Source organism: Anguilla rostrata, chromosome 4 (assembly GCF_018555375.3).
Source record: "Anguilla rostrata isolate EN2019 chromosome 4, ASM1855537v3, whole genome shotgun sequence".
In the NCBI taxonomy this organism is placed as follows: domain Eukaryota; kingdom Metazoa; phylum Chordata; class Actinopteri; order Anguilliformes; family Anguillidae; genus Anguilla; species Anguilla rostrata.
This window is the reverse complement of record NC_057936.1, coordinates 62814838-62959016: the sequence shown is the minus strand read 5'-3', so window position 1 is coordinate 62959016 and position 144179 is coordinate 62814838. Positions and strand designations below refer to the sequence as shown.

At 48.0% G+C, this 144179-nt stretch overlaps 2 protein-coding genes across 3 annotated transcripts; one reads left to right on the top strand and one right to left on the bottom strand.

Annotated features, from left to right (window-relative positions):
- Positions 1-2601: 2601 nt before the first annotated feature.
- Positions 2602-37918, top strand: LOC135253916 (E3 ubiquitin-protein ligase RNF152-like). Its single transcript, XM_064333758.1, has 2 exons — positions 2602-2773; positions 33021-37918. Exon 2 carries the CDS (start codon positions 33393-33395, stop codon positions 34002-34004), a length of 612 nt encoding a protein of 203 aa, XP_064189828.1. The 5' UTR covers positions 2602-2773; positions 33021-33392; the 3' UTR covers positions 34005-37918.
- Positions 37919-62951: 25033 nt separating this feature from the next.
- On the bottom strand, positions 62952-129327 carry LOC135253915 (cadherin-20-like). 2 transcript variants are annotated; one of them, XM_064333756.1, is made up of 12 exons: positions 128776-129327; positions 83693-84048; positions 79023-79317; positions 77676-77795; positions 76819-76986; positions 74350-74537; positions 72871-73124; positions 71201-71337; positions 69143-69264; positions 67864-67981; positions 67216-67467; positions 62952-65355 (listed from the first exon to the last, which is right to left on the bottom strand). In XM_064333756.1, the coding sequence occupies exons 2-12, from the start codon at positions 83918-83920 to the stop codon at positions 64823-64825; spliced, it is 2415 nt and encodes an 804-aa protein (XP_064189826.1). In that variant the 5' UTR covers positions 83921-84048; positions 128776-129327; the 3' UTR covers positions 62952-64822. The 2 variants fall into 2 exon arrangements, with proteins under 2 accessions (XP_064189826.1, XP_064189827.1); XM_064333757.1 differs by lacking the exon at positions 128776-129327 and adding an exon at positions 92308-92600.
- Between the last annotated feature and the right edge of the window lie 14852 nt (positions 129328-144179).

Below are 144179 nucleotides of genomic sequence, written 5' to 3'. Positions count from 1 at the left end.
CGTATGACAGAATCCGCGATGACAGGCGTCTGTTTCGGTCAGTGCTGCTGCAGACCAACCAGGACCACAGTGCCCTTCTTCTTTGCGCTAACGTGCTCTATATGTGCATGCACTCATACGCGCATTACACACTCCCGCACGTGTGCGTGCACGCACACACACACACACACACACACACACAGACACACAAGAGATTCAAATTGGCACGAGAGTGGAACACTATGTTCTGAGCGTGTGGGTACAAAGACCAGGTACGCACGCCCAGAGTAAAAAGTACAGTGTTACACCTAAACGGGTACAAAATGTGTTGGTGCGGCTCCCTGTTTGAATGACAGCCAGTAAAACACATGGGCCTACTGCATCTTTAATATTCTTACTGCCGTTTTCGTCACAAGTATGTGCCCTTTGGCAATGACGCCCGGAAGAGACTGTCTAAACAAACAAGATAAGGAACAGCACGTGGACTGACACGTTAAAATATGTACAATAACCGCCTCACCACGGGTAATGTGTCACATGAATGTAATGTTTTGTTGGGTGTTCACATGTGGTTTTGGACGTGTGTCATTTTAAATATTTTTTTTTTGTAAGCGACTCGTTCGTCTTTAATGACCACAGCGAGCCAACAGTTGGGTTTTAATGGCTCATCCAAAGGGTGGCTTGAGGGTGGATGAATGAAATGAGTTTCGTCTTTGGACAGCAATCAGACGGGGCGGCTAGATAATTGCCCTGAAAGACTGATGGCTGACAGCTTACTGAACAAGCTGCTTGTGAGCGGCGTGGGTGAATCACTGGAATGGTAAACAGACTCTTGTTTTGTTTAAAAAAAAACAAAACAAAAAAAAAAAAACTGTAGCTCCTGTGTGATATGACTCTGCAGTAATTTCTTTCATTTTTAATTGGCTGACCTGTCATTCAGAAGTGACCTATCATTTTCAAGTGTTCAAATCCATACTGCTAATGAAATGCATCGGAAAATTCACAATGGATTGGTTTTTTGAAAACACACACACACTTACACACCACACACACACACACACAGTACACGTACACCACACACATGCACAACAGACACACACACACACACAAACTGCACACACACATGTGAATGAACTCTCACACCACACACATGCACACCACACACATGCATGTGAACACGCACACCACACACACACACGCATGTACATACACACCCATTCACGCACGTCTGCACACACACGCACACACATATATGCACAGGTACACACACACACTCAGAGGCACACATGGTCTGCTTATTATGCATGAAAATCTTGTCACAAATGCAACATGCAGGTACTGTACTTTCAAGTTCACATTGTCGAGGAACCAGTGTGATAGGAAACTGCTCATGGAACGTTTGTATTAAACATTTTCAAACATGCTATGCCCTTCGTGCAATGTAATACACTCTCACAAAAAAGAAGAAGAAGAAGAAAAAAAAAACCACCAAGAAACACCAATTTAGCTCCAGTGTGCCTCCGAGGTCCATTTTGTGTAACCCGAGCAGCTGTAGCTTCCTTGCAGTGTCCCATAAAGGGTGTCCCGAATGTTCTGATGCCCACAGCCCACCTAATGAGCCGTTGAGTTATCAGTGACCCACCACCGTTAGTAAGAAATTGCTGCGTTTGCAGCACTTATTGGAAAGAGCAGCCCTCCCACACAGCAGTGTCCCTCGTTTAGCGGCTGACTGACTGACTGACTGGCTGGCTGACTGACTGGCTGACTGACTGACTGACTGGCTGGCTGGCTGACTGACTGACTGACTGGCTGGCTGGCTGACTGACTGGCTGACTGACTGACTGACTGACTGACTGGCTGACTGACTGACTGACTGGCTGGCTGGCTTCCTGTAGTAATGACATTCCATTTCTCTGAGAATGAGGCCTGATTTAAACTTTTTTTTTTTGCATGTTGCTCATGTTTTTGAATTAAAAGGGGAAAAAATTGCCATAATTGCCTCAATTAGGCCATACAGGCTGGTTCTTTTTAGCCTTTTACGCCATTCCTTTTCAGGGTTCCAAAAATTGGTTCTGACCCATACTGAAGTCTAGTCCAGCGCAACTGGACACAATAACCTTCTACGACTTTTAAGTGAAAAGAAAAGAAAAGCACCCTAAGCAAGAAAAGTTAGTAGGCCTATTATTATTATTATTATTATTATTATCAGCTGAAACAGATGGTACAAATTGCTTTAGAAGATTCACTTTTCTTCCATATCAGGTCCTGATGTCTGTTGTCATTAAACGATACTCATATAAAATTCAAATTGAAATAGTTCGACTGAGCCAGGCTTCACTAACATTAATAATACATTCTATTGTCACGGTTTCTATGAATACATATTGCAGTAATATCCGGTGGTCATTTCCCATCCACAAATTATTGCGCACTGCAGCGGAGTTCGTTCCCTAATTTTGTTCGTTAACTTTTTCCAAACCGTGACACACTTCAAAAAATCAGTGGAAACGGGGAGTTCGATTTGGGAATGTTAAACAGGGGGCGTGGTTTGAGGCAGTGGGTGGTCTTTTGGAAGAAGCTGATCCACCATTGGTAAAACTGGAGGGGTGGGAGGGGTTTTATGTAGTTGGTTGAAACAAGAGAAAACAGAAACATTTGAGGCAGACGAGGGAGCGCACGCCTTTCGAAACCCAAAGCAAGCTTCACATGAAGACCTAAATGCTGCCTAACCAGCTGCAAAGAACGAATGTGGATACACCTTAATATGCTAATGACTTGTGAAAGGATTTTAAAGGTGAGCTATTTTCATGTCGTCCAAAGCATTATTTGAACGCGTGTAGATTAGCTATATAAACAGGGCTAACAAACCGAATGTATCTGGCTACCTAGGTAGCTGTGACGGTTTACTTTTGTCTTTGGGCTAATTTATCTATGCACTCTATTCTCGAGATATTTAATAGCCAGCCTGCATAACGGCTATTCTTTAAATGTTTCTAGCACAGCAAAGTTAGCTTACTGTAACAGGAAATGTCACCCTGATATGTCTGATAAGCTGCACAAGAAATTGCTTCCTGCACTAGGGCATTTTTTGTTTACCTCAATGTAGATCGGTACCTACCCCACTGAAACAGAGTAAGTTTTATTTTTGAAGTCTTATCACAAAATGCGTTTGCCTAAGTGCGATATCCTCTGCTTGCGTTTGATCCAAACTTTAATATGCTGCGATTTAGTCAGACTTTACTAAACATAGACACAATGCTAATAGAACAAACCTCGCAGGTTACTGTGTCGAGCATAACTCGCACTATTTGGCATTGTCACATAATCATTTTCATTTATGTCTATGAAATCGCATTTTTTTTTCTAAACACGACGCGGCCTGACTATGCGTCTGCAGCTTTCTTTCGTAAACAAACAAGCCGCAGATCCAGAAGAGGAACGTGTTATTATTCGTGCAGTGCCGTGAGATCGAGCCCTGACACATTTACTGCGAGTGATTAGATTCAGGGAATAACAAAGCTAGTTCGCACTGGTGCCCTCCTGTCTGTCGGACAGACCTGAACACGTCTCCTCGGGTAGTCTCGCTGCCTGCGAAGAGAGAGGACAGACGATGACATAATCGGGTACAAGAGGAACGCTATACAGTACATTTCGTATCATTCACTACTAGTGTTTTTTTTCTGTTATTGGCGTGTTTTTTCACAAGTCTCAATCTTTTTTATTTTTAAGCTCAGTTTCCTTATTTTATAACTGTAGCAATGCCCATCTGTTGGCAGGTTATTCAGCAAATTTGTTAGTTGTCTGCAAATATGAAAAAGGCAGCATTATCACCAGTAATCCTAAAATGCGTACTTTAGGTTTAGGAATAATCTCCTAAGTAATTTGTTTTTCGATTAACGATTGACTGAGGTAGCGCTAAATGTTACCGCAGTGAAATATGGGGGTTTTATCAGTAGAATAATTTAAGTGTGGCTTGTCTCACTCGTCTGTACTCAGTAGCCTATTTTCTTCAGAACGGGGGTGCAGTTTATTGAACGAGTTACAGCGTCGTTGTAATGTGCCAAGTGTCTGTAGGCATCGTCAGTACGCAATGAAGACATCCGATTTAACGCTGGTCGCTGGTCTGATCTGACGGCCTTATTCTTGAAAGGTATTAAGACGAGTTTAGGTGCGAGTGGCTCAGTTGAGACACGGAGTCTGTCTGTTAGCTTTATCCTCATTTAAACTGGAGTGATGATTATTACAGACCTTGCCTTATGACGAGCTGGCAAGGGCGACTGCGCGGCTTCCGTCAAATATCGGTGGCTAGTCACCTCTTCCCTCTAAGGATTCTGAACACAAAGCAGAAAGGAAAGAAAAAAAAACAGCAATGCATGACCGCTCAGGAGTTTAAGTATCGTTATTATGCCCCCGGCCCCCACCCTCGCGCATTTGCGTTTGCTTTTTCACCAGGGGTTTGCTTAATTAAGTGCTTCCATCTGTTCGAGCTCCTCTTCAATCCAGATCTGCCATGTATGGGGGTTATTCCAGACTGACCCTCAGCAGCACAGTCACATTTGTGTGGTTTTTGTACATGCACACACACACACACACACACACACACACACACTCAAAGGGTAGTGCTACCTGCTGTTCAAAACTGGTGGGAGTTAAATGGCATGGGTGTTCAGGACTGAATTCACGTCACCTAAAAATGCACTTGAAAGGAGCCATGTAGCATCAGTGGGTACCTTGCACATTGCACATCTCACACATTGTACATTTCACACGTAGAACACCATCCCCCCCCCGCTCCCCCCCATGGTGACAGTTTCTGATCTGCTGCCATTTCGAACTGTCATACGTTAAAAAAATCACTGTCCTGGAAATGACGTAGAGTGAGCCGGTGGGGTGGGGGTGGGGGGTGGGGCGGCGCTGAATGTCGGGCCCGTCCTGGGACTGGGGGGTGGGACCCCATCAATGACACAGTTGTACTCTGTGCTTCTGTGACCAGGAATGGGCGGTGGTTATGGGTCCTCGAAAGCTCTGGCACATCAGAACTGACTGGCAGGTAGTAAAGGCGTGGGTGAGAAGGTCATTGCCCTGCTGTTAACTGTACACTGTTCCTGTGTGTGTGTGTGACAAATGGGGGGGACGGTGGTTTTACCGCCCCCTGGTGGTCATGTAAAGCGGTGCGGGGGCTGAGCTTTACCTGCACAGCCACATCAGGAGTGAGTTTGTTCCTAGCTTAGTTCGCCAGGTCTAGGCTATACCTCTCCGCTTGCAAGCCCCCGTGACGACACTTCAGATAGACCCCGCCCACTTTTGGGCGTGCGACCAATAGTTTCTCAGCAGTCCCCGTCAATTAGGTTGAAGGCGGGAAAGACGAACGTAAACTGTGGAGATGCATGGAAGTTGTTGGAGAGAGAGAGTGGGCGTATGCTAAATGCGCACAGCTGTCTGACCGCCTGACCGGTGTCTAAACTGGCGTGCGTTTCCGTGCTACAGTGAGTGCTGTTCCTCATCGGCAAGGCAAGGGCGTGTTGAGACCTCTGACGACCATCTGCGTTCACAGACTTTAATTTATTCTTGAAATGCGAAGCTCCGCTTCGCGAGGGAGTCTTTGCCGATCTACAGCCCCCTCTGCTTTTCTTTTCTCTCTCTCTCTGCTTTCCTTTGAATTTTTCTAACTTAATTAATTAGTATCAGTGGCAGCTCATTTGGTTCGCATGGCTGCGACAGTAGAACTATAACAGGGCTTTGAAACCTGCAACCTGATCACTGGTCACCTCTGCACGCTGAGCTGACGCTGGCTTAGATGCTATTTAGGTGTCCATTCAGTTGTGAATCTACGCATTGGAAGATGCGGAGAGTTTTGGGCTTGATTGTCGTCTTTAGCTCAGAAGCTCATTGCATTACATTACAGGCATTTAGCATCCAGAGCGATGCGTCCGGATATGTACTGAAGCAACGCAGGTTAAGTACCTTGCTCAAGGGTACAGCAGCATTGTCCTGTCTGGGAATTGAACCTGTGACCTTTACGTTGCAAGACCAGCTCCTTACCCATTATACTGCACTGCCGGTTGTAGGATGGTGGGACTGTTTTGCTTCTGTGTGGCGTGACAGTGCGGGTCGAGTTCTGTCCCCGGCTCGGAAGCCGGGAGAATTCGCCCACGGGCCGCCTTGCCGCCGAAGCCCGGTGGGAAAGACGAAGACGGCTGCTCCTCTTCCTTTGTGTTCCTGTGTTGCCTGCTCAGAAGACCCCGCCTGCGTTTTAACTGTGCAGCTCGGGCCGAGGCGGGGGCCGTCGTATTTCACTGCGTTTAATTATTTCGGCGTTAAATCAGAGCCATTGATGTCCGGTGTAAATGGAGACAGGCCGTCGGCCATTTCTTCTTCCCGGGTGACGATTAAGTTTTAAGATGGCGTAAACTGCCGTCGATAAACTTGGCACCGAGGAGGGGGTCTGAATGTCGAGCGCGCTGTGAAGTCAGGGAGTTCCTCGATTCCTATTTTTTCACTGGGTTTCACATTCAGAGTCCCACACTGCCTTGACCACCGCAAGAAAGGTCTCACCTACTGGTGAACAATGGGTGTGGCCTGCTCTTTCCTGATTGGCCAGGTTCTCTCAGCATTATCATAGACTCTCAGCTCAATAATTTCCAGTCAGTAAGGATGGTAACCGTTTTTTTTATTTTCGTCTAAACATAGAGACCTATTTGCATGTATGAATTCCACTGGTGGCGCATAGTGGTGCTCTCATTTGAATTTCAACCAGCTTTATTGACATTATGTAAGTCTGTGCCAGTTTCCGTTTTCACATTTGGTGGTTGGGGGGTGGCGAAGTAAACAAGTGCCTTGAAGTTGAGAGCACAGAAGCCGTGGAATATATTTCCTGTTCAAAATGTGTCTTCAGTATCGCAGAGTTTAATTCTTCTTGGCATTTTATTTAATCCTTTTTTTTGGCAGCTTCTGAGGGACTAGAAACTTTTCAAGATCAAACTTGGGTTTTTTTTCAAAGCGTTATTGTTGCATCAAAAAGAGGTTCTGGCTGCCTCCAGGATGAGGCTGACATCTGCCTTTTTTCCTGTGACAGGTTTTGATATCGCAGACAGAGGAGTCTTGATCTCTTTCTTTAGACATATCTCCCTCTGTTTTCTGTGCCACCATTGGCTGTGAGTTTTAAAATCCTACAGACGACATTGCCACTGAATGACCTACATAGCTGTGTTTTGGCCTACATAACTGTAGCCTTTACCATACAGTATATGCCAGAGGTGACCCTGACCAACCATGTTAGAAGTTACACCTGAACACCTTCCACCGTGGATTTGGGTGCTTATTCTTGAAACGAGTCTGGTGTCCGAGCTGCAGGTCTCTGGTCCAGTGGCTTGATTTGAAAACGATTTTCAAACCTTGATTTGAGAGGAAGTGACATCACTGGACAGAGGCAAGGCCTTTACACAGTGACGAGAAAATTGATAGAATCAATGGCGTTAAGCGATTTAAAAAAAAATATTTTTGGTGTTGATGCTGTTAAAGCATTTCTTGTTCTGTTGTGAAATGAGTTGGTCTACCCCGAAGGCAACAAAGACTCGGAGTCTGACACCAGCCCATTTAAAAGCAGCGTTTTTTAAAAATCTGCAGATTGTTCTACAGATTAAGTCATTTGTTTACTCATTCTCATGGGGTAAAAAAACAGGCTTGGTGCGATGGTGCCTAGATAGTCGCTGCCTCTCCGTCTTCTGCTTGGCGACTGTTTTGATCCCCCTCATCGCTTTTTTGGATCGCCCCGGTGCCACTCCCTCATTAATTCTCCATTCTGCCGTTCCCAAAGCGGTGGCAGGTCTGCCGCCAACCCCCGCCCCCACCCACCCACCCGGCACCCCGCTGCAGCTGCCCCGAAGCTTCACGTGAGCACCCAAGTGTTTTCCCCGAGGCAGGTGGCTAATTGGCTTCCATCTGTTGGGAGAAGTGGCTGCACCGGATTGGGAATAATTTGTGCTTGGGGGGGTGGGTGGGGGGTGGGGGGGTGTGGGGGGATGGGATTCTGGGAGATCTTACCTTATTGATTTCTCACACTTTGAACATAACGTTTTGCACTGCCTAGCAGGATTTATTTTGTTGTGTCTAACGTCTAAACTAAGTGACTTAAAACAAACAGGAAAAAAAAGGTACTAGACTAAACAAGCAGTATCAAAAGATTTGTCTTGCTTGGAATAGTTGTGATTTCCAAAGCACGTACTGATGTATGTTTATTGTCAGTTGGAGGTTCTCCAGTGCAGATTCTGTGGCGGGGGGAGGAGGGCATTGCGTGGTTTTAAAACTTCGGAGCAGTTTTTCTTTTTTGTGCCTGATCAGTAATTATAATGCTTCCTCCCTGTGAGCTGACGGCTGAGCTTCTGTGACGAGTGAATCCGCGAAGCGAGGAAATGAACAGGCCTGGTGCCTTCCATTTGATTAGCGTCTTTCACCTGAGATGAAACCGCACATTATCATACTGGAATGTTATTGCGGAGATAGTGCAACTCCGTGCAATGTGGATGAAAAAACAAAGAAGTTGGCGGGGAAGACTGGCAAATCCTGTTACTGTTTCAGTGCCGTTGCTAACCTGAAGTTCTCTGGGACCGTGGACAGAGGCTGTTCTTCAGAAGGATTTATTCACTGTGTTATATACACTGCGGTTTTTCAATAACCAAATTTCCACTTTTGTTTAGGTTCAAAATCCCATTTATCAGTGTTAGTGGTTCAGTACGAAGCTTGCACCTTCTTAAAGATGCGTCCTTACGAATTGTTGCAAGTGTTCTGGTAATTGGGCGATGCAGTTGTGGGTTGTAAAGCTTAACACAAGCCTTATAACCCTTATTAGTTTAGGGAACGAGCCACTGCTCTTGCTTTGGCAGCCAGGGTTTGTTGTAGACGTGCTCGGCTAACGCAAAAAGGTTCCGGAACGTTGGAGAAGGCTCCCGTGAGATTCCGGTTTTCTTGTCAGACTGACGTTCCCCGAGCAGTCTTAGAACATTCTAGTGCTCCAAGCAAGCTGAGTAAGGTCAGAGAAACATGCTTCGGGCATGTCACATGCAAACCTATTGGCAAAGTCCACTGAAGGGTATTATTTAATCATGAAAGAAAACATCATGGAAGATACCGGCTAAATACATTTTAAGAATGGATTAAAATGGAAGATTTTGTTTAAAATGACAGAAATGGTCATGCATAGTTAAAATATCTTTATTCAACTACAATACCACTCTCCTTGTGGCTTAAAAGTCCTTGTGACAATTTAGTCAGGAAAATGGCGAGCACTGTTCGGCTGAACGACTTGTTCTCATCATTATGTTATATTATGTTATGTAAAAGCCAGTGTTCAAAGGACTTCCTGGAAACTGGACTGAAGAATCATCTCTGAATCCACAGTCACTTTCCTTGCCAGAGTTACTTAACAACAGATGAAATCCCTGCCCTATTTTTTCCTTCAAAAAAAGAAAAAAAAAACACAGTGTTCTGACAATTGATCGGCTGCCAGAATTGCCCTTCTCTAATGAGGTGAAGGTGCGGTATCTGGCGCTGAAAGCGGAACGGAATTTATTTTACAGGCGAGGTTGGCTGCGTCGGGTGCAAGCAAGCCCTCGGGCGAAACGGAACGTGAGGTTTTCCGCCGGTCGGGGCAAAAAAAGCTCAGCCCTCAGAACAACATTTGTGGATGGAAATGCAGAGAGGGGGGGCGTTACAAGGCCAGATAATCAAGGTTACTGCTACCCCCCTCCCTGCCAATCCCCCCCCCCCTTTTTTTTTGTCAAAGTTATGGTACAAATTGAGGCTGACCCTTGGGAATTATGACAGTACAAATCGAGGTTGAGCCTTGGGAATTCTGACAGTACTTTGGAATTCCGAGGTTATTCAGATATGAGTACAATCGTTCTTGGATTCTGACGTATGCATGAATTCCGAGGTTCAGCCTTGGGAATTATGACAGTACAAATCGAGGTTGACCCTTTTGGAATTTTGACGTACTGTATGTTTGCTTTGCTGCACGCATTTATTTCCCAGCTGGAGTTGAATCCTGTCTGGTTTCTTTTTACGTATGCAAAAATGAATACACGGGTGCTTTAATGTGACATTCAAAACTGCTTTTGTGGGATCCGTATCATTTACGAGACCTTTTTTTTTAAAAAACACTTTGTAGGATTTAAAAAACGTAATTATTTTTTCTTTGTCATCATCAGCCGTGTCTTGGAACTGAACATCCTGTAGAGGACTGACAGTGCGCTGCGCAGACACGCAATTCATTCAGTCAGGGCTTGCTTTTTCCAGACATCATGATAGCTACGGACGTCTGCAGAGACTCAGAGCTCCTCAGCTCGGGCAAACTCATGAAAGAATTCATGAACGAGGTTAAATGAAATGTGAGGGCGATAACGCGATTCTCGGATGATGGATAAGATCGGCGGAATCTAAGCGGTCCTGATGTGTTTTTTCCACTCTGGCAAATCCTCGGCGCGCCTCGGCACCTCGCCCCAGCGGGGTGTTCGCCCCCTGACCTTTGAACCCTGAGGTCAAAGGTCAGGAGCGTCCCCACCAGGAGGCTCTAAAAAAGAAAAAGGAACTCGTATATATAGCGTCTGGTTGAGTCAATAAGGACCTGCAGCCACTGCCTGCTCTGCTCTGCTCTGCTCTGCTCTTCCAGTCTTTTGGGCAAATGAAGTCTTAAGAAATTAGAGAGCTGGAAAACTGGGGGGGGGTGAATAATTGTTATTGACGAGTGGATGTGACAGGCAGATGACGAGCAGGTGGTGTGACCGTCGGCTGCTGATTGGACTCTGGCCGGGAGAGGCTGGGGAGGCCGGGGGGGGGGGCGAAGGCTCGGAGAGACGAATGTTTGCGCGAGGCGCGTCGTTTTCGATTAGCGACGCGCTCGTCCTGCGTGGCGACGGAGGCGAGGACGGCTTTGAGGGACGAGAGGCGACGCTTCGACCGGAGAACGACTGCGTCCGCGGGACACTCGACGCTGCGCAGGGGGGCACCTCGGTCCCGCAGAGCGGACAAGGAACGGGAGCCCCCGCCACAGGGACCGTTTTCCTGCTCCTCTCTAAACTCTCTCTTGTCGGGTTTGTCACGGAGACGACCGGTGACCCAGGCCAGGTTTTGTAGCCTACTGCTCTACGGAGGCAATCTGCTGCTTCTGGCCAGCCCTTGACTCCCCATCTGTGACTCTGGCATTCTGCATTTGGAGTTTGACCTTCACCGATGGTTATTGTTTTTACTCTGCCTGGTTTTTAGCACGTTTGGAGGGGGAGGGAGGATGGTATGGTTTATGGAGCTTGGTCTCCACAGCCCCACCCCTGAACTAAAGCTTGCCCGATCAGTCTCAGAGCTTGATTGGGTCACGAAAGATCTGGCCAACTTCTCCATTAACACCCCGGTTATCTTCTGACTATGTGAATCTCCTCATGGATGGTTTCATTTTGGGGGGGGGGGGGGGGTTTCAGGTTGTACAGAGGCAAACAGCGGAACCTTCTTTTTCGATGTTCCGCCCCTGACTGAGGCGACGTCGCGAGACCTTCGCCTGCCTGACGCACCTGAGCGCGACCGTGACTTTGCAGCGCTGAGGCGACACTCCCGAGTGCGAATCCCGTCCGCGGGAACTTCGCGCCGAGTTCCGTCTCCACGGCGACGCGGAGCCGAAGCCGCGCCCTAGCCGTCCGTACCGCCGTCCCTGCGTGACCTCGCGTAGCGGCGTGGCTGTCTTTTCCAGTCGGGTAGATATTTCTATTGTCTTTATCTTTTTCTCTTCCTCCTTTTTTTGGGGGGGTGCTGTCTGCCTGCGAGCATCTCATTTCATTATTTCGCTTTCAGATTTGATCTGGGGGGCGGTGGGGAGAGGGGAGGGGGGTGAATTTGAATGGCATTTCCCTTCTGCGAAATTGCTTTGCGGTGGCGGCCGATTTTGGGCGCGCTGAAGTCAAGCGGGGTAAGTTTTTCAGAAAGGAGATGGGAGGAGTCCTTAATGAAGCCGTTTTTCCCCCCCCCCTGGAAGCCGGATGATGCCGCTGTGAGCCCCCGGGCGCTTCGACAGGACAGCACGGGAACCGCGTTGCCGGGATACAGCTGTGACACGTTGCCGGGATACAGCCGTGCCGTGTTGTGTCTACTTCGGCGAAGAAGTCAAAACACGCGAGCGCGTTGCTGAAGGACGGACGTGTGAATTGCTGAAACCGTGGTAACGCTGGGCTGATTGGTCCGTAGTAACGCTGGTAAAGTGTAGTAAGTGTAGAGCCTTGGTTCTTTCAGCTGAGCCGCACATTTAAAACGGTGCCTCACGCCCTCATCAGTTCAGTAGGCATTATAATCAACAGAAAATATGTTGTAAGTGTTGGGGGGTGGGGGTGGGGGGTGGGGTGGTTTGTTGCTGAAGGTTCTAAGATGAAACGGGCCGTGCGGGTTATGTTGTTCCCTTCCTCTCGCTCTGATGAATGAGAATCCCTCTCTTTTCCTCTGGTCACATTTAGCGGGCTTGCTGTGAGAACCAGCGAGTGTGCTCTTAATGGCCTTCGGTTGTGCGAGCGGATGCACTTAAAAAATCACCTCCCCCCTCCCTCTATCTCTCTCTCGCTCTCTCTCTCGCTCTCTCTCTCTCTCTCATTGTGTCTCTTTTATCCCTGTCTACATCTGCCCCTACCTTACTCCCTCTCTCCCTCTCTCTCTCTCTCTTTGTGTCTCTTTTCTCCCTGTCTACCTCTGCCCCTACCTTTCTCCCTCTCTCTGCCTCTTTCTCTCTTTTTCTGAATTGCTTTGTCTCTCCTTTTCTCTGTCTGTATGTCTATGTGAATCTTTCTCTCTTTCAGTCTCTCTATCTCTCTCTGTCTCCCTCTGTCTGCCCCTTTCCCCAACCTTTCTTTGTCTCGATATGTCACCCTCTCTCTCTCTCTCTCTCTCTCTCTCTCTGTCTCTTTCTCCGAACCTCTTTATCTCTGATTTTCTCTCTATATGTCTATCTGAATCTTTCTCTCTGTCTACCTTTGCTCCTACCTTTCTCTGTCTCTATCTTTCTCTTTCTCTCTCTCTGAATGAATTTCTCTCCTTTTCTCTGTCTGTATCTTCCCCCTTGTGTGTTTTTTGTGTTGTCCCCCCCCCCCGTCGCATAACACCCTCCCTACACCGTCAGTCTGAGTGTTGGTACTCTTCATGCTGTGAGCTCAGACCCAAGCTCGGGTCGATTTACAGTGCGAGCACCGCTAGTTCCTTTATTTGTCTTTATATATCCTCTGCACTTAGGCCGTGACTGTGAAGCACTTTTGGATGGATTTTTTTGTACGAAACGGTGCTGTACGTGTAGGCTAACTGTGTTTAAATATTTCATGTGATACAGTTTCAGTTGTGTTAGTTCTGAGTCCTGTTACCGGTGAATCAGTGACGGTTTTGTATTGAAGTAGCTCTGCAGATAAAATAATATTATAATAACAAAAATATTATTATTATTATTCTATGCTTCTGTGTCCATTGCAATATTTCTGTGTGTTTGTGTTTGTGTGTCTGTTTGTGCATGTGCGTGCGTGTGTGTGTCTGTGTCTGCTTGTGTACGTGTGTGTGTGTGTGTGTGTGTTTGTGTACGTGTGTGTGTGTTTGTGTGTATGTGTGTGTGTGTGCAGTGTTGTGTGTGTGTGTTGTGTCTGTGTTGGTGTGTGTGTCTATGTGTCTGTGTGTGTGTATGTGTGTGTGTCTGTGTCTGTGTGTGTGTGTGTGTGTTTTTGCTCTGTGGAATTCTAAGACGTGCTTTCTGGGGCCTCCTGTCACTCATCCATTATTGAGGCGTGGATCCTGTCCTTTGCCCTCAGTCTTAGGGAAACAAGCGCAGTAATGTCCGTTTCACGACCTGCACCATTGTATGGAAATTTGCACCGGCTTTTAATTTGATTGTCTTCTGACATTCACCCCAGAGGACCCGCCCCCGCCCCCGCATACCCCTAACAGCGCCTCTGCTACGTTTTAATCTGCCTCCTAAAATATTATTAAAAGCCTGCCTGGCTTGCTGGCCCGGGACGGTGTGTATCCAATAATGAAAAATGGCCCCCGGGGGACATATCACTCATCGCACAATGGCAGGTATAATTGAGGAATTAATAGCTTCAGTGGCTGGATGCGGGGGGTGTAATAGTTCTGGGATTAACAATTAGGCACGCTGGTACGTACAAGTTGCTGTCCTGGACCCAGCCTGTTCCCTATTTCCCCCCGCCCCGCCCGGAGGAGAACAGTTAGAAGATCCGTCTCCATTAATTCAGTCTGCAGAATATCAGATATGAAAGATGACTGCTCACTGAATAAATATGTAAAAAAAAAATTCAATAGCGGAGACTTGCAGACATCTGCGGTTCTCCTACAAAACGTGGTGTCGCCAGCTGCTTCTTTTCACACCGCAGCCCACAGCCAGGCTTGCGTTGAGTAGAGTCGGAGGAGGACCTATTATTTGGCATGCAGTTCACAGGCACCCAGCAGGGGTCGCTAGAGAGCAGTGAAACATTGGTCCCCGAGCCAACTTTGTTAAAAAGTGAGCCCTTCGTCACACTGTCTGTTGATTAAAAAAAATTGAAAATATGATTGAAATTACTCAATTTTTGTTGTTGTTTTCTTTTTAAAAAAGCGCCGGCGGTGTATCCACTGATTGGTCTGAATTCAGCGGTTTGTGCCGGCTTGCCATAACGGTTCACTTGGTCCCGTTGGGCCGATGTGTCTGGACTGTGCGGGGGGGACGAGGCGGCCGGCGGATCGATCGCGGTTGGCCTAAACTAAATCGATGAACTATAAAGAGCGGTCATCCCTCTCTCTGACTATTGTGCAGCTGAACGTTCGCGGCTCTCCGAAACGATTCGGTGCGTGCGCGTGTGTTTGGAAAGCGAAGCTCTTCTCGTTACCGCGATCACCGTTTCGTTCCCGTTTATCCGACGGCGCCGCGTGGCTGAACCGGTCCCGCCCCCGCAACGCCCCCCGCCCCCGCCCCCGCCCCCGGACCGCGGGTCTCTTCGCGGGAGGGAAGGCGATTTCGTGAGCGTTAGTCACGGCGCGCTCCCGGTCGTCTGTAATTCAGTTTTAAAGTCTGATGCGGTTAAGGGCGTGAAAGCTCAGCGGTTTCGCCGGAGGGGCTAATTTGGTTCAGAAAGTGCTGATTCCCGAGGCCGGCCGGGCTCCGAAACCCGTCGGTGATGTCAGCGGTGCAGTTCTCTCCCGGACTTCTGCGCAGGCGTTCCTGCAGGACGGCTCGTCTCTCGGGGGGCCTTTCGTGACAACTGTCTTCCTGAAGTGATTCTGACTAACATCAACACCCCCCCTCCCTGTGGACTTGGAGGGAGACTTGTCTCTTTCCCTCCATTTCCCTCTCCTGCTCTGTGTGTCTCTCACTCCGTCCCTTTGTGTTTTTCTCACACGCAACATCTCCGCCTCTCGCTCTGTCTGTGTGTGTTTGCTCTTGTTCTAATTCTCATCCACTATCTCTCTCTCTCTGTCTCTCTCTCTCTCTCTCATGAAGCCTTTTGCAGATAAACGGGTATGAACAAGGTACTCTCTGTTTCAACGGATGTCCCAGTGTCTGAGATTACCTCGTAATTCATAGACATTGCCTGGGATTCATTCAAAATGTCTCCTCAGCTTTGGCTGACATACATATTTTTTGTTCACTAACACAGTGTGGCCAGTTCGGAAATCATTAATACTAACCCACCATCCCAAAATCTAAGGACAAATGTCGACTGAATACAGGGGCCATCCATCGTTTCTGAAATGGACTGCGATTGGGGAAAACGCTGCTGTTTATTCCCATATATAATGAGCAGGGTTGTCAGACAACATCTGAAGCGGAATACAACAGCGCACACACTCGTGCATGGGGATGTGCAGTAGATTGACTTCAAGCCTTGTGTAAGCTCAACGTAGATATCGGTCTTTCTCACGGCTTTTCTGTCGATGTTCAGTCCCTCAGACTACTGGAATCAAGGGCACAGCGGCGGTGTTAATGCCAGCTTAGCTTTTCGCAAGGCGCTCGGTGATTCTTCTGTCAGATCGAAACAGGAAGTAAGCTCCCAAACAGGAAGTTCGATCGAATGTTGGGTCCCGTTTCTCCAGAAGGATCAGGCACTCCAGGTGTTCAGTGCCTGACGGTTAAGAAGCACTCTTGGATTTCAGTGTCAGTGCTGCACGTGCAGTCCTGTAGGGTCTGGAGAGTTGCCGTGGAGACTGTACCCCATGGGTTTTCTACATTAACTATTTTTTTTTTTACGATATTGCGTACGTACAGCAGAAATCTCTGTTGCTGTTGCTGGCAATTTTTGTGGTTTTATTGTAATATGCGGCAGCCAAATTAGGCTTTGGAAACAAAGTGTGGTGACTCTTCAGCCAATCAATGACTTAAATGAAGCACTTGGGCGAACTGCCAAAACGCACCAAAAACGGATCCCTGCTGTGTACTGGTGCTAGTCTCAGAGTGTTATTAGTCTGGTCTGTATCACTGACGCTGGTCTCTGTGTGTTATTAGTCTGGTCTGTATCACTGACGCTGGTCTCTGAGTGTTATTATTCTGCTCTGTATCACTGGCGCTGGTCTCTGTATCACTGACGCTGGTCTCTGTGTGTTATTAGTCTGGTCTGTATCACTGACGCTGGTCTCTGTGTGTTATTAGTCTGGTCTGTATCACTGACGCTGGTCTCTGTGTGTTATTAGTCTGGTCTGTATCACTGACGCTGGTCTCTGTGTGTTATTAGTCTGGTCTGTATCACTGACGCTGGTCTCTGTGTGTTATTATTCTGCTCTGTATCACTGACGCTGGTCTCTGTGTGTTATTATTCTGCTCTGTATCACTGACGCTGGTCTCTGAGTGTTATTATTCTGGTCTGTATCACTGACGCTGGTCTCAGTGTGTTATTATTCTGCTCTGTATCACTGACGCTGGTCTCTGTGTGTTATTAGTCTGCTCTGTATCACTGACTCACTATTCTGCTCGTGTAACTCGTGTGCGCATGAGGTCATGACCCCTCATGTTCTCTGGCGTTGTGCGTTGCCGTGGACAGGAGCACCTCACAGACGGTGTGTAATATAAATGTAAATGCCGTGGCTTTGGAGGGGCGGGGGCGGTACTTCGTCTTCCCCTCGCTGTTCGGCGCGGCCCCCTCGGTGGAGGTGCTGGGGGTCTTCCCCCACCTTCCCGCCTCTCACTGCCGGGTACGGGAGGGAGGGGAAAGGCCGGCCGGCCGGCCTGCTGTCGGTCGTTTCTCGCGAGCGCGACGGCGAATGTCTCCGTGATTGCGGTGCGTTTGGCTCCTGGAGGACTCCGGCCCGGTGTGGGGCGGGGCCTGCGGTTTGACCCCCCCCGAATGGGGAAGAGGACGCGCTTGATTAGTGAAACTGAAGTGCGCTCGGTGTGTGTGCTGGAGGGGGCTGCTGCTCTGCGGGTGTGGAGAGGTAGCAGAGGGCAGGGGCCGGCTTGAATTCATTTTCCGAAGGCAGAGCAGCGTGTGTGTGTGTGTGTGTGTGTGTGTGTCAGAGTCCTGATTCTGAGCTGCTGCAGTGAGGCACTGGAGTGCTCATCAGAGACAAGCAGTCCTCTGCTCTTCAAAGGCAGAAAACTTGCTTCTTTTGTTCATTTTCATTTTTAATTAAAAACTGCCCTCCTTTCAAACCCACCTCCTGCTTTCTCTCTCAGAAGTAATCTGTCTTGCTTCTCTTCCTCCATGTGTGTTTCTCTTTTTTTTTTACCTCCCTCTTCAGAGGGATGTTATTTTTTGTTTTCTTGCGTGTGCGTGTTGTTGTTGTTGGAGAGCTTGCTCGAGCCCGAGAGCGGCCCTCTCCAAAGATGAAGGCCTCGGAGCCCCTCCCCTGCGGGAGATAGGGGCCTATCATGACCTCTTATGGGCAGTGATTGACAGCTTTGATGCAGGCCTTCGGGTGGCTGTCCAAAGTGTGACTGGAAAGTCTTGATTTCTGATCTTGGGTCACGCTGTGCCTCTAGCTGTTTGATTCCCATGCTGTGTGTGGCCTACCTGTGTGTGGTTCCTCTCTATGCACTGTGTGTGGACTGACTGCCTGATTGTGATTTCATTGATTGGTTATGTATGTTTCTCATTGGCTAATTGTGTACAGTTCTCATTGGTTGATTATGTATAGTTCTCATTAGCAGATTATCTGTGGTTCTTATTGGCTGATTATGTATGGTTCTCATTAGCAGATTGTGTGTGGTTCTCATTGGCTGATTGTGTATGGTTCTCATGGGCTGATTGTGTGTGGTTTTCATTGGCTGATTGTGTGTGGTTCTCATTGGCTGATTGTGTATGGTTCTCATTGGCTGATTATGGATAGTTCTCATTAGCAGATTGTCTGTGGTTCTCATTGGCTGATTTTGTATGGTTCTCATTGACTGATTGTGTATGGTTCTCATTAACAGATTGTCTGTGGTTCTCATTGGCTGATTGTGTATGGTTCTCATTAGCAGATTGTCTGTGGTTCTCATTGGCTGATTTTGTGTGGTTCTCATTGGCTGATTGTGTATGGTTCTCATTGGCTGATTGTGTATGGTTCTCATTAGCAGATTGTCTGTGGTTCTCATTGGCTGATTTTGTATGGTTCTCATTGGCTGATTTTGTATGGTTCTCATTGGCTGATTGTGTGTGTTTCTCACTGTGAGTTTTTCTCACCGTCCTACTTGCTCTCAGCAAACCCGTGCATTGCTGTTGCAGCTGCTGACTGCGCTCTTTTCATTGACTTGCCTTGCCCGCTAATTTCCCTGACTGTGCGCGTTATCTGGCTGTCTGCCGGTGCGATTGCTGTTGTTTGGGTTTTCTCTCGGCCTGTGGGACGCTGCCTGCTGGTGATTTAGGGGCTGGAAGTGTGACCACGATCTCACTCGCTCCTCAGCTTCACTGCGTTACGCGTAGCCCAACTCCACATTTCAGACCAGCGTGTGCTTGTCTGTCTTTGGGGCGGGTGCTCGCCTGCAGGTCCCCCAAACCCGAACCCGCCGGGACAGAGCACGCTCCCGCAGGCAGCGTTCTGCGGCCCGTCGTTCTGTTTCGGGGGAGGGGGGGGGAGGGGGTGGCGGTGCGGTGTGTGGCTCGGTCTGAGGCTGCGGTCGGGCAGGAGGGGAACCAGACGCACAAACGTGCTCCGTAACGTGAAACACGCACAGGCTGAAGACGGCCAATCGGCTCTGCGGGCTGCCGTGAGGTCACGCGTTCGTTCATTCGTTCATTCATTTATTTCCGCTGCGTGCGGGTTGGCGGTTGGCGGTTTGGCGGTTGGCGGTCGCACGCGCTCGGCTCCCTCGCGGGAAGGAGACCGGGGATTTTCCGCGGTGGGTGGGCCGCGTGTTGCCGTGGGGATGGTCACGGCTTCCCCTCCCGCCGCCCGAAGAGGAACGGCGCGGTTCCCCTCGCCTCGCCTCGCTCGTTCAGGAGCTTCCTGCCGCGCCCGTCAGGCGGACTCCTAAGAATCCGCGGGACCCCGGAAGGCCAGGCGGCGGGCGGGGCGAAACGGGGCTGCTTGTTTTCCCCCTGCTTTTCTGCAGAATAACGACGACGAATGAATGAAAGAAAGACAGAAAAAGAAAGAAAGAGAGATAGAAAGAAAGGGGGGCTGTTTTTCGTGTTGGAAATGGTGGCCTGGATGCGTCTCTGCAGGTCTCCCCCGGTCCGGTGTGCTTATCTTCGCCCGTCCGGCGGAACAACGGGCGGATTCTCCTTTTGTTGCTGAATGTCGTTCTCCCGCTATCTTTGCTGCGCCGTCTCCCTTCCCGCCATCCGGGCGTGTCCCGGGCACGCGGCGTGCTCGTTCGCGTTTCCAAGGCCTCGGCCCGCTCCTCTTTTGTCAGAAATGCGCCCCCGGCTCGGCCTGTTTCTTTGAAACCTCGGCTGCAGAACGCTGCGGGCAGGGGCTCGTCGGTAGAAACCGGACCCTTTTAACCCTTCAAGGGGTGTGAGATCATAAAAAAAAAACGTGAATGGAATGTTCTGAGCTGAACGTTCTAATGCTGATGTCACAATCACTGCTGGTGACTGAAAGTTCTAGAACACTGGCTTAGAATTCTGAAAAAAAAAACATTCCAAAAAAACGCTACTCCTCAACAAATTTAGACCCAATTTAAAAAAAGGTTGAAATGACACGGCTCTCCGTGAACAGGTGAACTTTTGGCCCAGTGAGTTATGTAAGCGGAACAGGTGGATGGGAGGTATCGTTCAGAGCAGTTCAAGGTAAATTCCACGCTGATGTCTGAGAGCGTTGGGTTATTTTGTGAGAGCGGTCGCTCTGTGAAGCGGCCCTCCGGGGGACGGAGCAGAGGCGGAGACGGGTCGATCGTGCCCGAGCTCTGTGCCGCGCGGTCGGGCGCTGGATGATGTGGTTCCGCAGCTGCGGTCATCCCGCCTTCCGGAATGTTCCGCGGGGCGGGCTCTCCTCCAGCTGCGCCTCTCTCTGCGGCAGGGCGCCTGAGCACCCCCACTCCCCCCCAACCCCCCCCCCCAACCGCCCCGAAAATGAATTTAACCCTCTGCTGCACGCATTGTGATAACTGAATAGAGAAATTAATTTGTTTTTCTGATATAAAATGAGGCCACGCTTTCTCAGTGAACATAACTGAATTTTTAAATATTCTATTATATGTGTGGGTGGGGGGGGGGGGGGTGGGGGGGGGGTGTACTTCATATCCCGTTGCTGCCCTGAGGCTACAGGCAGCGGTGTACAGCAGTGGGGGGAGAGAATGTAAGACACAGAGAGGTTGCTGTAGAGTGCCTGGCCCTCCATGTTGGGAGCTGGCCCTGCAGCGGGAGCCTGGTCCTCAGCGCTGATCTCCACGGCCTCTCAGGGCGCTGCTCACAGGGAAAAGGTCAGGCCTCGGAGTGGGTGACATTTCACAGGCCTGCTCCTTCCCTCCTCCGGGGGGTGCGGTGGGGTGCACTGATGCGGACCGCTGTCCACAGGTTTGAGAAGGTTAAGCCCTGGAACCCCCCCGCCCCCCCGGAGTGTGACAGAAGTGAATAAAATAAATGGGAAATAAACGCGTGAACAAACAAGGCTTTGAGGGAGCAAAGCGGTGCCCAGCTGTGCGTAGCGGTCGCTACACGCTCGGTGATCAGTCCATTTCGTCTCGTCTGAGGAGCGCAAGAAGGGGTGAGAAGCAGTCGAGGCATTCTCCCGGATCTCTTAAGACATCACCCCTTTCCCCTTCTCAGTTTGAGTTTCACATCCCTTTTAAATACAGCAGACGTAACGCTCCAGGCTGTATTTCACGTTTCTGCGTCGGTGAGTCGATTCCGACGGCTGCCGCAAAGCCTACTTCCTGTTTCTCGAGCAGCTTTCTTTGTGATAGTTTCGCATGTGCTTCACCGCTACGGGGGCCTGCTAGGTGTCGGGCGTTAGGCCCGTCTAGCGAACATCCTGCTGGTGCCCTAGTACTGAGAGTTGGCTACGTGTGTCCCACGGTAGTCCAGACATGAATGATTAGGCCCTCCAGCAAGCTGCAGCTACGAAAGTCTTTCCGTTTAAAATGGCCGATTTGAACTCAGTCCCAGTTTGGTGTACTGTTGGAACCAGTCTGGCCAGTCAGAGAGGTAGTGGAGGTTTCACAGATTCTAACAAAATGGCCGCTACTGCACAGTTCACAACAAACAAAGACGAGTAACCTTCATATTCAGATGAATATGACCTTTTTCCGGTTCTTACGAACGCGTACGGTTAAAGGGTTTGGGGTGCAGCCCCCCCCGTGGTGCGGCAACCTGGGAAAAAAAGGGGGTAGGGGGGTGGGGGGGGTGGGGGGGGAATAATGACACCGTTCACGCGACATTTCCCGCCAAATTTGCAGAAAAATTGCTGTCGGACGCAGGCGCCCGCGCGCCGCCCCCTCGTTAGCGTTCGCGGTGTCGAAAACGGATGCGCGCAAATATTTCTCGGCGCCCCTCATCCGTCACGAGCGAGAGACGTTTCTCATTTTACAGCGTATGACTTCAGCCATGGGGGGGGGCGGGGGGGGGAATCAAAGGCACAGGTGTTTTTTTTTGTTTTTTTTTTCAGCGGGGACATTTGGGACAAAACTGAGGACGCACATCACATGACGGCTGTCCTTTAGATGACAGTAATATCTCGGGCCTTTGCTCCGGAGCTTATTGTGTTTTTTGCTATTTATAGACTGCGGCTTCCGTCATCGTCCCACACCCCCCCGCGTGTGGGGAAGTGTGGGAATTCTGGTCGGGGAACAGAGTTTTCCTTCGGCGCTGGAGAAGAAGCCTCTGGGCTGCGTGGGCGTGGTCGATGAGGAGAACGGGCGCGTCTCAATATTCGGCAAGGTTTTTATTCCGCGGGCGGAAGGTGTTGGGATCAGAGACGGTGCGGTCAGATCTGGAGCGATGGAGGCTCAGTTCAGCTCTCGCTTCTCGACGTTGAGTAGTCGACAGGTTCTGTACCAAGTGTGTTAATTATCGGGGGTATGGGGATGATCTGTTCCCTGCTCTCTGATTGGCCAGTTCCCTGCTCTCTGATTGGCTGTGGGGAGGGTGTGTGCCTGTTCTCCGGTCCGTCCCGGGCCCCGAGGTGGTTTCCCAAGTTTGGGCGAGGAGGCGCGAGCGTTAGCGGACGCCGCGGTAGCAGGAACGCGGGGTGAAAACTCAGCCGAGAAGCGGTTTAAAAAAAGAAACTTGTGAGCGTTTGTCACGGTCGCGCTCGCCCCTGTGAAGTGGAATCGCGTTTAGCGCCGAGCTGCAGCGAGGCCTGGGCTCTGCTCTGACCGCTCGGCCCCACGCTCGATATCTCCCCGCCGCACCCGTCCCCAAATTAGCACGCGGCCCGGTCGCGCCGTCGCCTGAAAATACGAAGGCTGGAGCTTGAAAAAAAAAGAACGACAGGAAACATAAAAGGAGAGGAAAAAAAACACTCCCCGAATTCAATCCCCAAATGCAGCTCCTCGACCCCGTGGCCCACGTCTGAAACGCTGGTGAAGTTTGAAACACTAGTGAAATAGACGAGGTGTCTGGTGAGCGGCGTGATGCAATAGACTTGAGCGAAGAAGGCAAGCGTAGGGCTTCAGAGATGGGGGGGGGGGGGGATGGTAGGGGATCTGTCCTATTGTTTCATTTTGGCGGGAAAAACCGAAGCAAGTCCTGGGTGCCAAACGCGGCGTGTTTACTGTAGGTACGGAGTGGGCGGCGGCCAGAGTCAGGTGGGATGTAAGCCCCTCCCCCTTGCATGTGTGTAGCCAATCTGTGGTCAGTGTGTTGCCCACTTCTCTGCCAGTCCGGGGTCAGAAGAGAAAGGGCTCACACACTCATTTGATGCTCCACAAAAACAAATAATATTGTTTAATTTTTCACTGTGGACGGTTAATGTTTTGATCTTCATCTAAATAGTCTTCATTTTCTGATTCACACATGTTTTTTAAACAAGCTTAAGAAAAACGCTCGGGGAAATGATCAGAAGCAACAAGTAACCAATAGCGACAAGACGGTAGCTACAACAGCAAAAGTAAGGCGACAGCAAACGAACGGTAGCTGAGAAGTACAGACATCGCTGTACTCAGGCGCTGGTCAGCGTTATTCAGTGAGGTCACACACAGACGTGCTACACGGAGACCCATGCAAAGTGAGAATAAGTGGGGGAGTGTGGAAGAGGGAGGGAGGGAGGGAGGTAGGTCGGAGAAAGGGATGGGCGAGAGAGAGACGCTCCCTTCGCTCGGCGCTGTTATTGGTACGGGCGGCGCAGAGCTGGTCGGCGGCTCTCGGGCTGTGCTGTTTACACAGGGTGATAAAAGGAGCCTGCGCAGGCTGCCTGCGCTCCGCCTGGCTGTTGACTGATGGTGGGGCGCGCGGGCTTCAGCTGGGCGGGGACACGGCGCACAGAGCTGCAGGCTTCTCACAGGGGCCCGCAGAGCGGCCTGAATGGCCTGAGCTTTGCACCCAGATAACGCGCTGCGGCCGAACGTCAGAGGAGTGTGTGTGTGTGTGTGTGTGTGCGTGTGCGTGTGTGTGTGTGTATGTGTATGTGTATGTGTATGTGTGCGTGTGCATGAGTGTGTGTGTGTGTGTGCGTGTGTGTGTGTGTAAATGTGTGCGTGTGTGAGTGTGAGTGTGAGTGTGTGTGTGTGTGTGTGTGTGTGTGTGTGTGTGTGTGTGTGTGTGTGCATGAGTGTGTGTCTGCGCGTGTGTGTGTGAGTGTGTGTGTGTGTGTGTGTGTGTGGGGGGGGTGCAGTGTTTGATTAAAATGGCGTCATTGGGAAAGCCCTGGCAGCTGATCTGTGCTGCAGAGATAGCGCCTCCTTCATCCCCGGCTTGTTCGCGCTCAGCGGGTGGAGCTGTGCTTTTCGCCAGATAAGCGCTCCCAGAGTCCACGGGCCGCGGGTGGCGCTGGGGGGGCTGACAGGGCGGGGCGGGCGGGGAAGGGGGGGTATGAATGCAACGCTGTGCGGCGCTGGGCGTCTGATGAGGCCAGAGGCATGACCGGGTGGGGGTAGCAGTCAGCCTGGGGGAGGGGGGAGGGGGGGTTGTTAAAATGGCGGTAGACTGAGACTGAGACTCCAGCATGGCCTCTGCTGACGGTACCTGTCTCAAACGTCTCCTCCAGGCTCTGGCTGCTTCGTTCGGTTTTCGTGAAGAAGGAAAAACATTGGTGCTTTTACCTGTCAGTCACAGTTAAATGCGGATTTAATCCCGCCCTCCGTGCTCCGGTACGGTCGTTGTCATTGGGCCCTTCTGCCTGGTGCTTGGCGCTAACCGCTGGAGCGATAACCCAGCGGATTGAATGGGTAATGTGTACGCTACATGCGCTAGCTGGGATCTGGGCGTCCACTGAACAAATACATAATTATATCTGACACTGCAGAGCAGTACGAACACAGCTGGAGAAATCTCTTTGTCCCTTTTCTCTCTCTCCCTCCCTCTCTCTCTCTCTCTCTCAATGTCGCTCTCCCTCTCACTCTTACTCTCATACATTTGCTCTCTCTCTCTCTCACTCTCACTCTTTCTCCGTGACTCGCTGTCTTGTTTTCTAGCCCCCTCTCTCTCACTCTCACTCCCCCATTCTCTATCCCCTTGCTCTCTCTCTCTGCCTCTCTTGTTCTCTCCCTCTCTCCCTCTCTCTCTCAAATTCAAATTCTAAGTGCTTTTTTGGCATGACAAAATTTGCATTTGTATTGCCAAAGCATGGCAAGGAACATGTGAAACACCAGAGAACAAACAGTAATAGAATAATGTACCAGAATTATTAATAGAATAATGTGTGTCTATCTATCACTGCCTCTCCTGTTCTCTCCCTCCTTCTCTCTCTCTCCCCCTCCTGCTCTCCCTCTTGTGCTCTCTCTCTCTCTCTCTCTCTCCTCTCCCCTCTCCTGTGCTCTCCTCTCTCTCTCTCTCCCTCTCCCCCTCCTGCTCTCCCTCTTGTGCTCTCTCTCTCTCTCCCTCTTGCTCTCCCTCTTGTGCTTTCTCTCCCTCTTTCTCTCTCTCTCTCTCTCTGCCTTCCTCTGGATTGCAGCTGTTGTGGTATTCACATTTTACGTTTGATCATTTTAGCCCAGAAAACATCCTCCAAACGGACAGCGGAACGCATCAGACTGAATCACTGTCAGCCTTTAGACGCGCGGGGCTAGGCTAACACACGGGGCTAGGCTAACGCGCGGGGCTAGGCTAACACACAGAACACGCTAAACCCACGGGGCGGAGCCGTGGGCTCACAGCTGGACCGTACTGCAGGTGAACATGGAGAGCAGGTCGATGAATGTCGCGTGATTATTAATGACACGCGTGAGTCAGATCATGTGAAAATATCCTCGATTCTGGCGCCAGGGGGGGGTGGGTTGGCGGGGGGCTGGGGGTGGTTCTCTCGTACGAGACCGCGGCTGAGTCACATCGCGCCAAAATCTGCCTCTCCTTCGTAAAGCCTTTATGACATCACAGAATGCCCATATATGGCAGTATGCTTGGCGCAGTAAAAAATGCATATTATGCTCATAATCAAGATAAAAAAGAAAAGACCAGAGTAAAAGTGAGGGTGTAATCGTAACTATTCAGCATCGTGGAAGAAAAATGCCCCTTTCTGCGGACGCTGATTAGCGATTAGCGATTCGTGATTAGCGATTAGCGCCAGGGCTTTGATCAGCGTTGGCTAATTTGGGGGGATGTTGAGAAGAGAGGGATGGGGAGGGAGAGAGGAAAGGGGCCTAAGCACGCTGTTCTTTCTGACAGAGCACAAAGAGCCCAATTTGGGCCCTGTTTCCTTCCTTTCTTTCGGTGAAAGAGACGGGCGTTCCTGATTGGCTCAGAGGATGAGCCCCGCTTTTAATGTCTGGCTTTTATTCTTCTTTACGCTCGCCCCCCCCCGCCCCCCACCACGCTTACGGGTGCTCGGTGTCTCCCCCCCCCCACACAGGCGCTGGGTCCGCAGAACGCTCTCTAAGTAGTGTCTAAATTACGATGTTTTGCCGGCAGCACTGGGCTATGCCTTTGTCTGTGTGTCTTTTTCGCCGCACACCGGGTGCGTAACCTTGGAGACGACGCTGTACGCCCCCCCCCCCAGTGGAATAATGTCGTTATTAACTGCCCCCCCCCCCCCACCCCAAACAGGCGGAATACGTGGGAGCTCAGCCAGGCCGACAGGTTACACTGCCCCCTTGCACACACGCGCGCACACACACACACACACACACACACAGACGTCAGTTCCACTGTGGACTTTTTACGCTGGAACTGTATTTACCTGCTCACTTATCTGTTTCCTAAATGTGTTTTTCTTTTAAGTCATTAATTTTAATTAATTGTCACAGGCTAGTGACTTTTTCAATTTGCGTTTTTTTTCCCATGCATTGTTTGTTTGAACCTCCAGCATTACGCTTTTAATGTGTGTTACTGTTGAATGACTTTCCCACTTCTGTGGATAAACATGTTTATCTATTGTCATTCATTCATTCATTCATTCATTCATTTATTCATTCATTCATTCATTTATTCATTCTGTTTGATATTCATTCATCATTCATCAGTTTTCAGGAGTCTATGGGGTGATTGAAGCAGCAGCATGAGTTCAGATGGAATGAGATGCATCAACCTACAGATGGAAATAGGTCTAAACCCTACAGACACTTCTCTCCTCTACTCTCTCTCTCTCTCTCTCTCACACACACACACACACATACACACAGACTGCCTCTCTCATGTTAGCAGCACACAGCATCAAAGCTAGCAACTGTGTTCCTATTTAGATTTTGATACGTTTTACGAGTGAAAATTCAAAGTTAGTTCCCATTTCACATCAAGTGGCCCTCATGCCAATGTGAATACACTGTGGAACTACATACTACTGAGGTATGGACAGTATACATGCACACTGCTACAAAAAATACTGTATTTTAAGTATATGAATGTGCAAGTTTAAAATAAAAAGTTATTACTGTTGTAATTACAATGTAATAGCGTATACATACACAGATGTTACTCTGTTCCTCTTATTGTAGTTACAATGTAATTACACAGGTACTAAGGCTACTTAAATGTAAAATGGCATCCAGAGTGAATCTGTGGCAGTTTATTTAATAGCCTTTTAAAAAAAGATTTTCAAGGACAATTTTTTTAAGCTACCCTCATCGTTTCAAAGGAAAAATAGAATTTTCAAGGGCGAGGAAAACATTTTTGGAGGGAAATTTGCAGGCTGAAATCGTGCAGTGGGCAGAATGGCTCCCTTGTATCCCTAACTAAAAAGATGGAGTAATTAACCAGCATGAAAAAAGCCTGTGAAAATATGAGCCGTGTTTTTCCAGGTCAATGGGGCCCTCTCCAGCCAGTCAGTTATGTATTTTCATAATGTGCTTTTGCACTTTATGTATTTTAATTGCTGTACTATGTGTGCTCAGAGATCTGTATACTGATTAGGCCCTGGAAGGGTTGAGGTAAATATACTAATGGAGTAACCTAAAAGTGCTTTTATGCTTTGTTCTGGTCCTGAGTCATATGGGTGGGTAATATTAGCATTAGCGTGCTAGTTCCAGGGTTTGTGTAGATCAAAGGCCTGGGCTGAATCAGCACGGTTGTTCTTGACTTTGAGATAATATTGGCGGATTTTCGTTTGTCTTTCCTTCGCTGTTCACGGGCGGCTTGGCGGTTTTGGGTGACTGGTGGCCTTGTGAAGTACGGACCCTCCCCTCTGTAAGCCAGAGAGGGGAAATGCAGAATGAATCCAGGCCAGCGTCACAAAATGTAACATTTACAGAAGCTAAATTGAGTCGTTCAGTTAAAGTGACTCTCTTACCCCAGCGTGCTTGGGTCAGATTTCAGATGAGTGCTACAGTTTTTTTGGGGGGGGGTTTGGGGGTGTGTGGTGAAGCGGTATTGATCTGGTATTGAGCGGCTGAATTAGACGAGTCTGTGTGAAGAGGTTCAGGTTGTCGTTCCCGGGTAAGCAGTGTGAGAAAGTGGAGTGCAAAGGCCTCAGTAGTCACGGAAACCCCCCCCCCCCCGTCTGTCCTGTCCGTCCATCTGTCCGTCTGAACCCAACTGATGCGACACAGAAGCCGATCCCAGCGAAGACCGAGGGTTTCCTGTCCCGCCAGGGCACCCCTGGAGGTCCCCCTCCCCTGCCCTCCCCGTCTTAAAACGGAGTTTCCCTGGTTCTTTTAAGTAAGAGCGGACTTGGGTGGAAGTCAGAGTGACTCGGCGCACAATAGCTGTTCATTGGAGCGTGGCGAATGTATCTGGAGAGTCGCGCTCCCGGCTGGAGGTGGAGGCAGGGGGGGGGCTGACTGGTGGGCTGAGTGGGGTGGGGGGCAGGGGGGCAGCGAGGGTATTGTTTGTTCTTGACACACGTCTGCTACGCTAGCAGGCTGACGGGCTCGTCGTGCTTATCGCGTTTCCCTCCTTCCTTCTTTAATCGTTCCCTGGGTGAATTTCCTCGTTCTCTCTCTTTCTCTCTCACTGTCTCTCTCTCTCTCTCTCTGTCCTTCTCTGACTCTTGTTCCTCTCAGTATTTGGTGAGAGGCGCTATTTTTAGGCTCCTGCCTAGCTGAGGCTAGCTCTAACGTGAGCGCTCGTCCTGGGCCGGGGGTGTGTGATATGGGGCTGGCAGTTTGTTTTTTTTTGCAGGTGCGACTCAGACCTGTCCACGCGCGTCAGCGTTTGTGCGTGCGTGCGTGTTCTGGTGTGTGTGCGCGCTTGTGTGTGCACGTGTTTGTCTGTGTGTGTGTACGTGTGTTTGTTGGGTGTGTCTTTGTCTGTATTTTGTCTGTAACTTAATTGAACACACTTTAAACGCATGTTTAGCACACGTTAAACACGCAGTACTGGTAACGGTAGGACGGGGCGCGGCAGCCGGCCCACTGAAGCCGGGCGATTGGACGGAGCGCTTCGAGCGCCTGCTCTCCCCGGCGGGGGGCGGCGGCTGCTGTGGCGCTCCCGGCCCGAACGGGGCTCCTCCTCCTCCTCCTCCTCCTCCAGACCCGCGCGCGTAAAATGGGTCACGAGCAGCACGTGAAACGCCAGCCGTCAGCAGTCCTGTTTACGCCCTGTTTACGCCCTGTTTACTCCCTGTTTACGCCCTGGTTACGCCCTGGTTACGCCCTGTTCACAGGGGCCCGTAAACGGATGAGTGACCTCGCGGCGTAATCTGCGCCGCGCCTCGTGAAACAGGAACGACCGCGCCGGCCTCCGACGGAGAGATCCTGTCCTACCGGACGCGGGAGGGAGAGAAAAAAAAAAAAAAAAAAGCGACATCGTCGTATCTCCGCAATATCACTGCAAGGTTGCGGAAAAAAAGTGGGGGGAGTGGGGGGGCGATGGAGAACAAAAACAGAGAGAAGGTCTGTGCTAAATGTGTCAAAACCCATCTCCTGGCTGTTTGCTCACCCCCCCATCCCCCCCCGCCACCCCCCCGATAATTATCTCTGTGTGGATAGGACACGGACCGCGGAGACCCCGAGCCGTTCGCTGTGAACCTCCCTGCACATAATGATCCAGCTGCTGTCTGCACAGAATCCCACACTGCGGTGCTTCAGGAGAGAACAGAGACAATATAACAACAAAAAAATATATAACATTCGGTGAAATTCAATGGAACCTCCCGGAAGATTGTGAGCGGAAGGCTTTGTGCTCTGATTTTTGAGAGACACACGCTGTATAATATAAGCAGGGGATCGTGGGAGACAGAGGGAGGAGGGAGTTAAGCAGAGCCTGAGTCAATCCCTTTATCATGGAGGGATTCTGCAGTGCTCTTGGTTTTTTTCTGACTGGCTTCTCTCAGGGAAGGCCAGCCCTGGTCTTCTGGAAGGTGGCGTGTGACTTAGACTGCACTGCTAATGTAGACGTGCTGATGGTGGGTAACTAGGTCACACAGCAGGGTATAGACTTAGACTGCATGACTGATGTAGACGTGCTGATGGTGGGTAACTAGGTCACACAGCAGGGTATAGACTTAGACTGCACTGCTGATGTAGACGTGCTGATGGTGGGTAACTAGGTCACACAGCTGGGTATAGACTTAGACTGCACTGCTGATGTAGACGTGCTGATGGTGGGTAACTAGGTCACACAGCAGGGTATAGACTTAGACTGCACTGCTGATGTAGACGTGCTGATGGTGGGTAACTAGGTCACACAGCAGGGTATAGACTTAGACTGCACTGCTGATGTAGACGTGCTGATGGTGGGTAACTAGGTCACACAGCAGGTATAGACTTAGACTGCACTGCTGATGTAGACGTGCTGATGGTGGGTAACTAGGTCACACAGCAGGGTATAGACTTAGACTGCACTGCTGATGTAGACGTGCTGATGGTGGGTAACTAGGTCACACAGCAGGGTGTAGACTTAGACTGCACTGCTAATGTAGACGTGCTGATGGTGGGTAACTAGGTCACACAGCAGGGTATAGACTTAGACTGCACTGCTGATGTAGACGTGCTGATGGTGGGTAACTAGGTCACACAGCAGGGTATAGACTTAGACTGCACTGCTGATGTAGACGTGCTGATGGTGGGTAACTAGGTCACACAGCAGGGTATAGACTTAGACTGCACTGCTGATGTAGACGTGCTGATGGTGGGTAACTAGGTCACACAGCAGGGTATAGACTTAGACTGCACTGCTGATGTAGACGTGCTGATGGTGGGTAACTAGGTCACACAGCAGGTATAGACTTAACTGCAGTGCTGATGTAGACGTGCTGATGGTGGGTAACTAGGTCACACAGCAGGGTATAGACTTAGACTGCGCTGCTGATGTAGACGTGCTGATGGTGGGTAACTAGGTCACACAGCAGGGTATAGACTTAGACTGCACTGCTGATGTAGACGTGCTGATGGTGGGTAACTAGGTCACACAGCAGGGTATAGACTTAGACTGCAGTGCTGATGTAGCCGTGCTGATGGTGGGTAACTAGGTCACACAGCAGGGTATATAGTAAATAAGGTGGGGTTGGGGGGGCTGGGTATAAACAGTTATGCTTGAGGCAAGGCCTGACAAATGGGGCTTTGCTGGTGATGTTAACAACCCGAAATTGTGCGGTTTATTATGGGCCTTAATGGACAGCCGTGAGCTAGTTTTTTTTTTTCTTCCTCCTTCTTTGGTGAAACACATGGAGTTTTCCACCTCATTTGGTGCTCTTATCGTACTGACAGGTGATTGGCGGGCTCGGGCCTGCCGCCAAGCCTTGCTCAAAGTCGCTTCGTTTGTAAATTTGCAAGGTCACATCGACATCTGTTTTTGTTTTTGAAGGAGGGGGAGCGGGTAGTGGAGAAGGGACATGCTTTTCTTCTTCTTTTGAGTGTGAGATGCAGACCTTTAAGAGTCCCAGGACCAGAACATTGACTCACGCTGGGTATGTAGGCCTTGGGGACTGGACAGGACTGAGGAAGTGGGCATGGGGCATTTTCAGCTTTGTCACAGAGAATCAAGCTCTGGTGACTCACTCCTCAGTCGGGGGCAAAGCCGGAGATTTCCTCTTCCCCTCTTCCTCCTCCTCCTCCTCAGTCGGAATGGAAGCCTTTCTTCAACTCAAATCTTTATCGGTTCTCTCCCGTAACGACACTTTCAAATTCAGACTCGCTGTCTGTCTTCCCCTCACCTGCCCCCAGTCACCCACTATGCATGGGAGGCAGTATGGCACAGTGGCAATAGAGACCGGTCTCGTAGTCCTAATGCTGCTGTTTGGAGTCCGAGGCTCTTCCGTTCCACCCTGGAGTCTGGCGCTCAATCCGATTGGCTCCCGCCAGCGCCGAGCTGCGCAAATGGAGAGACGCGTAAAGGGTGGCGAGCGCGTTAATCGCGATCGATAATTTAACGAAGGGTGTGAAGCGTGAATAATTGATCGTTGATCGCGGCGGTTAATGACCGATGTTTTCTCTCCCTGCGTGACGTGAGCGGAGTGTGCGGGGGGTGTGTGGCCGGAGTCTGTGTGGAGCGCGGGCCTCCTGCCTCAACCCCTCGAGCGTTCAGGAGGACACGGATCGCGGAGCGTCTCTGCTTAAATAACCTCTCCGATGGGAGGTGTCCAGCCGGAAAGGCGTGGATTGTGAGCGGATCGCTCGCGTGGATCTACAGGCAGTAAGGGTGGGCGGGGGTAATGCGGTAGTGGGGGGGGGGGGCAGGAATGAGCCTCGTCGCTCACAGAGCCTGTGTGGTGCGTGAGTGATATGGGGAATTATGGGAAATATGACAGCACAGCTTTCGCCGTAGCTGGACTGAAGCCGGCAGCTCCTGCTGTGCCCCGCTGTAACTCACCCAGGACGTGTCCTTTTGCCCTCAATCTTCTCCGTCCTCTTTGTCTTAGCGGCCGCCCCGGCGCGGGCCGACGGCTTTTTAATTCCCCCTGATGCGCCCGTTCCCGCCGGGTGACCCCGCCTCTAATCTTCTCCATGATAAATCTGAGCGTCTCGCTCCTGGTGTGTCAAAGCGCCCCCCCCCCGGTCCCCCCCCAGCCCCCCCGTCCCCCTCATCCCCCCTCCATCCCCCAGTCCCCCCATCCCCCCGTCCCCCCCCCCCCCTCAGGCCCCCTGTCCCCCCCAGCCCCCCATGATGACACGTCCTGCCTGCTCTCCTGTGATTAATGTTGTCCTTTCCCCTGTTTCGCAGACGGCGGGAGATGTAATTTGGACTGCCGCGTGACGGGCCGGTGACGTCGGGACACCTGCAGTCCGGGGGGGGGGGGGCGGACGACCCGAGAGCCAAGGTCCCGGCAGAACTCCCTCCGGATTTATCTCTCTTTTTTATTTTCTAACTACCATCATTCAGCCTTTTTTTTTTTCTATCCCCCTTCTACAAACTGTGACTGGCTGACGTTTAAATTTCACGCCCCGGACAGAGGAGACAGAGGTGCTCGATTGAAGAAACTTTGGAGAGACGGGGCAGGGGGGGCAGGATAAAATAAAAAGTTAATACAGAAGGGAAGAGGGTGGGGGTGTGCTGCTAGCGGAACCGTTTTTCGGGGGGGGGGTGAGGTTTAAAATGGAAACTCTCTCTCAAGACTCCATCTTGGAATGCCAGATCTGTTTCAACTACTACAGCCCCCGGCGCCGGCCCAAGCTGCTGGACTGCCGGCACACCTGCTGCTCGGTGTGCCTGACCCAGATGAGGACCAGCCAGAAGGAGATCCGCTGCCCCTGGTGCCGGGGCGTCACCAAGCTGCCCCCCGGCCTGTCCGTGTCCCAGCTGCCGGACGACCCGGACATCGTCACCGTCATCGCCATCCCCCACGCCTCCGAGCACACGCCCGTCTTCATCCGGCTGCCTAGCAACGGCTGCTACATGCTGCCCCTGCCCGCGGCCAAGGAGCGGGCACTGTTGCCGGGCGACCTGGGCTGCCGGCTCCTGGCGGCCGGGCAGCAGAAGGGCGTGGCCGTGGTGGCGGTGCCCGAGCAGCAGCCCCTGGGGGTGGGGCTGGAGATGGCCGACGGGGAGGGGCCGGAGAGGCGGGTGGGGGCGGGGGGCAAGGGCTCCACCTGGTCGGGGGTGTGCACGGTCATCCTGGTGGCCTGCGTCCTCCTCTTCCTCCTGGGCATCGTCCTGCACAACATGTCCTGCATCTCCAAGCGCTTCACCGTCATCTCCTGTGGCTGAGCGGGACCTGTTTTGGGCCGGGATGGGGGTTGCCCCGCCCCCTGCCCTGCCCCGCCCCGCCCTGTCTCTACAGCCCTGTCCCCTGGGCCCCGCCTTTTCCGTCCTCGGGCGGGTCGCCACCAATCGAAAAACGGAAAACAATGCACACAAGAATAAACGGACGCGAGTAAAAAGGGGTTTTTGCGCATATGTGGAGGATTGGTGGAAGTTCATTGGCCAAAACCGGGGGACTGAGCTCACTACGAGAGAGCTGAGGGGGGTACAGGCAATAACACAAGATACTCCAATTCCCCCCCCCCCCAATATTACTCACAAAAAACCCTCCACACATCCCGTCCTGTAGAAGGGGTCTTTGGGGTGCTGATTGTGTGGGGGGTTCCCATGGTGCACCACTGCTGGTATGCCTACGTCCTGTGGTCAGTAGATTAAATGCTTTTCTTTAGCTAGCTGTCAGAGTTGAGCGATTGTCTCCCGCGACCAGCAGGTGGCGCTGTCATCAAGTCTCTGAATGTGGCTTTCTATTGTGATCGGTGCTGCAGTGTCTGAATATTTAGAATCAAACTTCTAGCCAAGTGTTGTTCCTTAGGGGATCAATCAATGCTGATCTTATCGTCTCTTACGTTTTTCTTTCTCTGATCCCATTTGTACAAAGACTTGTTGATGTTTGCTTACACGTACCTTTTTTACTACCATAAAACACTGGTCACGGTGGTTACTCTTCTGTGATAACAGGGAAGCTCGTAGTTGTTAAATCGTTTGTTAACTACCAGCATTTTCAGAAAGGAAGCACAGGTTTTAAAAGGCCACCTTAGAGTCACTCATAATGAAAAAAAAAAATTATCCTCAACTAGGTGGAAAAAGTACATTATCCTCAAATAGTTCTGGATCCATTGTTGCGATGACTGTTTTGGGAAACCAGCACTCCCCCCCACACCAGTACCCCCTTTGTGTTTGCTTAAAGAGCTTGTCCTCTTTTTTTAATATTTTAAAGGGGATGGGGGAGGGGGCAGGGAGTTTCAAGCATTTGATTGACGATCAGCTGTTTTAAAAAAAAAAAACGAGAAAAAAAGGACAGCTTGATTGACGGCGAGCATCTTGCGTCGTCTTTATTTTGTGCCAAACGATTTTTTGCCGGATGAAAGCAATTCATCGCGCACAGGACAGGGTCGAACTACTTTATACGTGTTAAAAGAAACAAAAAAAAAAAAGATTGTATTGTTGTTGTTGTTGTTGCTGTTGCCGTTGCTGCTGATGTTGTGATTACTCGTTTCGGTCCACTGTGTTTTTATTTTCTCTTTCTCAGTGAAACGGGAAGGCTCTGACGGATCGGGGAGTCAGACCTCTTGCATGACTGACTGCTGTAGATTGCGTGTGGAAAAAGATTCCTAAATCTGCCAACAGGGTAAACTTAAACGCCATGGGGGAGGGCTTCAGTACTTTTTATGGGGCTTTGTGGGGTGGTGGGGTGGTGGGGGGGGGAGGGGGGAGGGTTAAGGGTAATTACACGTGAGCGGGTTTCTGTCTCTAGCAATACACGCTGTGTCCTTTCGGAGGGCCGACCGAGGAACGACGCTCCCCCCTTTCTGTTTCGCCCGGGGGTTCCGGGACGTCCCCCGTACGGTCGTGCCTGGGGACAGACGAAAAGCTTTAGTTCACGGCCTGAAAGCACTGTACTCACCCGGCAGTCTGTGTGCTCGCGCTGAAATTGGGAGAGGCGATAAGGTTCCCTTTCAGCGCTGGCCACTGGTGCTGCTTTGTTTTTTTTTTGTTGATCAGCTGGACCCCGATTGGGTGGGGGGATCACACGCCGACTTACCCGATTGGTTCTTTTTTTTCTTCTTCTGAGGCTCTTAAATGTTGTGAAGGTGTGTATGTGCTGGCACATTTACGGTTGCGAAAAAAAATTAATCGAAAATTGTGGTCCCACCTGACAAGAGAGGATACAAAATCTGCATTTAGATTTGCTTCTAAATTTCAAATTTTGCTTCTCTGTCATATTCCATTTTTAATGGCTGCCCCACTGTTCCCATTTTTAATGAAAAAAGGTGAAATTTGGCCGACCACTGACTGTAGTGGTGTTCCTTATAATGGAAACGCTTAACGCTGTTGATGGATGTGTTGGTATTGATGTGAACTCTGGGGTAGTTACGACTTCTCACGACAAAAACGATTTTTGGAAGGAGCTGTCATTGTTCTGATGTGACAGTTTCCTGTGTGCCCGCTTCTTATCCAGCTTGTTTTTTTTAATCATTTTATTTTGTATTTCGTAAATGTTCAGTGTTTTTTTAAAAAAAAAAAAGTTAATTGGGAAACTGCAATAGGAATGATTTCTTCACCCGGAGAGACAGCTGGGATTGGGCTGCTGGGGGTTGTCCTGTCAAGGTCCGTTACAGTCGCGGTCCCCCCCCCCCCCTTCGTGAAATTAAATGTACTCCGGGAACGTTTTAGTGGACACACGTTCTGCCGTAACCCTGGTTACCGAGATAATAATTCATCGGCTGGAAAATGACATGCTTTCATTCGGCTGAGCTCTCTCTCTCTCTCTCTCCCTCTCACTCTCTCTCTCTCTTTCTCTGTCTCTCTCCCTCTCCCTCTCTCTCTCTCTCTCTCTCTCTCTCTCTCCCTGGCTGTCAGGGTTCCGCATTTGAATACTGCATAATGGAAGAGAGAGAGAAGAGCTTCCAGTTTGTCTGTGATGGAGGAAACGGGGGGGTGTTGAATTCGCAAGCTCAATAAACGCGTGGTGTAGGAGCTCGCGGCTCGCTGGGCTCGACAGAATTCTGTCCTTATTTTTTTTCATGAAATTCAATAAACTAAATGTCCTTTTTTTTAAATTAAAAAAGAAAACAAGAAAAAAAAGCTTTAATTGATTCAGATTTTGTCGCGTTAGTTGTTTACTATGTTTAAATAGTGTCCTGCCAATCCTTGTTACCATGCTCTAACAAGGGATTTCTGTGCAAAAAATGTACAGTTACAACCCCCCCCCGATAGCACCACCACAGACACCTATTTTTAACAGGGTCAAGTTAACATTTTCAGCTATTGTCTACGTTAGCCAAGGAGCACGTCATTTTGTTATGCTACATCCCATTGGTTTACGCTCTTCTGTTTGAAGCTGATTGGTCGCTTCCTGACAAACAGTTGCCGTGAGCAACTTTTGAAGTGCAGGTGGTGTACTGGGTTTCCGACCAATCGCCTTGCAGTAAATTTATGGGCATGAGAAGCTGTGTTTCTCCCGGGGCTGCGGAGGGCAATTCAGTCAGTTCAGGAAATTGATTTTAAATTAAAAATCAATTAAAAATGTCTGCAGAACATTATGCAGATTGAATTGAAATCAGTTTCCTGAATTGACAGAATGGAGAATGAAAGTGAACCCAGTCCCGGTTCGCTCGTCTGGATGATGCTGTCTATTCCATCGCCGCGTCCGTCTGAGGAATCTCCGGACACTGGGACCTGCGACACGTGTAAAAAATGCTGTACCACTGTCTCTCTTACCTGCGTTTCCTGGATTTGTTAGGCCGTGGTGTTAGGAGGACAAACCTCCACCGCGGCAGTGCACCTGTGTTCTGTTAGCATGGCAGTGCACCTGTGCTCTGTTAGCACGGCAGTGCACCTGTGCTCTGTTAGCATCTGTTAGCGCGGCAGTGCACCTGTGTTCTGTTAGCATCTGTTAGCGCAGCAGTGCACCTATGCTCTGTTAGCACACCTGTGTTCTGTTAGTGCGGCAGTGCACCTGTGTTCTGTTAGCACACCTGTGCTCTGTTAGCGCGGCGGCGCACCTGTGTTCTGTTAGCGCGGCGGTGCTAGCGCCCGGGTTCCTCTGTAAAGTCCCCCGCTGTAGTTGGCGTTTGTGTCCGGGATCGACACGAGCCGCTGTTTTAGTGAACATTAAAGAACTTCTGAGATGAAAAGAATTTGCCCCGGCTGATGTCTTTGTGCTTCACTGTGTTCTCTTGAGTTTAACTGATGTTTAAAAAAAAAAAAAAAAAAAGCTCACCAGCTTCCAACTCAGAGTATTCAAAACCTCCTCAAAAAAAAAAAAAAGAAAAGGAAAAGAAAGATGTTGTTCTGTAAGAACATCCTTTTTTTCAGGGAAGTGGTGATTTCCATGGCGACTTGCGCACACACGGGCTCCTAAAATATGAAATATTGACTGAAATGGGGATTGGGAGGAGTTTGGGGGCTTGGGGGATTGGGGGGGGGGGTTCATGCAGATTTGGGAGAAGGTGGAAGGGTCTGGTGCACCCTCAGGAACAGGAATATGAGCAGTGATTAAGGAGCATGCTGAATTGAGCAAAGAAGGTATTAATAAGAGAGGGGGGAGAAGGAAGACAAGGAGTAATGAAATCAAATGTATAAAATTTAACAAGGTAGTTAAAGTGAGTCTTTAAAATGATCCGGTTTGGCAAAAGTAGGCTAATGTCATGCAAGCACGGGACTACCGCACAGACAGGCAGTGCCATGTAGGTCGAAAGAACGGGGATTAAAAGCCTCTTTTAAAAAGGACTTTTTTGGGGTGGGGGGGGGGTGGTTGTGCCTGTGGCCTCTCTCTATGTGCCACTGCAATTGAGGCTGCTGAAATCTGTCCGATAACCCTGCCCCCCCCACCCCCCTGTCCTATTTTATCTCTGCAATCGTTGAGGACAAATGAAATAAGGTGTGCCTCTTTCATTTAGTTGAATATCAAAAATTGAACGTGCTCTATGAATAGAAAATGAACATCCCAGAAGCGGGCCAATCAGACGAGCTGAACAAGCAGGTTACTGTTGGCTGTGCAGAGAGTTTGGCCAGGAAGTTTAGGGATGTGATGGGTCTGGTTAACTGTATGGTTCTCCACACCCCCCCCATCATCACAAATCAGAGTCGGCCGCTGGCTTAAACGCTCTCTGCAGCAGTTTGGGGGGGGGCATGCCCGTCCTGGGGCCACACAGCTCATGTTTGTGATTTACGCTGGGGCACTTTGGGGCCCTCAAAACCCTGGGGCCAAATCTACCGTTCATAATAAGTCCGGTGCGATTCAGTAAATTACTGCTTCAACAGAATGCGCTAAGCTCGGTTATTCTGTGGGGGAAAAAACCGCTGCACTCAGCTTTTCTTCCAATATCCACTTGCTGCAGTTTAGCTCCATTTATAATAATTAAATGTCTTATCAAGATGATTCAGGCAATCTGAAGTATTCTAATACCTGCTGAACTGGTGTGGGTGGCGGTATCACCATCTACTACAGGAGAACTGAAATGTAGGCTAGAAAACTTGGTGGGTGACAATCGGTTGGTCCTTTGCTTATTAAGGCACCATTTAACTAATTAACCTGTGATACTTTCACATTCTCGTCAAACAATATCAGATTTAGCTGCAAGCAGCGATTGCGGGGTCTCGATGGTCACGTGACCAAGCTGGCGGAATGTTTACCCTCATGTCGCCAGGGCATTTCAAAGGCTGCGCATACCACCCACTCACTAATGAAACAGTGCTGAGAATGGGCTGCTTGACAATGGCAGCTATTTTGTTAGACGCAGCGACATTCTTACATTACATTACCTTCAGTTAGCCGAGCTTAAGTGCCTCCAGTGTGGGCAGCAGCGCAGAACTGGGCTAATAGCACTCCCAGCCCAGTGAACGTGAGTGCAACATCAATAAACCGCTCAATGTAAATCAACTCATGCCAACCTAGAGCCATAATACAAATCAAATTCAAATGGCTGACATCCATATACAGCTATAAAGCCTGCTATTAAAAACCCTGAAATAATAACATTATTCACGATAAATGCACTCTTAAGATAACCTTTAAACGGCCTCTGAAAAGCACCGTAATGGCCCGTCACTCTGAAACTGTGTAGGAAGGGTGTGCTGGTGCAACACAACGAATAGACTTCAGTGATGAGAGAACTTGTGGAAAAAGACTTTCTGAAGAACAGTAATTTGACGGAAACCCGAGAAGCTCTCGAAAAGACCGCGCTTGCCGCCGTGTGGTTAAATCCCGTCTCCAGACGTCCTTCTCGTGTCTCGTTTGTGTGCCGCCTTTGTGTACGCGCTGCTCGTACCCACAATCCCAAGCTGCTCCCGTAGGAAGACTCCGTATTCCACGCTTGCCTGATAGAGTTGCACGATAAAATAGATTTTTTTTTAAAAAACAAAGCCAAGCCAGGGGGCTTAATGAATTGATCCGCGGACTGGATCACGCTGTTCATCGCACGAGAAACCTGAAACTGCTACAAGACCACCGCCTTATCCAGCGCTAATTAAGCTCTCTCAGAGTCAAATAAGCATCACACGTACTTTATCAGAGCGACACACAGTCTATCAGAGCTGAATTAACCGTTTTTTTTTTTTTTTTTAAAAGCTGCGTTCGCGTTGTCACAGAGCTGAGGCACCTCTACACCGGCTGGCATGCCGTGGCACGTCAAGTGCCGGGTGGTGTAACGGTTATTACCCCAGAATTCCCCTGTCGATTGCCAGGGCAGAACACAAAGTGCTGACAGCGGGAACAAGGCCTCGGCGGGGGGGGGGGGGCGGGGGGGGGGGGGGGGGGAGGGGGTCAATTTCACTCTCTTCCAGCCTGTCTGTTTTTATTTCTTTATCGATCATTTATATACGTACGCCAGCGAGGCTGTCCATATATCTTCAGGCACGAGTATTTACATTTTGAACGGCCCTAACCTATATATTCTTATTAAGGACACGCCGTTGTCTGTTGATGCGACAAATCAATGTTCCTCTGTCATTGGTTTCATGTTTTTTTTTTACCGCCGATTTACCACCCACAAGGATGGGCGTGGAAAAACCTAATACCTAACACACACTACACACACACACACACACACACACATGCACGCACGCACACACACAAACACAAACTGAGAAATGCTCAGCAGATGTGTGTTTGTTAGCCAAGTGCGTCCCCCCCCCCCCGCCCTTTCCCTCTTTGTGAGGAGGGTGATAATTCATTGCTTTTATCGGCACGGTCTGGGCTCCACGGAGGCAGTTTGTCAGGGGCTGTCAAACCCCCACTCTGTTTCGGTGGGAAACACACAAGGTAAGATCCAGGACAATGTGCCTCTGCTCCACAGTGTGCCTGAGATAAGCACGTAATGAAGCCGCAACACCCAAGGACAGGATGGTGCATTTGGACATGAGGATAACGATGATTTATTATTATCATTGTTGTTATTCGTATTAATAACAACACTATTATTATTATTATTCTTGTTATTGATTGCTTTTCATACATTGTGCTTTCTCAAAAAAACATCTTGAAGTACAAAGCGCAAATACAAGTAACAAAGAAACAACAAGACATAAAAAAGGAAGAGTGAAGATAAAACATAATATACAAAAACGTTGCAAGACGTTTTAAAATTCGCTCTTAATAGATGAAAGACCGCGCAGACCAGGCGAACGGGAATTAGACGCGGGTGATAAGCGTGGTCTTAAAACTTGTGTTCCGCGGTCTTCTTCTCGCGCGGGTCGACGTCCGCTCTTTGACTCATAACGAATGTCCGCCGCATCATGTGACTCTGTGATGCGTTTCTGCCCGCCTGCGTTCGCGGGTATTTTATAGCGCAGATTTGTCAGCTGAATGCTGCTGTAAAAAAAGGTCACGCAAATGCACAAGGACGGAGGGGGGGCGGGGGCCGGGGGGCTGGGGGAGAACAAAAAAAGAATCATTACCTATTTTAAAATGCCTTGGCAGTTGCTTTGGATGCTTCTGCTCTGTGGCACTGCTCAGTGAGGTGCAGAAGAACAATATCAATATTTTAAAGAGCTTCCAATGCTAGGGCAGGTTTTTTTATTTTATTTTTAAAGTATGTAAATATTTGAAAAGACAGGAGGGGAAAAAAAGTCACATTGTATTTTAAATGTACCATGTTGCATTTTTTTTGTGTGTGTAAAAATGCTCATACACACACACACACACACACAATGCATGTTTTTTTCACTCAGTACACAAAAATTAATCCGTAAAGCTGTACTCCCAACGTGATACTGAATTTGCAGCACATCTTCACGAAAATTCAGAAAATGCAAATGGATGAACAGCGGGAGGGAAAGTGGCCACATTCACATCCAAATCCTGATGAATGTGTGATGAGAGGGTTGGGCAGGCTGCCTGTGTGAATGCAGGGCACATGGAAGAAGCGCAACCATTGGCTGATCTGACTGTCCATCATCATCGTGAGTCATAGAACCCCAACCGCTGTGTCGTCAGGCGAGGTGTGAAGAATCCTTTTAAAGAAATGGACAAGTTCGAATGAATTTAAATAAATTAAATTCACAAAAGCCGAAATGAATGTCATTAGAATGCACGTTGCTTAAATAAAGCCCCAAAAGAACATTTAGTCCGACGGTTGGCACGTCAGATTGACGTCGGTGTGTCACTCGCTTTTGAGATTCTGTAAATTTGGGAAGTACGCCGCTACTGCCTCTCTACATCAGCCAATCAAAACATTCTCCCTCCACATTCTGATTGGCTATCGCAGCCCTGTCACGTTCCCCCGCCCACTTTGATTCCTCGGTTCATCGCCGCCAATGAGAATTCAGTGCTCAGGTGACCCTGCCTGGTTAAATAAAGGTAAGATAAAAGAAAAAAGAAAGAGTGAATCGGTGTGTGAGGAGATTTGAAACAGTGACAATTTGTCAAATAAGTCTATCTATCTATCTTCTAATGTAAAATTATCGCCATCATCCTGTTTTTCTTGTGCAATACTGTGTTTAATGTCTCACACCTGGCGAAGCCTTGCCCCACTCGTGTCCTCTCGAATGTGTTGGAGAGCCACACATATGTAGGTCGCTAAGAACACGATGTGACAGCGTTCTGGGAAGAATTACAAAAGGGGACGACATCTAGCTTTTTTACAAAAAAAAAACCCTTTGTTCCAATGTCTGAGCAAAATTAATTCCTCTCATCTTCTTTAAATACACCCCTTTAACATCGCAGGTGCAGTGAAGGAGGGTATTAATGAGTGCATTTCAGAAGCGGTGTGGTTTGGGGGGGGGGGGGGGGCTGATTCACTTTCAGGAGTAACATGTTTTTAGAGGCTTGGTTGCTAGGGTACGGGGAGAAGACGTAATTTGAATTTTGACAATGTCAGCTTTGCACAGGAATACCAATCAATCCCACATTGAAGTTTCCTTAATGCCTTTTCATTTAAAATGTTTTAGAATTTATTATATTTTGTGACAGGAGGTTGAACTCTCATCTCACATGAAGAGAGATCAAGCTTCCCAATCAATCCCACATTGAAGTTTCCTTAATGCCTTTTCATTTAAAATGTTTTAGAATTTATTATATTTTGTGACAGGAGGTTGAACTCTCATCTCACATGAAGAGAGATCAACATCAGTCATTGCATTACAAACTCAGGATTTTTCGGAACTGGTGGAAAAATCTAAACTGCCGATCCATTTACCGTTGTGGTAAAGTCATTGTATCCAAGTATAACGGCCATTTTCAACTGTAAAAGGTATTGGGCCATTACACAGTTATTCTGAAGGAAGTTGCATCAATGTAACTTGAGAAATCACACGTTTCCTTTCCCCATGAGTTGGGTTGCAGCTGCTTTCTAAGGACCCACCAAGCCTTTATAGAGACTGTCACTGAGACCAATGAACATGATAATCCAACACACACACACACACACACACACACATGCATGTGCACACGCACACAAGTAGACATGAAATGAGAATATCACATGAATACAGCACAAACGTGGGTGGGGGGATGGAGCTCGGACTTTATGGGTTAGCTCAGACAGAAAGCGCACTTTCCGTAATTAGGCTAAGCCCGCACTAGCACACCTCGTCTGGGATGGGGCCTTTTTTTTATTTTGGTTTGTTTGTTTGTTTTAAGGCGCTTATTTTTATCCCCGGTTCCAGCGGGACACGGGCGGTCCACAGCCCCGGGGGGGGAATACGACCGTTTAAGAAGAGGAGCGGGTCGAAACAAAATTAATTGCTTTTCATAGCGTAATAACTCCCCGTACCTCACCGGGGGCTAAGCCAGTAGAATTGTCCTTAATGAGCGTAGGGTCCCTGTGCATTCAGATGCGCTCCAGTGTGGATGTCTTTCACAGGACAGGCTGTTAAATAGCACTCCGAACTTGGCGGCCATCCGACCTCTGCCTCTGGTTCGAGTCTCTGCTTCACCGTAGCCGTGCCGTTGAAATCTGTCATAATTTGTCATTTGAGTGAAACAGCTGTAGAGATTTGAAATGTCATCTTAATTTAAATGAGTAATATGCATATGTTATAGATACGTGTCTGTATATAATAATATATATGTATATTGTATTGCATATATTTGTGTTTACATGTACAAATACATAGAGAGAGAGAGAGAGAAAGAATGATTGATAGATAGATGATAGAAGGATGCAAACACACAATAAGTATGGGAGACATCTGGAAGACGAGAGAGGATTCCGCATTGTGTGTGTGTGTGTGTGTGAATGCATGTGTGTGCGTGTGTGTATGCATGCGTGTGTGTGTGTGTGTGTATCAGGAGCTGCAGGGGGAGCTATTTGTTTTCTCTTCACTCTATGGTTAACCCAGATGTGCAGGAACATGGTGTTCAAGTCTTATATATAGAGAGCAGTACAGTGAGTCATGAATGGAGGCGGCATTATGGGAACTCTCCCCCCCCCCCCCCCCACGATAGCACAGTTAACCCCCATGACATTGCAGACTTGTAAATCTAATTTATACACTTTTCAGTCTGAGTTCACAGGGATAATAAAAAAAAGTCAATTGAGACCACATCACTGGAGGCATTCAATCTGAAAGCTATGGTACATTGGCTTTAATTGCGAGTTAACAGATTTAAATTAGTCATCTTATTGAAGCTGCTCTCACACATCATCACAAATTTGTTGATCTCTGAAATGAATGAAAGTGTAGGCTGTGGGTAAGAATTAAAAAGGAACGTTAAAATTATTATTATTTTTTTTTTCAAAATGCAATTTATTTATACTGGGCAGGTTGATTGAGCACACAATTTACAGCAATGCCCTGTTAGCCCCCCCCCCCACCCACTCCCTCCCAGTTACCTAACCTGCATGACTTTGGATAGTTATTCAGAGTTCAGAAAAATGGCTCCGTTGAGATTAAATTGAAGGACTCCGCTTGCAGTTCTGTCTTCATCCGATTTTCCCCTGAAACCTATTTTAACATGAAAAGATTGTGATCATGGGAATCCATTTAAAAAAAATGGACTTGGCTGAATATTCATCAATAGTTCATCGTGGAAGGAAAGAAATACCTGTGAGTTCGAAATGCCATGAAATGAGAAAAATCACTTCCTCCATTTTTCCCAGTCCTTTCATCTCCTCTGCTTTTGAAAAACCTCAGCCAGCCTTGATGACCATAAACGAGCTTGACCAATCAGCACCGCACCATTTCTTTACGGACTGTGTGTAAATGACGTATTTTAAAACATTTCAAGGGATAAAAGATAACACAAGAGAGGTTTTATCACAATCTACCTACCAGTGGTCCTACATTATGTGATATTTTCAGCTGAAAGTTGAAAGTTCAAAATAACATTTAAAGAACCATTTTGGCTGTAGGGCTTGTGATTCACAGCAATAGGATTGGACCAGAACACCTCTGTTTTGATTGCTTTGGTCTGAATATTTTTAACCCTATGTTTTACAATGGAAAGTGCACTTAAAAACAAAGAGCCTGACAGCACACATTGTGCATCTACACAACTCAGTTATTGCCAGGTGAAAGGTTGCCATCTGCATAAAGTTCCAACCGAAGACAGATTTCCTTTCATTCCGGTTTAAAGAGAAAATTCCGTTTTTGGTACTGAGTTTTAGAGTTGGGGTCAATTTCAGTTCAGTCCAGTTCAGTTCAGTCAATTCAGGACGTTAACGTCAAATTCATTAATTAAAAATGGCTACAGCTAGCACGGCTGTTTTAAATTCACGAATTGAATTTGAATGAAATTCCTGATTAGACTGCAGAAGGACTGACTGACCCCAGCTCTTCCATGCTCCTTTTGCTTCATCGCAGATGTCTGAGGAGTTTAATTTTAAAGAGGTGCCTGGGATGTTCTGTCCCTGTGCCTTTATATACAGGCACACTGTGTGCATATATGGGTAATTAAATTAGCCACCTTTACCCGGTTGACATCACATGCTCCAGAACAGCTGTTGGCTTTGTCCTCGGATCGCCCCGCTCCCAGAATGCATTTTACCATCCCCTTTCTGCCTGCAACACACACACACACGCACACACACACATTGACACATACTCTCTTATACACACACACACACACACACAAACACACCACATCAACATATACATACATATATACACACGTGTGCATACGAGTACCCACATACACACACCAGACAAACAGTCAGACATACTCATATACATGCGGACTTGTGCCCGCACACACACACACACACACAAACACCACATCAACATATACATACATATATACACACGTGTGTATACGCGTACCCACATACACACACACCAGACAAACAGTCAGACATACTCATATACATGCGGACTTGTGCCCACACACACACACACACACACAAACACACCACATCAACATATACATACATATATACACACGTGTGCATATACAAACCCACATACATACACACACACCAGACAAATGTCAGACGTACTCATATACATACGGACTTGGGCACACACACACACACACACACACACACAAACACACCACATCAACATATACATACATATATACACACGTGTATACGCGTACCCACATACACACACACCAGACAAACAGTCAGACATACTCATATACATACGGACTTGTGCCCGCACACACACACACACACACACACACACACACCCATATCATCCGCCCTTCGCTGCTGCACGTCCAGGCCTGCTAGCTCGTTTAGCGCTCAGACATATTCTCTGCGTGACCTTTATCACGAACGGGCGGGGCCTGTGAATTAGCCGAGCCTGTAGCCACTGATTCTGACAAGCTGTCGAAAAAGGCCTCCGCTCGCCCCCTTCTTCCGCCCACTCCGCCTGCTCTGTTCCAGGACAGCATGGGGGAGGGGGGGGGGGGGCACCGACACTACGCCTGCTCTCACAAACCGTGGCAAACCATTTCAATCTCCCTCCTCGCCGGACCACCTGAAGGGATTAGCTTCCGCATGCTTCTCACGCTTTTATCGCCCGGCCTGTTTTCCCCGGGCCGCTGTGTGAAAGCAGGTTTTTTTATTTTTTATTTTTATCTCTAGAGAATACAAAATGAGCCAATTATTCTTCGACAGCTTTTTGTTTTTTTTCAAAATTTGCGCCTTATTGAGACATTATTGAAAGATGGTGCCCGGGTCTGTTGCCAGGATGATGGGGTTCCCCTCACAAGCCGACCTTAAAAATGGTGGCGGGCCTGAAACCTGCACTGATGACGAACTGCTTTCGGGAAGTTTTGGGGCGAACGTTACTTCAAACGGAAAGACTCAAGAAGTCGTCTTTAGCAACACCTGATCGTTGTTCTCAGCACTGCTCTTCGGGAGCACGTTTTTTGTCGCCTGCACCTCCGCTCTCCCTCGATCCCCTCGTCTGTACACTCCTCCGCTGAGGCTTTTTCTGCTCACTCGCTTCTTCCGCTCAGCCTCTGATCTTCCGTTGGAAATCCCTTTCCCCGGCGCCGCCCCGAGCCCCCTCTGCAATTAAGCTTTTCGGGCCTCAGCCCCGCAGTTTGACTCCGGCTTGACATTTCGCTTTGATGGCACAGGCATGCGGCAGAGACTCTGTCACCTCGGTGAGCTAATGTTCTCTGCCAGAACTTCTGCGCTACTGATTAAGCATGAAACCCTCCTGCACCCCCCCCCCTCCCCCCCCCCACACCCCCCCCACACATCGCCCCCCCTCCCCTCCTCCCCCCCAAGCCCCATCTCTCCATAAATTTCCAACAACTCTTCTTAAAGGGGTATTTTACTTCTTTGGTATAACACAAGAAATTTTATGGAGCCGTTGTATTTGAATAGCGTGTACAACTAGCGACATCAGCTGTCCCTGATGACTATTAACGGCATCGTGGGACGGAAGGATGGGCTTGTTGTGCCCCCCCCCCATCCCCCTCCCCAATCCTGATCAAGACACACAAATAAAAGCCCTTGAAGCTTTAAGTCCCCCCCCTGCAATTTAAGTGACCCAGGAAGGAAAAATCTGGGTCAAGTATATTTTTCATCGTAAAGCGGGACAACCCCAAAACTAGGAGACGGCCTCTTTATTTGGGGAACACTGTGTGTGCCTGTCACGCAGAGGTAGCTTATTATTTCTTTGTAGACTTTCTGATTAAAACAACTTTCTGATTAAAAACTTTTTAGGCATACCCCCCCCCCCCCCCCCCGCCCCGCCCCCTCTTTCAAATAGACAAAATTATTTTTTTATCTTCAAAATGTTCAGGCGACCCCACTTGGGGTTCAGACCCACTGGTTGGGCACCCATTGTTCAATATTGTTGCTCTGGATATGAATTCCTGTTCAATGAATGCACTGCAATGTAATGTAAAATTAAATATATCATCAAGATATTTAAACACTTCACAATACTGTACATTGGAAAACGCCAAAATGTATCAAGAATCATTTCAAAATAAATCTGCACATGTAGAATTTATAACGTACATTCATTTTCTGTCAAGTGTGAAACCTTAGGTATAACTTACCTCAAAAAGCGCAACCTCAATTTCCTTATTTTGGGGGAGGCAGAAGGGGGCCGGGACGCCTGAATATTTCTCAGGATCTCTTGATGTAGAGGGGATGCTGAGTGAGTCAGGCCAGGTGGTGCGGACGGGGCGGGAACCGGGGCAGCAGGAGGTTGAGCCCGCCGTCGATTAAGATGGAGGCGGTTTCTTCGCCCCCGCGGTCCTGAGCCCGTCTCTCTGCGGCAGCTGTGGCCCGCTCTTGTTATCGCGTTTCGGGCTCCGAGAGGTAGCTACTCGGAGAGGTGATTCCACCTTTCTGAAAAAACGATTCGCTTCTGTCCCCCCCCCCCCCCGCCCCCCCCCGACACCTGTACCCCCACCCCCCCCGACATCAGGCCATCGTAAGCTGCAGAGGAGAAGACGTCAGACTGGCTCCGTTTGGAATTCAGTGTCATCAGAGGTACAGAAGTACCTCTTCAGGTAAGAGAGAAAGCCACCGGCCACATACACAGATGGTGCTCCAGGTAATGCGTCGTGATTTGCGTTAATTCCATTCATACATAATTTTTTAAATCTCCCACTTGGCTGCTGCTAGTGCAGCTAGTGTTAATTGTTTTATGAATAGCAAGATTTCATTATTTGTTTTATTTTGGGAATTTTGGCTGTTTAATCTCATATCAGGACGGACCAAAGACAGACAATACAAACATGATAACTAGTGTTAATGATAATAACAATATACTAAGTGATTCCCGTTCGCCCTAGTTCTGATTCTGCATGTGGAAAAATCAGTGCTGAGTCACTCATTCGCGCAATATCCAGTCACATATTCCCATTTTTCAGATTGTTTTATTATTATTTGAATGTAGTGTGGAAATGTCGGCCCTAACTGTCAATGTGCAGATTGTGTGGTCTGGGGTTTTCAGTGTGTGTGGAATAGGTTTCCAGGTCACGCAGAAGCAGAAGACTGTGGGTTTGTAGGTAAGCGGTGAATATAGATGGGATGAATGTTCTCATTATTCTGTGTTTGTGTGTGTGTGTGCGTTCTCATAATTAATATGCAAACGAAATCAAACCGGCACAAGTTGAGGAAACATATTATGCAGGGTTGTTTGACTATGCATTGCCTACAGGGACTAAACCGCGGAACGTATCTCATTGGCTAGAATGTACCAAGCTGGATTGATTAGCTCTCATTAACTTCACTATTTTTGGTGCATTGTTTAGACCCTTAAGGGTTTATAGCTATCTAGTAGGCTGTTTCATTTCTGATATTATTTTCAATGAATGCGTAATTATTATGCATAATTTTCAATTATGCATTAGAGGCATATATTAACGTGACATTTTATGCGTATTATGTTATTAGCAATTTTGCATATGACAGAAGCAACAGGTAAACAGCTGGGTTTATTCAGTATAATCTCAGCATGTTACAGGGAGCTGCAGTCTGAGTTTGCCTCAAGCTACTCAACAGTCACACAGAGGCACAGTATTTTGATGTTAATGCGTCACACCTGTTTCAACATACACACACACACACTTGCATACACACACAGACTTTCTCTTTGTCTCTATCTCTCTTTGTCTCTTTCTCTCATCCATCTCTCACTTTCTCTTTCACACACACGTACTCCTTTCACTTGTTTCATTCTGTCTCTCACTCGCTCTGATTGTGTTTCTCACTCTCTCTCGCTCACACACACCTACACACACACGCACACACACACACACGCACACACACACACACACACACACACACGCACACACACGCACACAGCTCTTCCCCACTGATATAGGTCATCCTCTGCCCGTAGGTTTGATTGGCACATCCGCCAGCAGGGCTGGAGGAAGAGTAGAAGCACACGCGAATCGTGCGTCACCGTCTTTCCCGAACACGATGTCGTCCTTGCGCAAAGACACCAAAAGGGCTAACCTCCTTCTCCCAGGGCTACGCCGTTCACAGGAGCCAATGATTGGCCTTTTCTCCGCGGGTCTCAGCCAATCAGCAAGGCAGCTGAGGTTTTAGCGCGTTAAACCCCTTACTTCCTTGTTGCTGCTCTGCAGACGACGACAGCAGCGGGACAGGAAGCAGCAGACGCTCGCCCGTTAGGAGTAATGACTCCAAACCGGCACAGGCACGCGCGCATTTTCGCCTGGATGGATGGCCGTTTTAATTTCTTGCATGGACAGCAAGATTTTCCACCAGTCCGCTGGAGAAAAGCGACATCGATTCACTTTCGCATTCAGGTGGAAGCTGAGAAGGAGTCATAGCATGAAATATGACAGATGTGCACACATGCATGCACGCGCACACACACGCACACGCACGCAAGCAGGCACACAAGCGCAAACACACACACACACACACACATGCAAGCAGACTCACAAGCGCAAACACACACACATACACACGCTCAAGCAGACACGCAAGCGCAAACACACACACGCACACACAAACACTTGACGTTATATTTTAACTAGAAAATAACAATGACTGAGAGAACCCCTTAGTCTCCCTTATTACGGAAACATTTCAGACTTCATGGTAATAATGTTCACATATTTGTTTACAAAAGGAGTGCAAAGGCAATCAGATTCTGCCAACATTGTGTTATTCTGGCAGTATAATGAAATGAAAAATACATTTAATATGCCTCTGAATGGCACAGTTTGTAAAAAAAAAGAAAAAAAAGAAAGAATAAACCCGAAATGTAAAAACTGAGAGCAAAGTCGTCGGATTCAACTTCTAAGTTGTTGATGATATGCTATTCATGTGCCCGTCTTCCTCAGGATATTATACTTGGAAAACAAGTTAGTAAACAGATGAATACGAATAACACATCATGCAAAGCTGTGCAACTGTGGACAATCTCATCTGACACTCTCCCACTCCACGGCATCGCAGTTCTTGCCAGTCAGCAGTACTGCTGTATTGTTTCGCAAGCATGCACGGGGGTTGGGCCTAATGTATCGGCTGATGCTCGCTGCAAGTCTGATTGGCTCTCTGTTAACCCCTTCCTGGCCGGGTGACTGTGGCCTTTCAGCTCACAGAAGGGCTGTAACACGGATCCCAGGTTCATGGTGCCACGCTCGGGCCGACGGGCTGGCAGTGCCACCCCTGAACGTGTCCCGTCGTCCGTGCGAATGGGTCTCTCTCGCGCCCCCCCCGGGAACCCCGTTCCGCACCGGTGCCGCGCCGTCCGGCCTCAGGTGCCTTTTCCCACCGTAACCGATCTGATCTGGGAAGTCATCCCGCCGGCTGACTGGCTGGCCCACTCGGGTTCCTCTGCGAGCGGCCATTTTAAATCAGCCAGTCAGCCAGTCTTCATTCCTTTAGGCGTCATTAGTAACCGGCTCACGCAGCGATCCACAGCGCCTGTGCCCCAGGGGGAATTAACCAGTGGCGGGGATTCAATCAACATTCGATTTTCGACACTTGACGAAGTTTTAAAAAAGGAAGAATTCTTTTTCTTCGGAAAGCACAGTTTGGGCGGATTATTGCAATTGTTTTTGCTCATAAAAACGTTAAGGACAAATGTTGACTGGATAAAAGGCAAAGGACTTCCTAGGGTGAATAGCAATGGAATGTCACTGCTCACAAACAGAGACGATTCATAATAAATATATAATTTAGCAATAGCAAAAATGAATAATGGATGTGCCATTTGGGCCCTGTTGCTCATCATATGCTGTAACAGCAGCAGGTTGATTGGAAAAGGGCTCCGTGCTGGAAGTGATTTCGAAGTGCCCGAGGATGACTTTGTCGTTGTCCTCGGCTAAACCAAAACACCAGTGCCGTCTGTCGGTCTAATGTCCCGGATTTAAAAAAAAACAAAAAAAAAAACATAAACGTTGTTTTGCTACTGCTGGTGTTTTTCGTGGCAACCGTTGCCGAGGAGCACCCTAGCAACATGCCAGCGTAAGCCATGAGCTCTGTCTCCCCGGAACACCTCACACGAAGAAAGCACCAGTTCAAATCAAATAGTCATCAGCCAATCAGATGCTTTCAGAAGAAATGTGGAGCAGTGTGGACTGCACAGAGATTTAGAAACATCCTCTAACAGCTCCTGTGATCTCCAAGAGTCAAAAACCACATCTTGAGTCCAGACAAGATGGATCTGCCCAAACTCAAAATCTTTTCTGCTTGTTGGTTTTAACCTCTAGTTTGATGTGGGTTTTGGTTATTTTTACTCAGTAACATTAAAATGCTTGCTAGCCTGGTTTTTGGCGGCTCTGGTTTGGGTTTTTGATTTGAAGGCGGCTATAGCCCTGCTGTGGTTTCAGGAGCACAAGGGAGAGAGATGCTGTGGTGAGATTACTGGCGAGGTAAAGGGCTTGGTGCGTGGGGGGTGGGGGGGGTTGATTACCTGGCTGCTGCTTTGCCCTTGGGCGAGGGTAAGGATGAGTGCGTCTCCTGACTTCCAACGCTCGTTTCAACCGTTTAATATGCTGCGAGGAAGCCTCTCCACTCTTTTGACCCGGTCTGTCTGTTTCTTAACTCTTTTTTTTTGTTTCACTGCAAAAGAAGATAATTATTTTTTATATAATCATTTTTTAAATAGGCTGAGACAGTGGACAGTCGCCTGCAATTTAAATAACAAAAAAAAGGACAAAAGTTCACTACCACACGGCTTCATTACCACTCAAACGGCGTTGGGCGATGGACACTGGGGGCTGGGGACAGCTTTGAAGAAACTGAAAAGAAAATTCATCAGCAACTGTTTCTGACACAGAGAATATAAAAAAGCACAAAAAAAGAAAATAGAAACAAAAATGACCTTAATTACAGATGACAAACTGTCTCCCAATCATGCACTGTCCAAAATAACCTATTCATTAACTCCAACTCTCATTAAAGACAAAATGTCATTATTATTTCTCTTATTGTGCTATCATCTCTACAATACAGCTTGCATGCTAACGGCCATTTTCATCCTTTACACTTTATTATTTTCAGAGTATATGGGCAGCTCTTTTTTGGTCTGGAATAAGTTGAGGAATAAGAGCTGTTTTGCTTCAGTCCTGTGGAGGCTGTCTAATCTGTCATCAGCTTTGGGGGGGGAGCGGGGGCACAGAGGGGTTTGGGTTGTGGGGGGGGGGAGTGCAAGGCAAGGTGTTTTTCTCAAAATCCCTCGCAGCCAAACTCGTCAACCTTCCTCCGCCTCTCGTCCGCGGCTCTCTCGAAATTCTGCAGACGGGCCGAGCCGTTGTCACGGCGAGGCTATTTATAGGACCCCCCTCGCCCCCTCCCTCAATTGTAGAGTAGCACCATCCGATGGAGCCCCTGTGTTGCTGCTGTTTCTGATTGGCAGTGAGGGGGTGTCCCGGTAAACCAGGCTGTGTTTGTGCTTGTGTGTGTGTGCGTGTGTGTGTTTGGGAGGGGGGGGGTGGAGGTGTTAGGGGGTGTGATCAGGGTTCAATGCGGGGTGTCAGGACTGTAATGGTGTGGTTTAAAAAGATTAGCCTGCCTTAGTTTCCACTTCCTGCCCTCTTTGTTTAAGGGCCCTGTCAGGCAAGCCTCTGATTGGCTCATTTAAAGAAGAAAGTAACTTCAGAGTTTGAAGCTCCCCGGGGCTCGATGGTGCGTTTGGAATCACCTGCGTGTTTATCACAGTCATTTGGCAGACACTTTTCTGTGAACAGTAGCTGTGAGGCTGTGAACAGCAGCTGAGATCATGATTGCTGCTCTCAGGAGCACGAGAATGCCGTATCGCCGAGGTGGCACAGAGGCCCATTTATAATCAAGCCCAAGCATGCTGAGACTCCAGGAGTCGGTAGAACAAGGTGCAAAGGGAGGAGCTATAAATAGCCAGCGTCCTTTCCCCCCCCCCCACGGAAAGGAAGTCACTTCACACAACAAGATGTATGTTCCAAATCCCACAGAGCGGCAGGCCCTTTGAGCAGTTATAACAGTCATATCGCATCGCTCGTGTTGACTTCCTGCTCTGCAAATCATCATTTGTCACGTTCACTGGTCTCTAAAATAAGGTTAATAAGGTTTGATTTATTGCTTCCGAGAGAGAGAGAGAGAGAGAGAGAGCTTGAGCAGAACTCAACTCAACAGTCCAGACCCCCTCCCATCTAAACCACAGTACAGTCAGTAATTTGTATTATAACAATTTGTATTGTAAGAAGGTACAGTTAGATAGATCAGTCTTCGACAGCCATACCCATAACATTATCCAACTGAAAATCCAAGGAAAGAAAGAAAAAAACAGAATGTATATCTAAATTGGGTCAGGGGAGCCACAATGCAATTCTGAACAGAGGAGTCTTCAGTCTTGTGTCGGTGTGTGTATGCACATGAGCATGTGTGTGTACGCGTGTGTGAGCAAGTATGAACAAGTATCCATCCATGCCTAAATTAAAGCTTAGTTCTGCATTGTTAGCTCTTGATTAAATGTTTTTTTTTTTCATTTTCAGGAGTACAGTTAAGATCACCAAAATTAATGTTAAAAGCATGTTTTTGAATTGAAGAGAAAAATAACCCAGCATATATTTGCAGGTTCGTGATAAGACACATTTTGGTTGAATCCAGGTATTTGTCCTCTCCTAGGCTACATTTACGCTGCTGCCAAAATTGAGAGCTTTGTGAGCGGATGAAGTTGAAGACAGGCACGTAGCTCCAAACTCAATCAACCTGAATTCAATCAACATTTTTCCGCAATGTAGACTCACAAATAATTTTAATTTCACAAACATGGTTTAGTGAATTAATTTTAATGAATTAAATTATGCATCAAAGTGAAGGGCAATGTTGTTTTTTTTGGGTTTTTTTAAAATCCAAGCCATCAACTGTCAAATGGTGTGCTGCTGTGAGCCAACATTCAAATCATAAGCGACATTATCATAATTAACCGAAAAAAATGTCATGGTACAAGTACCTATGAACTATGAAAGGACACAAAATGGAGCAAAACACCTTATGACAAGCTGTGTCAGGCAGATTACAAAGTCAAATGTTTTATACAGATTATAAAGTCGCTATGTTTTATACAGATTATAAAGTTGCTATGTTTTATACAGATTATAAAGTTGCTATGTTTTATACAGATTATAAAGTCGCTATGTTTTATACAGATTATAAAGTTGCTATGTGTTTATACAGATTTTAAGTTGTTTTATGTTATCATTAAATCGATGTTGAAGATTATAAGTTGTTATATTTTATACAGATAAAAGGTTCAATGATGAATTTATACAGATTATAAAGCTGCTATGTGTGTAATGCAGATTAGTTTGTTATGTCATACAATCGAGAATTGTTTACACAAATAAAAAAAAAAGTCAATGGATTATGACAAATAGCATGTGAGGCAGGAGCAGATCATCTTGTTACTGATATCATCCAGTTGTTTAAATGGAAGCGGTATGGCATTTGAAATGGTAGAAAATGAGGGACGTGGTAGAAAGAGTTTGCTGATTCCTAATGAGTGGTAGAAAATGAGGGATGTGGTAGAAAGGTCTTGCTGATTCCTAATGAGTGGTAACAAGGATTGGCTATAACCCAAGGCTATCTAAAAAGGATACTTGTCTCATCCAGATGAGACACAATCAAACAATTACATTATTAGGTTCTTAAACTATTTTGGTTTTAGGGACTTAAAAGGTTTTGTTAGGACACCGACCAGACTGCAAAACCTTCACAAGAGGAGCCCTTGTACTTCCCCCCAAAATACAAAACCCTGTAGGAGGTCCTGGAAGGAAGCTCAGTTTAAAAATAAATAAATAAATAAATAATAATTAAAAGACATGAGAAAAACAAGTCATTTCCCCCAGCTAAATGCTCTGAACAGCCTCATTTATTGCCTCAGAAACTCAGAAAAGGGCAGCATGAAAAATTGAAGAAATGCAAATATGAATTTCAGGACCTAGGGGTGCTTTTGAAAAAAAAAAAAAAACGAGAGAAAAAAAAAACAAAATAAAAAACATGGCAGTCCTCACTGGGGGGCGGGGGGAAACCTGTGGAAGGAGATTTGTATTCTATATCAGCCGGAGCGAGCGCAGCATGCAAAAAAAAAACCAACAACAGTGTCACGACAACAGCAGAACACAAACGCAGCGTTTGAAACAGGAATGTAGGCCTGGTTGCGCCCCCAGGCCATTTCGCAAAAACGCGAGCTGCGGGATTTCGGTAGCTGTGTCAACGTGATAAAGCGAGACAGAAAAAGAGACTCATTTAGCGGCTTGGCTCGCGGGTAGCGGCAGACCACAACGAGGTCTGACTTAAGATTCAGGCAAGCGTGCTCGTTTCAGACGTGGTGGGTCCAAAAAAAAACACAAAGAAAGAATTAAGTTGACTCCTGGCAAACGGTTTTGGTGCGGAGACAAAATGTGGCAGAAATTAGCAACATGGAATTAAGAGAGCTAAACTGAAAGTGGCTCAACTGACTTGATGTATAAAATTTTTAAAACGTGAAGAGACTAAAAGTTGCTTCAGGTTGTAGTTGGGGGGGATAAGGCCTTCCACAGGTTTATAACCCCGATTTTACCAGTCCAACTGCCCAAGAGCTCCGAGCTAAAGGCCAGTTCCCCCCTGCTAACACTCCTGCTGAAGCTCCAGCTACTCACCGCCACCTTCTGTAGCGGATATTCATGTGCCGGTCCACTGACATTATCCGCTACGCTTAGTACTGACCGGCAGCTGCAATTAACTCACCGAGCCAAAGACAACACGGTAGTCAATGTTCAGTGTGCTAAATCAACTCTGATGGACAGTCTATTCCTATGGAAGACAGTTAATCCTTGTTAGACTTGTATCGACTGTATTAGTGCTTAAGTGCCTGGACGCTGAGTATTTTACAGAACATTTAAGCCTACCAGCCAAAAGAGGTGGTGTGGAGGGTTTCTGCTTGCTGAGTCTCTTTAACGCTCAAGACTGGCTGTTGACTCCCCCGTTGCGCTGACATGATTTTTCTTGCTGTTGCTGTGGCTACACGTCAGACCTAATGGGACTTGCAATTTCCGGAATCAGCTGCAGCTGCTCTCCACTTGCAGCGAGCGCTAGTCCCGCTAAGGTGGATGTTCGGGTTAACCCTGCCCCCCCCCTCCATCCCCCCCCATGCTGGGTCCAATTTGTCAGGCCAGTTTCCGACACGGGTTCGTCGCAGTTCCAGGCAGAGATAGCGGCTACGTGTTTTTTTGCTGCCCTCTCTCTCTCTCTCCTCTCTTCTCTCGCTCTCTCTCTCTCTCCCTCTCTCTCTCTCTCGCGGCCTGTATATAAATTGGTCATCGGGGGGGGGGGATGACGGTTAGATATCTGTTTCACTTACGAGACCTGACATGTCATCTAGTGCCCTCAGCCTCTGAGAGCTCTCCCTGTTACTGTCGGATGGGCTGCCTTCCCTTCCCCGGCACGGCTGCTCGTATGAGCGTGCTCAGGCTGAGCTCGTCTGCCGACACCATCAATAATAAAAGTGCAGCGCTGGCTTCCACTGTTGGGGGTAGTTATTTATTCCATTGCTGAGGATTCACTCAATTAAATTATTTATTTTTGTAATTGGGCCTCCTGGTGCAGGGTTTGTAAATCGGGTTTGGTGAAAAGAGCAAAAAAAAAAGAAAGAAAAAAAGACAAAAAGAAAAAGAATGTCCCTAAACTAGGTTGCTGGTTTATTTACTTTTTTTTTGAGATTTTCAAAAAGTCAAATGCACAGCTGTTTTTAAGAACTCCTGGCATCGTGTGCATTGAATACAGTTCATTATTTATAGGCAGCGAACATGCCAGTGGATCGTCCCATCTGTCAGCGAATGTTCTGTCAGCTGTAATGCGACGTTGCGGCGACGATGTGCAATCTCACGGAACCAGTGACACGCGGGCTGCTCGTTTGCATTAGCTGGAGAAGCAAACGGGCCATTTATAATCAGCAGATTACCGTACGCACTAATTTAGAATTGAGGTTGAGGCTGATGACATTTACAATGACTGCATCGCCAGGCATGTGGGTTATTATTTAGATTACCAGTGTGTGATTTACACTGAGGTTGTACAGTCTTTTGACCTCCAAGTATATACCCTTTATTTATTTAATTAAAAAAAAATGTTTTGATGCGCATAGGGCGAGATTTAAATGCAGTGGGCCTAACATAAACCACTCAACCGCTCAGCACCTCTCTTACACAGTAACAACATATCGCCACACACTAGAAAATATCCCGTGTAGTGTGATATCATACGACAGATGCATATTTCAAATGGAGAGGCGCTTCCAAAATATTTTCTAACGATGAAGAGATCACACAGAAATAAATAAATAAATGAATTGAAATTAATGAACGACGCCCCGCGGGGGCCGTCATGGTGACGGCGGCAGACAGAGCCGGCGGGGCTCCGGAAGCTTCCGGAAACGGGAGAGAGAGAGATGGGGAAGCGGCGCATGGGCGCCCTGCCGGGACAGGAGGCGCTTCCTCTCGCGAAAAGGAGCCGAGGCGGGGGGCGTGGGGGCGTGGGGGCGGGGGCGGGGGCGGGGGCGGGGGCGGCGGGTTTCATTCCTTAAACGCACGTGTCAGGTGGATCGGAACACCAGCCAGCTTTCTGGGGGGTGGGGGGATGTGAAGAAGCCTGCCCCCCTCGCCCCCCCCCCCTGCAACTGGGACTCTCTCCTTTCATCCCTCTGAATGCCGTTCCACGTCGCGTTAGCGGGTGATTCAGCGGGTCCGCGGCGCTCCCCCGCGGCGGGATTAGCGCTGGGAAGGCTCCTCATTAAGCAGCGGCTTGAGCTTCTCTTCTGGGAGACGGAGCGTTAGAGCTGAAGAGAGAGAATTACCCACGGAGCCCGTGGATGTACAGTTCCCTCGGTACGAGGCGGGGGGGGGGGGGGGGGGGGAGGGGGGCATGGGGGAGGGTGTGAGGAGTATTGGGGGGGGGGGTTGGAAATCAGAACTCTTTAAAAAAAAAAAAAGGACTTACAGTTACAGATTTTCTAAAAAGCGACTTTAAGCAGCGTGTGGATTTATCTGAGCGGGGGGAAATGAGAGCTCTCGAGGTGAAACTTCCAGCCTCCCCGCCACGGCGCCTTACGCTCTGCTGCTCATTAGCGGGTCGAGGGGAGGTGCAATTTATTCAGAAAGCCATTAGTTTTCCCATCCGTGCCTGCTTCTTATGTCAAATACCTCAGAGAGGGGATACACACTAAGCTGAGCTGCTGATGGGAGGGGAGGGGAGGGGGAGGGGGAGTGGGGGGGGGATACACCCCACCGTTTTCTTGAAAATGTGCAACCGGGGAAAACTAGACGAGCTGCGCTCCGGGCAAGAAACCGCCGCGCTTACCGCCCTCAGGAGGCCGAAGACCGCCAGCCGCTTCCACCGCGTCTGCTGACGAGGATGAGGATGATGAAGGTGGATATATACCACGAGATCCGACTACTCCTGAGAGTCACACAGAGCCCGGCGGGAGGTCTCCGAATCTCCTTCGCCGTTGGAGACAGATGGCGGATAACTGCGCGCGAGACGAGGAAATTAATTACGGCGGTAATAAAGCGTGCATAAACAGTTTATAACCACATTACAACTGCTTTATAAATGATTTATAACCAGGATTCGCGCAGGATGTATGTATGGGGCAGGGGACTGACCTTGAGTCAGGTGGCGTGTGTTATGGCATGTTAGAGGACCGCACTTTTTCCAGCGACACGCGTGACCCCGTCCCTCATAAGGCATAGCATTTGCCTGGAAGCGTTTTTTGCACGGATGTCATACATGACGTGTTTTTTTTAAAAAAGGGGCTCGTGTTTGCTGCATGGCAGCTGTGGGGAGATGTGCTTCCTGTAAAGGGCAGAAGGCCCTGCTTCCTGCAAAATGACCCTGGTCTTAGCTTATAACCTAGTGTTTAAAAATGCTAGCCTGGTCTGCAATCACACCCTCTCCCCTCCCATGCCTGTAGGAAAGGCTGGCTCCTTCTCTCATGTTGGGCATGCTCACCATGATGTCAGGTCTGCGTGTGGAGTGAGTAGCAGACATTGCAATACTTGGTATAAAAGAGGGAAAAACAGATAACACGAAATTCCATTTAGGCATCAAAGGCAGCCTATATATATATATATTTCACTCACCCTTACAGTGCTGGATAAATGCCTGTAATGTAATACTGAGGTACCTCTCTTTAAAGCACCTTTTTTCAATGATGAAACAGCAACACGTCACCTGGGATTCAAGCCCGCAACCGACATGGCACTTCCGTATCCATTATGCTGCTCCGCTGCCTCTTCTGTTCGTCGCGTGTCCTCGGCTCTGGGTCACTGTCCTCAGCCAATCCCGATTCCTGAGCGTCGAAAAGCATTTTCAACCGTACGAAATCCCTTTAGTTACCCCCCCCCCCCCCCCTCCCCTATTTTCAAAGCGCCCGAGCGCCGGCGAACGCGCAGAGCCCTCTCACGGCCCGACGAAGCGCTCCACTTCCGCGGCGTTTAAAGTTAAACACTTTCGCGATGTGGGGTAGGACTGCGTGCGGCTGGCAGACAGAGCTGCGCTTCTTTTCGGGGAAAAATTGAATTCCGTCGAGCGGGCGAGTTTAATAAGGTCGTCGCCTGTTTGTTTGAGGGAGAGAAAAAAAAACCACGTTCTTCAGACTTCAATCCACAGTTATCTGGATTTTTTTTTTTTCACCCCGCAAGTCTGTAAAATCATTAAAAAGGACTTTGAAAGATTTCCCAATTAAACAAAGTTTCACCCTCTTCCTAAAAGCAACAGTAGTAAGCTAATTAAAACATGAGCGTTACTGTAAGCGAGGCCAATTTTGTTATTGCTTTCCGTTTCAAAAGGGCCACCTGGGTGATCGAGAGTGAGAGAGAGAGAGAGAGAGAGAGAGGGATGAGAGGAGGGATTTTATTTCCCTCCTCATGTACAAAAGCTTTGATTCCCTTCAAATGGGTGCAGCTGTGCTAATTAATGAGTGAATCAATATGGGAAAAAAAAAAACCTATTACTACTCTATCGACGTGGAACAGATGGCTCCATCGGGGGTTATATTGTTGAGTGAAGCTTTGCAGGAATTTTTCAGCCTTTTTGCAAAAGCCCCCCAGGGTTGCTGCAGGGGTCGTACATGGAAACCACACAGATGAGCCTGTCTGTTGCCCTGTCAGTTACCCTGCTGGTTGCCCTGTCTGTTGCCCTGTCTGTTACCCTGTCTGTTGCCCTGTCAGTTACCCTGTCAGTTACCCTGTCTGTTGCCCTGTCAGTTACCCTGTCTGTTACCCTGTCTGTTGCCCTGTCAGTTACCCTGCTGGTTACCCTGTCTGTTGCCGTGTTGGTTACTCTGTGGAACTGCTCCCTGGGTGTGGTCAGTGCTGTTATTCCTTCGGTTGGCTGTCAGAGGTGTAGACCACCCCCAGCTCCCCCCTCTTGAACTTGGTTTCTCCCAAGATTACCCCCCACCCCCCCCAGCCCCCCACCCTTGCACCAATCTAACATCCCACCCACCCCTCCCCCAGTCCACTCACACTCACCCCCCTCCTCCAGCCCGCAATCGCAGTCTCAGCCATTCTGCTTCGCGTCCCACCTTCCCCGTTCAGTATATGTCCCAAAAGAAGGCCCTGCTTACACAGTACGTGTAAGCTGTCAGTCCCAGCCTGTTCCCTCACACTGACTGTGCCTCTGCAGAGCCCCAGATCCATCTTTTATATGACTTAACTTTGCACTTATGTCTGCTCTAACCGGCGTTACCTCACGTACTGCAAAAGTCCCAGAGGTGAAACTAGAGCGTATGAATGTCGCTCTGGGGAACGATCGTGTGGACGCGATGGAACACGACGTCTCACGTCACATGGCCAGCTTTCTATCAGGCAACGCAGGCCGATCATAAAATGGCATACTGGGTCCTCAACCAGGGGTTTGCAGGCCCCTGAGGGCCCTTGAAGGTACTGTACTGTATGGGGTACCTGGCCAGGCTCGATATGCAATGACTACATGTAGATTTTGGAATATATTAAAAAATATGAAACCTTTTTCTTTTTAAAAAAAAAGTGTAACCCTTTATAGCTTATGATGATAACCCTGCATGTCTTTGAGTCTGGGAGGGGTTTGCTGGATCAGAAAATGTTGGAAACCCTAATAGATGGTGTAGGCCAATAGATGGTATAGGCCAGACAGTGCTTGACTTACTGTAAAGAAAACTTTCTGTATAAAAAACTGCAGTATTCAGTATTGTGAGTTGGCTATATGGAAACCCAGTTGAAGTATACAGACTCTGATGTATAAGAGATTGCATACAGGTAAAATTACCTACAGTGAATACTACGACAACACCGATATTCATCATATACTTAATCAAAAGGCACCTGGAAGAAAATTGTGCTTGATTTTTTTTTATTACCAAATATACAAAAACTATGTACATTCAATTACACTCAACATGTCTGACACCATGTACTGTATGTATTTCAAGTAGGTTCCACCCATTTGAATAATCAGTCCATTCCATCCCTTCGGATGGACGATGTTTCTCTTCTCTGCCTCCCTCCGTATTTGGCTTTCTTATGCTGAAGGTTATCTTGAAATTTGGCACTTTAAGCAGATGACCAGACCAGCAGTTTCTTTCCGAAAAAAAGTCTTTTAAAGCCGCACGGGAGGAAGATTCGCGATCGTTAGTCCGATCGCATCGGGGGCGGGATGGGGAGGGGGGCGATTTTTCTGGAAAAAGGCAAAGGCACCCTCCCCCTTTCACTACATTTTCTTCACGTTTTCTTTCATAGCCGAAAAAAGAGCGAGACGTGATCGAAGGGGAGAGAGGAGCGATGCTCACACGTGCTACCTCCTCATCATTATCCCCCACCTTTTGGGCACTTTGCAAACATCCCAAAACGCTGAGCCAAATGACATCTGTGTTCCACCGGGCCGCACTGCGATCGCGTCGTCGTTTCTTAAAAAATTTCGAACCCGAGCGCCTCCTTCCAGGGCTTTGAGAAGGCAAGGAACCTCTGCACCCCGTCCCACAGCGTATAAAAATGGCTGCTGTTGTTCAAAAGTCCTGTGGATGATGGATCAGCTGGTTTTTTTTTTTCTTTTTTGCTGTTTGTCATTGGTCGTTTGTCACCTGTCACTGTTATTTTGCTTCTTCTAACATGTGGATTTTCGCAAGACAAACAGAGATGGGCATCAAAAAAAGAGTTCAGAAAAATTCTTACTAAAATACATAAAACATATCAACCTTTCAATCCTCTTGGGATTACAAACTTTCAATTCCTCCCCCAGGGATGTTAGACATAAGAACTGCTGGGAAAGCATATATTTAGATGGAGAAAAATTGAATATCTGTTATACACCATTACAATATTTATGATACATTATCAGAATTCGATCATGTATTTTTCCTGTTCTTCCACCAAAAAAGGCCATGGATGGAGGTCCAGTTTTTTAAAAATTCCCCCAATAATTTATATAAAATATAAATACCGCACATGAATAAATAAATATCACTGCCAGACAAGGAAATACACAGAACTTTTCTGAATGACAATTTTCAACGATAACAAGACAGGAATTGGAAAAAAATGACTCAATGACAGCATCTGCGGAAAATGTGTTTTGGGATGGACATGAGTTTCTCTTCTATAATGGGGGGCGGGAGGTGGCAGTTCTCCCTGGGAACAAAATGAAACGTAAGGCAAAAAAAAACAAAAAATAAGAGAGTTAAGAAGAACACCCGGTGAAAAGAAAGAGGGAATACACAACCACAGTGCTATCACTCAGACGCAGTTTGTGTTCCCCCGAAGCTCCCCCAGCCAGCCCCCCCTGGGGTGTGAGCCAGAGAGATGAACAGGCCCATTTGAGACGGGTCCGTGCCCAAATCGGGGTGTTCGTCTGCGACGGCGCTGAAACCAAAAAACGAAAAGGCTCCTGTTCACGGCCCACCCCTGCGGCCTGCGGGACAAGCATCGACGCTCCGCCCCCCTGCTGCAACAACACTCCCCCTGCGTTTTCTCGGTTAGAAAAAAATTTAATAGGGTCTCCATAGAAACAATGTTGCGGTGGGGGGGGGGAGTTGAGATTGGAAGTTGGTGAATCCACACCCAACAGCTGTAGAGGAGGTGGCTGTGGCTCGGTGGGCGGGGCCTGTGTAAAAAAAAAAGGAGGGGGGGGTGGGAGGGGCCAAACGGGCGGGGGGGGGGCGGGGCAGGGGGCGGGGCAGGAGGCGGCCGGCGGCGGCGGCAGGTTCTCGGGCTACCACAGCGGGTTGGCGCCCTCCAGCGCGCCGTACATCTCGGCCAGCTTGCGGAAGCGCGGCCCCCAGTCGCTGAGGTAGTCGTAGTCGTGGTCGGCGCCGGAGCCGGCCGACTGCAGCGAGCTGAGCGAGCCGGCCACCGAGCCCGCGCCCTCGTAGGCGTAGGTCTGCAGCGAGTCGTAGGGCGGCGCGCAGGGGTCCCCGTCCGCCTCGCGCAGCTTGGCCAGCACGTAGCCGTGCACGCTGCTGCCGCCCCCCCGGCCCACGCACGCCTGCGGCACGTAGCGGGACAGGCTCTCGATTTCGGGCAGCATGTCCTGCCGGCTCTTGCCCAGGGGCGTGTGCGCCGCCCCCGCCGCCCCTGCCGCCTCCCGCGGGTTCCACATGGCGGCGATGTCGAAGGCCTCGGTGTCCTCCTCGCCGCCGCCCTCGTCGTCGTAGCGCACGATGTTCTCGTGGACGTTCTCCTCCTCGTCCGACAGGTAGGGCTTCTTCCGCTGGCTCCGCAGGGACAGGATGAGCAGGATCATCACTGCGAGAGAGAGAGAGAGAGGGAGGAGGGAGGGAGGGAGAGGGAGGGGAGAGAGAGAGAGAGAGGAGGAGAGAGAGAGAGAGGGGAGAGAGAGCAGAGGGAGAGAGGGAGAGAGAGGGAGAAAGGTGGGGAGGAGAGAGAGAGAGGAGAGAGAGAGGGAGACAGAGGGAGAGAGAGGGGAGAGAGAGAGAGAGAGAGAGAGGGGGAGGAGAGAGAGAGGAGAGGGGAGAGAGAGGGAGGGAGAGAGAGAGAGAGAGAGAGAGAGAGAGGGAGGGAGAGAGAGAGAGAGAGAGGAGAGAGAGAGAAAAGGGAGGGAGAAGAGAGAGGGAGAGGGAGAGAGAGAGAGGGAGAGGAGAGAGAGAGAGGGAGAGAGGAGAGGAGGGAGAGAGAGAGAGAGGAGGGAGGAGAGAGAGAGAGGGAGGAGAGGAGAGAGAGGAGAGAGGAGAGAGGGAGAGAGAGAGGGGGAGGGAGGGAGAGAGAGAGGGGAGAGAGGAGAGAGAGAGAGAGGGAGAGAGAGGGAGAGAGGGGGGGAAAGAGAGAGAGAGGGGTTAGGGTCAGAGCGAGGGAAACCGCACAACACTACACTACACACACACACACACACACAAAAAGGCACAGTTGCCCACAGAAATGCATCACATACACAAGCACACTATACTCCTTGCTGAGGGATATGCATTTTATTATCTGAAGTGGGATGAATGAATTCCAGCGGCTAATCCTGAAATAACAAGCACACGAGTGCTAATTAGGGTAACGCTCAGCTAATAACACTCTGAGGTGACCTAGTAAGCAGTTCTGACTGCAGTGTGAGTATAATGAATGGGGCCCTGGGCTTGCAGGTTCCAAACCTAGGCGAGGCACTGCTTCTGTTGCCCTAAAGATGCTAAAACTAAATTGCTTCAGTAAAAATGGTATCTCCGTAAATATACATGACACTTAAAACATACACCGCGTTAGTTGCTCTGCTGAACGGCTGATTGCGATGCATGTAATACCAAAGCAGAATTAGCGATCGGGTTTAAAAATGAATAAGTGAAGGTGAATGTGATTCATTCTCGTTTCAGCGCTCAGTGAAAGCCACAGCCAGCCCACCGCGCCATTCTCAAATGTGAATAATGCAGTGTTTCCCCATTTTCATGAGCCCGTGGCTCACTTCATTTGCGAATACGTTCCCCTGACTCACCGTTTGTTAAAACGTAGCCTGACATTTTGTTCAAACAGGAAAATAAGAAGTTTAGTTTAACATGTGTCAAAACAACCGCGTGTACTGTGCACTGCAAGTAGCACAATGTGTGAAAAGAGTTTAATGTGACACATCCGCAACACATCAATTTAGCAATGTATTTCTCACATAAAATGAGTGCTTTGTTGTGAAGCGCAATACCTTTTCATTGGTTCAAACAAGTGAATGATTGACGCAAATTGTAGCTGCGCCTATTTTTGGCACCAGTACGCCTCCCTCAACCTTATTCAATTATTATTATTATTATTATTATTATTATAAGAGTGAATGGTGAGTGAATGGTGTGGGTGCCCTGCGATAGATTGGCGGCCTGTCCAGGGTGTATTCCTGCCTCTTGCCCAATGCATGCTGGGATAGGCTCCAGCACTCCCCGCGACCCTGCCCAGGATAAGCGGGTATAGATAATGGATGGATGGATGTATTATTATCGTAAAACAGGAGGGAACTGCTATTATACTGGAACCGCTATTGCTGAACTTGCACTTTTCGTACGTCGCTTTGGACAAAAGCGTCTGCTAAATAAATGTAATGCAACGTAATTCTATAATGAATCAGGTCTCTTTTTGTGCCTGTAATACAGGCGCCCGTCAGCAGGGGGCGCTGCGGGGGCTCACCCAGCAGGACGAAGATGCAGGCGAGGATGGCGATGAGGGCGCCGCGGCTCAGGCTGACGGGCAGCGTGTACGCCTCGGCGTCGCAGGAGAGCACGCTGCCGTCGGCGTCGCAGCTGCACACGCGCACCGTCAGCGTGCCCGTGCCCGTCTGCACCGGCTGCTCCCCGTCCGAGATGAAGATGGGCAGGTAGTACACGCTCTGCGCCAGCTGGGAGAAGCCCCCGCGCCGGGTCAGGATCCACGCCGAGTTATCTGACCGGGGGAGGGGGAGGGGGTAGGATACGTCAGGCTGTGTTTCACATGCTTTGTGAATTCAGTTGAGTAGAGAGAGAGAGTGAGAGACTGAGAGGGAGAGAGAGGAAGAGAGGGAGAGAGAGGAAGATGGACAGACAGAAAGATGAAGAGAGTGAGAGAGAGAGAGAGAAAGAGGGAGTGGGAGTGAAGGAGATAGAGAGTGAGAGGGACAGAGAGAGGGAGATAGAGAGAGACAGGTAGAGGGGGAGGAAGAGCAAGAGCCAGGAGAGAGAGAGGGGGAGAAAGAGTGAGGGAGGGAGAAAGAGTGAGAGAGGCGGAGAGAGAGAGATGCGGTACATGAGTGTCTCCAGGCTTGGCTGGGACGCCCTGCTGGGTTAATTGCGGAGCGGGTACCTTGGTTGTCCCGGAGGGTGAAGTTGGGGTTGTTGGCGGCCTCTGGCGCCAGGCTGTAGTAGAAGTGCTGACCTCCGAGGGGCTCGTCTGGGTCCACAGCCGTTACCGTCTGAATCAGCTAAAAAAAAAACACAAAAAAAGGAGGAGTCAGGACCCCTCTTTAACAGCCTGAAACACGCTCCTGATTTTAGCGCTCAGTAAAATAAGAGCGCTCTAAGCTCTAAAGGGGCACGCCTGATCCCGATCGCACTCTTGCGAATTCTGTTAGCGTTGAATGATCACCGACAATTTTCCAGTGGGTGAAGATGTATGTAGAAAGTGTAGTTAACCTACAGTTAACCTCATCGACTGCCAGGCGCACCAGGCAGAAGCAGAGGGACACCCCCCCTCTCTGAGATCTGCTCAAGGTGTCTGCCTGTCAGTCAGGGGAGGGGAGGTTTTTTTTTGTTGCCCTACCCTCGTTCTGTGGGGGTCTCAGCTCTGGCGTCTGTGTAAAGCTGCCTCGTGACAGTCTGTGTTTTAATAAGTGCCATAAAAAGAAAATTGAATTCAATTGAACAGTTGGTGCGTGTCAGTGTCTTTGTGTAAATAATATAAAAGCTAGCTGAAAGACATAAAGGTCATTATTGTGTGTGTGTGTGTGTGTGTGTGTAGTTTGTGTGTGTGTGTGTGTGTGTGTGTGTGTGAGTGTGTGTGTGTGTGTGTGTGTGTGTGTGTGTGTGTGTGTGTGTGCAGTTTGTGTCTAAATAGGAGGAATGCCAGCTCAGAGATGTGACGGTCAGCAGTTCTCCTTCATTCCTCATTAGTTCTCATCACAGTAAAATCTGGTGTTAATTTGCCGTTAACAGGGGTCCATAAAGGACGGGGCGGTGATGTAACTATTCCCAGAGTGGCCATGCCAGTAATGGTGTGATCATGGTGGAACTGAAAGCCTGCCATTCTGGCTCTCACGTGTGCCGCCATTCGGGCTCTCAGGAGTGCCGCCATTATGGCTCTCGGGAGTGCTGCCATTACGGCTCTCACGTGTGCTACCATTACGGCTCTCACGTGTGCTGCCATTATGGCTTTCACGTGTGCCGCCATTATGGCTTTCACGTGTGCCGCCATTCGGGCTCTCAGGAGTGCCGCCATTATGGCTCTCACGTGTGCCGCCATTATGGCTCTCAGGAGTGCCGCCATTATGGCTCTCACGTGTGCCACCATTACGGCTCTCAGACGTGCCGCCATTATGGCTCTCACGTGTGCCGCCATTACGGCTCTCAGGCGTGCCTCTGCTTACCTGGCCAGCCTTGGCGCTCTCGCAGAGGAAGGCCTCGTTGAACTGCGACAGCTCGGGCGCGTTGTCGTTCACGTCCAACACCCTCACCGTGACGGACACGCTCCCGATTTGGGAGGGATTATCTGCGGAGAGAGAGCAGACCAGTGCGGCTCAGCGCTGCCCCGCTCAAGCGACTGGGGCGACTGGCTAATTCAGCTCGCGGTTTAATCCTGCTGACATTCATTCGAGTCGCAGGTGGTGCTCTTTTGAAGAAATATATGAACAATAACGGCAATTGTAATTGGTTTTTATAATCTCAGGGTTCGCATGATGCCCTTGAGCGCATTAGGGTGCTCCTTCCACAAAAGATTATAATGCTTTTATCCCTGGTAGTGAACTGCGATTTGCATACCTTAATGGGCAGCATAATTGGCAGGAGAAATGCAATTAACAGATCGCTTTCACAGGATTCATCAATCAATCGATAAATCATTCACTCGCTCGATCCACCCCCTGCCTGGTGACCCCCCGGCCCTGCTGTCAAGGGGAAACTATAGACAAATGTTCAATGTTAAATCAACTTCACGGCCAGAGTGGACTCATACAAACTCTGTAAGAGTTCAAATTCGCATTCGACATTTCACTCCGTGGGCTGTTTACTCTGCTCTTTTTCTTTTTCTGAACTTTTCTCTTTCCCTGTCGTCGTTCCGCTTTCTGAGTTCACTTTTCCACCTCTCTGTCTCTCCCAGCGAGCAAAGGGAAAAATACAGAGGGCGGCTGACCCCCCCCCCTTCCCGCCCCCCCCCCTCCCCCAACCCTGCTGGTAAAAGGTCAGCGGTGTAAAGGTCTGAGGCAGAGATTCATCTCCCAGAGGTTGTTATTCCATCCTTTTTTCGTCTCATTCTCTGTTTATTTTCCCCCCCTCACTCAACCACTTTTGTTCTATTTTTTATCTCTCTTCTGTCTTTTATCTCGCTTTCTCTCCCATTCTCAATTTCTCTTTGAAATTCTGTTTTGCTTTTGTTGGCTTGACACAATCACTTTTTTTTTTTAATGCCGAAAGCTAAATCATATGATTAGTTATTATTTACTAACACATGAAAGTGATATGTTCATTTTCTCTCTCATCTCTTTTTTCTCGTTCGCTCTTCCTCTTGAAGCATGAACAGGAGAAAGGTCCGCTGGGGCAAATTTCCCCCAAAATACCCCAAAACCCCATCCCCCAGGCTTGCCAGCTGGGTCATACCAAATACCTCGCTGACTGACCCACAGATTTAAATGGTGAAAGAATGAAACCAAAAAAATCTGAAAAAATAACCAATAGGTTCGCACCAGCCATGCCCAGGTATCCATCTATTAAAATCGCACTTCTTTAATCATCTTAATTTATACTTAATTAGCCTGGGGCAGTTTACCGTTTTCAGCATGGATGTTATTTAATCCAGCAAACACTAGGATGTTCAGCGTTGAGTGTATTCGATCACACTCATATAAACTCTGTGAGCTGATTGGACACTGAGCGTACTGCTGAGCACATTACAACTGTTAGCTCAAAGGGTAATTTTCAGATGTCATCGCGGGACAGGTACGAAGTATCTTCAGAACAAATGCATAGATAATAAAAAAACATGCAGGACGGAGTGTAGCACAGTGGGTAAGGAACTAGACTTGTAACCGAAAGGTTGCAGGTTCGATTCCCGGGTAAGGACACTGCCGTTGTACCCTTGAGCAAGGTACTTAACCTGCATTGCTTCAGCATATATCCAGCTGTATAAATGGATACAATGTAAAAAAATGCTTTGTAAAAAAAGTTCTGTAAGTCGCTCTGGATAAGAGCGTCTGCTAAATGCCTGTAATGTAATGTAATGTAATCTAAGTAATATGCCCAGTGTGAATTAAACTTCAATATGCTGAATGAGTTGAGTAGGGATGGTATGTACTCTGTAAGAGTTGATTTAACACTGGACATTTTACTGTGTAAAAATGGCAGAGGTGGACATACATATTTGTGAATAACGACCCTTGACCTCTTTGGGCGGGGAGGGGAGGGGCGGGGCGTGGCCGGGGACAGTGACATACTCATCTCCATGGCGAGGACGGTGATGTTGTGCCAGGCGAGCTCCTCGCGGTCCAGCGGCTGCACCGTCATCAGCATGCCGGACGTGATGTCGATGTAGAAGTGCTTCTCGGGGTCACTGGCCCTCTCGATGGAGTACCTGTCCGTGGGAAACAAAAAGCTGTGATGTCACGATCCACACCGTAAACCATTTTTTTACCCACCCGAGCCCTTCTAAACAGATTTTAAACATTTTCATTCGCTCCTGTATTAAAGACCACGGGACACATTGCCAGGACTTTTCACTCCCCACATAACCAACCATCGTGTGCCGCAGTATAGGAGGTGTGCATTAGAAGACCAGCAGAGGGACAGGAGGAGGAGGAGGAGGAGGGAGGAAGAGGGAAAGAGGGGAGCTGTTTATGAATTTTAGAAGGATGTGGAGAGACCCTGTGCTGCCACACGCTGAGAACTGAAGCGGGGCCAGCATGGAATTATGGGTAGGCAGCCGAGAGATCTGAGCGTGCCCCGACACCCCCCCCCTTCCCCCCCAGGGGGTCTCTGCCTCTGTACGCTGTCCCCTTGTGATGTCTGGTCTCCCAAACCACCTTTCTCATTCTCTCGCCCTCTCTTTCTATCTTTCCCCTGCTCTGTCTCGCCTTCCTTCTACCTCTCCCCCCCTCTCGCCTTCCTTCCCCCTCTCTCAGTGAGTTGGCGCGCAGTTATTCGCTGGCTTTTTGATCGCGGCTGACTCTCTGAGCTTTTTGGGGGGCCCCCTGCACTCATCTCTAGGCCTGTGTGGCATGCAGAGAGCTGGGAGAGAGAGAGAGGCAGACCAGGACAGGCACAGAGACAACACCGCCAAGTCCCCCTGAAGGACTGCTATTAATGTCCCTGTTACTGCAGGGAAACAAAGTGGGCATAGAACATACCGTAGCACTGCGTTCTGTTCGCATGTGTTCTGTGCATGCACGTCCACATAAACACGTAAACTAACACAACACACAGAAAATAAATCAAATGTAAAAATAAAATATTTTGCCTTGATGCACAATTTACCCATAGCATCACTGTAATAAATATGACATTGAGACATTGAGCATATTGCAAATCTGTCTAATTAAAACCTGTGGTGAGATCCCACAGCTGAGCATGGCCTTGTGGGACACATGCAGAGTGGGCTGGGGGTAATCACCACTGCTGTATCTATCCACACTTGGGAGTTTTGGCACAGATTTGCACTCCCAGTGCACACCCTGTACAATGCTGCCACCCACAGAGAACATGGCAGTACTGCAAGTGCATAACTGCCATTTCTGTAAGCGTTCTCTCGGTCTGAAGTTATCACAGATAAAGCAATAACGTAATCCAGGGGAGGAATGATCACATTTGATTCTTCAACATCTGAATCTATCTCTCTTAATTCACAAACAAAGGAGAAATACTAATAGGCCTTACTCAGCCAGGTCAGTGATCAAGCAACTCAAGTTTTTTTTTTCTTTTTTTTTCTTCTTCTTGAGAAATGCTTTTAAACCATGGGCTTCATGGAGCATTTAAGGAGGTGTAATGTCCTTGAAGACGGTGGACCTCGATCAATTTCTGGGTCACACGAGGAGGAGCCGAGGACGGATAAAATAGGCGAGTGGAATTAGCCAGATGCATGCTGGTCCTGAGAGGCCCCCCTGTCCCCCACCTGATGGAGTTGTTGGCCACGTCGGGGTCGCGGGCGAAGACGGTCTTGAAGACGGTGCCGATCTCCAGGTCCTCCGGCACCTCCACGAGGTAGGAGGGCGCGTCGAAATCGGGGGGCTCGTCCACGTCCTCCACGCTGACGTGCACGATGGTGACGTCGCTGAAGGGGCCCCGGCTGAGGAAGCGGGGGTCCAGGTGCGTGTTGGCCCCCTCCACCTTCAGGGTGTAGCTCCGCTTGCTCTCGAAGTCCAGCCGCTGGGCGGGGCCAAACAGAACAGAACAGAGTGGGTCAACTGTCAATCGCCCCCCAAGGTCACCCCCACTAAGAGCTAACAGCTAACACACCCAGAAACTAAGAGCCCCATTATATTACACACAGGGGCCAATACTATTACATTACATTACATACAGGGGCCAATGCTATTACATTATATTACATACAGGGGCCAATACTATTACATTACATTACATACAGGGCCCAATACTATTACATTATAGTACATACAGGGGCCAATACTATTACATTACATTACATACAGGGGCCAATACTATTACATTATATTACATACAGGGGCCAATACTATTACATTACATTACATACAGGGGCCAATACTATTACATTATATTACATACAGGGGCCAATACTATTACATTATATTACATACAGGGGCCAATGCTATTACATTATATTACATACAGGGGCCAATACTATTACATTACATTACATACAGGGCCCAATACTATTACATTATAGTACATACAGGGGCCAATACTATTACATTACATTACATACAGGGGCCAATACTATTACATTATATTACATACAGGGGCCAATACTATTACATTACATTACATACAGGGGCCAATACTATTACATTACATTACATACAGGGGCCAATACTATTACATTATAGTACATACAGGGGCCAATACTATTACATTACATTACATACAGGGGCCAATACTATTACATTATATTACATACAGGGGCCAATACTATTACATTACATTACATACAGGGGCCAATACTATTACATTATATTACATACAGGGGCCAATACTATTACATTACATTACATACAGGGGCCAATACTATTACATTATATTACATACAGGGGCCAATACTATTACATTACATTACATACAGGGGCCAGTACTATTACATTACATTACATACAGGGGCCAATACTATTGCATTATATTACATACAGGGGCCAATACTATTACATTATATTACATACAGGGGACCCGTAACATTATATTACATACACAGGCCAATAATATTACACTATACTACATACACGGGACCTGTGTGCAATATAATGTAATGCCATTGGTCCTGTGTATGCGATGTAATGCAGTGCTATTGGGGACCGATGATGTCACAATGGATTACATCACACCGCAGTGAGAACCAGAACAGGGCAGTGTACTGGTGGGGAGCAGTTTCACCAGGAACAAGGGCTGCACCCAACGCTACCTTTTTGATGGTGATGATGCCGAACTGGTTGGTGGGGTCCGTGCCGATGTCGAAGGAGTCGCGGCCGTCCCCGTCGATGATGGTGTACCTCATCTCGGCGTTGACGCCCTCGTCCTTGTCCCGCGCCCGGATTCTGCCCACCACCGAGCCCACCGGGGCCGACTCAGGAACACTCATCTGGTACAGTTCTGCACAGGAGGGGGGGGGGGGAGAGGGAGAGAGAGGGAGAGAAGGAAAGAGAGAGAGAGAGAGAGTAGGGGGAGAGGGAGAAGAGAGGGAGAGAGAGGGTGGGGGAGAGAGGGAAAGAGAGAGAGAGAGAGAGTAGGGGGGGAGAGGGAGAGAGAGAGAGAGAGAGGGGGAGGAGAGAGGGAAAGAGAGAGAGAGAGAGTGGCAATGTAGAGAATGATCAAGAGGAACAGTGGCAGATGAACAGAGAGAGAGAGAGAGAGAGAGAGCGAGATGGTGGGCAACACAAAGAGTGATCAAAAGGAAGAGGGGCAGGTGAAGAAAGAAAAAAGAGAGTAAAAGAGAGAGATCAAAGAGATGGAGAGAATTGAAGCAGAAGAGAAGAGACAGTGTCAGTGCTGTTGTTTTTCGAATACGATATGTAATACGTCTGGGCTTGTCATCGGTGCCACCGGTTGGGTCAACAATGGGAGTTCAGTCTGAACTGTCCCACTGTATGGCTCCCGTTAAACAACAGGAAGTGACCTGTAAGGCTGGCGTCTTCTCTGGGGTGATTTATGATCACACAGTCCGTTGTAGTTTTAAATCGCAATGAAAGGTTACTATGACAACCAGTGTTGATTTTGCTTCCCCCCTTCAAAATCTGGTTTTGTCCTCCAGGGGGAGCCAAAGTCTTCTAGAAATTCCTACAGACCGCGTCCCTCCAGAACAGCTAAACCTGTACTCAAACTAATGCTCAACCAGAAAAGACAACATTCTTGATGTGTTTTTGATGAAATTTGTTTTGTAATTTTTTCCTTACAGCAGTCAACAATCATGGAGACTATGCAAATGTATAAAAGTCTCATTGTCATTAAAAATCAATCATAATTAAAAAAAACCCCATCTTCATTGAAAAATAAAATGATCTAGATAATTACCAGAATCTCATATGATATGGTGTATCGAATACTTCTTGACATTGTAATCTCTTTCACATTATTTTCAACTCCACTAACCACTTTGTGGAGTGAATTCATTCTATTAAGACTATAGCGCAAAAAACAACATATCATTGGTGTCATTAATCAACCTGGTATCTCAAGAAAAAACAAACAATCTGGTTTTCCAGTTCCCAATTCAGAAATTAATCGTTTCAAAACACAAACTAACAACAGAGGATAACCGTTTGATAAAAGAGAGTACTCATGTCAAACGACCCAAAGTCTTTTGAATATCTGATGTACTTTTGACGTTTCGCTGCTTTATAAAAGAAAACGAAAATCCAGAAAAAGCTTTGTTATTTTAACTACGCAATCAATCCTCGAGCACGATAACATATTCACATGGGCCCGTGCATTTAAAAAAATCAAACTACGGCTTGCTGTACTTCTATGTAGTACCCAATCCGAAAACAGTTTCTCTGTTTATAGATAAGCTGAACCTGAAAACTGCTTTATTGGCTCAGAAGACCTGGTACCGTGTGACGTCAGTACTTTACTTTATCGACCTATTATTCTCCGTAGTCACTTTGTGTATTTAAACGATTCATTTTGGCGAGGCCGCGAAAATGAACGGGTGCGGGCGCCCCCCAGGGGGAACGCTGCCGCCGCTAACGTTCGACAGGGACAGCTGACGTCCCGAGTAGTCACACTGGAGCAAGTACCGAGGGGTAAGCTCCACGAAATTACTTGTGTTACACCAAAGCGGAATGTACCGTTTAAAGGAATTCACAGGAAGCAGTCCTTATTGTTTCAGTGGAGGGAAGAAAAAAAAAAGCACCTCATTCAACGTTCGAGCATTTTGAGCGGCGTCTGTAATGTTGTTTGTAAAAATACCCCCAGGACGTTCCTTTCATCTCCTTGTTTATGCAAGTCTTTCCAGGACACGGCTCTACGTGTGCGTGCGTGTGTGTGTGTGTGAGCAAATGTGTGTGAGTGCGTGTGAGTGCGTGTGTGTGTTTGTGTGTGTGTGAGTGTGTGTGTGTGTGTGTGTGTGTGTGTGAGTGTGTGTGTGTGAGTGTGTGTGTGTGTGTGTGTGTGTGTGTGTGTGTGTGTGTGTGTGTGTGTGTGTGTGTGTGTGTGTGTGTGTGTGTGTGAGCGAATGCATGTCACATAAATTTGCTCCAGGCTCCTACGGACTAACGATCCCCTCTGTCAGATTACGACGCTAATTGGATCTCCCCTTCTGGCAGGGAGACCACCAGTCCCAGAGACCCCCTCAACCCTCCCCAATTAGAGAGGAGCCGGGGCTCCTTGTCCAGGGAGGAGGCGCGGGCTGGCCCGGCGGGGGGCAGGTACTCACTCTGGGCGAATTTGGGCGGGTTGTCGTTGACGTCCGTCAGGGTGATGTTGAGGGTGGTGGTGCCCGCCAGCCCCCCCAGCTGACCCCCCATGTCTTTGGCCTGGATGATGACGGTGTAGTTCTCCCTGACCTCACGGTCCATGTCGGCCAGGGAGACTCGGACGATGCCTGGGGGGTACAAGGGGGGGGAGGGGAAGGTCAGTCACCGAACCCCTGTGATTCATTACTGAACACTCCCAATTAGGCCGGGCCGGCAGCGCCACACCAGCTCACGGCCCTGGAGCAGCAGGGTCGAAAGTTCACCGAGAGGAGGGAGGCTGTGTTTCACAAATATGCTGTCTTTATTTATTTATGCCTTCAGCCCTGCCAGGTCACATACCGTCATTTCCAGCAAGGCCATGACCCAGATAACTAGGGGACCCTGCACTGGCCTTCTACAGGAAGCTTCTAAGCTCATTAAAAAAAAAAACAACTACAACAAAAAAAAAAATACTATCGACTATCGAGTGACAAATTGACCACAGTAATGGGAAACAGCTTCTGGTAAATATTGTACCTGAACAGGCAAAAACTGTTTCATGTCAAGCTCATCTGAATTATAGCGATTTGTGAGCATGATTTTCTCATGATCGCCACTAGAGGGCAATGTTGTCCATCTGTGGGACAAAGTCATCTGGGCAGCTAAATTTCAAGTGACGCACCTGGGGCCAGGGAATAAACAGAACGTCTGTTTATATTCCGATCACACCTCTGTGTGGCCTGAGTATTATGACTTGCAATGCTGGTGTCACGCCATGATGACTTCTTTCTGTTTTTTTATTTTCTTAAATTTTTTATTTATTTTTTTCGTTTTGTACCTGTGCGCGGCTCCACGGAGAAGTAGGGCTGCCCCTGCAGGACGCTGTACACCACCCGGGCGCTGTTCCCGTAGGTGGGGTCGTCCGCGTCCGTCGCCGTCAGCTGAATCACAGAGGTACCTGAGGGAGGAGGGAGAGAGGGAGAGAGAGAGAGAGAGAGGAGAGGGATAGAGAGGGATAGAGAGAGAGAGAGAGAGGAATAGAGAGGGATAGATAGGGATAGAGAGAGAGAGAAAGAGAGAGGGGGAATGTGAGAGAGAGAGATAGAGAGAGAGAGAGTTAGAGAGAGAGAGAAAGAGAGAGGGGGAATGTGAGAGAGAGAGAGAAAGAGAGAGAATGTGAGAGAGAAAGTGTGTGAGAGAGTGAGAGAGAGGGAATGTGGTGTGGAGAGATAAAGATAGAAGGGATTGTGAGAGGGAGACAGAGCGTAAGAGAATGAAAGACAAAGTGTGTGAGAGACAGAGAGAGAGGGAGTGAAAGTGTGCATGTCAGAGAAGACAGCGAGTGTGTGTGTGTGTGTGTGTGTGTGTGAAAAAGGAGAGAGGGTGTGTGAGAGAGAGGGAGAGAGAGAGAAAGTAAGAAAGCTCTGTAAGTGCCCAGCAGAACGCAGACAGATTCGCGGGGGAGTGTTTGGAGAATTGGCCGAGGATGAGTGATTTGTCCCACTCTGTGGTTCTGTGACTGCAGCTCCTCGTGGAGCTCGTGCGCCAGGAATGATGGCCTTTAAGTAGGGTGGCTGACAGCTGTTTACACAAGCCCAGCGCTGCCAGAATGGACTGCCGGGTGTGATCGTTACAGTCCGCACACGTGCACGCAGAGGTAAACACACGCTCGTGCATACAGCCGCACACATCGAAACAGACATAGGAACGCACACACGTGCACACACACACACACACACACACACACAGATCGCCACACAAGGAGAAAAATACACACAGGCACACACACTGTCACTCTTGCACACAGACATGTGTACAATGTTGCACACATATACACAGACACACACATGCATATGTATGCATGCACCCACACACACACACACACCACACACCCACACACGCAAACACACACACACACACATACACACACACACACACACACACACGCACACACACACACACACACACACACACACCCACACACGCAAACACACGCACACACACACACACATGCAAACACACGCACACACACCCACACATACACACAGACACACACATGCATATGGATGCATGCACCCACACACACACACACACACACACACACACACACACACACACACACACACACACACACACACACACACACACACACACACACACACTACAGCAGCCGTCCAGCCGTTACCTATGACAGACATCTCGGGCACCGTGGCCTGGTAGGGCCCGTCCAGGAACCTGGGCTCGTTGTCGTTGATGTCCTGGATCTTGACGATGAACTCGGACTCGGGTTCGAGGGGCCGGCCCGTCTGCCGGTGCAGCGCCTGCGCCCGCAGCACGTACTGGGCCTTGACCTCGCGGTCCAGCCTCTGGATGGCGTGGATGTCCCCCGTGCCGTCGTCGATGGTGAACATGGTGCCCGCCCCCTCGCCCGACAGGATGTAGCGTATGGAGCCGTCGCCCCGGTCCATGTCCGAGTGCAGCTGGGGGGCGAGACATCAGTCACATGTTTAACCCCTTGAAGAGCAGGTTCTCTGGAAAGTGTTCTAGAACTCCATCACCAGAAGTGATTGTTACACCAGCGTTAGAATGTTCAGTTAAGAACATTCTAAATCATGTATTTGTGATCTCGCACTTCAAAGGGATAAATCATTTAATCAAGAACCACTCACGTTTCCCACGTACACTCTTTTCATAAAGCTGAGTGCTGACTGAGGCGATTCAGTCAAAGTATGATATTAAGAATAATATTGTGATTGATCTTATTATGCTATTATTACACTTGTTTGTTTGAGTAAAGCATTCTGGGCTGCTTTTGCTATAATAATACAAGCAATTTCATTTTTTAAAAAACATTAATTCCTTTTATATAAATGTGCAACAGCAATGCCTCACCCGGAAATTGAACCTACAACCTCCAGATGCCTTCACCATCATGCACCACTGCCAACGCACAGGAGAATGAGGTTCAGTCCTTATCGCAGAGCCCAATCAGAACTCAGCGTCAGACTCAGAGTTTTCTCTCAGCTCCGTCTGTCTGCTTGTGGAGTGCTTTCAGGTTTCGGGTGTTTTTCTTTCCTTCCAACAAGGCTGCACCGAAGGACCCTGCAAAGGCAGCGGTGGGCCGAGCGTCCCGAGGAAGCTTCGGCGAACCGCGGGCTTCTGCTCAGCACTCGACATCGCGAACGCAAGACCGGTCGAGAACCAGAGCTCGGGTCGAGTCATCGAGTTCCAAAACGAAGGGCTCTAAAACCTCTTCAGGCGGGATTACCTGGCGCGCTCGCAAAGAAAAACAATCCCCCGGCCCACCTTCGTCCCGATCCAAGTTTTTTTTCCTTCTCTTAACTGACCAATTTACCTTCATTTTTCAGCCCCCCTTCGCCTTCGAAACCGAAAGACGAGGGCGTCGTGTAATCATTTTTCAATTTGTCTGAAGAGCTTCGTTGTCTCCGCGGGAACACGCCTGAGCGACGCCAATCACGGCGTGCGTCTGATGGCGAATGGGCCCGAGGAAACAGAGGGTACGCGGCGGGTCCCCCCCCAAAAAACAGGGGCTTTCATCCGCCCCAAGTACCTGCTTACAACTGCACATGGAATTACTCGCCCCTCTTCCTCAGAAGGAGACATTTCTTCTGCAGGAGAAGAGGCAATTTCATCGGCTATTTTTAGTGCGATCAGAACGACTGTTATTATACTTCAGTTTTGGGATTGAGGCCTCATGGAGTCTCTCTTTTGAGAGATCAATCAAAGCAGCGAACAGCAAAAAGATGCGCTTGTGAACGGTCATCGTGAAATTAATTTTTTGTTATGTTTATTTATGGTCATGTTAACTAACATGTATCCTTAGGGTGAAGCATCCCTTCAACATCAATGGCGGTGACGACTACAATAATAATAATGATGATGACAATGATGATAATAATGATGAAGATGATGATGATAATAATATCATCTGTGACTAACTGAAGTGTTCAGGATGGCTTCAGTGCTCCCAGTGGCCTGCTGTGTGGATTGGTCCCCTGACCCACTGTCATAAATATATAAAACATATATATAAATATATAAAACATATATAAATATATCTCCGTCCCACTGCCTCCGCTGTGCGGGAGGACGCCAGCCGACCTGTCAATCACCCAGCGTCTCCCAGCCGACAGCCGGCTGCTCAGTAGCCTGGAATACTAAGTTCGGCTGGAGGTCTCTACCCCACAATGCCCTTCTGTCTTTCAGAACCACCCCCCTACCCCTGCTCCCCCCCCCCCCCCACCCCCCAACCCCCCACACAACACACACACACACACCCCCACCTCATTTTGTGAGGCGACACAATAAAATGAGATCGGATGAAAGTCAGAGATAACTTTGCCTTAAAATACAAAATTAAAAAAATAAAATAAAGGCCAGTGTCTGTGTAGTCACAGAACACACCGTAGAGGACATTGCTGAGTGAATATCCATTCAAGAAAAAATTGCTGGAGTGGTAAGAATGCAAAAACCAGTGAGCTAACAGCTAGTGGGTCAAACCGATGGACAGTTTTTGTTAGCTGTGCAGGGGAGAAAAAAAGACTGTGGAGTATTTCAATGCTATTCAGATAGATGACATATTCTACCATTTCACACACTGCAGCAGAACAATATTCTCAAGGATTTTTAAAGAGCATGTGGACCCTGGACTGAGAAGACAAAGAAGTTCTGGAAAAGCCCCTGTGAAGCGTCTGCCATGTGGGTGTAATACAAAGAACTGAATAACTTTTTAGCTGAGGCTAGCTTGACCATGCTATAAGAAAGGGTTAAAACAGATCAACAACAGATCCGGTTTGTTTTTAATCTCCTTTAAATCAATAGCTGCGCTCTTTATCACACAATGTGGTTGTTTTGCCAATGACGAAAATCCAGAACTGAAACGCTACCTTACAAGTTCACAGTCAAACATGCTCAGGAAAAAAAAAAAACTACTGACAATCAAACTATATACTGTAATGCTAATATTACACTGTCATAAGCGTGGTACAACGCCTGTCATAATCAGCATATTACAGCTTGTGACAGATTACACTGACATACACTGATATAATGTGTATTGTGATCACTTTTTAACGGTTATTTCAACATTAGCTTTGCAAAGTTTGCTGCATGTGTTGTGACAGTAATATAATGCTCCTCAAGAGCTTCATCGACATGCAGTGTTGTAGCTGGTAATGCCAGGTGCTATGTCACGGTTATGGCTACATTATAGACTCCATGGCATCATGGCATATAGTTCAAGAAAAGTCTAACCATACTTCTTCTGCAGGTAGCCTCTAATGTGGATGCAGAATGATTTATTATTTATTTATTATTATTTCCCTCTGAGCCGAAGAACAACAGCATTTAAGCATCTTGCCCTGGAACACACAAAGCAGTGGCAATTTAACATTTTATAAGATGCTGAGCAGTAATGCCTTTTATGCGCACTTTTAATTACGTCTCTCAGCTTTTACAACGGACTCTGCCCGATGCACGAAGCACAACAAGAGCAGCTGGCAGCGGTTCATCAGTCCTGTCATATTTCCCAGAAGTCTGTGTGGTGGAGGATCTGTGCATTTGTGAGTGTCTGTGCCCCCCCCCCCCAAAAAAAAAAAAAATCTCCTGATTGAAATTCTGAAATGTTCTCTTAAGGTTAACTGACTTCGGGTGTCATCCCAAAAAAGGCTCGGGTGAGTACATCCAAACATTCTCTATAACAGACTCCTGAAACTGTTATAATGAGGGCCTTCCTGCCTTCTTGCACACGAGCACAAAGCCACTTTCTTCTGATGGTCTAGACGGGCTAATGGTTAGATAGATGGGTTGATAACCAGCTCCCAAAAATAAATAAATAAAAAAAAGCTTCAGGAAAAGATTCCCGTCACGCTGTCATTTGGCTGTAAGATAACGCCAGAATGGTGAGCTGGGATGTTAGACAAGAACGTTCCCCAAATAGGCTCCTTTTTTTTGTGACAAAAAAAAAGTTCTACCAAAGTCACAGAAAAAAACGGTTCCAGGCGAAACTGAATGCGAAACGACTGCCTGAAGGTTATCATTTACTCACGAAAAACATCATGGAGGATGCTCATCAGGCACCCTGAAATAGCAGATTTATTTAGCATCGATAACACTCCTGATAAAATGAACATGACGAACGTCCACAACGCTTTTCGAACACAAACAATATTCCAAAGTCATTCCTGCAATGTTTTTTTTTGTGACTTAACAATAATCACATGAAGTCTACTGTTTGGCTTACATTAAAATTACTTCATCTAAATGGATGGAAATTGTATATGCATTTACAAGGCATAAATCATAAATATTAGGCCTGAATATTTCTTTGAGTGTCAGGTTGATAGATGGATAGATGGACAGATAGGCTTCATTGTCTATAGGGTAGTTTCCAGGTGTTTTCAGCCCTACCACACATTTCCTATCATTTCTAAAGAGATGATGTTGATGATTTATGGAGTTAGTACATTTTTGAGACACGACTAGACTTTTAAATAAACGGATTCTCTGTCCCAAAAGTTTTTTTTTTTGTTGCAGCTCACCTTGGTGATGTATATGTCCTGTGACAGAGATAAAACAAAACAAGAGGCAAGGGCTCTGTCCACGGGCTAGAACTGTGAGGAGCTGTTCTAGGGAACCCTAAAAGGTTAAAGTACAAGAAACATAAAAGGAATTCCTAATAATAGCAATCATAATAAAACTGGGAGGAAGGAAAAGAAAAAAGGAGGAGGGTGAGGAGGAGGAGGAGGAGGAGAAGAAGACGAAGAAGACAAAAAGAAGGTGAAGAAGAAGAAGAAGGAGGAGGAGGAGGAGAAGAAGAAGAAGGAGGAGTCATACCTTGCCGATGTACAGGGGCTCCAGGCCAGTGTACTCCTCCAGGACGAAGAACTGGTTCCACACCCAGCCCCTCCTGGCCCTGCGGAGCAGCTCTCCCCTCTCCCCCCCGGCAGCAGGACGTCCCGCCAGACCCCGGGCCTGCGCCTGCACCTGCGCCCACAGGAGGTGCGTGGCCAGCGCCCAAACGAACACGCAGGGGCCCACCCCCAGGGCCCACCTGGCCCCCATGCTGCCGCAGAGCTGAGTGGGGGGGATGGGGGGACGGGACGGTGGCGGGAACGACGACGGTGGGGGCGTGTCCACCTCTGGGCCAATGGGAAAGCGGGTGGGCGTCGGCGTCTGGATCAGTGGTCGCCCTGAAATGGAACACGGGACACACGTGTCGTGAATAAGTCCTTAGTGCACAACAAAGTGCAGGCACTGTGGTGCAACTTCGACAGCAACTCATAACATTAGCAGATGTCTGATTTGATAGTGTGCACACTATCAGCCGAAACATTTACTAATATTACGAGTGCTTTTAGTTATTATTGCGGACGGCGAGCGAAATAAGAGCGGAGCCAGGCGAGGATGGTTGTTTGCCGGCACTGATGAGCTCCAGCCAGAGCCTTCACGCTTTCTGTTGTTGATGATAATGACAAAATAAGAATATAAGAATACATAATGGCCATTCAGCCCATCTAGCACTCACCATTTACTTACAAACCAGACAGAGTCTAGACCTCTCCGTTTGCCTGCAGACCACACAGTGAAATGTCCGGTGTTAAAAAAAAAATGTTTTCCCTGAAAAAATATGTATATATTCCATATCTTGTTATGGTCATAGGTACCTATACTAGTATATAGAAAATTTTTGGCTCGTCCAAAATCAAAAAAGAACTAATGTCCTAACCTTTCTTTAACCTGCTGAACACAGCCGTAAACTTGCCACGACCCTCAGACTTATCGTTTTCCTAACCCTAACCCTAAGTTGAGCCCTAAAACGTAATTGAAGCCATAGGAACTTTTGAAAACATGTGATTACTCATTTAAAATTGTGGAAAAACTAAGTCAAGACTGTGAATTCCATAGTACAAATGCTAAAAAATATATTTGAGGCCTTAAAAAAAAAAATGTTTTCCCTGAAAAAATATGTATATATTGCATATCTTGTTATGGTCATAGGTACCTATACTAGTATATAGAAAATTTTTGGCTGGTCCAAAATCAAAAAAGAACCAATGTCCTAACCTTTCTTTAACCTGCTGAACACAGCCGTAAACTTGCCTCGACCCTCAGACTTATCGTTTTCCTAACCCTAACCCTAAGTTGAGCCCTAAAACGTAATTGAAGCCATAGGAACTTTTGAAAACATGTGATTACTCATTTAAAATTGTGGAAAAACTAAGTCAAGACTGTGAATTCCATAGTACAAATGCTAAAAAATATATTTGAGGCCTTAAAAAAAAAAATGTTTTCCCTGAAAAAATATGTATATATTCCATATCTTGTTATGGTCATAGGTACCTATACTAGTATATAGAAAATTTTTGGCTCGTCCAAAATCAAAAAAGAACCAATGTCCTAACCTTTCTTTAACCTGCTGAACACAGCCGTAAACTTGCCTCGACCCTCAGACTTATCGTTTTCCTAACCCTAACCCTAAGTTGAGCCCTAAAACGTAATTGAAGCCATAGGAACTTTTGAAAACATGTGATTACTCATTTAAAATTGTGGAAAAACTAAGTCAAGACTGTGAATTCCATAGTACAAATGCTAAAAAATATTTGAGGCCTTAAAAAAAAAAATGTTTTCCCTGAAAAAATATGTATATATTGCATATCTTGTTATGGTCATAGGTACCTATACTAGTATATAGAAAATTTTTGGCTCGTCCAAAATCAAAAAAGAACCAATGTCCTAACCTTTCTTTAACCTGCTGAACACAGCCGTAAACTTGCCTCGACCCTCAGACTTATCGTTTTCCTAACCCTAACCCTAAGTTGAGCCCTAAAACGTAATTGAAGCCATAGGAACTTTTGAAAACATGTGATTACTCATTTAAAATTGTGGAAAAACTAAGTCAAGACTGTGAATTCCATAGTACAAATGCTAAAAAATATATTTGAGGCCTTAAAAAAAAAAATGTTTTCCCTGAAAAAATATGTATATATTGCATATCTTGTTATGGTCATAGGTACCTATACTAGTATATAGAAAATTTTTGGCTCCTCCAAAATCAAAAAAGAACCAATGTCCTAACCTTTCTTTAACCTGCTGAACACAGCCGTGAACTTGCCTCGACCCTCAGACTTATCGTTTTCATAACCCTAACCCTAAGTTGAGCCCTAAAACGTAACTGAAGCCATAGGAACTTTTGAAAACATGTGATTACTCATTTAAAATTGTGGAAAAACTAAGTCAAGACTGTGAATTCCATAGTACAAATGCTAAAAAATATATTTGAGGCCTTAAAAAAAAAATGTTTTCCCTGAAAAAATATGTATATATTCCATATCTTGTTATGGTCATAGGTACTTATACTAGTATATACAAAATTTTTGGCTCGTCCAAAATCAAAAAATAACCAATGTCCCAACCTTTCTTTAACCTGCTGAACACAGCCGTAAACTTGCCTCGACCCTCAGACTTATCGTTTTCATAACCCTAACCCTAAGTTGAGCCCTAAAACGTAACTGAAGCCATAGGAACTTTTGAAAACATGTGATTACTCATTTAAAATTGTGGAAAAACTAAGTCAAGACTGTGAATTCCATAGTACAAATGCTAAAAAATATATTTGAGGCCTTAAAAAAAAATGTTTTCCCTGAAAAAATATGTATATATTGCATATCTTGTTATGGTCATAGGTACCTATACTAGTATATAGAAAATTTTTGGCTCGTCCAAAATCAAAAAAGAACCAATGTCCTAAACTTTCTTTAACCTGCTGAACACAGCCGTAAACTTGCCTCGAGCCTCAGACTTATCGTTTTCCTAACCCTAACCCTAAGTTGAGCCCTAAAACGTAATTGAAGCCATAGGAACTTTTGAAAACATGTGATTACTCATTTAAAATTGTGGAAAAACTAAGTCAAGACTGTGAATTCCATAGTACAAATGCTAAAAAATATATTTGAGGCCTTAAAAAAAAAATGTTTTCCCTGAAAAAATATGTATATATTCCATATCTTGTTATGGTCATAGGTACCTATACTAGTATATAGAAAATTTTTGGCTGGTCCAAAATCAAAAAAGAACCAATGTCCTAACCTTTCTTTAACCTGCTGAACACAGCCGTAAACTTGCCTCGAGCCTTATCGTTTTCATAACCCTAACCCTAAGTTGAGCCCTAAAACGTAATTGAAGCCATTGGAACTTTTGAAAACATGTGATTACTCGTTTAAAATTGTGGAAAAACTAAGTCAAGACTGTGAATTCCATAGTACAAATGCTAAAAAATATATCTGAGGCCTTAAGTCAACTCTAACAGAGTTGATATAAGTCCATCAGGGACCGTATGTACTCTGTGAGAGTTGATTTAGCGCTGAGAATTTTACATTGCAAGCGTCCAGCACTGGATTAAGCACGGAAGTGAAAATCCAGAGGGCCTAACGCGTGACCTGGGAAGCTGCTCCACACATTCACAGCACTCGCAGTGATAGTAAAGTCAGATGCGAATGAGAGAGTGAGAGAGAGAGAGAGAGAGAGAGAGAGAGAGAGAGGGGACAGCCTGAGCCCCCGATCCTTTTCTCGAAACCTTCACACATTCACACTGGCTCACAGACGCAGTGATTGGCTTGCTGGAGTGACATTCCGGGATTTTGTGAATCTGTTGCACCTGTCATTACTACGACATTACCCCTGTTTTTGCTACACTACTTTGGCTCCCAGCATCTTTACCAACTGATTTTGAAGTCCTTTCGCTTGTTTACAAAGCTCTTAGAGGGTTAAGACCCTTCACCCACATTACTGATTCGCTGTTGTTTTGCAGTCCTCCTACATACGAGTGCAATCGGGACCGTGCGTACTCTGTAAGAGCTGATCCAGCCCTGAACCCTTTACTGTGTGATACTGCTCGTCCGCGCTCGCTGTACGAATCGCCCTGCTAAGCAGCCGGATGGCGGCCATTACGCGGTTACTTGCGTGTCCTGCGCGGGGGGAGGACGCTGCGTCCCCAGGCAAGAAGCCAAGCCGCTTTATCGCCATCTGACCAACGAGTCTCAGAGTTTTTCTTCTTTTTTTCTTCCTGTTCTTTTTCTTTTTTTTCTTCTCCTTCACATTCAACAACCTGTGAAAACGGTCCCCTTCCATTGTGAGGGTAACAGAAGTCTGAGTGGGCGGAAGAGAGGAGAGAAAAATAGAGAGCGGGAGAGAGAGTGGGAAAAAAAAAACAAAACGAAACTCTATTATATTTTCTGGGAGTGCGGCCTTTTGTGTTCCCTGCGACACTCTCTGAATCTCCAAACTCAGTTAATCATCGTTGAAGGGGAACAAAAGGAGGGGAAGGGGGGGTGGGCGTGGCAGTATTGTTTCGGGGGCCCCCGGGCCGAGAGTCTGCCCCCCCCCCCGCCCCCCCCCTGGGCTTTTTAGGCCCCCTGGACGGCTGACAAAACGCCTGAGCCCCTGACCTCCCCGGCCCTCTCTTTCTTCACTGTCAAACGGGCCCTTGTCATTATGAAGTCAAATTAGCTCCCGACTGCTCCCCCCACCTCTCCCTTCCAAATCCGCCTCCCTCTCCTCTCCCCCCCCCCCCCCCCCCCCCCCCCCTCCTCCCTTTCAGGGGGTCAAGGTTTTGCACCTCGCGCGTTCGCTCCCGTTTTGTCGTGCCTAATGCGGGGACACGCTACATAATCTCCCGGGCAAAAACATTCCACGCATCTTTCTTCGGCTAATCCGATGGCTTTTCACTCGTTAGAGAAGAGGACGCCCTCGTTTGCGTCTGCCACACAGGCGCGGGTCGGCGGCCGCGGGACCCAAAAAAAGGCCCGGCGCGAGAAAGGTCTCCGCGCACCTTCGAGGAGGACGACGAGGATGAGGAGGACGAGGAGGAGGAGGAAGAAGGAGCGGCTCCTCACAGCGTTGCGCTCGCTGCTCTTTTCAGAACAAACCGCTATTTTGGTGCTTTATTTATCGGACGTTTTAACAGTTGCCGTTTGAGAAGGAGCCGCCCACTCCGCAGTCGGAGGTCCTCCTGCACGTGGGAGCGGCGGTTTCTGGCCGCGAATCGAAACGCCCGTTTGCAGGCGGGCCTCGTCATCAGTCTGCCCGCGTCGCCGCTGACCTCCCGCTTGGCTTTTCCGAGGGTTTTGCCCGGTGAATTTTAACGTCGCACCATACCTCAAGTGTCATTGTCCCATTGAGAGAGAGAGAGAGATGAAACACAGGAGATGGAGTGTTTCTGTTTACCCTGCTACCTGCACTCTGGGGCTGCTGTTTACAGACAAACAAAGATGAAGAGCGAAGGACTACTACTCTTCTTAGGAGGAGGAGGAGGAGAGGGAAAGAGAGGGGGAGAGAGAAAGGGGGAGGAAGAGAAAGAAGGACAGAGAGAGAGAGGGGGAGAGGGAGAGACAGAGAGACGGTAATAACTTGATCTAATGGAGGGGCCGTGGCAGTTGGACAGTTCTGTTAGCTTCTCCATGCCTGCTGAGCCTTACACAGGCTTGATTTCACCCTGGGTATGATGTCCGTGTCCCCATTCACCCAGCCCCAAATGGGCCCTCTTTTCTTCCCCTAAATGGACCGTTTAAAGAGGGAGGGACCCCACGGGACAGACCCCCCTCCCAGGGGGGGGTACGTTATGCCTAATTTGTTAACCACAATCGATTTGGCACGGTGGGGAGAACCACCAGCGAGGCGATTCATACCTATGTCCTACGCAGGGCCCCAAAGGGGGGTCCCGGAGCACCCCCCCCCCCCAAAACCCCCGACCCTCTGCGGGACCAGACCCTCCACCGTGCTGGCATCGGACCCGACCCACAGAACCTCTCTGTCCCATGTGTGACCCAGCGTTTGGTGTGATGGTTTCCCATCTCGTCAGAACTGCTAACGAGCTGCGCCAACCCTAGGTGATGATGTGCCTGTGTATCACCGATCTCACATTTACATTTACATCCAGGCACCAAGCAGACCCTTTTTTTCCCCAGAGCAGATTACACAATCCATTTACTCACTTACAGTGCATTTATACCGGTGGATGTTTTTTTAAAAATTTATTTATTTTTTTACTGAAGTAATTCCGCTGAAGTACTTTTTGCTCAAGGCTGTAACGACAGCATCCTGGCTGGGATTGAAACCTCACAACCTTGGAGCTACACACTCCTGTCTCCAGCTTTGTACAGTGTTTCATGCCACAGGTGGCTATACTAGAGTATGTCTTTTTAAAAATCATTTCTGTGGTAGAACCGGCGTCCAAGGTAGATGATTTCCTTTGTGGGCAATCAGGTTTATATTCATCCTATCTGTCCTTATATTCGGGGGATTTCCCAGCCAATCGGCAGCGATGCCACCTGCGCTTCGCGGCTTGGTGGGGGGAGGGGGGGGGGGAACCGGGGGCGGACCTGACAGTGATGTGAGGTAACCCCCCCACCCCAAACGCGACAGACAGCGACACCCGCCCAAGCCGGGCCCCGAGCAGCTCGGAACCTGCAAATCGATTCCCGCCAAAGCTCCCCGTGCATTTTTAAGAGCGATAGAAAGGGTTAGCGGATGACCCCGTCTGTGCAGGTTTTTATCCTTCCTTCTTTTTTTCTTTTTGCTATTCCTTCTACGGAACGAATCAGGCGACCGTCTTCAAAAGCAATCTGGAGCGATGAACGACAACTCTTCCAAAAAAAAAAAAACTCTCGCATCACATGAGATGTGACCATGTGCTGTCCAATCACAGTAATCTCACTCCACGTCCTCCCATCTACCACCACACCCCCCCCCCCTCCACCCCAAACTCCTTCCCCAGAAACACCAACATGGGGCAGCCCCCACGCACTAGGACATCGGAAAAGTCTCTATCCCAGGTCCCTAATTGTGTTGCCCCCTCCCCTCCCCCCCATTTCTGCAGACCACAAGACCTTTGTTAGGACTCTGTTCCTGGATGGGGGGAGGGGGGGGGGGGTTCATTATGTCCTTGTTTTTCCTGGCGCCTCCATCATCCTGATAGCAGCTTCAGTGTGTTATGGGCAGCTGGCTTCCAGAGTACATTAGCAGCTGTAAGCCTCATTTCATTAGCAGGAGGAAAAACATTAAAACAATAATAATAGTAATCATAATCATTTTGCCCATTTGCATTCTATCTGTGTCTCTCCCTGTCTCCCTCTCGCTCTCTCTCATGCTGTCTCTCTCTTTCTCTCTCTCTCTCTCTCTCTGTCTCCTTTCCTCTCCGCTCTTTCACTCATTCGTTACTTGGCGGGTAACATAAAAGGGGCCTTGTCATTTATGGAGAAATTAAATCAAACAAACTGGCATTCATTCCGAGCGGTGGTGCGTGGAGCTGATGTCATTCTACATGAGTGTCAAATCGGGGTGGGGGGTGGGTGGGGACGGGGGGCATGGGGAGGGGGGGGGGGACTGCAATCAGTGTCAGTCCAGCACTAGCAGAACAGTGAAGTCCCGCATCGTACCGGTACCCCTCCCGCACCCCTCCCGCGCCCCTCCCGCGCCTGCCCGGTCCCTCCGTTGAGCAGGGAAAGGTGCCGTTCGGGAAGGCTGCTGATTTAGTGTCGCTACTCAGAATGAGAGGGGAGGGGGGGTTAGGAGGCAGTGGGGGGGGGAGGGGGGTGGGGGCTGATGCACCTGATGATTAACTCTAAATCTCGTGCCGGTGCAGGAAGCACGTTTTAAAAAGAGGAGCCTTATCTAGCGGAGAGCTCAAGCTGTTTGGGAGAGCTCCGGGGTCGGCCCGTCCTTATTTTTCGAAAGACGACGACGACGACGACGCGGGCGCCGCCTCTCGCCGACAGACGCTAATCGGCCGGGGCGCTCACGCGAATAATGGCGGGCGGGCGGGCGGACGCCTCCTCGCACCCGGCACCCGACGCCGCCTGTCAATCTCTCTCCCCCCGTCGCTTCCCCCGTTCCACCGGCGCGGGCACACAAAGGCGGCGGACAGCTTAATGACTTTCGGATAAAGTCTTCATCTCGGGAAAAAAACTGAGACCCCGTTCACGGCGTCTGATGAATGGGCCGCGGCATAGAACGGGAATCAGGACAGGGCGGAAACTCTGACTAAAAAAACAGACTGAGCTAACACGGGATGAAAAGATCTGGCGTACATCACCGGCAGACCGACTGCGTGCGGCTACTTTCCACGTCAGATCTCCTCGAAACTTCAATTCCCACGAATCCCCTTTCCCTCAGATCCCTTTCCCTAGCATGATACGATGATTCATGAGAGGGTTACACAATGCCGGATTTCACAGCTATGCATGCCTTAAAAAAGGTGCAATTATTTCACGTAGCATAGATCACAGTAGTCTATTAGTCAACTGTGTGAAGTTCTTGTTCTTAAGACCAGAAAATATCGACATTTCAAGGCTTTTACAAATACCACGGTTAATGACGACCGCTGTTCTGTAAATCAGTACAGGGCTCCTCCCATACCTGGACCACAGAAAGCAAGTTAATGTCCAGCACCTTACCTTCTCTCTTTCTTTATTTTGGTCTTCTTTCTTTTCTTTTTTTCCTCTCTGTTTTCTTTCTGTCAGGGAGCAGCTCTTCGCTTTTCCTCCTTCTGTTTCCACACTCACTAACTTTTCCCCTTGAAAACTTAACGTAACTTTTTTTTTTCCCCCGTTTGCTTTTTTTTCTCCACTTTGTGAGAGTAACGCAACTTGTGCCCCGGTGCCTCAGTCAAGTCACCTTGAGCATCACTCCACTCCGCTCTGAAAGTTTCATCCCCACAGCACTGACTGAGCAGCCAATCAGAGAGAGAGAGAGAGAGAGAGAGAGGGAGGGAGAGAGAGAGTATGAGGACAATTGACAGAGAGAAAGGGAAAGAGAGCAAAGGAAAAAGAGAGAGAGAACACATGAGAGAGACAGAGAGAGAGAGAGAGAGAATGCAAGAGAGAGAGAGGGCAATAGGGAGCAAGAAAGAAAGAGGAAGCAAAAGAGAGAGAGAGCAAGATGGAAGGTGATGTATACAGAGAGAGAAAGAGAGGAGGGAGAGAGAATGTTTCCCTGTCCACACAGTATACGGCCCGTTCATGATCCTGCATCTGTAACCATAGGTATTGAGAGGTGGTCAGCGTGGGGGGGGTGGGGGGTGGGGGGGCTCTTGGCTAGGGGTGGGGGGGACGGAGGCACTACAAAAGCCACTCATTTCATCTTCACGTATTTGCAAGTGAATAAGGGGGGGAGGTGGGGGGCTAGATGGATGGATGGGAGGGCAGTTATTTCCTTGAGTGGTGAAGAAGAAAACGGGGGGGGGGGGGGGCTTGGGGGGGAGAGGGGGGGGAATCATCTCTTTTTTTTTACAACCTGCATTCATGCATTTTAATGGGACTGTGTTCACTGTAGGATCAGTAACGGAATTTACGGACATAAAAGACAAGTCAGGAAGCTACACGTTATTCCACTTCCTGTCCAGACAAACACAGGCTAAACAAGTTCCTTTATTTTCAGTTGTAAGAAGAAATCCTGGATTTTAGATGTGGGCCCATCTAAATCCAGGAATGCCCTTCTAGAGTGACTCACGCTCACACGTACATGATTACCCAGGGAGCTGGAATCTAGACGTCCACAGGGGTGGAAATCTAGTTTAAAAGATGTTTTTACACAAACAGAATAAACTTAACCGAAATATTAAGCTCAGGTTTTACTCAGGATATCGACTTGGGATGTCCTTGTCCATGAGAAAACTTTCACTTTTCAACCAAATGTTGCTGGATTTTCACCCGAATACCTAGACAGCGATTCACTGGCTTTCCTCCAACTTCTCACCACAAAAATGTTCAGTGGGTAGCTAAGAGAGAATGGGGGGGAAGCCTTGGGGACCTGTGGAGTTAAACCAATGCAGAGAACAGCACACCCTAAATGTGTGTTCTTGCATTACCTGAGATCAAATCCTATCCCTGACTGCTCCAATAGGGCGGCATAAATGACACTTTGACTCAATAGCAGGTATTTAAAAAAGGAGGCACTGCAAGGCCATCTGAGACATGATTTGACATCAAAATAATTGGTTTAAACTTTTATGACAATTCAGCGCCAGAAACAACCCAGCCATCCTTCCTCGTGTCATACGCCTCATAAAACTTTTTTTTTTTCGGTTTCGACCATCGCGAAATATTTCTTCGCTAACTATCTCGTCCTTAGCCTTTCAAGCCTCTTAATCTTCCTGACAGAGTAATTTTTGTCTGTTGTACGGCACGGCAAAAAAAAAAAAAAAGAGAGAGAGAGAGAAAGAAAAACAAGAGGAAAGCTGCTGTCGTGCACCGGGCCAGATGGTCAAAAGGTTTCTCTCTCCATCAATTCAACATCTCCCTCTTTCTCCCTCTGTGTCCCTTTTCAATATCTCTCTTTCTCATTTGGCAGTCCTTTCTTTCCGCCCTGTCCTCCCTGACCTCCCCCTCCGTCTCGGCGCGGAGAGGGCCGGTGAGCTCCTCAGCCAATCTGTCAGCGCCCGCTTCGCCAGCTCTGCAGAAAGCTCCGGGTCTTCCCCTTCACCCCTCTCCTTTATTTCCCTTTTCTTTTTTTTAACTGGGGGTGGGGGTGGGTGGGTCCCCCCTCCCCGTGTGGCTGGGTGGCATTCCATCTCACCGAGCAGCACTGCACTGTGCCCTCCCTCCCTCCCTCCCTCCCTCCCCAACCCCCCTCCCCTCCCTGCTCTCTCTCTCTCTCCGTGGGACTCCAATCACCCCCCCCCCCCAACCCCCAACCCCCAGCCCCCCAGCCGCCCTCCCCTACTGGGCTATAATTGGCAGAACAAATTGAACGCCGAGCTTATCGAATCTCGGGCCTTTCATCGGAATTGAGGAGAAAGTTCCGGAAACAGGACCCGCCCGGCCACAGCACAATGGCAGCGTAGAAATAGATTGGATACAGTTGTTTTTTTTTTTCGGGGGGTCCCCCGGACTGGACACCCCCCCCCCCCGGGGGCCGGAGAAATATGTCAGATTGTAATAAGTGTGTGTCGGTTAGACTCCGGGGGTCCCGCCCTCCTGCGACGGGGGCTCTGGTTAGAGCTGCGCTGGGGGACAAGGGGCGCAGTGTTCGCTGTCGCAAATCTCTGCCAATTCAGACGTCGGCAATAAATTAGAACAATGGCGTTCACGTTCCACTTATGAGGCGTTGAGCAGAAGCGCTATTCCACTGAGAGAATGACTGAAGTGCATACATGGAGATTTAGGCAATGAGCAAAGAGGATGCCAACGTACCAGCTTCACGAATTATAGTAGTGATACACAAACCGTATAGCGTGAAGTTTGGCAGCACATTAGGAGCTACAGGGAGACTAATGCGTTTGAGATCGAAGAGATTAACCAAACCTTAATGCAGATGTTCAAGGACACATCAAAATTACCAAAAAGATGGCTTTTTTTTTTTAAAGACACGCTTGCACAGAAGATTAGCATTTTCATGACATTTTGAAATATTGTGGTATGGCAGTGCCCAAAGTAGTGACTGCAGCAGTCATAAGAAATTATGTCAAAATGCTAATAAATAAACAAATAAACATAAAACCGTATGTTACCTTTAAATTATATCTTTTTTTGTGAATACACGGTGCGCTTAGCTCTGATGAAACAGGTTATGGTCATTTTTCCACCTTCTTAAGGCATAATTTGCATTATATGAATTGAGAGAGAGAGAGATTGAGAGAAAGAGAGAGAGAGAAAGAAAGACAAAAAGCGAGAGAGACTGAAAATTTAGCTCCAGCAAAATTTCTCTTCATGAGAACTTTTTCAGTAAATTACCACATTGTTTCTAACTGAGCAGATCCAGGTAAGCAGAGTCTCACCCCTGAGAAGTCTCCCAAAGTTCACACTGTTCTGCAGAGAGAGTTTAAAAATGCTGTGTCAGTCAGGATCTCTGTCATTTGGGCTGCTATTTTTGTACATTCTTTTCTAGACATTTTTTTTTCTTCTTCATTTGGCTTCTCCAATGGATAGGACACAGGCTTCAAACTGCATTTTAAGGAGGTGGATATCATGAAAAGATTTCCATCAATTTAAATCCCTTGGTGTCCATCTAAGGTGATGTCATGACTGAAACTGTCTGTCCACCTGTCCACCTGTACTCCAAAAACTGTCACTACTGACTGACTGCACAGAACAGCGAACAATATCTTCCACCTGATGTGTCTCAAAATCTGAAATGCTGGACATCTCCAAACATACAAAGGTTCTTCTGCGAGATCCAAACTTTAATAATTAGCACAAATGCTGGATCAGTGCTGGAGTCTCTGATTCGCATCTGCTAAAATATCTCCATAGACTTACTCGAACCTAGATACTGATTTTAATCGGTTTCAACCTCTCATTGGCTGAATCCTGTAGCTAAGGAACGGGCATTGTAGAAACGTGATCAGAGTGGCATGCACCCAATAACTGCAGTTCATTCTGTGATTGGTTAAACACAACTGAATCACCAGCGTGCATTTTTCAAGGACCGGTCCCACACTCTCGAGTACCACTGCCCATCTTCCCAAAAAAAACGGGAGGGGGGGCATGGCACGAATAAAGAACGGGACGATTTCAGAAGAGGAGACGAGAGGCGGGACGCTTTTTCGTCCAGCCGCAGGGGGGAGGCCGGAATCAAAGCGCAAAGCCGTCGCTCGTCGGAAATACCGTACGCTACGCGCGCGGACGAGCGCTAACCTACGTCCCGCGGATGAGCCGGGGTGGAGGCGTTCGACCGCGGCACGGCACGCAAACGGCGCTCGTTTGTAAACAGAGCAAACGCGGGGTTAGCCCTTTTACCTCGAAGAGACACGGGGGAGAGAGGGGGGAGCCGCACTTCAAGCTTACATTAGGATATTGCGGCAAACTTTCAAAAAGTAGCGCGCGATTACCCGCTCGTCCTCCTCCTCTGACGGCTTTTTGCCGTCTGTGTGTGTGTGTGTGTAGAGACACGGTGATGTCTGCGTTGTGTGCGCGCGTGTGATTCTGCGCGGTGCTGATTCTCTCCGTCTCGCGCGCTAAAACCTGGGATCTGGCGGCTCACCGCCGGCGCTTCCCAGCGAGCCGGCACACAGTCCCCGTTCCTGTCGGGATGAAAGGACGCCCCGAAACCTTCTGATCGGGGGGTATCCCGCGGGGGTTTTTCGGCAGGGGGCCTTCCAAGACGCCGTCAGGAGCCGGAGAGACAGAGGGGGGGACGCACACCTCTCCAAACCCGCCCTCTTCCGATATTTACCCCCATCTCTCCCGTCACTTTCGATAAAACAGAGATATCCGCTCTCTCGGTACGGCAGTGACTCTATTACAAGAGGAGGGATGTCGGGTGTACGAACACACGGCATAAATAAAGCAACTGTTGCATCGTGCACCAGAGAACAAATAGACAAATATGTTTTTGATACTGATGCTGTAGGACAGCAAAGTAGCCTATGTGCCAAATCAAAGGAGTGAACTATGCAGTTCACTATGAAGTGTTTACCTCAAAATAAAAACCCCAATTGATTGCGCAAAGAAAAGAAAAGAGAAAATACAAGAAACTGATTGCATTGAGAAGGTGCAGACCTACAGCACCGTCAATGTCAACATCATATCAAACATACAAGTGGAACAGAACCATTAGTTTGAGTATTCTTGGCCAGAGTCGCGGGGGGCGCTGGACCATATCCCAGCGAGGCGGATGACAGCGAAAAAATAAATAAATAAAAATCATTTCCGTTCGTTCCGCAACCACAACAAACACAAGAGTTAAGAGCCCGAGGTTCAGCGATTTAGCACGGTCTCACGGCACAGAGAGAACTTTCCCCTCTTTCATTTCTGTTTTTGGTTGTCATGGCGATCGCTCCCAATCCGTTGGCCCCGTTACAAGTAAAAAAATAAAAAAAAACGTTTAAAAAAAAAAAGAGAGAGAGAGAGAAAAAAAGAGGAAAACAGCTAAGTGTGTAATGTGATCTGATGACCTAATGGCCCGGTTTGGGATCGCGGCTTTTCCCCCACGGGCTCGGAAGTCCGCGGAACGGACGATTACAAATCAGCGCGCTCCATTTAACGCGCGGACCGCGGGAGGCTTAGACCCGCGCGCGGCTCAGAGGCCGAGACCTCCCCCCTCCTCTCGCTGGGGAACCCGGCGCTCTGCGCAGATCTACCTCAGCCAGGGGGGTCGGGGAGCGGGAGCATGTAGACCTCAGGAGGCCCAAATAAGTGCACAGGGCCTCCTCTCCACTAGGAGATGCTGGTCCGGGCCAGGGCAGCAGAGCTGTCTCTGTTTGTCCTCTGATCCCAAAATGTGTTACCATACTCCATATTCAGTACTCCAATCCATGCTCCAGTCGGGTCCTCCCTATACTCTTAAGAGTCTAGACAGTTCAGGGCCCCTCTTCAAAAAGTGCCAGAGATTATTATTATACATCCATTCATCCATCCATTATGTACACCTGCTGATTCCTGATCAGGGTCGTGGGGGGGTGGGGGCTGCACGAGCCTGTCCCACTGTTCATTGGGCGACAGGCAGGAATAAACCCTAGACAGGTCACCAATCGATCGCAGGCATTATTATCATCATCATTATTATTATTAGTATTATTATGTCCAGACAGATAATTGAAAGGAAAGTGCTCTGTTCTGGAGGAAGCAGAACCGTTATGACTGCAATTTGTTTGGAGAGAATTTTGTCTAGAATTCACGTCTCAACCCCCTTGTTAACAGTGGCCATTGACTTCCGGAAACCTGGGACGAAAGTTTGCTGGAAGAAATGACCTGCTTTCAACCCTGTTAAAGGGAGCAAATCGCCTGCTTTCAAAACCCTGCACATACAGAAAACTCTGTGTTTTTTTCCTTTCTTTCTTTCTTTTTTTTGTTGTTTTTTTTTTGTTGCGAAGTCTAATTATGCAGAACGACTCCTGTGGTCTAATTAACTTGCGCAAGGAGAGAGGGACGGCTGCTAGACAGGGACATGAAAGAGCTCAAACGGCTGGAAAAAAAACGCAGAGATGCCAGGGGCTTGCTGGGCTTCGGAAGAGAAGAGAAGAGCAGAGCAGAGTTCTCCATTCAGTTCAACGTGAGGAAAGAAACAAAAGCCTGCTTTTGAAAAAAGACGCGCATATTTCGCCACCTGTTTCACCGACAGATTTAGATTTTTTTTTTTTCCCCCAATGGAAAACCCCTGTTTGTCCAGGAGTCACTCATGAAGCGACCTGCAGGTCACCTCAACGAGTTTGCATAACAATCCCGTGCATTGTGTGGGGCTTTGCTGCAAATGGTTCTTCAAGCTGCAGCTTAAAAAAAAAAAAAACGAAACAATAAAACGTCTGTGAGCTTCCAAGAAACAATTTCAAGAGACTCCACTCGAGAAGTCATTTAAAAAGAGAAAAAAAAAAGCAGACACTTATGCAAACAGTTGTGAAAACTCATTCTTCGAGACCGTGGCTGAACTCAGTAATGACAGGGTTTTTTGAGGGGTGATTTGGAGGGGGAAAAAAGTCTTTGTTTCAGGGTTCAGCTACCACCCGGACTTGGGAAAAAGACTTGCGTGTGACTTTTGTGACTTTTCACTAAGCGGAAAGATTTTAGACATTGTCGACTGGGGCTGCCCAGGAAGCAAGCTTCGTCTTTTATGTTCGCAGGCGGCTATCGGGCTGCTATTGGGCGGCTATTTGGCTGCTATCGGACGGCTATCGGGCTTCCATCATCACCAGCTGTTTGAATGGCGGCGTTTTTACAGATCGGCGCTACGGCGGGCCGCTGCTGGCAACATGGCAATCATCTCCTACAGCATGAGCTGTCTGACAGCGGGCCGGCACGGTGCCGCTTTGCAAAGCAATGGCGGACCTGCGACTGTGCCGACGGCGGGCCGACTGGAGGGGGGGCGTCTGTGTGAGGTGAGGTCCTGGGTACGGTTGCCGTAGAGTTCGAGACGGACGTGTGACCCCCCCCAGGACCTCACAGACCCCACAGACCCCTGGCCGGTGACTCCGGCAGAACTCTGTATTCAGTACAAAGCAGCCAGCGGCTGCAGCTGGCGTGAGTGTGTCACGTCTTCGCCTCAAAACCGCCCCCCCCCCCCCCCCCCCCCCCCCCCCCCCGCCCCGGTAACCAGCCCCTCCGCCCCACAGCTGCACAGAGCCATGTATTTCAGAAAGAAGGAGGGAAAGAGGGGTGGAGGGAGAGAAGGATAGGGAGAATGGTCTGAATACTAACACACTCTGGAGAGGTGGTGGCAAACCCCCCCCCTCCCCCAGGGATAAAAGTGGAGTGTTCCTAAAAGGTTTTAAAGGGAAACAGTGGAGGAGGGTGGGGGTGGGGGGTTGTGAATGAGGTCATAGCAGCCAAATGTGACGCACGGCGGTTGGCTGTGGCTCAGGAGAGTTCCCTCCTTCCCACAGCAAAAAAAGGAGGGGAAGAAACGTTGGCAGAAGTAGACAAAGTGCACCTCACTCCCACCACCTCCCACCACCTCCCCTGCCACCTCCTCACCCTCTGCCAAAACATCAGGCAGTCCTCTTCTGTAGAGCTCACACTTCGCACCAAGGCCTCTGTGCTTCTTAGAAGTGCACGTTCAGCAGAGTATTTAACAGCGAGGGCGTTAATCTCCAGCAGGAGAAACAGACACACGACCTCCGGTCTGATCTCCGGAGAGACTTTCCTTCTCTTTTCTTCTCTGTTGTCTCTCCATCCGTCTCTCCCTCTCGCTCTTTCTCTCCATCCCTCTGTCAGTCTCCCTCTCTCTCTCTCTCTCTCTGGCACCCACTACAATGCGGCGTGCGCTGACGCGACCGTTTCCACATCCCTATTCCTGCCCCGGGGGCCTGGCCGGTGAGTCACGCGGTGACTGGTACCATCGGGCGGGGGAGTCAGAGCCGATTGGCCGCCCTGTACATTTTCGGGGCTCCGCGCCGCACGGAGACGGATTTTAACGAGCCCCCGCAGAACGGCGACAGGAGAGGACGACCCGCGTCGCGGTCGGAACGAACGAGTCAGCGCGTGCGCTGCGGGGGTGGGTGGGGGGTGGGGTGGGGGGGGGTGGGGGTTGTGAAGGTGCTGAGGTCGCAGGGCACGTTTTGCTGCTCGTGTCCCCGTGCCCCAGCAGGGGTGGGGTGAGGGGGTGAGGGCGGGGGGGCACATGCCAGGCTGAGAGCTCTTTGGGGTAATGCGAACTGAAGTGTCGCCAGAGGAGGGGCGCAGGCTGACTGGGGCTCCAGCTTGCCCCCCGCAGCTCTAATTAGACACAGTGCCATCCCGGAATGCTCCGGGCGTTCGGAATTACCTCAGGGAGCGCAATGCCCTGCCGGTGATTCTCTTTTCTTAAAAAAAGAAAAGAAAAAGAAATCTTGTTTATTTATTTCATTTTGCTTTTAGAGGTTCTTCTTGACCTGCGTTTCCATGGTTCCATGGCTCCCTTGTTCAGTCTGGGCAGGATGTCAGGGCTACAGGGGAGGCAGCAGAACTGCCGTTCCTTTATGTGTGAGTGTGTGTGTGTGTGTGTGCCTGTGTGTGTGTGTGCGTGTGTGTTTGTTTCTCCGTGTGTATCTTTGTGTATGTCCGTGAAGGTCTGTCTCTCTCTCTGTGTCTCACTCTCTTCATCCCTCTCCGTCTCTCTCTCTCTCTCTCTGTCTCACTCTCTTCATCCCTCTCTGTCTCTTTCTCTCTCTCTCTCTCTCTCTCTCCCTCTCTCAGGTGGATGTTCTGTCCTGTCCCTTCCCCCCCAAGCGAGATCAACAGGCGTGTCAGAGGAAATGATCCGGGTCAAATATGCTTCTGTCTGGCCACGTTACGCTCAGGGGGGTCGGGGGGGTTCGGCCTCGTATCTTTCACAAGCCATTTGCTCAGCCGGACGTACCTGTGAGAGCCAGGCACAGCGCTCCTCCAGCGGGGCCGTCCCTCTCAATAAGGGGACAGGGCGCTCTGCTCTTTGAAGGCGCTGTCACGTACCCGTACCGCCGGAGAAAGTGACGACTCCTTCAGCTGGAATTAAAAGTCTGGCTTCCAGGCGTGCCCAGCCGGGGAGAGCAGTAAAGGAGGCTCGGTTATTTATAGTCTCCTGTCCTGTCCTGTCCTGTTTTTTTCTTTTTTTGTTGCCGTGTTCCGGGCCTCTCTGCGTCCCCTACCCCCGCCGGTCCCCCTTCACGGGCCAGGAGCGTCGGGCGTGTTTTCGTTACCGAAGTGTCACTGTCTCGTACCGAGAACGGACGGAAAAACAATAGGCCTGCTTCGTGGACGCTCACAAAAGGAACCTGATCCAGCGTCACCCAATCGTAAGAGACCTACGGTGCAATATGACACGCAGCGCTCCGTTTATTGTCGTCCCATTGTTCATGCTTGTCATTCCGGAACCCTGTGCAGGACAGTTAATTTTTTTGTACGTTGTTGCTGTTGTTGTTGTTGTTGTTTTAATCCGATACACTTGGTGGTGCCATCCATAATCACGAAAGGTGAAAACATTTTCGAGACCAAAGGAGCAAGCAATCCGGTTTCAGTTCTGCTCAGTCTGCCTACGTAATATGTTTACGTATTTCGGTTCTGAGAACTTAAAAAAACGAATGCGGCTTGCGTAACTTACATAGCTACGGTGGGAAATAGGCAGATCAGCTGATTGCGAGATTCAGCTTGGCTCTTTATATAGTTCCTCGCGAACGAAATAAAAAACAACGAGATGCTTCGGCATCCTGAAAGACACCTGACAGGGAGCTTTTGTTATTCCGTAATTCATTAGCTCTGGTATAATGCGATGTGAGAGGTGAGAGTAATGTGTAATTACACGACGCTCCGTCCCCCGCTGCCGCGCCAGTCGTAATCAGCTCAGAACAGTCAGTCTGAGGGAAAAAAATAATGAAATTAATTATGCGCCGTAATAGTGCAGGACTGTAAACGAAGGTGGAAATTTAATTATCCACACGGAGGCAGACACCGTCGCACGGGAGAGGGGGAAGGGGAGGGGGAGGGGGAGAGCGGAGAGGGGGGAGGGGGAGGGGGGGGGTGTCCCCAGACGGATTTGCGGATTCGTTTTTCACTCGGCGGCTAATCTTTTCGGCGGTCGCTAACATCGCCCGTCTCCGCCCGCGCCTCGCGGTCCAATCGGAAGACAAGAAAAGGAAGAAGGTGAAGAAAAGAGCGATATAAAAGAGACGAGAGCACACGCAGTCGGGGAGGCAACAGGTGTTCCTCTTTTTCTTTTTGAAAACAGCGCTGGAGCTCGGCGGCGCGCGAAACTGCGCTAGCGTCGCGGAGCGGCTCGGCCCCCTGCTGGACGGATGCTGCGTGCGCACCGTACCGGGGACGGGAGGGACGGGGGTGAAGAGAGGAGAGATGTAGGAGAAGAGAGGAGAGATGTAGGAGAAGAGAGGAGAGATGTAGGAGAAGAGAGGAGAGATGTAGGAGAAGAGAGGAGAGATGTAGGAGAGAGGAGAGTTAAGAGGAGAGATTGGAGATAGGAGAGATTAGTGAAGGAGGAAGATGTAACAGAAGAGAGGAGGATGTAGGAAAGAAGGAAGATGTGGAAGAGGAGAGATATAGGAAGAGGAGATGTAGGAGAAGAGAGAGATGTGGAAAGAGAGGAAGAGTAGGGAAGAAAGGAGATGTAGGAGAAGAGAGGAGAGATGTAGGAGCAGAGAGGAGAGATGTTGAAGCTCTGCTTTCCTCTTGCTGCTGTAACTCTGCACTCATTCCTTTCCTTATAAGGCTTACAAAGCCCCCAAACCCAACCCCCCCACAATCCCCAACACAAAGCCCCCCCCCCACTGCATCTTCAGAATGACAGTATCTCCCTTTCCTTCCTTACAAGTAAACAGCTCATTTAACCGGCTTGTAAACGAACCCCCACTTTTTAATGGCAAATTGATACCAACTCATTTTACCCTCTTTCTCCCCCCCCCCGCCCCCTCCCTCTGCCTCCCCCCCCCCCGGGGCGGGGGCGGGGGGGTCAGAAGGACCCGCTAAATGGCCTGCTGAGCTCACGGTCGCTTCACATCGCTAATGGAACCCCCCCCCCCCCCCCCCCCCCCGCCTCCGGTTCCGAGCGGGTTCTACTTGTTAGCCGTGCGACATTACCCAGGAACCTCAACTGCCAGTTTTCACGTCACAGTCCACCGGACAAGAACGGGGGGCGGGGGGGCGGGTGGCGTTGGTAGCAGAGACCAAAAACAGGTCTTCAAAGAGCCCTGGGTTTCCTGCCATGAGAGAACGAATGAGCTGAAGAGCGAGAAGAGGCTGTGTCTGGATTATATCCCTCAGACCTGCATCCCGAGCCGTTGTGTCCCTGGCCCGTCTCTCACTGCTACAGTGAGCGCTGCTCCCAGACCGTGAATGTGAGGGCATCATGAGATCTTCCAAGATCGACCATCTGCGTTCAGCGACTGAGGCGGCTAGCTAACCCCACTGTCCATAAATAGTGAATATTAAAGCTGGCAGGTGCCGAAATCCTTGTCCCTGTTGTCTCGTGCACGCTCGAGAGGAGCACGCGCTGTCGTTAATTATGTTTTATATCACCTTTTAGCTGATTGGTTCAGGGACGACAGCGCAGAAGATGATTGGTCTCTCTGCAGGTTGCCAAACAGGCGAAGGCTGGCATGTTCTTGTTAAGGTTAATTTTTTTTGTTCTGTTGGCATTTAATTAAAAAAAAAAAAAACATTTTTATTAATGATATGCAGTTTCTGATTGAAATTTAAAAGCAAAGCCGTCTCACTTTGTGGCCTAGAGATGAGACGCTGTGGTTTTACACTATATTATTTCAACGGTGGTACGGCCAGATTTGCTGCAGTCATAAGAGGAGGAACAGTGTGTGGGGCTGTGGGCGCACTGGGGTGGTGGCAGCCGAATTTCAGCTGGAAGAATGATATTGCTCTCCAAAATCACTCCAGCCTTCCCTCCTGAATACATGGTTGGCCTGCACACTTTAAACACAATGCAAATTTCCCCTGGGTGAGGCCAGTTTCTGGGCAAATGCTACGAAGTTACGCAACGTAGCCGTTTGCCACAATGCACAATGCTCAGTCCGACCCCATGCCAAAGGAACAGATTTCTACCTTTTAACAGTCACACAATAATTAACAGCAACAAAAAAAAAAAAAGCCAGACTACAGAGTGCTCGATCCAGCCCACGCCAAAAGAACAGATTTTTACCTTTAAACCATCACACTGCAGTGAGCAACAAAAAAAAAAGGTATTTGTGAAGAGTTCAGACAATTAACAAAAAAAATTAACGAATAAATAAAATTTCCATCGTTGAGCAGTGTTGTCTGTGCAGGCTGCTTGTGGCCTCTCCTCCACTGTCTGACGAACACGCCTCCAGGTCGATGGACCGCCAATGGAATCGATCAGGTGATGGATTACATGCAGGGAGGGGCGGGGTGGGGGTGGGGTGAGGGTGGGGTGGGGTGGGGGGTGGGGCGCGGTGATCACGCAGCTCAGAGTCTCCATCAGTTAGCGAAAGAGGCAGGACCCTGATCCCGGGGGGTGGGGTGGGGGGGGGTGGGGGATGGCAGGAAACAGCCCCGCCCTTCGCCGGGCTGTGTGGGGGCGATACGCAAAAGGGGCGGAGCTGCAGCAGGGCGGCGACAGTCTGTCGCACGACCGCATTGTTAAACCGTCCCGACTGTTTTTATTTATTTATTTATTTTTTTACCTCTCACCATCTTTGCTCAAACTTAGCTGACTAGCTGCTAGCTGACTTGCCAGTCTATCTGCGTATCGGTCGGAGCGTGTGACAACCGCATCGCAGGGCCCGCAGCTCCTGACCATTTTTGTACACCTGTTTTTTTTTTGTTTTTAAACTTCTGACCGGGCCACAATATAGGAACAATTCCCCATTAAAATGCATGGGTGTCAGAGTGCACCATGACCACACTACAGATCAGAACGCCTTATCCTTTTTCGTAGCGGTCAACCCACGTGATGACCACGTCACATGACTGGGCTTCCCAGCCAACTTTCCATCCACACCGGAGCCTGACTGTGTGCGAAACACAGGACAGGAACGCAGCTCAAACGCTGTTTACTTCTGGAGCAGTGGTCCGGTCTCCTAATATGGTACTTTAGCGAGGACGCCTCACTGGTCTTCACCCTTTAAGGTGTGAGGTCACAAGTACGTGATTAGAACGTTCTTAGTGGAACATTCTAACGCTGATGTAACAACCCATGCTGGTAATTTGAAAGCAGTGGGGTTCTAGAACACTGACTTAGAATTCTGAAGAAGAAGAAAAAAAACATCCCAAAAAAACCTACTCTTCAAAGGGTTAAAAATGAGCTGAGAGGCTCAGGGTCGGTGAGAAACATCTCACTTCCGAAGCCTCCTCCTTCGCTCGTCCTCTGAAAGTAAATGAATAAATGAACGGCAAAAGGCTTAGGTGCACTAGTGCCCAGACTGGGGGATATGCGTTATCTTTTAACCATTTCATTGAAGCATTAACCCTTTACCTGCCACACAAAGAAGAAAAAGAATCTGTAGGAAAAAATGATGCCGCTCCTGTATGGCGACCATTAAATAGACATTTGGGGTCAGTGAGGGCTGCTCACCCAAGTGAGAAAGAAGTTTCAAACCGATGGGTCACTGCTCCCTCTCTACCCCTCCAAAATGGAACTATCACCCCATCACCCCATTCCATACAAGGAATGGGCAAGAGTACGTTAATTAAAAAGAGTGTGTCATTATGAAGCTACTGTTTCAGTGACGTTTCAACTTGGATGAAGGGGCAGAATATTCACCTGAGAGAGAGAGAGTGAGAAAGAGAGAGAGGCTGAGAGAGACAGAAACAGAGAGAAAGTACAGATGCAGAGTGAGAGAGAGACAGACAGAGGGAAAGAGCAGATGCAGAGAGAGAGAGAGAGAGAGAGAGAGAGAATTTCCCTAGTAGAAGAGCAGATGGCCATCACCCGATGTTGATACTCGATCAGGCTCTTGCCAGGATGGCTTTTCTGTGGATGGAGGGGAACAGAGATGTTAAAAACAGGCCTGTAGCTCCTCCCCTTCCCTGGGGGGGGGGCTAAAGGAGGATTTATTCTCTGTTTGTTCAGGTAATGTATGAGCAATCAGGTCCAATCTGCGAGAATCTGTGGGATTTAGGCCATCCTGTTACTCTTCCGTGTATCACGTGTGCTGGTGAGCGAAGCACCCAAAACTCTGAGTGGGTACGGCTCGCACCAGCCAGCGAGAGAAGGGGGGGTGTGCCGGAAGCGTATGTGTCTGTAAGCACGAGAAAAATGGCTTATTAAAACGCCACCTCTCTACTGCCCAGGCAGGCTTTAAACTTCTTGAGCCTTCTAAGATACCAGGCTCACCTCTCAGAAAATCATCATGCTTGACCACTACTCTGCTGAGCTTTTAATGGAGATGCAGTCTTTTAGTAAAATTTAGTAACTTTTTTAAAGAACTTTTGTAAGGTTGACAACATTGTTTTACCTTACCCTAAAGGTGAGTGGTGAGTCTCTCTCTCTCTCTCTGTCACTCTATTTCTCTCTTTGTCTCTCTAGTAAAGTATATAATTTGCTAAATTCTCATATTTGGTTTCACATTTTTTAACAACTGAATGTTACTTTCAGTTAATTTCAATCATGTGCTTCAAATTTTGATGTTGGAATGCTGCACACACACACACACACACACACACACACACAGCACAGCATAGACAATGAAGCAAAGAAAAAGCCAAAAAAAAAAGCAACTAATCTTGGAAGCAACAATGCAATGAGGATCCATCAAAGGAGCAGGATGTCACTGCGAAAAACAAAAAAGGTTTTGTCACATGAAAATCCTCGCCATGAAATATTGATTCCCTGTGATTGTGAGCGCATGGGGGCTGGAGAATGGCTGGGTTCAACATCTTGACAGAAATACATTGTGTGTGCCCCCCCCCCCTTTTCACCTTTTGTGCTCTCCTCATTGTGGAGAGCAACAATACAGGCCCCCAGCCCCCTCCTCCCCCGACTTCTCAGGTGGGGCGAATGTGACCCAGTACTGCCACGTGCCAACCGTATGCCACATCCTGTTAATCAGGGGCCCCCTCACATCCCAGAATGCTTTGTGCTGCTGTCGATAATCCCAGCGCTGTTCTATTCACTGCTTATACCACTCTCTCTCCCTATCTCTCTCTCTGTCTGTCTCTCTCTCTCTCACTCTCTCTCTCTCACTCTCTTAAATTCAAATTCAAATTGCTTTATTGGTGTGAAATACAATTGTAATTCTTGCCAAAGCATATATAAAAATTAATTATACTATTCAATTAATAATGTTATTAAAATAACAACAACGATAAAATGTAACCGAGGTGATTGACTGTTTGTATCAGCTAGTCAAACAGCAAGTAACTAAGGAGCCCACTAAAATCAATACTGCTTTATTGGGAGAAGAACCCAAGAGGCAATGCCAGAGCATGTACAAATGTGAAGCACAGAACAGTAAACATGTAACTGAGCATAATGTACTGCCTTCATCAATCTAATATAACAGATTATTTATTTATAGAGCTGGATGTTCTCAACTGTTCCGAGTTGCTCAAAATAAAGACGAGCGTACGCAGAGGAGGAAGGCCGAGGGGTCAGAGAGCAAAAGTCCCGCCGTGTTTCTTCCACCCGCGAGCTCAGCCGGGCTGATTTAGCCCGTTAGCGTTCGCCCCTCCTGGCTGTAGCAAACTGCGCTAATTAACGAATCCTGGTGATTGGAACAGAAATACCTCGGGGGGGGGGGGGGGGGGGGCGTCTACCTTCTGAACCTGGATTCTTTCCGCCTCAGAGCTCGCGAATAACACGTGACCCGGACGGGGCCGATGGTTGGGTCCCTCCCGCTTCCTCTCGTTTCGCGGCTCTGTGGCGGCCGCCTTGGCTCAGCGCACGTGGCGGTAATCGGAGGCGCGTGTTGTCATAGCCGCTGTGGCGTGGGGGGGGGGGGGGCTTGAAAAGCCCTGGCGGGATGCTGCGCGAACCTGGTGTTTGCCTGCCCGCGCTTCCCCCCCACGCTCCCCCCCCCCGCTCCCCCCCCGCAACGCTCCCCCCCCCGTGCTCCCCCTCACAGATACACAGAATGAAAATAATAAATCCTTCAGGAGCCTGTCAGCACTCAGACGAGGCACCCCCCCCCTCCCCATTCGCCCCCCAGTCCCGTCCCCCAGATTTTCATGGCAACGCTGCCTTTTCATTGCCGATGCTGCCGATGTAGTGAAGTAAGAATCCAGCCTGGTGTAATTTCTGCTTCGCATCAATTGCACTCGATATGGTTTTAAAAAAAATATAAAAAATACTATGTACCCCCCCCCCCCCCCGAACTCCCACTCGCCTTGACACTTTCACTCTCTCCCTCCCTCTCTCTCCCTCTCTCTCTCCCTCTCTCTCTCTCTCTCTCTCTCTCTCTCTTAACGTCGGTTGGGCAGTATTCATACTTCATCGGAGCGCGGCGGCCGCCCGCCCGTCCGTCCGTCTTAAGAGGGGAAACGAGCACTCAGCGGCGGACGCTGGCGAAACCTCGAGCCCCTAATTGCCTTCTCGGGCCGACCCGCGAGGAGCGGGGGGCCTTGATTGAAATTTGCATAACTTACGACGATCGGTACCCCGAGCCCCCCGCGCTCGCACACATCAAAGCGTGACCGACGCGTCTCCGCGCCGATTCATTTCGCGTCTTCTCGGCGTCTGCTCTGGAAAAGGACTTCTGACTGATATGGAGTGTTTATTTACACCCCCCCCCCCGCACCCCCACACCCCCCTTTTTAGGACGGTTATGTTTTTCTTCGGCGGTGTCGAAGACCGAGCTCATTTCGGGTTCTCGTTTGAAGGCTCTTAGCTTTGGACAACACTCACCTCGGCGCGTTTAGAAAGGCAGCTTTCAAAATAAAAGCCTCTCAGGTGTTTGTATGTGAGAACTAAAACCGTGTCGGGTGTTTGGCGGGACAAAGCATTTCGACGCCGGCTATTTAGAGGCACGCGCTGAGTGCGAGCAGAGATTTCCCAGCGGGCCGCTGTCAAAAGTTTCTCCTCCAAAAACGTCATTTAAAAAAAATCTCAGGGCTCTATCTTCTGGCCGGCGCCTGGTGTGTTGCGAGCAGTCGCTCTGGAAAAGCGGTATTTTCGCCGTATGTTTTTGACGCGTCTGAGTGGTTTCGGTACTTTTCGTTGACTCGCCACGCACCCATGGGGGGGAGGGGGGCCACTGCTTGGGGTGTGTTGCATGTCGAAGTGCAATTTTGACAGCTCACTGGAACTTTTTCGGGTCATTCCAGTCTGTGTTTTGTGCCATTCGCCACTCGCCCCACCCCCCCCTCCCCAGGACCACCTCTATTGCCATCATCCGGCAGACTGGCAATTTCGGGGCTTTACCCTGCAACGCCCGCATGTTTCTCAGTCCATTCAAAAGGCAATCAATGTTTTTGAGGATCATATGCTGTCCAGTTTGACTTTGATATAAATCCCAGAAGTAGGAAAAATGTATTTATTGTTCATTGTTTTTTTTTTTCCTTTTTTTCTCATAATTTTAATTCCTGTGTTTATAACCGCAACTTGAACAATCTATTCATTTTAATTTCAACACAAAACAAAAATGTAGAAATAATTAGCATTTGAGTGAAACACCTAATGATCATTACAAATTCCTGTATGTATTACAAGTTAGATTATTCGGGTTAGAAAGTAAGGGTAAAAAAACATCCTTGAATAATTTGGTGTCATTGCCTGTTTTTGCTGGAGAGGTTTTTTTTGTAAATAAAACAGCAGGTGCAGGGAATATATGGATGTATGGATGCATGCATACATGCATGCTGCAGACGCATGGGAAGTACTGATGCATACATAGATGCATATAATTCCACAGACTGTATTGTGTGGATGGATGGGATGGGCTGATGTACGAGTCCACAGGGAATGCTGATGTGCCGATGAATGGGATGAGCCGATACGTTGAATTACATAGTCTGTGTTATGCACACAGGATGTACTGATGCACAGGTGCATGGAATGTGTTGGTGCAACAAGCCGCATGGAACGTGTTGATGTGTAAGTGCGCAGGATGTGTTCATGCACAGGTGCATGGAACATGGAGGTGTGTAAGTGCACAGGATGTCTTCATGCACAGGTGCATGGAAGGTGTTGATGTATAAGTGCACAGGATGTCTTCATGCACAGGTGCATGGAACATGGAGGTGTGTAAGTGCACAGGATGTCTTCATGCACAGGTGCATGGAAGGTGTTGATGTATAAGTGCACAGGATGTCTTCATCCACAGGTGTGTGGACAGGGGCGGCGTGTAAGCGCAGAGCATGTGCTGACACGCGGTGCGCGTAGAGAGGGGTTTGCGACGCACAGGTGAGCAGAACGCGTTGTTAAGGTAACCGCCGGATGGAATTCTGCGGCCTCCCGCTGGGCGAGGAATGAGGCGGCCGGCGGGGGGGCCAGGCGGGGGGGCCAGGCGGGTTAACAGGTGTGGGGGAAGGCGGAGTGGAAGTCGAAACGCGTTTGACAGGCCTGTGATGGCGGGGCAGGTCTGATCTGAGGGGGTAATGATTCCGTCCTCCTCTGCTGCCGCCGCTCACACATTCCGCCCCCCCCCCCGCCCCCACCCTGCCCCCCACCCCGCCTCTACGCAATTCACAACCTGCCATTTAATAGGCCGTTAAAAAAACCGTGCTCGAAACCGAATCGTTTCGTCCGATTGGCCGTTCAAAACCGGAACGCGTGCGTTTTTACATCTTTGTATTCAAAAACCATCATCTTGTTTTCGCTTAAAAAAAAAAAACGGGCACTTCCATTTTTGTGTTTTTAAGTAGATCCTGTTGTAAACACACGCTCACTTCATGTTCATATTCATGCTAAAAGCAGACCGTACTTAAATTATAATTTAATTTATACTTCAGTTCTACTTGTATTATCATCGGTTGGAGCATCTCGGCAATGATTAATTGCCGAGATGGGCGTGCACATTTCCCATGAGGCATCACGCTTCCTACTCAAGGTTGTGCTCTGGGCCACCCCCTGACCTTTTGGCAGCCCTACACGAAATTTGATTTGGGTCCCTACCACTTCTCTCTTTCGTCCACGGGAGGGTGGGGGTGGTGTGGTGCTGGAATTGCCATTGCAGGCCTGGGGCGGCTGGGGTGGGGGGGGTTGCTGGGGGAGGGGGATTGCGATTTTCTCTTGAGCCCCACTTAGGGTTGGCAACTTCCAGAAATGAAAATACGGAACAAGGGGACGTGGGTCGTGGTGAGGGTACAGGAACCAATCGTGAGCCGGGGGCTAGAGCAGAGTAAATGTCCCCGAGGGGCAATTTGGCTCGCAAACAGCAGTCGATTGTGATTGTTCACATGGAGACATATAAGTGAAAAAGTAGGGAATATGAAAATGCGTATTTTCTTTCATTATTAATTCAAGGTGGGTGTATTCACATCTGGGGGTGCACCGCCAGCCCCCACCCCCTCAAATTTTCCTTCAAATACGGCACAAAACACGCTCCACACCAGTTCAATACGGAGAATAATATTTACTTTCCAACTACGGGCTGATTCTGTATTTTACAGGACAATCGGCAACACAGACCCTCTCCTTGGCCCCTTAAAGCTTTCCTCCCCCCTCCCGCGCCCCTCCCTGCCCTTTTACACGTGGGCCTGCTCGTGCCCCGGGGGACATGAGATGCGGGGCAAAGCCGCACGCCGAAAACAAGGGACGCAAACAAGGGAACGTCACACACGCAAGAGGAAGAGTGACAACCGCACGTGCCCGCTCACTCTGCCCAGAGGCGAGAAATGCTATTTCCTTGTTTCCCTCCGAAACAGCAATTAAGCTGGGGGAATGTGGGGCGGTAGGGTGGGGTTGAAGGTGGGGCGGGGGGGTGTGGTGGGGTGGGTGGGGGGGGCTCAACGTAATTTGACAAGGCCCTATGACTGACAAGGCTGTGTTATAAATGATTGCTATGTGTTTTGCTTTCGCTCTGCTAAAAGCCTCTGCTGCCTCCATGAGGCTTCCTGCATCGCTCGAGTGTGTGAAAATGAGGGAAGATGGTGTGTTTCGGCACTATTTCTGTCCGTTTAGTGAATGAAATTACTCAAATGGCGGTTGCCTTATTTCAGTCTGGGGGGAAAAAGAAGGAACCGGTTATCATACTTGCGAACGAGCTACCTACTTACCCCGAAAGACGGACCATTGAAAGGAAAAATACGTGCACCTCTGCACCTCTCTCTCCTGAGATGACCCGGACAGAGAGAAACTGACTGGCTCTTCAGTAAGACAGATGGAGACTGATTGGCTTTTCAATAAGACGGAGAGAAAAACAACAGGCATTTGGCATTGGTTGGTATTAATGATGTACAGCACTGTTTAAAGAACGCTCCCTTCATGTAAAATGGCGGACTAATCTTTTACCGCCAAGCTGCTTAGGCAGTCTGTCAGTCATTATGTCTCCAGACAGAGACTGGTACTCTCCCAAACCCGCCCCAACACCACCCTCCCGCCCCCTACGAACTCCACACCCACAGGTGGGTTGGTGGGTAATTGGGGTGGGTTGTTTCTGGGGGGTTGTAGCAGTGCATTACTGCAATTAAATGACACACTGTATCTTTAGCGTTTTTAATTGACTTTGCGAGTCGCCTAAATTATCGTCCTAATTAGTTTTCTCGTACTAATTTATGTACTGAAGTGCCTGGTCACCGGGGGAATGGCGTCACTTTCTGTTGAAGTTATCGTACGTGAGGGTAACTTTAAAACCACAAATGAGAGAGAGATCAACAGGTAGAGGGAAGCAGGGAGAATGAGCATGAATTTTGTTCCTGAAATAAAGCTCCTGCCATTGGTTCCTCCTGGGTCAAACTCCTCAAAGCCATTTTTGCCAAAGATTATAGGCAATTGACAGGCTAACATGCTGCAATCTGAAAATGAAAGGGTGCTGTGTGATTTTTTTTTTATAGCACAAAAAAGACCTTGTGGTGTAATTTTGTTTCATGGTGGACCTAACAGCTTTCGTAATCTCTTTGTTAGAGCTTGATATTTCCCTTCTTGGCTTTCCACAGAGAGGACTTGTGAAGGTGTGAGATCACAAACGCGTGAATAGAACGTTCTTAACTGAACATTCTAACGCTGATGTAACAGCCACTGCTGATAAATGAAAGCAGTGGAGTTCTAGAACAACGACTTTGAATTAAAAAAAAAAAATAAAACATTCCAAAAGACCGACTCTTCCATGGCTTAATGGGCCTGTTCTGTCACTAATGGTTCCGCATTCTGACCTGGCCATGTTACCTCCTCTTCTCCTTCATTTGGTGTGAGGCTGATAACGCACCTGTTTCTCATCTCTGTGTCTTTCAGTGAGTTTGGGTGGTGAGGTTTAATCGCTCTGGCAAAGGTGGCGAAAGTTTAATTGAGGCTGGTTGTGAATCCATGCGTGCCCGTCCCTGCAATCATAAGTCACAGTCTCCCTGGGGCCAGAGAAGAGCCCCCCTGCAGTGGAGAATGTGTTCGGGGAGCAAAGTCGCTCAGGCCATTGTGTGGACAAAATCAAAACCTCGACCTGCCCTCCTAACCTCCCCCCCACCACCACCCAAAACCACCAGTCGAGCTCTGAATGGGAGCTGACGGGGGGGGGCACAGAGTGAGACAGAGATGCACACAGAGGAAGTAAAAAGACCTGATGCTCATAGAAAGAGATAGAGAGAGAGAGAGAGAGAGAGAGAGAGCTCTGGTTTTTCCCAAGTGCAATATATCCCCCTAACAATATGCCTGGGGAAAAGAAAAATCTGAAATGTTTCTGGAATTTTCTTATTGTCCTTTCGATGATTTGTGAACGAATTAGTCCTCCAGTACATGATGTACTCTGCACTTCAGTAATTTCAGTATCTTTCATGCATTCTCAATCCCTTGAGACATTAGTGGGGTTGGAATGTGAATTATGGTGGTCTCTGTCTTCCTCTTTTCTTTTTTTTTACCAGTAATTACCCAGCAAGCAAGTGCCTATTAGACCAGTGTCTCTCAACCCTGGTCCTGGGGACCGACTGCCCTGCATGTTTTAGATGTCTCCCTGCTCCAACACACCTGATTCAAATGAATGGGTCGTCATCAAGCTCTGCAGAAGCCTGATAACGACCCATTCATTTGAATCAGGCATGTTCAAATGCAGGGAGACATCTAAAACATGCAGGACAGTGGGTCCCCAGGACCAGGGTTGAGAAACACTGTATTAGACCACTGTGGGGCCCAGCTGTCGGTCAGCCAACGTTTTGTGAATAGAATATATTTATGTAACAAATTTTGCCCTGGTGCAGTTCGCAAATGGCAGGCTATCGTTCCCCAGCTATTTTGCATCCTCTTAACAACTGATTGTGACCAAGAAAGAAAACTTGTTTGCCTCAGTGTATGGTGAATTCTAATCATAGATTTGTAATCATAGCTATCAGGGTTTAAGTTGCGAAGTTCACTTCCATTCATTGCTTTTTTTTGGCCCGGTAACAGGCTAAGCACTCCTTTGTAGCAGTACTACCCATGATCCACAACTTGGCCGTTCACAACGAATGGAAATTTGCTAGTTGTTAACACCATTAATTTCTACAAATGTTACGGCCAATGCTAGCACCTGACCAGCCTCGGCTAAGGCTGTCTCTGGTGTGAGGTCACAAATGAATGATCAGAATGTTCTTGACTGAACATTCGAAAGCTGTGTGATCTTTTTTTTTTTATAGCACGAAAAAGACAGGTGTTAACACACGGATGTTCCTTGTAGCGTGATTCTGATGCACGTAACAGCATTCGGAAGCTGATGTAATTTAATTCAGTGGAGTTCTAGAACACTAACAGTGGTTTTAATGAATGCCTGCGAGGTTTTTATTTCTCGAGACGACGCATCTGCCGTTGTGTGGGTGTTATATTCATTCGTGAAGGTGTAGGTTACAGAAAATGGGAGGGGTCATGTTCACCTCCGCGTTTTATCCATCTGTGGTGATGCTTCCCTTAAGCTGCACGTGACCTTGCTAAACTGTAGTTACACTGAGCTGATGGTCTAGTCTCACCTGCAATTTTGCACGTGTGATTGATAAAATCAGTGAACAAAAACAAAAACAAAAACAAAATGAAATGACACAAATCTATCTGTCGTTTGTAATTTCTGAGAATAGACAAATATTGCTTTCAGGTTATTTATTTATTTATCTATTTATTTATTGCATTCCGTCCTACGGAATTGGCCAATTTACTGCACCATATTTCTGCAAATTCAACAGTAAATTGGTTTGTCTTACAGGACGTGTTGCTCTGGCTTCGCACTCCAATCTGCGCTTGCATAATACCATTATATCGCCTCCTTTCTCAGAAAGGAGCTGTGGCTTCGGCTTCCGTGAACAAATCCAACTGGATCCTGTCGAAAGCCCACGGCACCCGAAGTGTGAAGTGAAGAAGCGCAGTACCCAATCAACAAAATCCAACATAAACAAAAATATGTTGAGATATAACCTGCGGTATCGTCCTATGAAAAAAAACAAAAATAAAAATCACACATTTCTGTTAGTCTTTCCGTGCTTCTGTTTGCCTGCAAAAGCACAACAAAAACCTGTAGTGTACTTCGTCTCAAATCTGTGGTTTTCAACAATATGGTTTTATTTTATGTCATATGTGATTATTTGAATAGCCCTGTGTTGTCCACCTATTCACTCCTCCTGTATGTAATGTCAGTGATGCTTTCCCTCCATGTCTTCCCTTATATAGGTGATAATGATAAATGATTGTGACATTACCCAAGCAATAACCTGTAGAATTTGGGGAACCCTGTACACAAAACTCCACTCAGACTGAAGAACGAATGAAGGATGTATAACTTATAATAGAACAGCATTAGCAGACATGGCCACAGACCATTTTTATTAAGATATGTATTGATTGCTAGTTTGGATAAGGTGCGAATAGTTAACTCAGCGCGAGATCTTTCTCCTTCTTGTTCCGTGTCACCATCTCCGTACCTATGTTCATTGTGTTTATATATATATATATATATATATATAGTGCTTTCCCCTCATGCAGTAGCTTTCTGTATAGTTCCTAAAAGGAGCACTGTTTCTCTAAACATTTCTAATTTTATGATCCCATAATAACCACAAGGCAAACCCTTAGGATGGAGAAGGGGGTGCTTCGCCTGTCGTGAGGGAACTGTGCTGGAGACCATGAGCGTGTTCTCTGGGGGAAAAACGCTGACACTTCCTAGCACGATAGCACCTATCAGAGCCCCGTCTGTCGGCTGTCCAGACTGTGAAAACTGGCACTACGGCAGGCTTCCGGAAGGCCGTTCCCCAGCGAGCTAGGATTTATTTTTTTTTGAAACTGGGGAGTCCAAACTCCAGTCCTGGTAGGGCCACAGTCGCAGATTTTGAATTATGAGGGGGAACTAGGAGGAAAAAAAAATACACTGCAAAAGAGACGTGGGTTCCCTTAAAAGAGATCCCGAGAGCAATAATAGTGCAACCCCCCCCCCCCACCAGTCCACAATTGCAATCACACACCGGTCTAGTGGCCTCCAATCTCACAGCCCCTCCCCCTGGAGCGTACAATTGAAACCCTGGCAACAGTGTCTGCATGTATTTGTGCTTTCCTCACAACCTTCCAGAGAACAGAGTGTGTGGGCTCTTTTTTTACCAATAAATGACATACAGTAGATTCGTCTCTCGTCCTGAAACGCGCCGGAGACCAGCGGACACCTCCCCCAGGACCGCGGTTTGACGACCCTGTCTTTAAGAGCTGATCCTCATCTCGGCGGCTCTGCCTCTTGGTCAGCCAGCAGGCCGCCACGCCACTTATTCCACCATTTCGACCGCCATGTTGATGATCGTCAGACAGGCGGACTCTACACTTGCTTTCTGGCTTGACGGGACAACAGTGACAACCTCGGCCCAGTATTTTTTCGCTGAAATCCACCTAATTATCTACTCAAAGACGCACAGTGCAGTGGCGTTCATCAATACGTCCAACGTAAAAAAAGTGTTGGTAATTATCATCGCGACGTGAACCGTGGCTATTGTCATTTTTTTTTTTTTTTTTTTGGATTGCCCATTTGCGGGGTGTGAGCCGTTGTCTCTGTAATTGATTTCATTTCAAATCTAATCAGATTGTGTGTGTTTCCTATTAATCACGACTCATTTGGTCGCGTAACACATCCAGGAAGCCGGTGCCATCGTTTGTGGATCATGGCATGTAGAAGTCTGGAGCCATCTGCAGCCTGCAATTGCCCTGATTTGGCTTCATAAACTCGTACATCTGACGATGATTTCAGTCTTAGAGAGTTTCCGCACAAAACTTTGGAGTTTAGACGCAAATTTTTTGACATGCAAATATATTCAACTGCAATGCAACAGTATTTGCGCAAGTAATTAGATGTATTTGCCTTTTCCTAATCTGAAACTTTACATGCATCTGTCTTATTTAGGAAACATTGCAAATATTCAGCAATGCAGTATTGCAAGGGCTAGAACTGAAGGTATGGTTTGCATGTGTACTGTACTTTTTTTTTTACATTTGACGGTTAGAGATGGCTTAATATTTTTTGAGGGGAAATCGCGTTTTTGAATTGTGAAGCACTTTGAGCCAAATTGCCAGATCACATTCCTGTACTGAATAAAAAAAGTATGTTTAATGTGATCGCAATCAGATTAAGGCATCGTGCCTCGAATAAAAGCACATCACAGTTGGCTCCGCCTGACTTAGCTTCACAGCCTTTGTAGGTCTTTGGAAGATTTTCTGTGGATTCCCAGGCAAACGGAACTGCTTAAAAAGGTTCTGTGTCACACGGTCTGCGCTGAGTAGGGTCGCCAGATGTCTGTTTTCCACCAAAATGTCAGATTTTTGAATTATTTGTGCATGTCCAGCTTTAGATGCTGACCGGACAAATAATGTTGTCCCATTGCTGTGCGGATGTCTGATCAGATCCACCTGACTTTGCCCCCTCAACTCCACAGAATATCTCTGAATCCCCAACGCTGCACACGCACCAGGGCTATGTGTTGACCATGCTGGGACTGTAATTCTGCAGCATCCACAGTTCACTTGCATTCAGCCTTATAAGGACTACAAATCCCACAAGACACCTCTTTCCTGTCACATGGTATGGCACAGTAAGCACTGGCTGTCCTTTAGTCATGCCAGGGAACTCGTAGCAATTTATATGCCTGTGTGTGTGTGTCACTATAAACGTATCCCTGACAACAGTAAATACAAACTTTTAATTTTCAGCATAAATAAAAATCGAATGGTCTATAAATACATTCAGGTCAGACATAAGAAAAGCACCAGGGTTTACTCAACCAAAGTGAAATTGTACCTCAGAAACCCGTCTTATACTTCAACGTAAGTGCATGTGCCGTCACATTTGAAAATGCATTTTTATATGGACTCCAGGCTAATAAATGAATTAGACATGTATGTATGTGCACATACAAGGCTTTTAAGACTCCAAGCACGCAAGAGCATTTGTGCAGTTATAGGGCTATTCCTGCACTGAAAAATTGCTTAACATTAAACTGTTGCATTTAAAAAATAAATAAATAAATAAATAAATAAAAAGGAATCCTTGTGAGGACAACAAAAGAATGCATCATGCTTCTTCCTGTCTCCAGAAGTGTTCTGTTATGTTCCCTCGCTGTTTTGGAGAACAATGGCGGTCGGTCGCCAGGGTGACACGGAACCCTGGTAACAAACAACCCCACCTGACACTGTCCTTCTGTGCCACAGGGGGAAAATGGTATTTCCTCACAGTTCCCTATATATACCCTGTGTGTGTGTGTGTGTGTGTGTGTGTGCGTGTGTGTGTGTGTGTTTGCGAGTGTAATATACAGTATCTATAGTACTTTACTGGGTTAAAATGTCATGGTTTCCTGCAAGTATCAAGAAGAGTATTAAGTTTCCAAGGGGAAGACACAGCTAATTGCACTAATAGAATTTAATTTATTTTCTTTTTTTTTTTTTTTTTTTTACAGCGCAAATAAGAGAAGTGTGAGTGAATTATAGCTTTGAATACGGAAACCTCACGAAGCACCGCTACTTCTGTTAATTGCATAGACCTCCTTTTCTTAGTTGTGGAATTGTTTTTTTTTTTCCTTTTTAAAATTAGCATAATTGCCTCTGTATAGCAGCTTTCCATCCATCCTAATCTTAATAAAATACAGAGCTCAACGGAGCCGTGTCTGAATGTGGCACTAGGTCATTATTCAGCCCACAGTGCTCAATATACAGAGAAATCAATTACGTGCAATGTTGCTATTCTCATTCATGTGTATCAAGTGACATCAGATAATTACGATTGATAACCCTGAACGATGTAGCACGGATGCACATCGAAGGTGATTGCGGCAACCTATGTTGTTGAATAGCGTGAAAAACGTACTTCATAAGAGTACACGATCTATGGGGTTCTGTACAACTATATACATGTAAGTAGGCTTTGTTTAGAAGATCTGATTGGGTAAGGCTTTGTCACTGGCGTAGGCAGCCATTTTGTTGGAGTGAGAGGAGACGTTGGAAATTCAAAAGTAAACCCACAAACTTTAGAATGGACCAACTTGTTGTCTGAGGGTGGAGCGCTGGGGGTAGTACAGGTGCACTGACTGCTTTTCCAGTTTCCCTGTAATCACCTTCTGTGCGCATTTGGAGAAACACGCTTGCTCACTACCAAAACTAGCAACTCCCTCAAAGTGAAGGCAGTACTCGGTTTTACCACTAGGTGGTGAAAAAGCCCAGAAAAGCTGTTGTCGAACAGTACCTCTTTTCTCCAGGTCTCTCAAAGTGTAGCTAGATATCATCCTCAAAGAAGGTGCATATCAGCTGTCACTAAAGAGAGAATTGATATATTTCATCAGTACTGAAAGAATACTGCAGATCAACAGAAATACAGACACCTAGAAACAAGAAAATCCACCATAAGAAAAGTACATTTCCCAAGCAGACGGGTTCCCCTGACTGGACCGATGAAAGGATAGTCTGACACGCTGGGTGGGCAGTGTCAGTGTGGAAGGTTGAGAGAAGGGCAGAGAGCAGGGCATGTTTTCCCCTGCTCAGTAAATCATGTTATGCTCTGACAGGAGCTGTTTAAACCAAGGGGAGGACTCACTGACTGAGAAACAGGCAACATCAGACAGCGATGGTGATGAGGTTGACAATGGGGATATGCGTGCTTCTGTGTGTCTACGTGTACTTGTACGTGTGTGTGTGTCTATGTGTGCGTATGTGTGTGCATCAGTGCATGGGGTGTCTGAGAGGTTGTGGGCAGGTTGGCGGGAGGGGGACAAGGTGGGGTACTATATGTAACTGTTATTTGTTATCACAGCCTGTTACTTTAAGAGCTGGAAGTTTGCTCAAGTTCACAAGTTCCAGCCAGATGTTGATTACTCACTCAAGCAAATGGCATATATGGGTGACAGCTGAACAGACGGACCCCCCAGCAAAGCACTCAGCGTGGATCTATCCTCCCCCAGCTCTCTCTCTCTCTCTCTCTCTCTCTCTCTCTCTCTCTCTCTCTCTCTCCCCGCTGTCTCCCTTTTCCCACCCGACACCTTTTGGTAGCAGCATGGCGTGCTGCAGTAAACTGCACACCCCGCCGAGGACCCCCTCCTCAGCCAATTAAACCGTAACAGCAGCATTGGCTTAATAAGCGGGTCACGTGACCCGAGTGAACACAATCATCCGATTGGCTACCCAACCCTTTGCACTCCTCCAATTAAAAACTGAGGGGATTTTGAAGATGTTATCAACCAGAGCAGCAGAACTAGCGATAGCGCACACCGGCTGTGTCTCCATTTTTACCACGAGCCAGAGTTGGTCCTGTCCGAGTCGCCTCAGTCCAGCGTGCTGCTACGTGTGTGCAACACAAGTTTAACAGAAGGACAGAGTCATTGCTGCGCTGTGCATTCTCTGCAAGGGGCGAGCAGTCGCGCTGGGGAGCTGAGCTGAGATTAAAATCTGAGCTAGCCGCACAGGATTTGATAAATAATGTGTACGAAATACTGTCAGGGATGTAATAACTGTCCCACACTGCCGACCCTCCCTCTCTCTCTCTCTCTCTCCCTCTCTCCCTCTCTCTCTCTCCCTCTCTCCCTCTCTCTCTCTCCCTGTCTTCATCTCTCTATCTCTCTCTCCCTCTCTCCCTCTCTCCCTCTCTCTCTCTCTCTCTCTCTCTGTTTCTGTCGCGTGTGTGTGTCTCCGTCCTTGTCCCCTTCCGTGAGAAAGGGAGTGCTCTACACGTGTAAATTGTTAATACGGCCCCACAATCACATGAATAATGCAGCTCCCCTTCTCAGGCCACGGCTTCCCATTCAAATATTTAAGCCCATCACCCGCAACATTTTTAAATAAACAGCTTTCCGCACGGGACTGAAAATGGGGCGCGGGGGGGGGGGGCCGCCGCCACAAGAGGGCGACGACCCGAAAACAAAATCGATTCCCGCCATCGAAGGGGAGCAACGTGGTCCTCGGTGTGGTCAGATGGTCAAGAGAACCTGGCCTTAAAACTCAGAGGTGGCCTGTTTAATTCCACTGTACCCTCTAGCAAGCTGCTTAAAACCCAGAGTGGCTCAGTATATGTGCAGCTGTATTAATGGACTGGTAAACCAAACAAAACTCTGTGCAAATCGCGATGAAGAATGGCTACACGTGACATAATGTGCCCTCTCAGAGGTGTGACTGAGGCTGTAAAACTTCTCCACGTAGCCGAAAATGCTATGGCTACTGTAAAAAAGAAAAAAAAGGGTTCTGGAACCTTCTCAGCTTTAACAATGGCCTTTGCGCGCTCTAAGTTCCAAATTCTTATTGGAACGCACGGGGAGCGCGACGCGCCCGCTCTCCGTAGCCTTTCTGCTCGGCTCCCCGTCGGTTACCCAGAATGCACCGCGGAAAAACAATCAGATTCTGCCTGGCCCTCCCGTTGTTTCATGCCCCCCAAAAAACAAACAAACAGTGGGGTTAGAGCTCGCCGCCCCCCCCCCCCCCCCCCCACCCCCCGCACGGTCCTGTCAGATCCGATCAGCTCCCTCATCCCTGACTTGCAGCTCCTCAAAGAGTCGGGAGAATTTCCTTGCGTTTTTATTTGTTAAAAAAATAATTAAAAAAAACTTCTCCAAACATCCATAACTTCAATATCAAACAGGGGAAGTCAAAGAAGAAGAAGCTTCCCAAAACGGCCCCCCATCGAATCGACATGTTCGCGCTAGAACGCATTTCAGAACAAATTAATAAGCCTGGGAGAGCTTCTTTTTTTTTTTTCTTTTTTCTTTAGGACCTGCTCCATCTCTGCCCTGCTGCTGATCCCTTCTCTTACAGTCATTACCGATGAATCAGTCTGGTTCTCTACCCGGCAGAATATGGCCCGTCCTGCGGTGTGTAATTTCAGGTAGAAACAGCTTTGTGGTTTTTTTGGGGCAGAGGGTGTATTGTGTTCTCCTCTGTCCCCTGGCTGACAGCTGGCTCTCAGCGAAGGTGTCGCTGTGCCGCTGGAAAAGCCTTTATTCCGATCTGCAGGAGCCAGCAGTGGGACAAGGTGGAATGGGGGGGGGGGGGTGACTGTTCGACTTTTGCAGAAGGAAAAACAGGTTGGAAAACCCGGCTCTGTTCTCTGGTTTTTAGGAATTTCCGTGCCCTGTGGAGGAGATGCCTCGCCTCCGAAGGACCCCGCCCCCCCTTACCCCCCTCCCCCCCCCCCCCCCCCCCCACCCTGTCCCAGCTCACCTTTCATGCCCGCGGCAGGTTGCCACGACGATGCACGGTTTATACGGGCCGCACCTGTCGAGATCGATATCAGTACCTGAGACGCACTGAAAGTTCAAAGGGGACAACGGGCGAACTGCTGAATGAAACTTAAAAAAAAAAAAATAATAATAATCATTTTGTGTCTCAATAGGGGGTCATGTTTCAGGAGTGATTTAACCCAAGCTGGAGCTCATCCACAAAGGCGTGTTAAAAAAAGAAAAAAAACAGGGCTTCAGCATTGAAGAGCGGGGTCTGAGTGCTAATGGAATTCAACATCAAATTTATGGCTGTTCCTCGTCCAATTTCTTCTCCGTGAAAGTTTTTCTGAGAGACTGTCCACCACTGCACCCCCCCCATACCCCCCCCATCGCCCCCTTCTTTCACCAGTCAACTCTGCTTTCGTCCCCCTGCCCGAGACTGTAATTAATTTTCCACTGGTGGGGCTTAATTCATTGTGTTCACTTTTGAATATTGGGGTATTTTTGGCAATAAAATATAATCATTTTTTCAGACAAGCTCAAGGTTATGGAATAAGGCCGGTTCGGTCTGATCATATTTTTGGCTGTCAGCCAAGGCCGAAGGGACACAGATGTGAGGGAAGCATATATAAAAGCTGTAAAATATTGAGATAGTAAAAACGGTGTAGATTAACGCTGTGCATTATGATTACATTTGTCTCTCCACCCCCCCCCCGACCCTTTTCTGTCTCCGTCCCTCTCTCTCTCTCTCTCTCTCTCTCACACACACACACACACACACACACACTATTTCTCTCTCTCCCTCCCCTTCTGTCTGTGAGTGTGGTGCTTCTTCTGGCAGAACCGAAACACATTATGTGTTATTCTGTCTGTGATGTTTGATATTACATGTAATTTTCCTTCATACAGGTGTCAGTGCTGTCGGCGGGTTTTGTGTGGTGTTGTTTTGCGTGTTGCTTGTGTGTGTGTGTGTGTGTGTGTGTGGGTTTACGTGTGTATGTGTGTGTGATTATATACTGTATGTATGTACTGCATGTTGTTTGTTGTCTACAGTGTGAGCCTGTCTTCGCATGGCGGCCATAGAATGCTCTGTTAAGTGTGTGTGAGTGTGTGTGTGTGTGTGTGTACATTTATGTATTTACATGTATGATATGTTTATATATATGTGTATTTATGTGTAAATTTAGGTGTTTAAGTTTTTGTGTGTGTGTGTGTGTGTGTGTGTTGGCTGTCAGAATCCCTGTTGTATTTTTATGTGTGTGTATGTCTGTGTGTGTGTGTGTGTGTTTATATGTGTGTGTGCTGGCTATCAGAGTCCCCGCTGTACTTGTGAGTACACAGTGGCAGTACTGTGACCTGCTGTGATGGTGTACTCCACTTGTACCCCCAGGCTGCGGTCCAGACACAGAGAGGGGGGTGGGGGGGCGTGGGAGGGTGATTCTGCCTGACATGCAGGACTTAGGCTCACCTTAGAATCACAGTAGGGTTGCTGCTACATCTCCTTGGCTCACAGGGATGGCTAATGACCTGTGTCTGTCTGGGGGGGGGGGTTTGGGAGAGGGGGGGGGGGGGGTCGTATGCTATTCACACATTCACTTGATTGGACGGGGAGAAAGACTCACACTCATCCAACAGGAGGAGACAGCAGAGGCCTTTTTGAAAAATCAGGGTCATTTTGAAAACGGATTCCTGTGGCTAAGTCTTGCATACTTCCAAAACTGCTCCTGAAAAGGCATGACTGTGAGAATCAATTTAAATTAATTTTGGGACGTGCGTCCTTGCGGTGTTCAGTCTATCACTTTGAGTGACTGCCATCTTTGAATAGATTCATTCACCGAGAAGCATGTCACAGAAGAGAAAAGAAACAGGGTCTATCTATCCGTCCATGCATCGTATCAGCACATAGAGTTAGGTTAATGATGGATCTATTGAGAGAAATCAACATTAACACTTCTTTGGCTGTCTGAGAGGTGCAGTGGACCTCCCAGCACTGGCAGAAGGTTGTGTTGCTGACAGAATGTGATCCTAAGTGCTAAGCTAACTGGGATAGACAAGGCTAACAGGGATGTACACAAGGCGAACAGGAATTAAGAAGGCTAACAGGGAATGCACAAAGCTAACAAGGAATATGCAAGGCTAAGAGTAATTCACAAGGCTACCAAGAATTCACAAGGCTAACAGGGAATATGCAAGAATAACAGGGAACACACAAGGCTAACAGGAATTCACAAAGCGAACAGAGCTATACACAAGGCTAACAGGGAATACACAAGGCTAACAAGAATAGACAAGGCTAACAGGGAATACACAAGGCTAACAGGAATCCACAAAGCTAACAAGAACACACACAGGGCTAACAGGAATTCACAAGGCCAACAGGGAATACACAAGACGGACAGGGAATACAAGGGAAACCCACAATAAAGCACTTTGAAAGCAATCAAAAAAATGACAGCAATGCAGTTTCAGTAGTACAAGCCGGTATTCTCACATCTGGGAGGTGCAAGAAAATTGGCACCCCCCCCCCCCCTGTCCACCCCCCTCCAGGCATACCAAGGTCCACTAGCTACCTCCCCTCCCCTCATGCCAGTGCCCGTGACGTCAGTCCTCTTTCCCTTTACATGGTGGTAGATACTCTTAAGCAAGGACACCAGGCCAAATTAAAGGCAGCGTCGCATTTTTGAATGAGTGAAAGTACTGGCAGTGAAGTGAAAGTAGAAGAGATTCTTACATAAAATAAGTATTTGCACAGTGTTGAAAAAACAACAACAAAAAAAAAACAACCCAGCAAAAAAAAACACATCTCCAGGGACCGGTAATGCGATCCGTCCCCATGTTGCTACACCGGACAAGAGCAGAAGAAGAAGCAGACTTTTGTTTGAAACTTTGCCCTTGGCTTGAAAAGGAGCCCTCTTTTTTTTGGCCCGGGCCGAGGCGGTAGCTGTAGTCGTGTGCAGCCCGAACAGCCTTTCAGAATCTCATGTTCACAAGGGTTCCGCCACAAAGCACCCAGTGTGCGGTTTCACTTCCAGGGGCCCAAAACCCCTACCTACCCCACCTTTACGCCCCCCCCCCCCTCGACCCCCACACAGCAAAACACCCAGCAAACCATAACTGCAACAGGTAAAACTGGAGGACCACCAATCTCGACAATGAATGTCTCCATGCCAGAGACATGGAGCAGAGGTTGGCAAACCTGGTCCAGAAGCGCCAGTGATGTTTCTGTTTTTTTTTTTGCTCCATCTGAACTTGGTTGCAAGAGTTAGACTGATCATTCAGACCCTGAGTCTGAATGCCCAGAGCCTGTATACTAAAACACTGAGTACCTCCAGCACATGGCCACCTAATAATTGTGGTCATTAAGCCTAATAATTCATCCAATTATGCAGTTATTGGTTTGGACTGAGCAGAAACCAGGAGCATCTGTGCCACTCCTGGACCACAGTAGCCTATCACCTGATGCAGAGGAAAACAATTATTTCTGCCTGACTCCGTGGCAACCAGAAAAGACATCTTTCACTGCCACATTACGAGACCTGCCTTGAAATTGCGTAAATAAATAACTTCTACCAAATTTGCAGAAACTGAAAAAATCTCAAACATAATGGGATCGATGAAGGCCTTTACTTAGGAGCGTGCAGCCTGTCCAAACTACAGTACAGCAGCATTTGGCTACTCAGTGCTGGTGGCCTTGAGATGCACCCTGTTTCACGTACTGTATACACAGTACCCTGTTTAACCATTCAGGAGAATGCATTCATTTCTCACTTTTATATTCTCTTTGAAATATGGTTGCATCAATTGCTATATCCCCCTTTAATTTGTGATGTCACAGATACGTGATCTGATACCGTAAGTGAGCATTCTAATGCTGATGTAACAATCACTGCTGGTAACTGACTGCAATGGAATTCTAGAACACTGACTTAGAATTTTGAAAAAGAAAAAAAAAACATACCAAGAAACCTACTTTGCAAAAGGGTTAAAAGGGAAATGCCGACAAAAGTTGTGTTAAAACTCAGATTGAGCATCCCCTTTTCTTATTATCAGCATTGTATTTCACATCTTATTTGTATTCATTTTCCATTTTTTAAATGACTTTTGCCCCATGTAAACTTGTCACATTGGAAGCCACCTTTGTTTATGTTCCAAGCCCAAGCCAGACTTCCATTTTAAAGTAGTCAGCTTCTCTCTGTGGGTATGTCATTTAGTTAAATTTGCCGAGTCCCCCCCCCCCCCCCACCCTCCAAAGAGGGAAGTTAAATGTTGTGTACATGAAGGTACTTAATTAATCCTTCCCCACTCGCCCCCACCACCACCCCCACCCCCCACAATGGAACCTTTATCCACTGTAAGGAGACAGGGCTTGGCAGAATGTGTGTGCTTCAGAGGGTGTAGAGATAGACACCCCAGTGTCTCTTGTTGGCTTTCCCTCATGTCAGCTGCCTTGGTTACCGTACAGACTGCCAGCCAGCCCAGCGCCTCTCTCCCGCTACAGCCTCAAACCCGCTATTCTCTGCTACCCAAGTAGAGGGAATCTCATTAACACACACACGCACTCACACACACGTTCACAAACACACGCCCGTACACGTACACGTCCATGTACACACACACCCACACACACACACACGCACGCAGACGTACACACACACACACACGATCACACGCACACAGACGTACGCACACGCACATGCACACGTTCACACACACACACACATGCACGTACACACACACACACACAAACACACAGACACACGCACGTACACACACGCATGCACATGTACTTATACACACGCACATGTACACACACACACGCACGTACACACACGCACGCACATGTACTCTCACACACGCACAGGTACACACACACACACACACGTACACACACACACACACACACACGTACACATACACATACACACGCACACAGAAAGACACAGCTTTCTCTCTCTCTCACCTCAATTCAGTGTTTTCCATAATCAGAAATAAACAGCCAAAACAAATACAACCCCCATAAAATGCAAGAACATAACTTTTATTTTCCTCATGTTTTTATATTGCCTTAATCCATTAAGCCAAATATTGATAAATATTCAGCTCACTACATCAAAAAAGGAAAAAAAAAGAAAAGAATGAATGAACTTCCTATGGCATTATAATGGAGAACATCAGCATGTTTTTCCTTAAGCACTTTCTTCTTCTGTGTGTGCTGCATACAACTTTGGTCTCATCGACAATGTGAGCCCGATATCACTCAATCACCAGTCGCGGATGGCATGAATAACGATAAGCTGAAATCGCATCGGAAAACTAAAAACTGGAGAGGACAAAAGAACAAGCTTTAATTACCTTTAAAAGCGCCCTCCTGCTTCTTCCTTTAAAACGCGGAGTTTTCAGACCCTCAGAAGTTTTTCTCTCCCCTTCTTTCTGTGTAAGTCTCTTCTCCTCTCTGTCTCTCTCTCGTTCTGTCTCTCTCTCTCTCTCTCTCTCTCTCTCTCCTCCTCTCTCTCTCCGTCCGTTCCGTAGCTTCGGGGGGCGATCGGCGGGGGACGGATGGGAGCGTTCTGGGCACTCTGCGTTGAAAGAATAAAACGAGAATGACGGAGGGACGGAAGGAGGTGTAGAAGGATAATCAGAAGAGGAAGAGCGATCAAAAGGCTGACACCTTCTGGCGGAGTCTGGCGGCTCGGCTGCCTCTGAGGCTTCAGCGCAAGCTGTGAGTGAACGAGAGCGAAACAAACTAATCTTCAGGTGAAAGGAGTTGCTCTCGCTCTCTCTCTCTCGCTCTCCCGCTCTGCCTCTGCCGGCTTGCTTGCTCTCTCTCTCTCTCTCTCTCCCCCGTCTCGCTCTCTCTCTTTAGCACTACCTCACTCTTTCTCTCTCTCTCTCTCTCTCTCTCTCTCTCGCTGCTCTCCTGCTTCATGAATATTCTGACAAGGAAAATGCAGCTAAGGATCATTGAATTAGCCCACTGCTGCCAGGAATCACTTTGCTCCTCCCCCCCTCCCTCTCTCTCTCTCTCTCTCCTACACTTTTTCTCTCTCTCTTTTTCTTCCTCTCTGTTCTGCCCCCCCCTCTCTCTCTCTCTCTCTCTCTCGCTCTCTCTCTCTCTCTGTTCTCCGTTTTGTCTCTTCAGCGTGTGTGCAGGCAGGGGATGAGCATCGACTCCTGTCAATATAAAAAAAAAAAATAGATACATTTAAAAAAAACAAAAAAACAAACAGAAGCCTCGCATGGGTATCAGATCCAGGTCTTTTTTTCCTGGATAATTAATGTGATTATGCCCTATTATGTGTGCGCTGCCAAGCACAAGTAATTCTTCCTAATTTAGCGCGCTGGCTAATAAAAGATGCTGAAATAGTTTGTTTGCGTGCATTGCAGTTTTTTTATTTATAGAATTTTTTTTTTTTTTTAAAAGAGGCGGTGGTTAATTTGTAAATAAAGGCTTCTTCCATACAGAATGTTGGCCCACTTTCTCAATATTTCTATAACTTCTTCGTTTTAAAATGTTGGCTTGTGCACTCAAAGGATATTGGTGGTTGGTGGGAGGGGGGTGGGTGGGGCTGGGTGGGCGGGGCGGGGTGGGCGACTGTCGCCAAGCGCAAGGTTTAAACATTAAAGCTGACGCTCAACAAAACAGATACAGTGCGAGCGTCACGTGTGATGAATGAGTGAAAACATCCGCGTGAATAAATGAATGCGATGCCGAACAAAGACATTAGCAGGGGGGAAGGAATCTGGATTCGATGCCCTTCGCAGACTTCATGGCTTCTGTCTGCCGTGCTGAATAAACGTGACGACTCTGCGCATGCAAATGGGCCTCCGCGTGCCCGCTCTGTATTCAGAAAAACCCGCGGATAACGCCACGGGTTCCCGATAGCATCTGTGGTGGATCGCCGCGCAGGGCCGCGCGCGTACGCATTAATACCAACGTTAGAAACAGAAACAGATCAAATCGAAAACGGCGGCGGACGACAAATAAAAATGATGCATGCTCGCGTCTCGCGGGTTTGATGAACACACTCGTCAAACAGGAGTGAGGCTCTGACTGCTCCCCCCCCCCCCCCCCACGGGCCTGGCTCGGCACCCAGAGCCCACACAAGCCTGATAAATGATTGATTCCTTTGATTTTGGCTCCGGGGCGAGAAAGTTTGCGCGTCGCGCTCCCGCGCCCGTAAATCACGCCGATCGGCCGGTATAAATAAAGCGCGCGGCTCCACCTGATCCCGGGACTGCCCTAAAAAAAACCCCCAAAAAAAAACAATTAACATCCGGTTCCCCCCCCTCCCCCCGCACCGCCTGCCACAAGGGCCGCTTCACGGTCCAATCACGATCACGGGTCGCCCCTCCCCACCCCCCCAACGCCCCCCCACACCCCCAAGAACATAAATGTTAAAAAAATGCAAAAACAACAAGCATCACGCCGAGCTTGCATCGTGCAAGATGAAAAGGCTAAGCGTGATCATTTGAGGTATTTTTAGAGCCCCCCCCCCCCGAAGAGCGATAATCTCGAGCATTTCTGATCTTTTGCCGAATGCGGCGCCAGCTCGTCGCTGGACTGGGGGGCGATACTAAAAAAACGCCTGTTTCAGAATAAGCGGGGGGTTAGCCCGAGCAGGCGTGCTTCTGAAGGGCCCCTGGAGCGTATGGACCCGCTGAATCAGGTGCAGCGCGGACGGCTGGGTCCCTGCGCCGGGTACCTGAAACTTCAGCTCTGCTCGCTAATGCCGTCTCTCTCTTAATAGGGAACAGTGATTACAAAGGCCTGGGGTGACCCCTCCACCCCCCCCCACCCCCACCACGGACTCCATGGGGAGGTCAGTAAAGAGATGGCCACAGAGAGGCCGTAAAGTCAATGGGCCGTAGACCGAAGGCTTTCAGTTCTGCACCCACGGGCACCACAGTCTTAATTGGTCGATTTAAGCAGTCGATTACACAGATTACCATTTTTTTTTCTTTACATAATACAGGTGTCTTGGATGTCAAAGTCACGTTGAAGAAAAAAACGTTTTGAATGATTACTTATTATTTATTTTATTTTTATGGACTGTCTCTTGTAGTGTAGGTTTAAACAAAGTGCACTACATGACTCTTGTGATTAAGGCCAGACACTCATGTCCCCCTACAGGGGACAGAAATTCCTCTCTGGTCTTTAAGTTTGGGCGTGAGAAGCTTGAATATTAATAAACATTTAAATTGCTGGGTCTTAGGAGGACATTTCACTGGACCTGGTTTCCCGGGTCTGAGGTGGAAACACAAAATCAGCAGACCCCCGGGGACCTCGAGGACCAGGTTTTAGAAACCCTGGAGCCCGTAGACCCATGACCAGAAGGAACCGCGATAGAAAGCATCGCCGATCGGAACTGCGACGGCAGATCGGTTACCCGAGCTCATTTCGAAACGGCTCGTGTGTGAAAAGTTGCAGATTATCAGACGCCTTCAGAAGGAAAAAAACAAATAACAAGAAGAAGAAAGAAAAAAGAAAAAAGGCGAGATAAAAATAAAAATCAAGATCGCACGCTTCGTTTGCTCTCGCAAGCAAACGCTGGCAGCGGCCCGCGGATCTCTCAGCACCTCGCGGGGCGCCCCCCGATTTTCTTTGTCTTCAGTTTTATTTATTCTTCTCTGAGAAGAGACGCCGCTCTTCGCGGGAAATCGGCGAGCGGAGCGGGGCGAGGGCCAGACGCGGCTGGCGCGCCGCGGTCAGCGGGCAGGAACAGATAGACGGAGGCGACGGTCGGGGGGCCCCGGGTCAATGCGCCGCGTCGGTTTCGTCTGCCGATAAGGGCGCCGAGGAGCCCGGGAAATAAACAACGGCTCGCCCCTTTCTGGAAACGACGGCCGATTCCGGGGTCTGGATGAGCGTGCGACTGTGCGGCTGCGAGGGAATCGTGAGTAAACGTGAGCGTGCTCGGGTGTTGTGAACGGTTTCCTGTTTTCGGGAACAATAACTCCAGTGACAACAGGCCGGTAAACAGAACGAGCAGGTAGAACATTCTAGAAGTGGGGTCCACCGCGTGGCAACATGGCGGACAGAGGGATCGAGTCGGCCGTGATGACCGTGCGACGTTGCTCGGCAGCGACCCCTGCTGGTCAGCCGGGCGAAGCGGCACAGGGCGCCTGCCTCTGGCTCTTCTCCGTGCCAACTCACCGTGTGGAGAGAATCAGTGGACTGAATGCGGGATGAATGGCCGTTCAGAACCTAAGGGGGAAAAAAAAAAGCATTAAAAAAAATAAAGAGTAGAGCTCCATGCGCAGGGAGAATTGTACAGTTTAATAAATCTCATGCACAAGAGGAACTGGATCAGCACCATGGGTTGAGGTTGAAGGGGGGGCTGGGGGGACCCTCTGGTGCTCGAAACCCAAACCCCCCCATCCTGGTTTGCAATTGTTAATCCCCCCTCTCCCCACTAAAATGTCAAACTGTCCATGATCAGCACAAACTTCACTGCATCAGCAAAGCCTATCTTGGTTATATGGGGTCACTAAATGCCAGATGTTTGGCAAGCCCAACATCAACGGTCTCCTTTTGCTGACCGAGGGGTGCTGGGCGGACCATTTGGTAATGCACTGCCCACCAGACAGCCATCACGTTCGTGTTTGTGTTGCTCTTAACTACTTGGCCTCCTGGCTGCGGCTGACTGACTCACGTGTAGGAGAACAAGGAAGTGCGCGCGTGCAGGATCAAACGCACGAGCGAGGCCCCGCCGGGCTTCCGTAGAAACGCTGCGCAGGGTTGTCATTCCTCCCACCGGAGTATGTGATGAATGGACAGCGGCGGTGTTGCCAAACTTTGAGCACGGGGTGATGTAATACCCTCACAAATAAACTATACGAGAGAAAGAGAGAGCGAGAGAGGGAGAGGTAGAGAGAGAGGGAGAGAGAGAGAGAGAGAGAGAGAAGGGGAGAGAGAGGGAGAGAGAGAGAGGGGGAGAGGGAGAGGTAGAGAGAGAGGGAGAGAGAGAGAGAGAGAATGAGAGAGAGGGGAGGAGAGTGAGGGAGAGAGAGAGGCAGGGAGGGAGGGAGGGAGGGAGGGAGAGATAGATAGATATTGACCTTGGCCAGGTCTAAACTTTCAACCATCTGCCAAATGCAAATCAGACACTTTTTTAATGTGCTAAGGGCTGGTTAATCTTAACATTTTAAAATGTTTCTGAGAGCCGTGCAGTGCCCATTTGTTTTTTTTATTTTTTTATTTATGATTTTGATTTAACATAATTTACTTCAAAAAAAAAAAAAAAAGAAAAGGAAAAAAAAGCCATTACGCATTAAGGGTAAGGGGGTAAGTGGTCCGTCTGGGGCCGTGGATCCGCAAATTCACATGCTTGTGTCGGCAGGAAATGAAAAATAAGGGTCTTAAATAAACCTGGCAGGGCATTGCTCCCAGGCTAATATGTTATTTATGTACTTTTGTTGCATCAACAAGAATTATTTAAATGGTGAATTAATAAGTGGAAATGGGCGAATAAATGTCTCTCGGAAAATTTACGGGCGGCGTTCATGTGGGAGGCGACACGAGCTAAATGAGAATGACTGGAGAGTTTTTTCTCTCTCCGTTGGTTCAGATCCTCATCAGGTCTCTTCACGCTGTCTTTCCCTCCCAATGAATACTTTCAAAAAAACTACTGATGCCTTTTTGAGAGTTTACATACATTCCCAAAAAGGATGCATCACAATTCATCACATTTTTGTGTCAAAGTTAAAACTTTTGTGTTACAAATATACAATTTATGTGTTGCAAAGGGGATTTTTTTTTAACAGACTGGATTAAAAGCAACACAAAACGTGTCGCCCATGACTATCCACGGAGGTGTGTTGCAAAGCATCATGTTATGCGTTGTTTTTCTTATTAACATGTCTGTTTTGAGAGTGCACAAGAAGATCTAGTTTGGCTGTGCTGTGGTGATGTCTGCGGCACGGTCTGCTCTCAGAAGGCTGGGCTGCAGTCGAAGCCAATCCGATATCCAGCCGGGTGTGCTGACCCCCGGTGTTCTCCGGCAGGGAAAGCTGTTATACAAACATCAAAATACATGCGGCTCTTTTTAAAACCGCTGATGTTTTTTTTCTCCTCCTGTTTTGAGTATGCATGGACCTTCAGCTTTGTTTGTTCGGCACACACTGCCTTTTGTCATCATTGTCAATTGCAAACATTTGTGAATGTTGACATTGAGTTTGTGCGTGAGAGATAGTGTGTGTGTGTGTGTATGCGTGCCTTCATGCGAGTAGGTGTGTGTTTGTGTGTGAGGATATGTGTGTGTTTGTGTGTGTGTGTGTGTGTGCATGTGTGGGTGTGTGTGTTTGTTTGTGTGTGAGTGTATGTGTGTGTTTGTGTGTGTGTGTGTGCATGTGTGGGTGTGTGTGTGTGTTTGTGTGTGTGCTTGTTTGTGTGTGTGTGTGTGTGTGTGTGTGTGTGTGTGTGTGCATGTGTGGGTGTGTGTGTTTGTGTGTGAGGATACGTGTGTGTTTGTGTGTGTGTGTGTGTGTGTGTGCATGTGTGGGTGTGTGTGTTTGTTTGTGTGTGGGTGTATGTGAGTGTGCGTGCGTGTGTGTGAATGTTTTTTTTTTATGAGAGGGAGCATTTGTCCATGCTTTCAAATGTAAAAATGTTTCAGCCGAACGGGTCTTTTGTTATATGAATGAATACCTAGTTGGTCGAAAATGTCCCTGCGTGGAACCTTTTATCTCTGGGACCAAAGCAATAGTTCACATGTATCTCATTTCTGTCGCAGGAAAATGTATTTTACTCTGTACACATTACTTATAATTATAATTTGTATATGTGGACATGTGCATGTAAAATAAAGCTCTTTTTAGCTTATTTTACTTTGTAGTAATTTGGAATTCTTTATAATTTCTCCATGTTCCAATGGAACATGGATAAATTATAATATTTATAATTTCTTTTTGTTCCATTGGAAGGGGTTTTGGTGACTTGAATGTCGTTTTGTATACCCCTCTCACAGAAGACCATCGGGAACTAATTGAATCAGAGCCGAAATTAAAATTGAAAAACAGAACACTGAAGCCATGAATTAGTATTGATGACGACATGGACGTACAGAAAAAAAGGGTTCTTTGGCTCCTCTTCATAGGGGAACCCTTTTTAGTTCTCTAAGGAACCCTCTATGGTAGGTGTGAAAAGTCAGAAAACTCCCAGACGGAACCATTTTAACCCCTCGAAGAACCCTCGCGTTAAACAGGGTTCCTCAGTGGAACCCTTTGGAACCCTTTGGAACCCTTTCTTCCGAGCGCCTCGACTATTCCTCCGTTTCCGCCGACGCATGCATCGAGGGTTAATGAAAAAAAAAGATCAAAATATTTCTGTTCTAGGAAACGGGATATATAAAAAAAAAAACATTTCTGAGTTCTGGATTAAAAGCGCACGGTTTCTGGGATGAAACTCTTCGCCTGGCGTCGCGCGTTGTCCGAACACGAAGGGATCTGAGGAACGAGGCGTTCTCTGCAGGTGAGGGGAAGAGGCACTTTAACGGCAGCGCCGCTTTCTACGCGAATATAAAAAATCGAATCCGGGCAAGGCAAGGTGGTCAGAGGGAGTGTTTCTAAATAATTGATTGGAAACAACAAATGTGAAATTCAGACACAAGCCACGGACGGCCCAGACACATTTCCGCCGCTCAGCGCTCTCATTTCCGCGAGACTCTGACCCCGGGGCAGAGCGAATGCCAGCCTCACTTCTCAGGTGTGTTCAATTCTTCCTTTTGTAAAAAAAAATTCTTCCCCCCCGCTTAACTTAACATGGCTTCACGAATTGATTTTTCATATCTTCCAACACACGGCGAGGCCCACCGCAAGCATCATGGGCGGCATTCCTAAAGTTTCATCCTGCAGCTCCGTGGTTTACTCAAACAGTTTTTATTCATTCCTTACCAAACTACATTAATGAATGATTATGCAGGGCTTAGGAAGGGGCTATGTAGTGAATGTGTGAATTAGCAGCATTAGCTTGTATGAAGGACCATTCGAAGACGGTGTTACTGACCATTCTGCTAAAACAGACGCACTATACCTTAGTAATGTAAATGACTGTGCTCAGACTTTCTGAGCACAATGAAATTATGCACTAAAACTAACAATTTGATTGTTTTCCGTGGTTTGTCGAGAGTCCACTTTCTAATTAAACAGTAATGGAAAACAAACGGCAGTTTGAATGTTTGCCATTAGAATTTCTTCTCATTAGGATATTTACGCACCAGTTTTCTGGACTTGCCCTAAAGCGGTCGCTGCCAGTACCAGCCACTTTAACGACGCTACCTTTTCATTAATTTATTCTGAAAATGAAAATGGAGAGTAATTATTCCTTCTCTCTCGCCCCAATCTCTCTCTCTCTCTCTCTCTCTCTCTCTCTCTCCTCCCGTGTGATAAAACACATTTTTTGTTGATTGCTTACAAGACGCGAACTCGGTCTCCTTTTTTTTTTTCAGTCCCGTAACCTTGACAACAATTAGCGGGCCCCCGTGCCCGGAGTCGTTTGTCTTGCTCATCGCTAACGTGCTAAATCCTACAGGGATTGATTGGGCACGGGCCGGTCCGCCCTGGGGACCGCGCTGAATGATAAAAATACTCGGGCGGGAACACGAGAGACGGCTCCAGACTTTGCGGCTCTGGAGTCGGGGCGGGGGGTCTGCCAGGGCCCCCCGTTCGCCGTGACGCTGTCGTCCGTGGACGAGCTGGAACGAGCGTGTGTTTTTGCGTGTTTGTGCGCGCTATCGACGCGTTGCGCTTAGCGACGGCCGTTTGTTGCGCGAACAGGAAAAGGCCCCGGAGTTGTAGAGAAAGTTCACAGGGCTGTGTTCCGCGGTCCATGTGCGAAAGTGGCGTGTGTGTGTGTGTGTGTGCGCGCGCTTGTGTGGGTACTGCATGTGAATGCTTTTCCGTGTGTATGTGTATGTTTGTATGTGTAGATGTGTGCATGTGTATATATTGTGTAGATGTGTATATTAGTATTCATGTCATTTTGTGTATTTGTGTGTATGTAGCTGTGTGTGTGTGTGTGTGTATTTGTATGCATGCAGATGTGTGTATTTGTGTGTATGTAGCTGTGTGTGTGTGTGTGTATTTGTATGCATGCAGATGTGTGTATTTGTGTGTATGTAGCTGTGTGTGTGTGTGTGTGTGTATTTCTATGTAGATGTGTGCGTGTGTCTGCGTGTGTATTTGTATGTGTGTATTTGTGTATTTGTATGCATGTGTATGTGTGTGGTTGTGTGTATGTAGCTGTGTGTGTATTTGTATTTGTGTATTTGTATGCATGCAGATGTGTGTATTTGTGTGTATGTAGCTGTGTGTGTGTGTATTTGTATGCGTGCAGATGTGTGTATTTGTGTGTATGTAGCTGTGTGTGTATTTGTGTGTATGTAGCTGTGTGTGTGTGTGTGTATTTGTATGCATGCAGATGTGTGTATTTGTGTGTATGTAGCTGTGTGTGTGTGTGTATTTGTATGCATGCAGATGTGTGTATTTGTGTGTATGTAGCTGTGTGTGTGTGTGTATTTGTATGAATGCAGATGTGTGTATTTGTGTGTATGTAGCTGTGTGTGTGTGTGTATTTGTATGCATGCAGATGTGTGTATTTGTGTGTATGTAGCTCTGTGTGTGTGTGTGTATTTGTATGCATGCAGATGTGTGTATTTTTGTGTATGTAGCTGTGTGTGTGTGTGTATATGTATGCATGCAGATGTGTGTATTTGTGTGTATGTAGCTGTGTGTGTATTTGTATGCATGCAGATGTGTGTATTTGTGTGTATGTAGCTGTGTGTGTGTGTGTATTTGTATGCATGCAGATGTGTGTATTTGTGTGTATGTAGCTGTGTGTGTGTGTGTATTTGTATGCATGCAGATGTGTGTATTTGTGTGTATGTAGCTGTGTGTGTGTGTGTGTATTTGTATGCATGCAGATGTGTGTGAATAAGAGCTCGGTTCACAGCTGGCCGACCCCAGCCCTCTCTCCAGGGGTGCCCACGCAGCCCGGGGGTGCCAGGCATCTCCACATGGGCGAATCCCCGGGGGCATCCAGGGACAGTGCGCTCAGCCAGCCACAAAGAGACCAAAAACCCTTCCTCTACCCCCCCCATCCCACAGGGACCGCACCAGGACAGCTGCCCCTCCCCACCCCTGAGCCTGAGCCTCCACAGGGACACAAACGCCCTTCCCCCATCCCAACCTGACCAGGACACACACCTGGGGACCTTTCTCCGCCCCTCCCCAATCACTGCAACAAGAGAGATATGCTGCCCCCCCCCCACCCCTCCCCCAAACCCGACCAATTCCTTCAGTCCTCATGTTACAGGAGGCGAGGAGAGGGAAAAAGGGGGGAGAAGGGGGTCAGGACTGGACCGGCTCTGTTGTGCCCCAACAGGAACCTTCACATTCCAGCCTTAAGGTCTGTCTGAAATTTAGGGCCGGGCGGGGCGGGGCGGGGCGGGGGGGGGGGGGGGGGTTGTTACGGATGGAGAGAGAGGAGAGGAGAGAAGAGGACAGGCCCAAGGTGTCAAACTGCGGGCACTCAGACGCTCAGACCAGAGAAGCCAAGCTGCCCCCCACCTCCCCCCACCCCCCGCGCTTTCTGGCACAGGTTCCAGACCAAACGCGCGAGAGGAGCCAGTTACAGATCGAGGTCCGTCCAGAGACCAGCGGGGCGCTGAATCATGGAGAGGGAGAGAGACCGCATTCTGCTACCCCACCCCCCCCCCATCAATCCCCTCCCAAAAAAAAGCCTTTGATGTGAAAAAAGGGAGATGGTAGAATTCATTTTTTTTATTAATTCAGTGGAATGATGAAAGGGAGCGCTGAACGTTGAGTGTCAGAGGGAAAGCGTTTGAGATGCAGAGATGCAGACTGCGTTTGAAACAGGCGGGGAGACGGTGTGTTTCAGTTTCCTAAACTCAACAGCGGTGCAAGAACGAGAACTTTCAAGTGAATCTCATTTTGCTGCGTAAAACTGAAAATACAAAAACAGAAATGCGCAAATGTACAACAAACGCAGAACCTTGACATGTGGCATTTAATTTGTCCTTCAAATCTTTTTAAGAGTTATTTTGTTATTTTCCATTCAGAACAATTGCTCCCTCCATGACAATGGTCTGTATAAGCCATGCATTTTGCTCAAGCAGAGTTAACTTGCTTTTAATTATTTGTAAATTCTTTCAAACCTATTCCTTCTATTGTCAGAGATTGACAGGACAAGCAAGCCTCCCGACTGCTCATAATTCCCAGCAATGCCTGCTGGGAGAAAAAAAAACAAAAAAACAACAGAGCCACTATGTATTCAGATTGGGTGTCAGCACAGAAGGAAATTAATTGAAAACATAAAAGGAGATAAGAAGTATTTCTAAAAAAAGCAAAAAAATTAATAAATAAAAACCTAATTTTCATAATTTGCTAAATTAGACATTGAAGATTTGGGTCTTAAGTTGAAAGCTATTATTATTATTATTATTATTGTTATTATTATTATTATTATTATTATAATAAGCTTTATTTATATAGCACTTTTCATACATAAAATGTAGCTCAAAGTGCTTTATTATTCGATTTCGGGTTCGGGTTCGAGCTCGAGTTCGGATTCGGGTTCGAGCTCGGGCTCGGGCAGTTGCGTAGACGGCCTCGAGTCGCCGATGGCGGCGTCGGTCGCCCTCGCCGGCGTGCCGCGCGCATTCCGACTTGCGATCCTGAGCACTGTCGAAACGCACAGGCCGGCTCTGCCGCCGCCTCTGCGTGTGCCCGGGTGCCCTGGTGCCCAATTATTCCACCAGCCGCTGCGATGCGCTCAACTGCAGACCGCAGACAAGAGGTGAGTTACGGAGACCGTGGACAAGCAACAACAAAGAGCAGCCATGACTGTTAATTCATAGCCCGGGGCTGTGTAAAAATGTGTGTGTGTGTGTGTGTGTGTGTGGTGGATGTGGTTGTTGTCGCGTGTGTGTTTGTGTGTGTGTGTGCACGTGTGTGTGTGTGCGTGTGGGCGCGAATGCACGTTTGTATGTGTGTGCGCGCGTGAGTGTTTGTGTGTGTGTGTGTGTGCGTGTGTGTTAATGTGTGGGCATGAATGTGCATGCATGTGTGTTCCTTCAAGTGGTTATTTGAGTCATATAAAGTATTTCTTTTCAAGACGTATTTGTTTGCATTATTAAATTTTTATGGGTAAAAATATTGTACTCATAGCTGGGTTAGCTGTGTGGCGCTATTTACTTTTGTTTACAATATCTATTGGTTTGTTTGGCTTTACACGTTACGCTTACTGATTACAAATGGGAGCTCTGATTATAAACGTGCGTTTTTGGTGATACCGCACTTTGGCATTCCTTCCGCGAACACTAAAGCTCCAGTCGCTCTGGATAAGACTGTCGGGCTAAGTGATTTCGCTGTAAAGTAATTTGGAACGTGTATTTTAAACTCATAAATCTTTCAACGGCACACCGTAATGGAAAGAACAAAGATTCTAAAATAGCTATTATTGTGAAATTCGGTTTTGTCCATTTCAGAGCGCTTCCTTGTTTTAGCGGCTCCGACGGTTTTAAAAACTTGGCAAGCACTCTAACGGCCCGTTAAAAAAAAAAAAAAAACTGTTACGTGTTGAGTTTTAAATTGCTAGCATTAATGAGAACAGAGGAAAGAACAAGGTAGGCACAGAAACAAGATGTACCCTGTCATGTTGTTTAATCAGTATGCTTTTATTTTGAAACGGTCTGATCATTTTTCTATGATCTATCTGAGGGTACTTTTCAATTCTGTGGTAGTGTTATACGTTAAAACTGCACATAGCTGAAGAACTGTTCGCAGCGAATAGTGCTGTATTCAGTGGAAGGGTTGACATGGGTATTCCTATAAAGCCTATAACTGAACAATGCAGGTTGTTTTTACAGCCTGGTTGTTTTTACAAACAGCTACACCCTGTCAGAAAAAGGACTACAGTATGGGACTGTTTTTGTTATTTAAAGTACAATTCCTCTTCATTGGGTCATCATTGTACCCCTATAAGAGCAATTTTGGCCCCTTTTTTCTGACAGTGCCCAAACTAAACGTGACAAAAAGGCATATATGTGATAAAAATTATGTAAAGGCTAACACAATAAGGTCTGTGGGCTATAGGTAGCCACATCAACAACAGTAGTCCAAAAATTGAGGAGCACCACGTCCGTAAATATGTTTATTCATATGTTTATTATTAAATATGTTTATAATTAATAAACATTAAAGCACCATATATGCGTATCATGAACTAGACGAATATGCAATCAGTATGGCAAGTGTACCGTTGGAGAGTACTGGATGTTACCTCTTTGTTATTCAACCTGCTACTTTTAACCTGCCACTAATGACAAGCAAAGTGTTTCTCTAGGCTGCAGTGTCTCATTTATAAATATCCCAGGTGCTTGAAATGTTTTATGTTCCAAGACTTGTTTAGTGAAGTGTTATCACTACTCACTGATAATCCTATATAACACACTGCGCTACATTACTACATTTAGACATCGTTGGAAATTTAATATTTATATGTTATATGCATAAATATCATAAATCAACATCTCAGACATAGAATATAGCCTAACCCGGTCTAAGCCACAAGTGGTTGGAAAGAAAAAATTCCCCAGGTCTCTACCCATATTTTTACATTGATGTTTTAAAAAAAAACAAAACCGAAGTATTGGAATAATGTCAGTTTTATTTCCCAAATAAAGCAGTACATAATTTCCTTCATACGTACAACTGGAAACAAAACGGGACACCCTCGAGCTGCAGTGGGACAGGTGCAGCCAGGCCTTTTCTGAAGAGCGCCACGCCTCGTTACACAAAGGACGCGTGGACTTTCGCGACGAACGTTTCTCTCGATGCGACGTGTCCCGAGATCGTCGCCGCTGCTCCACACGCAGCTCTTCTGCTAATTCTGGAACGCACCGAAACCGGAGCGACCTTCGACGGGAAGAATTAATTCCTTCAGACGGGGGGAAAGTGACATTTCTTTGCGACTAAAGCCTTTGCCTTTCGAGATGAAAGCGTCCGCCGAGGCTCGCCGAGGCTTCGCTTCTCGAAGCATCCGAGGAGAAAACAGGCGAAGGGGAAAAAAAAAATCAAAGATGGTCGGGTCAGATCACGTGGATCCTGTGAGCGTCTTGCCTGGGTGCAAATGGCCTCCCCTAAAATACAAGCACCACATCAAGGGAGGGCTTTAACACGGGCAGGCTTAACCCTGGGGCGGCCGTGGAAGCTTTTCGATGGAAATAAAAAAAAAAAAAAAAGATCAAACAAACAATAGGTAAAAAAAATAAATAAATAAAACCTACAATGGAGGTTTTGGGGGTGGTGGTGGTGGGTGTGAATGCCATTTCACTTGGTCAGCGTTTGAACTCCACACACGCACACCCAAACACCCAAAACACACACACACACACCCATACACGCATGCACACACACACACACACACGTACGCACACACACGTGTACGTATGCGGATACATTCTTGAAGAATGAAAGGGCTTTTATTTTTCTGAATATGTTATGAGTACCCAGGCATATTTACATCTAGTGTTTGGAAACTGGGAAGTTATTCTAATAACAGCTTCGGCAAGCAACTCCCAGCTCTAACAGTGAAGGACCCACAGGTAGGCAAAGCTGGCCTTTGTTATCCTACCTTTCCACGAAACCGAAAAAAAACATTTGCATTAACTCGCCAGCTAGTTAGCAAGCTAATGTCAAGGGTCTCCCTCAGACCCCGTGGCAGGGATCTCTTGTGTCTGTCCCCTGGTAGTCTACAATATCAGACTAAAAGCGAACTCAAACTGCCAAACATTTAAGGATCTTAAGGGGCACAATGTATCCAACTTGTTCCTGTCGATGTCCTCGTGATCCCTCGGTGGTTAGTGACGTAGATCGTAGCGTGGCAACTACGATGGCTAAGTGTTGAGAAAGCTGCTGGAAACCCAGTGAAATGGTGCAACAACATGTTTTGCAGCTGTAAGCCCAGCTTAATTACAACCTACCCACCACTGCAGTTACAGTGTAAGAAGCACAGTTGTCAATTAGGCCCCGCAGCAAGAAGGACTCGAGTTTGAATCCCAGCTTTTCTCTGTGTGGACTTCGCACGTTCTCCCTGTGTCCACATAGGTTTCCTTCAGGTACTCCAGTTTCCTCCCACAGCACAAAGACATTTAGGTTAGGCTAATTGGAGACTCTTAAGTTGCCCATAGGTATGAGCGTGGGAGCGAACAGTGTGTGTGTGTGCCCTGCGATGGCTCAGCAACCTATCCAGGGTGTGTTCCTGCCTCTCACCCAATGCATGCTGGGATGGGTTCCAGTCCCCCACGAGTTCACAAGCATTTCAAGCACTTCCCCTTCCAACATCAGCAGACTGAGCAGGTTACTGGTTCACACAGCCTTGGAATCACTATTCCCTACATTCATTGCACAGCAGTTCTAACAGCATAAGAAAGCAGAAGCACATTCACCTGATTTATGAGCTACAGTGTCTGACGGGGCTAGCAACGGGCGTCGACAAGAAGATCCACCCCAGAGGACTGAGGTGAGAGGCACGGTATCGAAGGTGAGTAATGTATCGCTGACATTGAGGACAAATGTCTGTCCCTGCTGCCTCTCTCTCTCTCTCTCTCTCTCTCCCTCACTCTCACTCACCCCCCCTCTCACTCACCCCCCCTCTCTCTCTCACTCCCCCTGTCTCTTTCACTCTCTCTCCCTCACTCTCACTCCCTCCCTCTCTATCTGTCACACTCCCTCTCTCT

Bases quoted from the DNA above. Each gene is read 5' to 3' on its own strand.
- LOC135253916 (XM_064333758.1), top strand. From the start codon at position 33,393: ATGGAAACTCTCTCTCAAGACTCCATCTTGGAATGCCAGATCTGTTTC.
- LOC135253915 (XM_064333756.1), bottom strand. From the start codon at position 83,920: ATGGGGGCCAGGTGGGCCCTGGGGGTGGGCCCCTGCGTGTTCGTTTGG. The intron at 74,538-76,818 runs GTGAGTACCTGC...CCTCCTGTGCAG, and splicing joins CCCGCCCAAATTCGCCCAGA to AACTGTACCAGATGAGTGTT. The intron at 73,125-74,349 runs GTAGCGTTGGGT...GGCCCCGCCCAG, and splicing joins GCATCATCACCATCAAAAAG to CGGCTGGACTTCGAGAGCAA.